General features: G+C 42.0%; 5 protein-coding genes and 1 long non-coding RNA gene across 12 annotated transcripts in view; 2 read left to right on the forward strand and 4 right to left on the reverse strand.

Moving 5' to 3' along the window:
- Nucleotides 1-5,273: 5,273 nt before the first annotated feature.
- Nucleotides 5,274-53,322, reverse strand: LOC113958782. Of its 3 annotated transcripts, XR_003531621.1 has the most exons (9): nt 53,204-53,322; nt 48,774-49,039; nt 47,778-47,913; nt 13,511-13,586; nt 12,138-12,854; nt 11,813-11,919; nt 7,980-8,044; nt 7,675-7,816; nt 5,274-6,507 (listed from the first exon to the last, which is right to left on the reverse strand). It is a non-coding gene; the product is annotated as an uncharacterized LOC113958782 (long non-coding RNA). The 3 variants fall into 3 exon arrangements; XR_003531618.1 differs by having other exon boundaries at nt 11,813-12,854; XR_003531619.1 differs by lacking the exon at nt 53,204-53,322 and adding an exon at nt 49,998-50,032 and having other exon boundaries at nt 11,813-12,854.
- Nucleotides 51,604-59,785, forward strand: LOC113958777 (sulfotransferase 6B1-like). Its single transcript, XM_027667318.1, has 7 exons — nt 51,604-51,850; nt 52,669-52,853; nt 53,919-54,045; nt 56,582-56,676; nt 57,730-57,916; nt 59,330-59,484; nt 59,724-59,785. Exons 1-6 carry the CDS (start codon nt 51,706-51,708, stop codon nt 59,446-59,448), a joined length of 858 nt encoding a protein of 285 aa, XP_027523119.1. The 5' UTR covers nt 51,604-51,705; the 3' UTR covers nt 59,449-59,484; nt 59,724-59,785.
- A 9,401-nt stretch (nt 59,786-69,186) lies between these two features.
- Nucleotides 69,187-82,016, reverse strand: CMAS (cytidine monophosphate N-acetylneuraminic acid synthetase). Its single transcript, XM_027662236.1, has 8 exons — nt 81,724-82,016; nt 78,746-78,888; nt 78,407-78,562; nt 75,595-75,728; nt 74,580-74,674; nt 73,617-73,788; nt 71,269-71,419; nt 69,187-70,536 (listed from the first exon to the last, which is right to left on the reverse strand). The coding sequence occupies exons 1-8, from the start codon at nt 81,999-82,001 to the stop codon at nt 70,262-70,264; spliced, it is 1,404 nt and encodes a 467-aa protein (XP_027518037.1). The 5' UTR covers nt 82,002-82,016; the 3' UTR covers nt 69,187-70,261.
- A 4,201-nt stretch (nt 82,017-86,217) lies between these two features.
- TUBA8 (tubulin alpha 8) lies at nt 86,218-92,993 on the reverse strand. The gene is made up of 5 exons (XM_027662246.1): nt 92,906-92,993; nt 89,363-89,585; nt 88,569-88,717; nt 87,337-88,017; nt 86,218-86,545 (listed from the first exon to the last, which is right to left on the reverse strand). The coding sequence occupies exons 1-5, from the start codon at nt 92,906-92,908 to the stop codon at nt 86,258-86,260; spliced, it is 1,344 nt and encodes a 447-aa protein (XP_027518047.1). The 5' UTR covers nt 92,909-92,993; the 3' UTR covers nt 86,218-86,257.
- Nucleotides 92,994-96,602: 3,609 nt separating this feature from the next.
- On the reverse strand, nt 96,603-101,912 carry PEX26 (peroxisomal biogenesis factor 26). Its single transcript, XM_027667186.1, has 5 exons — nt 101,670-101,912; nt 100,851-100,991; nt 100,149-100,462; nt 99,293-99,439; nt 96,603-98,857 (listed from the first exon to the last, which is right to left on the reverse strand). The coding sequence occupies exons 1-5, from the start codon at nt 101,840-101,842 to the stop codon at nt 98,754-98,756; spliced, it is 879 nt and encodes a 292-aa protein (XP_027522987.1). The 5' UTR covers nt 101,843-101,912; the 3' UTR covers nt 96,603-98,753.
- A 16,270-nt stretch (nt 101,913-118,182) lies between these two features.
- MICAL3 (microtubule associated monooxygenase, calponin and LIM domain containing 3) overlaps nt 118,183-143,820 on the forward strand; it is a 168,180-nt gene continuing 142,542 nt past the window's right edge. For 2 of the 5 annotated variants that reach the window (XM_027665694.1, XM_027665702.1), the window contains exon 1: nt 118,185-118,481. The gene's annotated coding sequence lies outside the window, so the exon portion shown is untranslated. Of the gene's footprint in view, nt 118,482-143,820 lie in introns of all 5 variants that reach the window. The other 3 variants (XM_027665712.1, XM_027665685.1, XM_027665721.1) reach the window with 3 other exon arrangements.

The following is a 143,820-nucleotide window of genomic DNA, read 5'->3' on the forward strand; positions in this document are numbered from 1 at the left end:
ACTAATTATTAGTCTCTCAGACTGCTGCACAGCTCAGCTATCTCTCTCTGTACCTTCTGGTTTCAGGTGGTCATTAAGAGTGAATTGTGCTGACAGAGGCATCCTTATTATGATGAGGCAAAATTTCTTCACAAGGAAATGCCATTCATTCTGCAGAGATGGAAGGCAAACCTTTTCCAATGACTAAATGAATGATCTGGAAAAGTTAAAAGGAGTGAAATGATTGTATAGGCAATAGGGTTTCTAAAGAAATAAGGCAAGGAAGAAGAAATACTGTTGGTGACTCAAGTGTAAATACTGCAGTGAAACACTTTTGAGTGTTTTCCTGTCTGTCTTTTCCGCAGCTGTCAGGCCTCTGCAAGATGAGATCTAAGCTCTTAGAGTTTGAGCTAGTTTGGGTAGGAGGTCTGGAGCACTCATTTCTCTCTCTTTGTTGCACAATAAAATAGGTCTGTAAAGGAAAGGTGTGTCAATTTAAAGGGAAAAAAGTATCTTGTTAGTCCAATTCTGCTCAAAATAAGCTGTTTCAGGCATTCTGCAGTGTTTCCTGTTTTCCCCATCATCTCTCCAGCGCAGTCTCTAAGGCTGCAGGGCAGGCATCGGGATTGAAACATTAGCGGGAGTTTAGGAAGACAGTGAGGATTTCAGCACTAACAGAATGGATTGACTTTCCCCCCCAGCCACCTCACGCCTCTGCTGTTTTGTCATACAGAGGGCAAACATTTCCCTGAGATTTATTATCCTGCTAATTAAGCAGCAGCTGCAACCCTCTGTGTAATTTCATCTGCTAGTGGCATGCGCGGGTTTGGAGAGCTGCAAATTCCCTAATCATCAAGTTTACCAGGGTGTGAATTTGCTCCCTCTGATGCTAAGAGCCATAAATATACACATAAAACACACCCATCGAAGCCAAACACTTTTACCTTGGCATTCTGGTGAACCTTAATTGTGAACATGATTCATTTTGCCTAAGGCAAATAAATAATTATTTTACAGGGCTGAAATACCAGCTGCTGCATAAACACAGATCATGTAATTGGAGTTTTATTGATCATAGAGTTGTAGAATCATGGAACGGTTCGAGTTGGAAAGGACCTCAAAGATCATCTCGTTTCAACCCCCCTGCCATGGGTAGAAACACCTTCCACTGTACCAGGTTGCTCAATTGATATTGATATGGTTCCAGATTTAGCTGTTTAAAAGTTTTCCTACATAAAATGTATTCCAAGTAACATGACTACAGGTAATATTTGAACTACAGCTAGTAAAGTGTTCTCCTTCACTTGATATCTAAGGAACACTTCAGATTGAAAAATACCCATTATACAGTTTATTAAGGGTCCAGTATTTTGTTTCCCTATTGTAATTTCTCTTTTATTCATCATTTGCTGTATTAAGCTAAATTTATTTCTGTCCTGCTTCTTGGTGATATCCAAATCAGAACGACACTTTTCTAAATCCACTTATGTCTGAGCTGTGCAAGGCAAGGCAATGTAGAGATAATGGTGTCACTTGTGAATGATTATGGTCACACCAGCATGACAATTTTCCTGAACTAAGTGGCTGAGTCACCTGACTGTTTAGCTCAGGCACAGCACCACAGCAAGGTGCCTACTGCCAGTGTCTCTGTACCCAAATACACTGGGATCAGGCTTGCACAGTGCCATCACATATCAGTCATCATCCCCCAAAATGCTGAAAAACTGGGGAGGGCTTCATAAAACACTTCCAGAGTGACTTCAAGGCTTGAAAATCTGAACTATACTGGAGGTTTAGGAATTCCTTTGATTTAGCTCATTGGAGAGAGAGGATGAGGACATTAGCTGGTTGTGGTCTGAAACACAATTATTTTCTTTGGTTAAAATCATGTCAGAATTAGAGTCCAAGCAGAGGTAAGAGAAGGACTCACCTTTCTAGGTGTAGACTCATACAGTGCAAAAATAGACTTGAGGCTGTATATCTTGGCATTCAGGTATAACAATAACATATGTTTGGTAAATATACCTCTGGTAGATACACCTGAACTAGACCTTCTTTTAGCCAATGGGAGAAAAAGAAGTGACTTGTCTAGGTCAATATTTAGCTATCTAAAATAGGTCAGATGAACTGTGCTTTGGCAATACCTCTTTTTTTCCACTGTCTGTTAAATAAAGAGTCTAGACCAGGTGCAGGTGTCTAGAACTGAGAGAGAAAAGTTCTGTTCACAAGGTACATTTTAAAATTGTATGGATCACTGTGAACTGGAACAACTTGCAAAGGGAAAAGGATGGGGTTTTTTACCATTTGCTATCTTTAGATCAAGATCAGGTGCTTTTTTTGAAAGACATGAGTATTTTTCAACCTGAGTTTGGAATAGGAATTATTAGGTAGGATGTCTTGGGTGGTGACACATAGCTGTGACCGTTACAGTCCTGTCTGGCCAGAAATAATCAGTGTCCATAAAGGATGATACAAATGCAGAGTAATGAAGAATCCTGGTAAGTTTTTGTACTGTAGCACTGTGTTTCTGCTAGGTCAAAACTTCACCTTGAGAGGGTTTGATGCGGTTAACTTTGCTATTAAGAGGTGGTGTGAATAACCAGGAGCTTTTAGCACGCTGCAGATCCTATGTGGGTATGACACAATCCAAATTTAGCCATGTGGGAAATAATTAAAAGACGGGGAGCCAAACCCACATCTTTAGTGTCTGGTAGGGATAAACTGAAGTCAGTAATGAGGCAATGCACCAAGAGGAAGAGGCCAACCAAATATCAGCCACTTGAAGGTAAATTGCTATTTAGAGTATCACAGCTGATTTCCTTACTGACTGGTGAGCCCAGTCACTTAAACATGGGGCTTCTTTTGCTGCTCACTCCTAGCTGGACAAAATGCTCCCATTGCCTCCAGGAGGAAAATTCAAGCCTGGTCTTGGGGAAAGATTTTTTTTTTTTAATTCACCTAAAGACTGTGACAAATTCATGTTTCTACAAATAGGAGAGCTGTAGGGGAAAAGGCTATAAAAGTAATTTCAAATAACTTAATTGCCAATAGTTTTAAGTAATTTCTCTGATGATTATAAAACTACAGAAGGTGTTATGGATGCTTGGTTTTCCATGTGCAATACGTTAATTAGAAATTGTGCCGATTTGGCAGTATACCAAGTTGAAACTAGTGAGCTTTGCTTGGGTGTCCTCATACACATCTAGAAGTCCATGCAATCAAAAGTAAATTGTATTTCAGGATTTTTCTGCTTTAAAAGCATAAATTATGCTAGAAAGGTGAGAAAAAAGGCCGTGAGTTTTAAATATTATTTTGTCTTCACTAAGCACTAAGTATTCCTTGCATGGAGTTTAATCAAATAACATGAAAATAAATTCTAAGTCTCTGGAGACATGCCAATAAAAATGTCTTAGCTGCTAAATCCTAACCAAGTTATGATCTTAATGTCTTTCTGGAAAAGAAATTTAAAGTAAAAATACAGCTTATATTTTCTGTTAAGCTTCTTTTTAGAGTTTGCAGTCAATTTATATGTCTGTATGTAACACCCTTGGAATACAGAGGTAAAAACTTACTGCCAGAGTGTTCTTTCCACTTTGGAAAAGCTGGTAATGCTTCCTGATCAATAGCAATTTACTGTTTCAACTAAGTGTAAATGTCACAACTGAAATAGGCTGGTGAACACTGGAAGGAGTTCAAGTCCACAAGCTGCCACTTTCCACGAGTGCACTTTTCTTGAAAGGTTCAGGAAATAAGTCATGAATGTGCCTGTACAACCACAAGCAAAATGGAGTAGGAAATGAGTTAACTGGTAAGAGATTTAATCTTATACTGTGCTGTAAAATTATTTCTCAAGCGAAGACCACTCGTCAAATAAAAGGTTCTTATCAGCTCTGCTCTTACACATCCCAGCCCTGCCCAGGCAGCACATTTGGCTTGTGGTAGCAATTGCTGCGGGGGGTGACAGGGGGAAATGGTCAGGTCTGACAACTGGAATATTTTGGTAAGGGTGGGACAAACCTCAGGTTCTTGTAGCTTGACAGGGCATATTGTTGTAGTTTTAGGTGTAATTACCTCCATCACTAAAGGGGCGAAGGTAGGTGCTGCTTTGTAATGTACATGAGGTTCAGTAATTGCTGCAGCATCTTAGATGGCTCTTCAGTCTCTCAGACAGAGGTCACTGCGACTAACAATCCGAAATATTAATGAGTGTACTTATGTGCCTGAATACACTCTCTGTCAGCACGGTTATGTGTGCATTTAACACTGGTGTTACTCTCCTACATGGGCTGAGAGCTTGTGCTTCAGTAAGAAAAATGATTGTGTTTTCCGACTTGGACACTGGTCCTTGTCTGACACAACTGCCCAGGATGTGTGGGTGAGGATCTGGGATTCCCTCAGCCACACTCAGAAGAACTCCTTTGGAATAGTGCATGTGCAGTCAAAGCCAGGCACTGGTGTCAGGGATGTGAAGGTGGGAGCAGAAGGAAAGGGGGGTCTAGTAACTAAACAGAAAATCTGAGTTTCTTCAATCTTCCACAGGATGTTAATCAACACCATAATTAACAAGCCTTCAGAATTAACGAGGATATAATCATCTTTTTTTTTTTTTTTCCCCAAGATCTCATTTCTTGCAAACCTTAGAGCTTGTATGTTTGATAGAAGGAAGTTTGGCAAAACTAAAAGAATATGTCACTGTGGTAAAGCACAAGGAGCTAGAATTTGAATATTACCTCCTCTTCCAGACCTGCCAGTGAGGAGTCTTACCCGCCACAAAACACGGGAAGATGTAGCCTTTGGTACACTTTCAGAAATGTTGCCTTATGCTGTTGCCACCAAGAGGCTGCAGTGAAGAAAAGCATTCATCAGTACCTTGGAAACAATGTGTAAATTAAAACTTGGGCTTCAGAGAGTTATCCATGCCCTAGGATTTTCCACGTGATACTTGTCATGGGAGAGAAACACAAGATTGGTGCAAAGGGAATTCTAAGCATCACTCGGTATACTGAGTGCAGCTATTATTTACTAAATGAGAAAACAAAACTGAAATGTCACCGTGTTTGGGTGCAGGTGTTACCTGGTGCCAGTTTCCACTCTGGTCCTTTCAGACATGCCAAGAGGAAGGCAGAGTTAGTAAAAGTGTTCAGCAGACTGTCGTGGTTTAACCTCAGTCAGCAATTAAGTACCACACAGCCACTCTCTTACTTCCCCCTCACTGACTCCACAGGATGAGGAAGAGAATCAGGGAAAAAAAAAATCTCATGGGTTGAGACAAGAACAGTTTAATAACTATTATAATAGTAAGGAAAAGGAAAGAAAGAGAAGAATAAAATCCAAGAAAGACAAATGATGACGCAGTACAACTTCCCACTCCCCACTGACTGATGCCCAGCCCATGCACAAGTGGCCACCAGAAGCTCATGGCCAAATTCTCAAGTTTATACGCTGGTATAGAATGTCCCTTTGGCTAGTTTGGCTCATTCATCCCAGCATTTTGTACACCTGCTCATTAGCAGACTATGGGAGACTGAAAAGCCCTTAATGTAGGGTAAGAGCTATTTAGCAACAACCAAAAGATCAGTGTGTTATCAATTTATTCTCATCCTAAATTCAAACCCCAGCACTGTATCAGCTACTAGGAAGAAAACTATCTCCACCTCAGCTGAAACTAGGACACAGATCTCTCTTGGTGTTGCTCTATAATTGTAAGACACATGTTGCACTCCCACAAGATATTTATTGGAGGTTAGTGAGCCACTGTACCTCAGACTATGAACTCTTGAGTTTGAGTTATTTTAAGGGTTATACTGGGCAACATTACTTTACCTTCTAGTCATCCATCCTCCAGCATTGCTCAGAATCTTGTTTAAATGCCATACAAAATAAATGCCCTCTGCTTAACCCCTTGGTTAAAATGACAAGCGAAAGCATTAAACATATTGATAAAAACCAGGTTTCTGTACAAAAACGTTGGTGATAGTTGTCAGAGCAATAAACATTTATCTAAACATTTTTCTCAATTACTTGTCTTCCACCGTTGTGTAAACATATTTGATAGTCTCAATTTCACTCAATATGTCCAAGCACACGGGTTTTCTTTTGTGGACATCATAAGTATGGACAATCTCTGGGAGAGATTTAAAAGCTAATGGGTCCCATATGTTCAAAGTGCAGCCTGGCTTCTGCCTGCCTGTTAATAGGCACATACACCCCTTCAGCTTCATGTCCAAACGGAGTGGTGACAGCACAGAGAGGGGGACAGATTGGGACTGAAGATCACAACACAGCCTCACAGATCATCCTTTCACCCTTTCCTTTAGAGTCAGAGAAAATGCACAGATGTAACCCAGGATGCCAAATAGGGCCATGTGTTGCAAATACCATGTCTTCATTTAAGATGTTTCAGATCTGACATCCTGACTCCACGTCGGGGTGCATGAGAGCATTTGCTAACAAGGAATGCTGGAGCAGCTGAGAGAAGAGAAGGCTTCAGGGTGACCTAATCAGAGCCTTCCAGTACCTGAGGGGATCCTACAAGAAAGATGGAGAGAGACTATTTAAAAGAGCAGGTAAGGACAAGGGGGAATGGCTCCAAACTTGCAGAGAGTAGGTTTAAGATTACATATCAGAAAAAAATATTTACTGTGAGGATGATGAGGCACTGCAACAGGTTGCCCAGACAAGTCGTGGGTGTCCCACCCCTGGCAGTGTTCAAGGCCAGGTTGGATGGAGCTCTGAGCAAGTTAGTCTAGTGGAAGGTGTCCCTGCCCATGACAGGGGGCTTGGAACAAGATGATCTTTAAGGTCCCTTCCAACCCAAACCATTCTATGATTCTATGAAGTCTGTGGATTTCTTTCCCATCTATCTCATTTATCACAGGGTGCTTTTCAACGGGCATTTGCCACAGCTGCCCACTGGTTTGTATCAGACACAGTATTTAGATTATGTGGATTCTCCCTATGGGTCAATCTGAAAGTTAAAATCAATCTGAAATTTATTGGAGAGAAATGACTTTTGTAATGGTTTTCCAAATTATAAATCTTACAGAGTGAAAACTTTGTTTCAGTCACTTTTGGAGGAGTCTCAGATTTTATGGCCTCTGTGTCTTAGCATTGGGAATTGTTTTGAACCTGTGGCTGCTCTCTTGGATTTGTGAGGAGGACAAGACTTTTGGGGTTTTGCCAGATCTCAGCTACACAGATCGATAGTATGTATTTGGTGTTGTTCTCTGGGGTTATTTTTTCCAGCTTGTGAACTGCTTTATTAGCGTGATGGATGCAGTGTGAGACTCGTGGATGAGGGAACGTTGAGACAGATGTCAGCTCTCTCTTCTGAAGCATTTCTGTAATCTGGAAGCTGCTGTGATGACTGATGTACACACCATGCAATGGAACAAAGTCTTCCTTGTTACTGATGAGCAGGACCACTGGCATCTGTTGGTTTCTAGAGTGGTTGGCATTTAATATCTGTATTTTCTGAAATTACCAAAACTTTCACTGTATGGCACCTGACTTGTAGCAAGCTTTAGTCAAGGGACATTCTCTGCCAGTTTATGAGGGTAGATGTATTTTTAACACTCAGAATCACAGACATTACTGTAATAGAGAGAGGTAAGTACTTTATAAGAGTACTGTGTAATAGGCTGCTCTATTAAAAACCCATGAAGTGAATCGTCAGATGATGTTGTTGCCGCCTACCTCCCCTGAAGTCAGACTGATGATGAGGGTCCTTTATCCTCATGTTTTCATCCATTTTCAATTACCATTTAAGCAACAAGTTGTCGTGTCTCACTGGATCCTGCACATTGCAGTACTGTCATAGAGATGTCCCACTCGTGTTCTGTACAAGAAGAAAAAAGGCCAAACCACATATTTTCTATACAGTTCTTTGGCTGGATTCACATATTCTGAAGTGTCACTGCCTATGACTGGGAGGCAGGATAATTGGATGGGATGAGTAAGAATTCAAATCATCAAGATACAGGATAGAAAAGTCAACATACCACATTTATACGCCTCAGCACCAGCCAGATAATTTGGAGGGAGCCAGAATTTGGCCCACCTCCTCCTATTTTAAACAAAATGTGTGAGTTATACACTTGTCTCTACTATATTCAGATAGAACAATATCAAAACAGATCAGCATAGATTTAGGCCAAAAATCTGGTTCCTTATTGTTCTGGCACAGAAGTGAGTATTCAAACAGATACAAGATCTTGAATTCACACATTTACATACCTAATAGTCTTACTCATAAGAAAAGCAAGAAGTAACATAAGCCTAATTTGCCTTTCCTTCAGAGCAGATGCTCCTTCAGATTCATGTACTGAATTATTCATATCACAGTGAGTTGAGTCCTGTCATTCTTTGTGTTAGAAAATTTCCATGGTGGACAACATACTGCACATATAAAAATACATCACTTCATAACTGCTGAATGTCTGGTCTGAAGTCTCTTGGGATGTCTGCAATTGCTCTATCTTTATACCAAGACTACAAATGAATTTTTTTCTCTCTCAAGTTGAAGTTCAGTACAACATTCATATTGGTTATAAGCCATCTTTAGATGCTAAGGGATCTGTACATGTTTTTTAGGAGTTATTTTCTCTGAGATCCAATATTAAATTAACGGTGGTTCTAAAACTTTAGATGTGAGGTATCCTATAACCTAGGATTCCTCACTTATGCTTTAAATAAAAATTTCTCAGAGACACCCAGAACACCATATAGGCAGGTAATGTGTAAAATAAAGAGGTGCTTCCATAAACCCAAACATTGAAAAGCATATCCTCACACCAACCTGTGTTTAGATTTTTTTTTTTAATTACGTATGCTATGAAGTATGAATATTGTACGTTTTGCTTCTGTAGCTTACGAAATAATTACCAACCATTTATATAGCACCATAAATTTGCCACCACAGAGCAAGGCACATTCACTGCACAGATTTCTCCTGCATTTTGTAATGTAGCATTCTGGGTCCATTGGATAATTCTGAATATGTTAAAATTTAAATGTAGAATCAGCAAGATCTGAAAGACATTCAAACTGATGAGATGCTGCAGTGTCCCCTGTGCCATCAGGTATCAAAATTCACCTCTGAATTCAGTGTCATAACAATTTTGCCATTCTTAACGTGCCCTTTCTTAAATGGGTGCTGAAGAAATGGGTTTAGATGAGGTAGTATTTACCAGTTTTACAAACTATTGCTTGTATTTTTATAATAATTAGTGTTAAAGCTAAGATACAATTAAAAAGTCACACGTTTAAAGTCAGTTCTATCAGGGATGTCCTAGGATAGGATGAAAGTGCTTAAATGACAATGGCAAGTTAATAAAAATCAGCAATTACAGTTTTGTGGAAGAGAATTCAGTGCTCCAACAGCACTGGAAAGCTTTCATTTCGATTTTGCTTCCTTATTTGAGATCCCAGTGTTGGAAGATTGAGTTTGCTAGTCCAGAAAATGTTCCTCTGTCCTTTCTTCTGTTTGTCTACCTGTCTGTCTTTCTGGCTCCCTATTCTCTCTCTCAGCAACATGGATTAATAATTTCAGAGTGTAAGCCCTATTCTGGACAGGTGAGAAGCTGATTTTTCAAATCCTTGTGGTTAACAAGCTTGGGGGGCTCAAACACACCCAGCAAAGCTAAAAATGGTCAGAACTGGGGATAGGGAGGCAGGGCCAGCCCTGTGCCTGTGCTATGGGGCAACATGGCTTTTCTCTTTCTCAACACAGCGCCCTTCAGCTTAATTCACTCTGCTCTTAAATAATTTTGGTGGTTTTTGCTTAATGTGGGTTTTTTTATTCCAGAACAATATTATTTCATGCTCTGCAGTCCCTGGTGAAGGCACCAGTGCATTAATGTGCCTGCATTAGGCACGCAGCTTCTACAACTTTCCGGTGGGAAACGACACTTTTATAATTCACGGATGTGCTTTCTGAAATAATAACTCAAAATTGCATTCTGTTTTATTTAATCTTTTTTAATTGGCGTCTCAGAGGCTTTGCAGGAATCTGGCTGCAGATTTTCCACTTGCTGTTGGATTATACTTTTTTTTTTCTTTTTTTACTGTTAACAACTGTGTGCAGAGAAAAGCACAACAGTCTCTGCATGAAGATTCTTAACTAAATTGTACTCAGCATGTTGTAAAAGTTGCAAGGTTGGAGGCATGAGGTGTAAAGATAATGTAGCATTTTACGTGACAACTTTGCATTTTAGCAAGATTCCACAACACTTTCTTTGCCTTCAACATAAAATACTGCTGAAGGAAATGACTTAAAAATTGCATATACTTTGTCTTCTGTTAAGTTTTAATTTTGCTTATCTTTCTTAAAAGGCCTCTTGCTATTAATGTTGGGGTATATACAACATTTATTCATGCACACAAAATAGATTTAGGATAAATTCCAAGCTTGTACACACAAATATCCATTGATGAATAACTCCTGCTGATTAATTAAAATATTTAAAAAAAAAGGAAAGGGAAGAAAAGAAAAGAAAAGGACTGAAATAAGTCCCATGTATGAGGCACACTTTGGATTTTTGACCAGTTCTATTCATGATGCTCTTTTTACCCATAAGGACCTCTGTTCCTCCTATGTCCATGTGTATATACACGTCACAGAAAAACAAACTTCTGGAATGAGAGAAAGGAGATCTTAGACTATCCCTCATGCCAGAATATAATGCCTCCAGGCTCCTCCCATTTCAACTGGCTTCACCACTTGCATTTTTGTGTGAAAATACTGAATCCCCAGAACTCACCAAGCACCTCTTCCTCTTGGCTTGTTCCTGTCCTTTTGGATTTATGGCAGATGCACCAGGTGGGACCCTGTGCATTTGTGGGGTTACCAGGGGCCTGCTGATGCTGAACATGTGCAGGTGCCATTCAGCACATGCAGGAGTCTTGGTGCACCCAGGTACAGCTAGATATGCTCTGATTTTGGGATCAGTCTCAAGGTGCTGCAGTCATTCGGCCACGGTACCATTTTCTCCATTAATCAAGTGTTCCCAGACACCTTCCTGTAGGGCATTCTCTGACCCTGGACTGCTCTGGAATGCAGAGCATGAGGAAAAACAAGTTGTTTTTGCCAATAAAATTTAGTTTGGGCTGTTATGAGGCTTTTGCAACACTTTTCCCTCTTTTGGCCAGGCTTTTTCTGTTCTCCATTTCAGAGGACTTCAGTAGATAAGAGTGCCTCTCTACCACACTCCTTTTAAAACCACAGCTTGCTAAGTTCAATGCAACTGCTTTAAGGACTAATGCTAAAAATTCCAAATAAATTCAGGAAATAAGGGAAAAGACAAAGAAATGGTGGAGAGAGAAAAATGTCCCTACCCATGGTAGATGATCTTTAAGGTCCCTTCCAACCCAAACCATTCTATGATTCCATAATAATGTCAGAGGGCAGACAACACATTGGTTAATCAGCTTTATTCAAATGACTGTTATCTGGATGAAAGTGCAGGCTGTTGCCTGCAGGGAATCTCCTCTTCTGTCCCCTTCTGTGAGAAAATGCCTCTGTCTTTCCTCCATTAACAGCAAGCAGCTCTTTGGAGCATGCAGCAATGAAATAGGCCGCTTGCACCAGGATAACTGGTTCCCTTCTTGGCCAGAAGACATCCCTACCTGCCCACTGGGCTTACTGCAGGCGCAGCCTGGACATGAAATGCGCATGAGTGGGAGGGACCGTCCCAAAAGAGATGCTGCTTCTTTCTTTCTCTATCAGTAAGGGCTGCGTGCTGAAACGCTGCACACTTTTTTCCTTGTAGAGTCCGGGTTCTCAGTAGTGGACAAGCTGCCAGAAGAGGTCCCTCTTCCACCACTGCCCACTCACCCCCTCCCCGTGCCCAGATACTGTCCCGATCCCAGCCTCTCACTCCCTATGTGGTCTCTTCACCGCTCCCGTGGCAACTCTTCCTGGGGTGCATGGCAAGGCCAAGTCTGAAATCACTGGGGAAAGCATCACTCACCTCTCCCTGGGAAGTTTATTTTCTGAATTTAAATGCCTCACCTCTGCATTCCCAGCACAGCCCTACAACCAGAGGCAGCAATGTGCCATGTGAGGCAGGAGCAAGGTGCTGGCAAGTCTTCAGGTGACTTTACATTAAATAAAATGTCATATCCTCCCTGTTCTGGGGGAGTGTGAGAGGGATACTTACTTAACTGCATGGGAGAGCAATTTGCAAGGAGCAGGCAAGGGTCTCTTCTCGTGCACTTCCCAACATTGTCCCTAACCTTCCTATGTGAGCCCCCGTGGGGAAATCGCAAGTCACAGCTTTGAAAGCTTTTTCCACACTCTTGTGCCCACACTATCCAGGGAGACTGTGGGAGGGAAAATTAACAGCAACTCCTTTAGAGGTTTCTGGGACACGCTGTGCTGATGTGGGGGAGTGTTAGCTGTCCTTTCCCTTTCTCTCATCTAAAAGATGCTGCTGTGAGCCTTGCAGGCAGGCATGTGGGTCTGGCACCTCCTTCAGGGACTCAGGACTCTGGTGGAAGGGAAATGATCCCTTCTAAGACACTGCAGACCAGCAGCTGGGCATTCAAGTGAGCCTCCCCCCTGCTCTTACTGAGAGGGAGGGTGACTCCCAGGACCTCATGGGCTGCAAAGAGAGTAGCAACATGAATCAACATAATGATATGTAATTCTTGGCAAAGCACAGTCAATAATCAAGTCTTGCTTTTCAGGAACTGCTGGTCAATTCAGCCCTTGCAAGGAACTTCTGACTGTGACCTTTGCAAAGTAAGGGCTCTGCTTACCCCTGGCACATTTACTGTACATGCAAGGTGGCATCCTTGCATGCAGATGTCTTCCCTGTGGTGTGACTTGTGGGGCTATCTGCCAGGAGATGTCCAGGTGAGGTTGGGGCCTGCAGCTGCAGTGAAAAAAACCCTCAATATTAGTAACAAACACCAAGGAAAATCATGTTTGGAGGCAGGCCACAGTGTCTCACCACGTGTGGTATCGTGGTCAGCCTGGGTGCTGTTTACTAAGCAGAATTGAAAAGCGGGGCACACAAAGCTCACCTCATCTTTGAGCTGTTTGCTCACATGTGTCCTGCCAATCCACCTATCTCAGTACTTCTTGTGGTCACTCATCAGGAAAAAATCAGACAGTGACAGACACGTCTTTACAGATAGGAGCCATTATGATATGACATACATGTGCCTGCAGGAGTAAACAAACATTATGTGAAGATCAAAGCCTCTGAGAAATACAGAGGCATTCATTCCTCCCTGTGACCTGCACACAAGATGTGACAGAAATACCCATTATTTGTCTCTATGAAGATTTCGTGACAGTATAGCACATCTGGATGCAACTTGAAGTGCTTACATAATCTCAAGGGAGCCTGAAACAAACCCCAGACAACTACTCTTTGAAATAAGCTCAGTATAAACCAGATTAAAAATATCCATGTTTTGTTTTCATCAGAATGAGGTGCATTCTCCAGCCTTAAATATTTGTCTATTAAGAAAGCCTTATCCCTATATGTAAAAAACACACACTCACCCTGTTGTAATTACTTACTTTAGAACATGAAAGCTCTTCACTAACAAACACAGAGATCCAGATATGCCCTGTTACTGTTTCCCTGTGGTAAGCTCTAAAAAAAAAAAAAGGGGGGGGGGGGAAAACAAAATGAGGGGAAAAGTGTCATTAGAGCCTTTTAAATTCAAGTAATCTGTAAGAACAGCTCTGCCACCAGGTGTGTGGGAGGTAGTTCCTGCAGGGAGGTGAAGAAAACCTCTGTAATCTCAAGAACTTGCTGGAAAAATTCAACCAATGGTTTCAGTACAAGATTTAATTGGCCATTTTCAATTATCACAAAGAATAGGACAGAAATACAACCTTTGTACCCCAAAGATGAGAGAACAGCAGATTTACTAGCTCCCAAGCTCTTGACATGAATGTCTTGCTCCTTACACTCTCTGTCTTCATTTGCAATAGCTATGTTTGGTATAACCTGAGCAGTTTCCAAGCACAGCCTTTCTCAAAATCCAAGGAGCTGGCCTGAATCCTTTACTTGCATAAATCTGTGTTACTCCATGCAACTGTCAACTGGGTAAGGGCTGAATCTGGTCCTGATCTAAACAATTTTTGATTGTTTTTTTGTCTAAGGCAATCAGTTCGTGAGAGAAGCATGGGAGTGCTTTAGTTTTCAAGCCAGAATTACCTTTATAGAGTGGGTGTCCTTTTGCCCAGTGTGCATCCAGTCCTATTTGGATTGCCTTCTGGCTCACTGTTTCCCTTGTGTATTAACAAGTTAATGTCACTGATTTGAGTGGGGTCACTCTGGGTGCTCTGCACAAAAAGGCTGATTCACCTCACATAAGGAGGTAACCCAGAGAACTGGATTTATACAAAGGGAAGGAGACTTATTTCCCCATCAGTCAAAGAAAAGGAAGTTTCCCCAGATCATGATAACTAAAGAACCACCAATCTCACTTGAGACTTAAACCTGACAATTGATGTTCGTTCAAGCACCCATCCACATACACTTCAATTTAGATCTCAGACTAATGTTAGAGCCACTTGTTCAATTAATATGCTAGTTAATTAATTCTGCTGTTATCTATTTTTGTTTCTCAGCAGAATAATCAGATATCCCTTCCCTACTAAATCAAACCTGCCTGCAGTATGTCAGAATGAATAAGACCATCTCTTTAATTTCCCAGGCATTAAGTAATTAAAGCTTCCTTGCATGGGAGAACAGTGTGTTACTGCCACTGGTGAACAGATATGACTGATATGTACTTTCTTTAGGGAAACATATAGAAGATGAAATATCTCCTATCCATGTATGCCACAGTTTATCTCTGTGCTTTGCATTTATTAGTAATGAGCACTACTAATTAGTTGTGTTAAAATACTTCTCAGGGGAGTGCTACATATCTGAAGTGCGATTTTGTCAAGTGGATCATTTCAGGGTGCTTGGAGCTGATGTGCCCCACAGAAGGTCCCCAGGACAGCACTGTGCTGGAAAACACTGTGGAGACCACTGTAGGAGAAGATCCTCTGGCCAGGGACTGTGCTGTGGCAACACTGCTGTTGTGATATGCTCACACAGAGCAAAGCCACCCCCAAAATTATAGCCATGTGAGTTTTGTAATGCAAGGAGTGAAGAAGGACCCCAATTCTCCTTTTCCCAGGACCCAACTCCTCTTTGAACATCTCTGAATCCCCTTTACTGGGAGAGGTTTGCAGGAATTTGAAGTTCAGTTAAGCTGTGGGGGAAAAAAATAGAGAAAGGGACACTTATAGAAAACACCGCAAATAACATCAGGACTCTGTTGCGTAGTGCAGCAGTGTCTGTGCACCTATCTGGAAGGAACTTGAGTGTCCTGATATTTGCCCTCAGGATGCAAGAGACATGCAGCAAGATTTGCTCAGGAAAGACAAGTTACTATAGGGGAAGTCAGGCACACCACCCACTGAGATGGAGATAAAAGTTTGAAGCCAGGACATATTTTGATGACTGCAGTTATCATGATAAAGCACATGTGAAGCTGACCTGCAGACTTTTCCCTGATTAGACTGTTTTCAATCTTGGAGAGTGGTTATTAAGCTCTCCTTCAGTAGCTTTTGACTTCTCACTGTTGGAGTTAAAAAAAAAGGGTTTCCCTAAGGCCTTTTATAGAAAATACTTCATCCGGTTATGGGTTTAGCTGGGCAGGAGGGCACTCTGCACCAGGGGAATTTCTTCACTGAAAGGATGGTCAGGCACTGGAATGAACTGCCCAGAGAGGTGTTGGAGTCACGATCCCTGGAAGTGTTCAATAAATGACTGGATGTGGCAGTTAGTGCTGTGGTTTAGTTGACAAGGTGGTGATTGGTCAAAAGATGGACTCAATAGTCTTGGAGGTCTTTTCCAATCTAAATGATTCTGTGACACCTGAGAAAGGGTCTTGCCCCACTGGAGCATTAGGAAACTACTGGCCAGAGCTGGAGAAAGGAGCATAACCTCTCCCAACCAGCACTCTGCCAGGTAGGTAAATCCTATATGATCAGGGAGAGGGAAAAGAGAAAAAGGCCACTGCTTCTTTTACTGATGCTGTGATGGCTCCTTGCCTGGCCTCCCCTTCAGTGGAAGAGAGCTGAGCAATATTTGATACACTACTCACAATGTTTGTTCAGGATGACGAGTTAGGTTTTTCCTTTGGAAACAGACTGTCCTCTGATGTAAAGAGCCAAAGGCAGGAGAGGAAGCTGATTAGGTGATGGGGTAACAAGCTGAGTGGCTTCACACACAAACCTGCTTTATAAATTAGTCCTGTCATTTAGCCCAAAATAGTTAAGGAAGTCCCCTGCAAATAGACATTCATACCAAAAACACATCTCCAGCCAGCCTATGTGGTTAAACCTCAAACAGACACGAGAACTTCCCCTCTTTGTGGAACAGAGGTAGGTTTACCGGGGTCCAGGGGGACATGAGGGGCAAGATCTAAAGTGCCCAGCACAGCACAGTTACCCACCACTTCTGTCCATCTGGAGGTCTCAAAAACTGGTGAAGGGGCAGGGGAATGTTGACTCCCTGGTATACTCACAGCAAGCATGGGATGGTCCAGTGGTGCTGGTGTTGTGCTGGAGCAGAGACATCCCCATCCCTATCCAGTGTGATGAGGGAGTCTGGAGGTCTGCCACAATCCCTCTTGCCCTTTTCCCTGTCTCCATGAGTGTTTAGGCTTGCCCCTGGCTGTAACTCCAGCTGTTTGGGTTAGCCCTGGTTTGGCACTCACAGAATCACAGAATCAATGCTTTCTGCTCTCTTCCCCTTTCTCCACTGCTTTAGCTTGAACTTTTTAATAACACTGCCCCCCAGTCAACCTTGCAGACAATGGTGAATGAAATTATACCATGGAGTGAGACCAAAAAGGCTTTGGCAAACCCTGGTTTCAAATGCTCCTTCTAAAAGCTGCAGAGAACATCAGCTGTTGAAGAAACTAAGTTCTTCCCTTTCATGTTTGATACTGAAGTAATGCCATGTTATGCTAATTCCTTTGATTCAGCCACATAACATAAAGGAAAGCAAGCAGTATAGTCACCTGGCATAGTACCAAAAAAGAAAGACAGTAGCTAGTGCAAACTAATGAAAACAAGTGCAGTTTTATATAGACTGGAGACTAATGAGCTGAGTTTTATCCATACCAGCCGACGTGAAATGATTGCATGTGCCACTGTCCAAGAATCCTGAAAAGTCAGAGTGCAGGGTCATATATATTCATTGCTAGCTCATGGGTGGGATTCCATGTAGACAGATGAGTGGGTGTGTGCATCCTGATGTTTGTGGCACAAGTGAAAAGTCTTTTAAATATTTCTGTATTTAAGAGAATACTTTGCAAGGATAATATGGGCTGCTGTCATATCTGAAGCTTATTCTCACTCATCTTGCCTTCAAGATCATCAGACTTGACCATTAAAATGAGTCAAATATTCAGAGCTGAATTCTTAGTTACCTCTCAGTATTGGATAATCTGCAATGAAACTAAGTGTAAATTACAGATTGGAACATTCAGGATTATATATGACAGTTCAGCATAAAAGCTAATTTTTGCTAAATCTTTTTTTCCTGGTTTTAGATATTTCAACCAGTCAGGAAAGGGATAAAACACCAAGTGAGAGGATGCAATTGGCAACTCAAGTAAATAGCTGAAGCAAAATTTCCCACTTGTTAAGAAGATTGTTAGGTTGATTAAATGACATAGAATTGTATGTGATGGATGCATTTCCAAACATCAAGTTGGTATTGAAAATATTCCACCATTGAAAACTAAGCCAGCCTAAGCATGGGCTGTAAGAAAATCTCAGTGATTTTGTCCTAACCTTGATCTCAATTTACCTTCTTTAGTTTACCTGTTTTTGGAAGTGTTTCCATCAAGTAGTGCCACCTTTTGCCTCTGCTGAGTTCCCTGGTTGTTTAAATGCCAGTGCTCTGGGACAAGTCTTTGCTGGTGGCTGACTGCATTCAGGAGGGACCACTGTGTCCAGAGGGATGGAGGGAGAGTAAACAAGAGATTTGTAGCTCAGGAACAGGAGATACTGATGAAAAAAGACAAATGATAAAAACTTAATTCCAAACAAGATAACAGGAATCACTGTGTTAAAGCCAAGAGCCTATTCTTTGTGCTGCTACATTCTGGTCTGAATCTGGCCCTCAAGTGCCATCAATGTCTGTTTTTTTCTCTGAAGATAATTCCTTTCAGAAATGTTGAGCCTCAACCTAATACAATTAAGATTCAGGGTAGCTGAGTGGGCAGGATGTAAGGAGGGGGAGTCACAGTCTGCCTGTGTGTGTGTCTGTCAGATTCAGTGAGCAGTGTAAGAATTAAAATCTGTTTCGCCTTATGAAATCCTGTGAACAGACCATCCTATCTCCTGTTACAGCTGTAACTGCAATTGCATGGCTCTTAGGAATCCTCTTTATTAAGGTTTTGTGGTAACCTACTAAGTGCACGGCAGGGTATGTTTTCCACTTGAACTAAGTAGTGTACTTGTGATTTATGAAAAAGTACTAAACGATAACACCGCATGTCTTAGGCAAAAATACCAAACAGAAGGGACAAGATGATCTTGTCGATATCTGCTACCCAGCAAGCCTCACACATCAGGAGCTGGACAGAACAGGATGTTCTTAGAATTGGTTGTGTTGAATATTATGTTCCAAAGAAAATAAAAAGCTGGGGAAAATTGACTTCCCTGGCTGTGATGGTGTTCAGGAATTTTATTGGTCTCTTTTGCTATAAAGAGAGAGATCGAGACACAGCAGTATTGCGAAGATACATCAAAGCTTTTCCACTTGAATTGTTGCAGCTTCAGAAATTCCCCCAGTTTGGTAATTCACATCTGATTAATTGGGTTCTAAATCTCTTTAATCAACACCTAGAGAATTTGGCCAGCCCAGACAACAGCCTTTTGTTCCTGTTAGCAGCAAGCAGCAGATGCTGTTCCCAATCATTGCACACCCACGTGTGCAGCCACGGCCTCAGGGCAGCTGTGCAATGCCTGTGTGGTGAGTCCCAGTCCCAGTATGTTACTGGGGATCTCATTCTCCACCACTCTGAAAGGGCAGCCTCCAGAAGTGCCTCCTGGGCTGCCTCTCTCCACACATGGAGCGACACATTTTACTGTGTCTAGTGGAAATTTTGGGCACGAGGGGCCTTTAGTGCTCAAAAAGACACCTTCTAGTGGTGCCCTGTGCCTGTAGGCCACGGCTTGCTGTCTGGGAAGAAGCCAAATCTGGTTTTAAAGATGGGTTTGGAGCACACCTCAAAATAAAATTTGGGCATATCTGTTACGAATTCAGGTTGCCATGCTATTATAGTCTTGGCCATGCATGAGTGAAGGCTGATCTCTGTGTTTGTACTAGCACATTATCCTCTTTGTCATCATGGTTATTAATCTTACATGTAATTCCTTAATACCCTTAGAGACATTTTATTTTAATTTAGGTGCACAGTCTGTAACATCACCATTTTAATCTGCTGCATATATTTTAATCCATTAGCTGATGACTGTTTGATAGCAGGACAGAAGAAAATAGGATTGGATCACCACAGTTAGTGGTGAAAATGTCTCAGTGACATTCATATGAATTACTCAGTTTACTTCATAATCCAGAGAGTTACAATCCTTTTATTATGTGACAAAGCCAATGCATTAGAGACCATGGGAAAGATAAGTTATATCTGAAATGTGAAGCTTTATTAATATCATTGCGTTCCATCAACATCATTTAAAATCCATCCTAACTTTTTAACAGATCATAATACTTAATCTTTCTCCATCCTTCCCTCAAGACAGTTATTTCAGTAGATCTTTATACACTATAAAATAGGCTTGGCAAATACAGGGTAATTATTAGCTTTCCAGGTCAAGCTACAGGTTCCCTTGTGTGTATATTTTTCATTCTTGTCTGAGGACAGACAGGCTAATGGATCATTGAACTGCAGGGGAAGAATTATTTAGTCAGTAGTTCATAGACTTGCCAGTATCAGAATGACCCAAAACTGCATTTACATTGCTATTGTGGTGATAACATTTTGCAATATAGTGGATGTGGAATACAATTTGTCAGTGGTTTTGTGTGCTTATAGGGCATACTAATGGCAAAATCTCTTGCTAAGTGCTTTCTTTTGGATGTATAAAAGATTAATTTGGGTGGACTGGTATATAGTGAGCTAAACTACACCACTGTTGTATTCAACAGTCAACTGTAGGATCTACATAAGGCTTTTACTCATATTTATTACTGGTAGAAAAATAAAATTAAAATTTGGTACATAGCCAAACATTTATTTTTAAATATCATATGGCTTAGCAAGTCTCTATCAAGCATCTGAGCTCCCATAAGCAGTGATGTGCATACTTTTAGTCTAATTTAAAAATCTAATGCATTAGTTCAAGCTATGTCTATTCTTCTGTCCACATACTGACTCTCATTAACCATTCTGTTACCCCGTTTTTTATGAGGGTGTATTTGTTTTGCCACCCATGAAACTTTAAAAATGCTACATCTGTTTTCAGGTTAAAAGACTAATTTTCAGTTTTTAATTCTTCAATGTCTAATAAAAGTCTTTACTTATTGCATTTAACATAGGAAAAACCAAAGAAACTTCATACTCTACCAATATGGGAGAAGCTCTTTTGTTGGTGGGAGGTTTGTCAGGTCCCTTCACTACCAGGCTGAGGTGGGAATAGTCAGTGAAGAGCACAACTCCTTCAGAAGCTCAAGTACCCTCAGTTCCACTCAGAGCCTTAAATCCACTCACTTTAGCAAATAAACATATAAACTCTCTTGTAAATATAAACAACTAAACCCAGCAGCCTGGGTGAGCAGATGAAAGTCAGGCAAGTAGCTACAGCGGGCAGAGAGACTTTAGGTGGTGTAAGTCAAACACTTGAAGAATTTGCTGTTGTAATTAAAAATTACTGAGAAAAGAAAACTGCTCACATTTCCTAGACCTGTCCAGTGGAGATGCAGTGGTACATTTTTGCTCAGTTTATAGAGTTTGAACATGCTTTCCTAAAGCTCTGTATCCTGTGGTTTTCTTGCAGAAAATTACTCTCTCTGCAGTCCACCAAGCAGCTAAAATGGTTTGTAACAGCCCACATCGATGGCAGCTATTAAGACATTACTCATTTCTTTCCTCCCTTCAGTACTTCATACAGTAAATGGCACAGCTATTGACTTCATGCAGACAGCACTTTTAGGGAAATGGAGATGCTTAGAGATGATTTCCTTGAGGGGCTTTTTTCCCTGGCCGTGGGAGGTTAATCTCAGATCACTGAAGTACAGTATCCTAATGGAAAAGCTCTGTGCTTCAGATGTCAAAATAAGCACCCTCCACACAAGTAAATGACTAGATGACAAATCACAAGGATGTATCTCAGTAAGTTTCAGTTTCAATTTGTGTAAATGTTTGACTCCTGAGTTTAAAATGAATCCCTGCAGCTCTTCCCTGGTAAACGGTTCTGTCAGCATCATTTTAGACTTCCTATCTGAGCTGGACAGAAATTGAATAAGCCTGGTAAAAAGCAGGTGATAGGAGAACTGAGGCACTTGGCAACTAACGCAGATAGAAGAAAAAGTGAGGCTCAGTGGATGGTATGAGGAAAAAATTCTTTACTGTGAGGGTGGGGATGCACTGGAATGGATTGTCCAGAGAAGCTGTGGATGCCCCATCCTGGAAGTGTTCAAGGCCAGGTTGGATGGAGTACTGAACAACTTGGTCCAGTGATAGGCGCCCCTGCCCATGACAGGGGATTGGAACTGGATGATCTTTGGGGTCCCTTCCAACCCAGACCATTCTATGATTCTATGTTCGGAACATTCTTAAAATTACAGGAGGTCAAGGAGACCAAATGGGTCACAAAAGAAGAGATGGTCAGAGGTTCAGGTTCCCTGTATGCTATTTCAGCTTTAGGGCCAAAACTTTCTGGATCCAACCCGCAGTCTTGAAGAAGGCAAGGAAAATGCTATCTTGATGCTTCTGTAATGCAAGAGTGTCTGAGTTTTCTTGGAAATATCCAGTTTATATTTCCGGTTTCCACAGTCCTTGCAGCTGCTGAGGATTATTGCAGATGCTGTAACAAATTGATAAATAGTGTGGGTAGAACATAGTGGGACAGTTCAGGTTGCTTGGCTTATTTATTGAAGATATATCTGTTGTCTGTAGCAGCTGCGTCCTTACTAATTGCATTCAGATTTTAATTGTACCAAATCTCCCTAATTGCTAGTCCAGTGGGGTAATCATAAATGCAAAAATCTGGAGGATCATATAGCTATGCAGATTATATCTACAGTTTCATACAGTCATAGATTTTATGCTGAAAAACCCAGGGCACAGTGATTCAAAGGCCATTTCAAAACATGAGCATTTTGCTTCTGAGCCTTTACTGACTCTGAAGCAATAAAAAGCCATGACAAATTTTGATTACTCAGTAGGCATTGTTTTTGAGTAAGAAGTCCTTTAATTCTGATTTTGTCCTCTTGAACAAGAGCAGCCATGCACAGAAATTCAGATTTGAAGCTGAAGATGGTACAATTCTTTTTTTCTGATGTTTCTCCCTTGCAGAAAATTATAGCTGTCAAACTGTTAGGCCAAACTGCACTTCAGAATATAAACAGGATTTTATCTCAGAACAAGTCAGTCCCACTCTTGCCAGCTTCCTAATTTCCTGTCATAGCAAATGCCTTCTCATGCAGAGTTCTTCCTGGCTGGTTTTCAATTAGCCTTCTCTGGCTACCCAACTGTTTGTGCAATGGAGAAAGAGCCCTTCAGTCATTAGTGAGGGAAACCACTCCATAAACAAAACAGGCAAGGTTTAGTTCTTCTGAAAAAAAAAAAAAGTGGAGAGGGCAGCTGTTAATTGAAGTCAGACATGGAAAGTACTTTGTGCACTGAAAAAATTTGAAGCACTGTGATTGTCTCACCCAACAAGAGGATGCAGCAAAATATGTGATCAGCAGTGATCTGCAGTGTTGCATGAAAATTTACTACAGAAAGGCAAGAAGAAGAAGTGGAATAGACTGGACTGAAACCACAGAATGCTGATTTGTTGTGTGTTATTAGTGAAGTGGGAATTAAGCCTTCCTTGTTATTTTAAAACTTGTTTCTTTCCAGAAGAAAATGGTAGAGATTTTAGACTTCTAATCTATGTCTGTTATTTGTTGTTGAGTTTCTTTACTATTCTGAAATAGGAAATTTCTTCACCGGGGTAGCTTTTCATTCCTCATAAGAATTAAAAACAACTACCTAATTTCCTTTTCTCTGTCAGGCTACAACTATTTCTCGTTCTCCTTCCAGATACCCTCATATTCGGCTCCCTTTTCTGCAGAACACGGGGGAAAACAGCCATGGCTTGGCCATCACAAGAGGGAAAATATACTCCACATACCCAAGCTCATGTGACAGGCTTCAGTGCTGCCACTTGTGTGCTTTCCATTGTAATTCAACCTGAAGGAGGGCCAGACACCTAGTAAAATGAAGAAATAAAGATACAGAGAAACAACTATGTAAGGCTCACAGGGACACATTGGATTAACTTCTCCATGAGTTTGGAAAACTATGCTGACGTTGCTTTTCCTGGAAGCACAGAAAGAAACTCTGACCTGAAAACAGCAGTTCAATGGGTGAGTCAGCTAATTATTTATGATTGAGCTGTATGTGTCAGATGGCAACAGGTAACAGCACAGTTTATTTCTCTGATTTGTTTCAAGGACAATGTTTTCGTAACAGTGGAGCAGCCTCAGGTCAGCACAGCCCTCCTTGATTTGTGATCATTTGTTCTGTCTCTCATTAAACTCACTGCCTCTGCAGTCCATCCCTATGTAGGACACAGTCTTTCACTTCGTTCTATTTATACAACGTGTACAACACAAAAAGTAAAGGGCCTTCTGAACAAGAGGAATTGACTGAAAATGTGTTATCTTTCCTATCTGAGCTGTGATGTGGTTGTTTCACACAGAGTGGTCAAGGTCCCCTTTGCTGATAGCAGTAACCTGACTTTGCTTCTTCAGGGAAACTGCTCACAGAGATTTCTAAACACAGAGGAAAATTAGCAACTGGTGACTACCAGTCTGGAACTTTTGCGACATCTAAAACCAGACACCAGAGTTTCCTGTGATTTCATGTGGATGCAGATTTCTCTTCTGCCCTTTTCCCACAGCTCTGAGAACTTACCCTTCCCACATCTGCAGGAGAAGAGTAGGAGACAGAGAGCTGGCACCCTACATGACCTGATGCAGGGAGCATGTGGGGTTTTTTAAGCAAATAATAACTGAGTCTTTTGCATGGCATAAACTGCAGACTTTGCCTCTGTAATTCCACCCATAGATGAAAATCATTCTATCTCCTAAGCAAGAGAACCACGTTGGAATCTGACAAATTTCAGTTATATTGAAATGTGTCTTTCTGAAGCCATCATATCACAATTTAAGGATTGAGTGAGGATGAATATTTCCTTTCAGTTGGTGTCTGTGCTTGCCTTACTACAGAGTTGCTACTTCTCATTTGTATTTTATCTTCTGTCTACTGTATGTTTTTACAACCTGTGTTTATCTAAAGAACTTTTAAAGTTATCTGGTTTGTCTACAGGTTCCTACAAGCATTGATTGAGGGCTCTTGTTCTGATGGACTACATCTACCAGATAGTGAGGTGGAAGGTGAGTGTGTAAAAGGACAGAGAAGCAGAGTTAGAAATGACTTAGTACCAGTGCACTGAAAGGCCTCCTTCTCCTCCAGCCAGGCTCATCTGTCTCCCACTCAGTACCCTCAAGAGAGCCAAAAGTCATGGACATGGATTTCCGGAGGTCAGACCCAGTTGCTCCAATCCCCTATCCATGTACTACTGAAGATAGGCCTGAACCTTAGAAAACTTGGATCCAGAAGTAAAGTACAACGTTCATTTAAATCAGATTTGATTTGTCTGGGGCTTTACTGGTTTGGTGCTGATCCATTTTACCTGTCTTCTGAATGTGATAAATTGCAGCAAGATTTCCTTGCCACCCGCTTTGAACCTAATAATTAAGATTGGTTGGATGACTGAATAATTTACTTGATGAATTTCATGCCATGTTTGAAAAACTAATCTCTGAAAGTTGTTTTCACTTCCCATATAACTCTGCAAGATAAGTGTTAGAGGAGTTCCTGACAAATTTCTTGGAAGCAAAAGCAATTACTGTTAGCAAACAGCCTTCAAGGAAACATATGCTCATCCATTTTAGTCCTGCCTGTGTTATATATCTAAAATTATAATGTATTTTCACAGGAGAAGAACCTACACTGTTAAATCAACCAGTAGACTGTAACAGGATGGTGCCAGCCAAGAAAATGTGTTTTTTAAAAAGTGGACACCTCTGGCTCTTCTGAAGATAATTGGTTTGATGGTTTGATAGTTTGAGACAAGTCATGTGGCTCTTCTGGGGAGAAACGTGAATTAAATGAAATGTCAGTTTGAATAGTTTAAGAATGAATTCTCCTCCCATGGACTCATCAACATTCATCTTACATCAATGGTTTTAAACCTGCCTTAACTGAATGGGGATCTCAGACAATTATTACATGTTTCCTTAAGACTGCATGGAATGTAGTGCATCCATGGAGAGAAACTTAGTGTTTCTATCTCCACAGAATCAGGCCAGTGTTTCCATCCTCCTAACAGGACAGATGGTTTCCTCAGCAGAGGATTATTTTTGAGTGGTGGTGAAGAATACAAGTGCAAACATCTAAAGTTTTCAACAACAAAGAGAAGAACATCTGGGAACAGCAGTGTGGGAAAGAAGGAAAAGAGTCTATTTTATTCCCAGCAATATGGTATCTCCCACAGGTCCTAATACTTCATTTATTCCAGTTCCAGAATAAAAACAAGTAGTGGGATTTCCAAGGCAATTGTTAGTGGTTTTTATCCTGCATATCCACCTCGTAGTGTGTGGAAATTATAGTTTCTCTGCTTCTTTCATGACTCTTCTCATTACTCCTCTCATAAATTAGTGTGGTTCTCCTTCTCCTCTGCCATCAATTACTTATGTATGTAGAGACAGCATGACTGACTCAGCAGATAGTGCCATCCCTTCTGGGAACAAGTACAGGACATGTGCAACAAGTCTGATGTCCAAAAAATCTGTATATGTAAATATACTGCCAAATGTGGAATCAGAGACTATAAAGTACAGGACTCACCTGCCTTTAGGATGATATGTGTGCCCTGCTTCACTGAACGTGTAGAGCTGATGGAGTGGGGAATGCAAAAGCCTACTGAGGAGATGGTCAGGCAGATCTCACATTTACATTTACATGCTTGGGAAACACTGACAACAGAAATTCCTGTGGCAAGAACTGGAGTCACATCAAGGCCTAAAATGGGACTTCTTCCCCTAAATCTACATAGACGTTCTACTCTGGAGTCTTACCACAAATCCTGTAGCAATGTCGTGGTAAATAGTGGGATAAAATTCTGATTTCCTGGGATCCAGGTCAGGTAATTTGTCTGTATTATTTACCTGTATCATTTCCTATCAGTCCACTTTAAGTTTGGTTTTGTTCATGCAGTGACAGGGATTCTTTGTTTCTTGCTTTCATTTCAGGGTTAAAGCCATTCATTTATGACCATAAATTAATTTAATGCAGAACTGATGTTCAAACTGCAGATTTAGTGCAGGATTTTCTCATATCCACATGATGTCTTCACTTCCAGAAAGGAATATTGTTTCTTTTCAGAATATGCTGCAACTAGTACAAGCAGACAGTGTTCCTAATTGCTTCAAAAGCCAATAAAAACAAGATGATATCATGTTGTGTTAAGAAGCAGTAGAGCAATTCATGGGAAAACAGCTTTTTCCAATTCATTTAGGTGCTTATCTCCTTTTCATCTGTGCCTCCTCTCATGTCTTTTAACAAACGAGCTTATACCAAGCACATTACAGGAATTGTCATCTTCTCAGGAGTACCAAGAGAACTGTGGGGTAGGACACTAGAAAAAGCTGCTCAGAGAGGCTATGAATGCTCCATCCCTGGAAGTGTTCAAGGCCAGGTTGGATGGAGCTCTGAGAGACCTGGTGTAGTAAAAGATATCCATGTGCATAGCAGGGGGTTGTAACTAGATGATCTTTAAGGTCCCTTCCAACCCAAGTCATGCTATGATTCTATGATTCTAAGATATGGACACAGGTAGGATTTGTTTTCACCTAGAAAAAGAGGTATTTTCAAGTATTTTTTTTCCTCTAATAATAGGATTGCTTTCCTAGCTGGGATCTGTCACTCTCCCTGCTAACGACTCGGTTACAAATGTATCTCCTTTCATAAGACTACCCTGGATAGACAAACACTGTGAAATGTAGGAGACTGGGACACAATTCTGGATAGCAAGTTTTCCCCAGACTTTTCAAGTCAATGTATTTGCAGGAAGCTAATTAACATTTTCTATGAAACATCATGTGAGATATTTCCTAAAGGTGGAGTTATGCTCCTTCAGCCCTGGAGCACAAACAATGTCACATGACTGTGTGAGTGATCAGAATCCAGCAGTGTATCCTGAATGTCTCAGCTATAAATAGATTCATAATAGAAACACAACTTAATTTCATACACATCCAGACATATAACTCCTATATGAAATTAAACATGTAGATATTGCTATGAAAGAAAAACACAAGATTACCTGGTGCAAGCATCCCTTACTGTTCATTCTTTTCTCACATGTAGGACCTGAAACATAGGCTGTTTTTATCATGCCTTAAGCAGAAGACTATCCTTTTTTTCATGTATGGTAAAAATCATGTCATTAACTACTTATTCTCACTCACAAAAGAGAAAGGAAAATTCTCTGGGGATTTCAGGGTAGTCAAGAAGAAGATGTAAGTAATATTTCTTGAGCTAAAGGGTTATTTTATAATAATGTGGCTGAGACAAAGCCTCTTATAGGAAGTGGTTTTTGTCTATAAAGAATTTATTTTCAGCAAAAGGAAATGAGTGCAGAGGCAGCAGCACTGCCAGGGCTACTACTTAATGAGTTTAATTCTCTTTGACCCTAGTGATACCGCTTCTTCCCTTGACAGTCTGCAGATTAAAACAAACGTGCAAAAGAGCAACAGAACCAATTAAGTCAGATTTCCTACAGATTTGTGTGCTACACTGCCTCTTTCTCCACTGCCACAACTGCCTCAACTAGGCATTCCTATTTCAAACAGCTTTATCAAAGACCATGGAATCGTAGAATGGTTTGGGTTGGAAGGGACCTCAAAGATCACCTAAGACTAGGATGATGGGGTGAGCACTGTTTGTGCACTTTCTCTGTTAAATTGGCCACTTCAAATAAAATAGAAACCATTTGTTAGCTACAAATGCTCATTAGCAGTGAGCTGGAACTACATATGCTTAATGAGTTGGCGACCTGCTGTTGTGAAATACCTCTTTGGGCCTTGCTCCAGTGTCTCTTTACAGAGCAGCCTGTTTGCAGGATTTATAACTAGGAGCACTCTTGTGACATGAGGCATCATCCAGATTGCATGACATGAAGTTTGTGCCACAACATTTGTCAAAGATATGGCTGAGGACTTTTTTTGCCCTTAGGGAGTGGTCAGTTCTCTGTCATCCTACAATAATGTCCCGTTTATAAGTAACTACCTGTATGTTCTTCTTGGGAGTGAATGAACTACAAAGGGTAAAATATAAAGAGGCTTCACTGTATTGTTCAAATGTTTCCTAGCCCAACGGGAAGGCCTTGCTGGAATTATCTGACACAACATATTTTTTTCTGGCAGAGACCGTAGAATCATTGAATGGTCTGGGTTAGAGGGGACCTTAAAGATCAGCTACTTCGAACTCCCCTGCCATGGGCAGGGAAACTTTCCACTAGACCAGGTTGCTCAGAGCCCCATGCAACCTGGCCTTGAACACTTCCAGGGATGGGGCAGCCACATCTTCTCTGGGCAACCTGTTCCAGTGCCTTTACACCAAAGAATTTCTTCCTAATGTCTAATCTAAACCTAGAGATGTCCCTATTTGGACTGTTCCCCAAGTTCCCATCCTGGTCAGCAAAGACAAATTAGCATTTCTAGAGCACAGTATATCTCAGTCTGTTGTCAACTTCTAGATTAAGTGAGCAGCATCCTTAAATGCCTGTGTCTTTCCGTGGACAAAGTCAGCTGAGAGCTACTATGCTGGATTTCCTCTGTACAACCCTTGTTGGCTGGCTTTCAGTTATCACAGAGGGAGCTTTAGTGTCCCCTCAGGTGGACACTAAAGTTGGGTAAGATGAACCTCAGTGCACTGCGCTGTTTGTTCCCGTGTTTTCAGAAGAATTTGCAAACCGTGTTGTCTGCTTTTCACATATGCTTTGTTTTCTTCTCACCCTGGCCTCGCTTTAGCTTAAAATGATATTTAGGTAACTGATTTTTACCAAATAAATGCATCCTTACTGGGATATTGAAAAAATTTGCAAGACAATGAAGGACAGAATTATCCTTTGGGTTAGTGAAGACTGAACTCTGTAAAACATTAGAAATATGACAGGCACTTATAAGCAGTTTCAGGCTACTTTCCTTTCTCTTCTCTCGACTTGATTATTTTGTCAGGGTTTTATTCTATGTCTTATTAGATCAGTGCTACATCTAGTTAAAATACACAGAGCTTTCTATAAGGAGTAGGGAAAAGGGAAAGGAGCAAGGACTGCAAAGCTCTCACCTTGTTGTTATCAAAACAAACTTCCATCTCCCAAATTAACCTCCCAAATTCAACTTTGTCTAACTGCAAAAGGACATAACATGTTGCCATTAACCACTGCTTTGAAGTGAATAACACATGACCTTCTGCAATGGCTTTGACTCCAGATTGGAGAGGAGATCTGTGCCGATATCCGCACATCACCTCTGCTGTGCAAACAGAGGGAAGGCCACGGTCACCCAGCAATTGCTGAGTCAAGAACAGAACTCGGGATCCCTGAGCATTAGTCCAATGTAAAATCCACAGCATGACGAAACACTGTCTACAGGAAATGTGCTATTGTTTTGCTCAGGGTTCGCATAGGAGAGAATCTGAATTAATTCTTTCAATGCTGAGTGGTTTTCCTGCTGAAATCTTTGTCTCTGCAGGAGACAGATAGATGTGAAATTGAAATGTCCTCAACTTCTCTGGCACTCGCTGGGTGCCCCAAAGCACAAACAATGAGGTTCAATGTCGACAAATAAATCTGCTGTGTGGGCAGCCAGGGAATATTTCTGAGGGGTAAAACTCTGGTGCATGGCTGATCATCTCTTGGTGCCTGAACTGCTGTCAATGAAGATGTTTATCCTCTTTCTGGAGGGAGAGAAAGGCCCTGGATGGAGGGAGGCCACAATTCAGTAATAAAAGCTTTGGGGAATTGTATACACTCTCCTGAGGTCAGAGTAGACCTGCTAAGCATGGTAGCAGTATCAAGGATGGTAAGAAACTTTTGACAAAAATAATGAAATGTCTGTTAGAATTAGAATTATGTTTAACCAAACAGTAGTAAAATGGTTCTTAGAGGAAAAATTTTAATACCAGTGTCCCCAAAGATGAGGCAGTCTGTAGTTTACTTGAGTTTGCCAGAGCCCCCTTTCCTCTTTCAAATAGCAGATGGAGGAGAAACCAGGGTGTGTTAGCATTACTGCTCAAATGTGAATCAAAAGATTCTGTAAATTCTGTAAATCAAAAAATGCTGTAAACAAAGAATTTCAATACCTATGTTCAAAACACATGGAGGAAGTTGTCCTATGGGGCTGAAATGTGTTTTTTTCCTGCACAATTTGCTTTGAAAATTTTAATGCTGCCTCAAATTAAAATATTGAATTCTGCTCTACTTTGGGAAGAATGCAGTGTTTATGCCTCTGGGGGTCCTGAAGAAAAATTGCTTGAGTAGGTTTTACATTATTTTGCAGCAACTGGTGCTGATGTGATTATATTGACATGACAGAAGTCTAAGAAATATGACCCACCACAAGTATATTGACTTTGGAATAACTTCTCCCAACTTTTTTACACGGTGGGGTTTTTTTTTCAGTTTTCTACCTACAAAGTCCATATGTTTCAATCCAAACACCTCTAAGCTTTTGAGCACAACTTCACAGTCCATCCTGAAAGCTAGCTTAGGATAAGATGGATTTACAAGCAAATTCACAGCCCAGCTAAGTCAATGCTAGCTTATCCAAATAAGCAAGACTCTTACAGACCCAGAAAGTGGCAGGTTTCATTTCAAGGCTCCATTAGGCCTCCAAGCCCAGTTTTCTGACTGCCCCAGCCCAGCCCAGGTGGTTGGGTGGCAGAAGTTTATGTGGTGTTGCATCCCCAGATCGTTCCCTTACAAAAAAAAAATTAATCTCTTCAGTGAATTGGCTCATCATCCTTATGTGTATGTAATACCTCCTCTTGCTTCACTTTGTTACTCACTCATACTGCTGTATCCAAACTGCAGCCAAACCTTTGGTTACTAAACTAGAGATATAATTCCCTTCAGCAGTAGTAAGATAATACTTAAACATAGAGTGCTGCAGGATGCCTGAGCGTTCATTTCTGCACACCTGATCCTGAAGAATTGATGCTTGCTTGACTAGTTGTTACAGCTGCAGTCTTTATACACTTTAAGATATGTCTTTGTTCAAAATAAATGGTTATGGGCATACGTAATATGGTTTTATACATTCTAGTTACAGGATATGTATACAATTATTCACCACGAGGTCTCTGTTCTCCTTCCACAGCCTTTGAGATGTAACATCCTCATAGCATGACTAATGGCTTCATTAACATAGTCTAGCCATGCACACCTCTTTGCTACAGGGTTATTTGTTTTGTTAGGCCCTCAGTCTGGTCCCTCTCATAGTTGTATTCCTTTAGTGATGAGCACTCAGCTACCCAAAATGTCCATTTATAGCCCTGGGGCCACTGATTTCATCCTGTACCTGGATTCTCAAAACCTCTCCAATCCTCTTGTGAGAGTTCACTCTACATATTCTTATTTTAGGATCATCGATAGTTCAGCCTACATGATAATGGTCACTCAGGAGATTTATATAATCTTTTGGCAAGTGTTTGTTATCAGCACCTATGACAGTACCACCAGCACATTATCAAAATCGCTTTACAAAAATATATAATTTACAGCCGCTCTTCCAAAGTGGCTGATACAGTTGGAATCATAGAATGGCTTGGGATGGAAGGGACCTTAGAGATCAACTAATTCCAACTGCCCTGCTGTGGGCAGAGACACCTTCCACTAGACCAGGTTGCTCGGAGCCCTGTCCAAACTGGACTTGAACACTTCCAGGGATGGGGCATCCACAGTGTCTCTGGGCAACCTGTGCCAGTGCCTCACCACCCTCACAGTAAAAAATTTCTTCCTAATAATTAATCTAAACCTACTCTCTTTCAGTTTGAAGCCATTCCCCCCTGTCCTGTCATCTTGTAAATAGTCCCTCTCCATCTGTCTTGTAGGCTCCCTTCAGATACCTCAGACTGCAATCAGGTCACCCCGAACCCTTCTCTTTTCCAGGGTTAACATATCAAGTTCCCTCAGGCTTTCCTCATAGGAGAGATACTTCATCCCTGTAATCATCTTGTTGGCTTCCTCTGGACTCACTCCAACTCTTACCAACCCATCACCTTCTTTTCTGCAGCTGCCTGTCTAATTTCATGTTGCAATGCTGCTTCCCCTATGTCTGTCTACCTGCTAATTTCTGAGAAGGGAGCTTGCAGAACTGCTGCAAAAGGCTTCGAGCTTCTGCACTTCCCTCTCTTCACGTCAGTCCATTTGTATGGCCTCCTTTTGCTTACATATTTTTTGCACACCCCATTTTCCACATCACATCTTTACTTTTTTTCCCCCTCATTTTCTTTCCCTTTTGAGCAACCCTGATTATTCAAATACCAATTTGTTTTAGAGAATGTGCAGTCCTTGCTGCTGGCTGTGTAACCAGGATATTTGTTTCTCCAGACTGGCATCCTCACTGCTCTCTCAAATAGAGAGAGACAGGTTATACATTTGTTTCTGCACAAGGTAAAATGAAGGTTACAGTGAGCGTGTTGAGGGTGTAGCTGTGAGGTGTGGGCAAGCTGCCAATATTTCCTGCTCAGGAATCAATATTTTTTGATTCCTTTTAGTTCACTTTGTAGTCAGTCTGAGTAAGCAAAAAGTGTTTCTCCTGTAGGCCTACGGTCAACAAGATAAGAATCATTAAAATATTATCTCCATATAGGGCTTCTGCAGAAAAATGTGGATGGAAGGTGACCTTTGCCATACTTCCAAGGGTTGTATGAAAATTATATGCTGAAGATATTGTCCCGATGGATATGAATATAAATTTTAATTTTCTTCTGACAAACCTCAACGGAAATTTCATCTGCTTTTGCCAATGACCTGATAACTACCAAACACTTCTTCACGTGAGCAAATCCTCCATCCAGAGCTTTGCTCTGTGTGGCCATGGCCTTGGTCAGCAATTCATAGCTGGTATCACAGACTGATGGCATCCTGAAAGGGGTCCTCAAATTCACTGTCTGCCCAGCGTGGCTGGTTTAGTGTCTGCAGCTCAGGGATGAGCTGTGCAAGTTGTACCACAGATTTGACAGAGTTGTGATGCCCATTTACCTACTGTCAGGGCACCAGACAGCACTGCCCTTCCAAAAACCTTTCCAAGGTGAGAGCCGGGAAGAGAAGTGTCTCTTTAGCCATCAGGGTATCTCCAGGATGCTCTGACTTAAGGAACTGGATTACTGTAGGAGGAGTGCTTCTCTGATTGCTTTCAATTCCCCTGGCAAGGCTGAGCAATGCACACGGTCACTGCAGGTACTTCTCTCGAAATGTGCCTCAAAGGAAAAGCCATTCAAGTTCAGAGGGAAGGTATGTACAGTAGCTCAAAAAGAGAAAAGAGTTATTAATGTCTTAATGACAATCTATCTTTGAGATGACTGCTAAACCTACCAGCTTACAGCTGCACATGGGGATGACTGAGAGGTTGTTTGACTTGAACGCAAAAAACTCAAATGTTCCTCAAAATGTTTTGCTTGGGCAGTGACTAGATAAAGGTGAGGAGAAGGACTTTCCTTGCTCTTCATTTGAAAATGGCCCTTTTCACAATAACAGATTACAGAATCAATCCTTTCCCTCAAGAAAACTACTGTGATATTTCCCCAAAATAAAAAAAACCCTGACTCAGTTAAGTTTTTGCCAGAAAAATAAATGTTTGTATGTTCATAAATTATGTATTGGTATTGTTTTAGTTGGTTTGACAATTACAACAGGAAATAGTCCCCTCTATAATTTTGACTTTACTGTTTGTTTTTTTTTAAATGGAGGGAAATCTCACTGCACTTTAGTTAATGAGACTCATATGCCTGTGGTCATAAATACAGCTAAATTGCCTGTATTGTTCCTTTCATCTCTCTCTATAATGTCACCATCACTGTCACTTACAAAATTTTACATAATGCACAGCTACCTGAAACAGCTGTATAAATAGATATTTTAACTACTGCAGGGCTAATTCCTCCCTGCTGTAATTCCTTTGCTTGCAATGACTTACCTCCAGCAGTGATTTTGCATGAATAATAACACACCTGACATTTGTGCCCACAAGTGTTCCATCTACTTACAGAGATGATGTCTCAATTAGGAATTTCTAGCAGGTCAACCAAACAGGACTACATGAAAACAGACAGAGGAAATTATCCATGTTGTTAGCCCCAGCTGTTGGAGCTCTAGGTGGGGGACTTAGCTGCATGTATTTTGGTAATGTTAATGGGAATCACACATTTGTCTTCCATCATATCACTGACACTGTATTCCCCTATGGCTAAGGCTGAGCACACCTCAGAATTTTTATTTTCATGGCATTTTGCAAGCTATCTGAGCATGTTGCCTGCTGAAAGCATTCCTCTTGCCCACTCCTGACTGCTCTCTCTTTTCCTTATACATCTCCCAAACCCTCTGCCAGCTTTATACCCTCTGCCATTTATATGCCACAGCTGCACACAGCAGCTCCAGCTGCAACTGGAATATTACAGTGTTGCCCACTGCACACATAATAAAGATAACCTCAAAAAGTACCATGTAAGTAGATAGAACTTCCATGAAAGGATTGGTGGCAAATCCAGATTTGCTGTGCTTTAATGTAATCTATCTGATTAGGCTAGTTCTTCCTCAGAGGCATGTTTTCCCCCAGGTCATTCTCCTCTCCCAGGTACTTCTGTTTCATGTCTGTTTTCATGTTTTTCTCTCTGCACACATCGTCTGCCAGTAACACTTTTATTCAGTTGTTATTCTAACATATTTTTTCTTTACTTTCTATACCTTTCCCTAACACCTCCATTATTATCATGATGCTTTCTTCAGTTCTATCAGTCAAAATATCCGCCCCTCATTCCTAGTCTCCATTATGTCTCAGTCCTAAGAAAAAAATAGATAGGCAGATACACATAATATATTTTAAAACTTCCTTGCTGGAACTCAGTACTGGCACATTTTGGGGAACTGGCGAGGAGAAACATTTGCACTTTTGGTAGGAATTGTCTTCTCATTTGCCTGAACACAAAAGCTACACTGGTGGCAGTGGGGGGACAGAAAACTAAGAACAAGAAACAGGCTGTGAGTTGGGATTTAGTAATTATGCCTTGTTTTAAGGAGTAATGGGGCAATTCCAAAACCCTTGGTTAGTCAAATCAATAATGAAGTCAAAAAAATCAACAGACTAAGTCGTGGGATGCTTATAGTAAGAGCCACAAAAACTGACCAACATACATTAGCTTTATCCTCTTATGTGAAAGTCGGTCTTGGCAAAGTGTGTGTTCAATAATTGCTTTAAAACACCACTGTAAATGCATTCTGATTGATGCAGTGGTTGTTCTGTATTTGCCAAGTTGGCTTTGCCTTGGATGTACTAGAGAAGTGAGTGGGAACATTATGATGGGCAGAGGGAGAAGACTGAAATAGAATCACAGAATCATTAAGGTTGGAAAATACCTCCAGGATCATCAAGTCCAGCCTTTGGCTGATCACCACCTTTTCAGCTAGACAATAACACTAAGTGTCATATCCAGTCATTCCTTGAACCCTTCCAGGGATGGTGATTCCAACACCTCCCTGAGCAACCCCTTCAAATGCTTAACCCTTTCAGTGAAGAAATTCTTCCTGATGTCCAACCCAAACCTCCCCTGGTGCAGCTTGAGGCCATTTCCTCCTGTCCTATTGCCAGTTGCCTGGGAGAGGAGGCCAACCTCCACTTGACTACAACCTCCTTTCAGGTAGTTGTAGAGAGCAATAAGGTCCCCCCAAGCCTCCTTTTCTGCAGGCTGAACACCCCTAGTTCCCTCAGCCTCTCCTCACATGGCTTCATCTCTAAACCCTTCCCCAGCTTCATCGCCCTTCTCTGGACAAGCTCCAGCACCTCAGTGTCATTCCTGATTTTAGGGGTCCAAAACTGGACACAATATTAAAGGTGTGGTCTCACCAGTGTTGAGATGGGATTAAGCTGCTGAAAGGGCTCTGTGTCCTTTCCCCATCCTCAGGCTAAATTTTATTCATGATCTGGGATAAAACCTTAATTAATGCACCTCCTGGCATCTTTAAGAGGTAACTAACCAGGGAATGGGGAATGTTGCACCTGAAATTTTTTATAGTTTTGGGTTGGTTTTATTAATTTTCTTGGAATACAATCCATACTAAAATACCCACCTGTTAAAAGATCACATCTTTCTCTCTTTTCTTGGTGGAAATTCTTCTGCCAAACTTAGTAAAACAGGTTTCTGATGGTTGGTAGATATTTGATCTAGAAATACCGAAAAAGCCAAACAACAGGTGCTGAATTCTTAAGCAACAAATCTCACTAGAAAACAAATCAAAAATACATCCAGAAGGACTGAATAGTCTAAGGGATTAATGGATTTGCACATCTCAACCAATGGCTCACACCCAGCACAGGTTAATAACAAGTCCCACCCTTCAGTCAATGTCTAAATAAATTCAGTCTCTTGTCTAGGGTTGTTGTTAGGAGACTTCACTTAGTGAAGACACCTGGGCAATAATCTCTTTAAGATTCCATGCATTTTTAACATTTCTTAATGAAATCCACTGTGTAAATCCCACCTGTGACTTTTTCTGCTGTTACCTCACTACACCTCAGTTCACCCAGTTTAAGCAAGCTCAACTACCCTGTGGCAGCATCCCATGGCCTCTGAGCTGTGTGAAATAGCACCAGTGGGATCACACAACCACAGAGAGGATTACAGACACCCACAGACTTCTCTGGGACCAGATTCAAGCTCTAATAGAACAGAATGAACATCACCAACAGAGAAAAAGACACACAGACCTTCCCACAAGGTTGTGCAGAGATTGACTAGATAATGGCCCAGACTCCAAACACCCTCATTCCTCATGAGCTCAGTGTTTATAAAGCACTGTGAGTACCATTTGTGCTAAGTACATACTGGTCACAGCTGGGGATGCTGCTAAGTGATCAGGTAGAAGTGCTGGAGATGTTAATGGAACTGGCTAGATAATTGAAGACACTTCTTCTGCTAGAAAATTCCACCTCACATGTCAAAACCCAAACAGTCCAGAGAAATATGCACTTTCCAGTATAAATGTCTTCAGAATGTAAGAGAGTGGCCGATCTACTTAAAGATCTGAACCAATTTTTAAGAAGCTGAAGAAGTTTTACTCCATATTCATGTGAATATAAGCCTGACCCAGCTGTTGGCAAGTAAGTGATCAGAGTTCACATTTTTTTTCAGAGAAAAATTTGTAATGGTTCTTTTTTTTTTTGTAAAGGATATTAAAAAAACCCACCAGGGTAAGAATTATCTCTCGTTTTCTTTTTTTTTTCATTAAACAGTTTATTTTCTCCTCAGCCCTTATTATTACCCAAAACTCAGTGGCTGGATTCTTTCCTGAAAGAGCTATTAGAAGCTTTGAACAATTTCTACTGTAAATAAGAATTGTGAGGGTGGCGAGGCACTGGAACAGGTTGCCCAGAGAAGCTGTGGATGCCCCATCCCTGGAAGTGTTCAAGTCCAGGTTGGATGGGGCTCTGAGCAACCTTGTCTAGTGGAAGGTGTCCCTGCCCATGGCAGGGCATTAGAACTGGATGATCCCTAAGGTCCCTTCCAACCCAAGCCATTCTATGGTTCTACAGTTATGTGGGAAGAGAATTAAGCTCATTGGGACTGAGTACTTAAAGGACTGGACAGCCTGAGTCAGCTAATTATAGGGGATGGTCTCCAAATAAAATGTATTTACATTGGACCAAATGAATATGAGGGCCTTTCTTTTGATTTCAATAGGCTTTAGGAGATGCCTCTGCTTTGGAAATCTGCCTAGTACAGTTGATCAGTTGGCTTTTCAAAAAGCTTTTATTGCATTTCAGAGAAGTAAGAAAACAAACAAAGCCCCCTGAAAACAAACAAACAAACAAACAAACAAACAAATAAAAATTAATAGCAAAATAACCTCCCAGAGCAAGAAATCTGGATTTCTGAGTCTGATCATGCTGTGGTCTATCATGGCAGAAGTAGTAACTCAGATATTTGTATTTTTGCTTTTCAATATTTAACTTTGGTTTTTTCCTTCTTTTTCAAATATACCCACTTACCCAATATGAACATTTTTCTCTTAGTCCCCTGTAATTGCCGACTAGGACAATTATCCTAATCTTCCACTGATGTCTGATGTTTCACTTGTAAGGAGACTAATCTAAGTCCGTCAGACTCTGCATCTAAAAGAATTTATAGCTGTCAAATCTAATGCAAGTCAAGTGATTGATCTTCTATGTAGCAGCTGCAGCATCCTCCAAGAACTAATTTAACATGTGATCTGTGGCAAATCCATCGAAATAATGTTGCTTAGATGCTCATTTTACTTCCCTTATTTCCTTTGGTTTGTTTAAACACAATTGGCCAAGAGAGGATAATAAGGTTGTAGAAGCAGACATGAGAGGAGAATTTGTCTTGTCATGCGGCTGCTCTCAGTTTTGGTTTAATAAAATACCAACTACAGCAAATCATCTGTCAGGTTGCAGGTGAATTTAAGACTTTCCTGTGGGCTGCCTCCTGTGCATGCCAGAGTGTAGGTGATAAACTATAAATAAGCAGCCCAGATCACAGGATTTATGTTCTGTATGAGACACAGGTCCTAAAAGTGTCTTGTTCTTTTTGAGCACAAAATCATCCTGCCTATGACCCTGTATCACAGGGGAGCATCATTAATATTAACAGCATATGACAAAAAGACAATTTAAATATCAATTCTAAATATTTTAAATCCTTCATTCTCTTGAAGTTTGCTTGCATATTAATGGCTTGTAGAGTAAAACTAACAAGCCAAAAATGGGGTCATTTAAATTAGAGGTTTCTCCGATACAATCCCTCTGCTTTAAAAATAAAAGGGGAAAAAAAGCATTTTTTCAATGTTTCTTATTCTCCAGAGTTTTTATGATGGTCCCCAAATCTAAGACACTCACAATTTTCTTATTTTCTGCGCATTTGAGGCATTACCAGTATAGTGACATCCAAAAGGACTGAAGCTGCCTGAGTACGTGCGTGCAAAATGCTCACGTTGCATATGCGCAGGAAGACTTTTTAAGGGGGTTTTGGTAAGGCTGTTTTTCACATGATTTGAATAGTTCAAAGGGCTAAGTCGTGTTATCAGATCCAAATTGCACTTGGGTAACATTGAGCATGATAGGTAGAAACCAGATAGAGCTGCTTCTGTATTATTTTCAATACTGTATAATCTTCAGTATTGTTTGACAGGGCCATAAATGCTGTCAGGTCCGGATGCCTTCAACTACACAAAACATTTAAAAGGATAAAGATGGCACTGGTGTACTTTTGTTGGCAAAGGGTTCGGGGAAAAAAATAGCTGGGAGAGAGAACTGTAGCTTACCAGAAAGAGAAGGTAGGAGAGAATAGGTATGGCTGAGCTTGATGTGAACATGAGAATGAGGGGAAAGCTACTGGTGGATCTAAAAGGGAGATCTTGCATGAGCTGGTGGGGAGAGTCTCAGGTGTGAGAAAGGGACTGGAAGCATCTGCCCAAGGTAGGGGCATGGCTTAACCCTTCTTTTCTCTTTCTCTGCCAATCAGAAATCTGGAGGTCTCCTGGCTAGAAAGGAGGTGGACTGATCCCATTTCATTGCCCACAGCACATGTGCTGCTACCTAGAGAAGCCCACAGCCTGTGTGTGCTGTTGCCTGACGTCTGGGGGAGACCTCCAGTGACTCGGGACCTGCTCATGGATAAATAGGATGGGAGACTTAGCCTTGGGGTCTTGGACACCTCTCCGAGAGCTCCAGACAAATTATAATTGTCTTGTATGTCTTTGGGTCTTGCACCTCTCATTACCTCCCTCACATGAGAAAAAATACAAGGTCTTTAATCTTTCAGAAGTGTTGAGCGAAGGGAGAGAGCAATAGTCAGCAGAAGGAGAGATGTAGCAGGTATTAAGTGCCTGATTTTGTACCCTCTACTAACCCACTGGTTGTGACCTGCCTATACAGCAGCAAGGAGTGTTAGTCAGCAAAGATCAGCTTTTTTTTTTTAATGTCTTTACTGCTAGTACTAATAGCTCAATAGCCCAGACCAGCAAGGGAGCAGTGGAAGAAGTGCTGGAAGGAGGAAGAGAAGGAGAAGTGTGTGTTGAGGGGAAATTACTGTAGAACAAGGAAGAAGTGACAGTTTTCCCCAGCTGGCTTCCAGGCTGCCTGCAGACCAGAATCAGAAGCACATTCCCAGAAGAACTTGCGTCTCTCTGTGCAGACCCATCCTCCTTTTTCCCTCAGAGCAGACAAGACCAGAGGCCCTGTGAGGCCCCAGACATGTGTCAGATGGCTTGGGGCAAGAGGGTTTGCTGTTCTTTGCACTGCTCCATACCAAAACCTGAGACTGAGATGCAAAGCTGAAGTCTACTGATGTTCTCTAAGAGAACTACCTGCATCAGGTAGTCACAATAAATCTTGTTAGCCAGCTTCAGGCCAGAGGGAGAACTTCATTTGCTCAACCTCAGATGATGAACACATGTTTATGTATTTTAAACAGGCTAGGTTTGTTATTCATATTATTTGGTATTTATTTGTTCATATTGTTTGTTATCTAAAACCAGGATTATCACATTACAGAGCTCAAAACTGGGAGACTAGGAACTGCACTGAAGCCTGAGTGTTTGCCACACCTTAATTTATATGTTTACAAGAGAAGGAATGTCTATTACCCTATTTGTTGCTGATCAGCAGAAATACGCCTAAATGGTAGAACTGGCCTCTGTTCACTAAACAAGTAAATACCATAAATCAAATTCAGTGTCCATTTAGAAATAATTCAAACCAATCAAAATCTTATCTACTCATTTAAAGCCAAACAGGGCCACAATGCCCAGCACAAAAGGTACAGCTCTAGACTTATATTCCAAAATTTCATAAACATTAATTCTGCATTAAGGTGCATGACACTGGCTGGCTGCACCATTTTTCTGCTGCACTTCTCTTTCACATTCCATCAAAAGAGCAACCAAAGTAACTGAAAAGTAGCTTGAAGATTTGAGAGTATCTTCATCAGATGAGAGTGATGTAGTCACTGTTTGTTGTGCTGCCTGATAATGAGGGCAGACCTATGTTAAGACTTTCACTGTCAGCAGGATTAATCACTTTACAAGCATAAAGGAAAGAAATAAACCTAATAACTTCGTAAGATGTTTTGCACACATCATAAATATTCATTTGAAGAGCTCTCTGAATTTAAGAACAAAAGAAAATTCAGATTACATTTACATATATTCATTTCACATATTTATATATTCATTTCCACCTTCTAAAGTCATGTCTTTCATATATGTGCGTGACTTCTACATACACATTTAGATAAGTCATGCACATAATTATTTCATTTTACAGTCAGCCATCAAGAATTTTTGCAAAATCACATTCATGCAGCTGATAACATTTAGTATTTTTATTTCTATCCTAAAAAACCTCTTTTTCTCTCCGTTAGATCTAGTTTTGAAAAATCCAGATCCTGCCGTCCATGGATAAACACACTATTCCCAGTAAACTCAACATTATTTCCTATTTTCTAAAGACAAAACACAGGACTGATCCTGGAGTTACATTCATGCAAAAAAGGAAGAGATGTTTTTTAATTAGGTATAAGGATTTGAGGGAAAATGTTGGATATACCTGAAACATGAAGAAATATGAGTCTATATTTTGATATTTATATTTGCTGTCTGTATTTTATTTTAAAGATCATTTTAGGAATTTGTCTGCAATCCCATATAGAGAAATAAACTGCATGTTCTTTCTCTTCCATTAACTTTTCTTTTTATCCTTCAACCAGCTACATTTTCTTCTCTTTGTATAAAAATAATAACAGAACACTAGAAGCATAAGAAATAATGATCTGCAAATGCAGGAAATTGAGGGCAATTTTGTGAAAAGCAGCTGGAATTCTAAACATGTATTGCCCAATTTGCTCAATTTTGCATTTAACCTGTCAGTCTTCAAAAGCATTTGCTTTTTGTCAGAAAACAGTAAAATAGCTCATGAAGTTATTACTAGGCTGACAGCACGAGAGAATTTTTAAAAAGTTTGCTGATTAAAGTGCATCTGAAGAAATTATGCACTCAGGAAGGTAATTAAGGTGTTGTGAATAGAAGTTATGGAAGCTGGCTAGCTGTGTGGAAGCCAGTGAGTCAACAAGGAGAATAATATAAGGAAGAACTAACAGGTAACCCCATACTACATCTTAATCACACAATTTTTTATGGCAAGATAACTCTGGAGGAAGAGAAACAGCCAATGTGAAATATTAATCCTGGGGACTCGAATGACATATAGGAGGTCTTAATGTGGATCCATGAATTTAAAGATTGATGTGGGTTTTGGCCCAGTAGTGTTTTAAAGGTTTTCAACCTATTTAATCTGGATTGGATCCTGATCTCTTAATCATGTTAAGACAAGAATAACTATTTCGGCTAAGTTACATCATGGGTTTTATGGTGTTATTGCAAATAATCCAGTATTCCTCAATTATATTCAATTATATAAGGTCTTGGAGGCCTTACCCAACATTTTTAGAGCTGAAAATGATCATTCATTAGTGGTAATGGGGAAGACACCTCCACTCTACATCAGTTAACTTTTTGGATTTTCTGGTACTCTGCAGGAAAAAAAGTAGTTGATAGTGAAAACAAAAACTAACCTAAGTAGAACAATAGTTGGATTTGGGGTAACTATTCTTTTATTGCTTATTTAGGTGAAATTTTGCATTTAAGACTGACTCAGAAAGATATGATCTTGCAGTGTCAGTCATCCCATCAATATCTTAACTCCATTTATTTTACTGAAGTTTTGCACTTACATTACCCTGCTGTCCACAGAACATTGTATATATCAAGACAACGTTCATCAGGTGAAAACACCTGCTTTGGATTTACACAAATGAGGAGTGTGTTTCAACAGTGGTCCTACCACTCAGTTCTGAAATACAGAACCACAGAACAATTCAGGTAGGAAGGAAACTCATGAGAGCATCTATCTCTGCTCTGAGCACCTAAAATACTAATTTAATCTAAACCTCCCATGGCACAACTTGAGGCCACTTCCCCTTGTCCTGTCACTTCTTACCTGGGAGAAGAAACCAACACCCACCTTGCTCCAACATCCTTTCAGATAGTTGTAGAAAGCAATAAGATCCCCCTGGGCCTCCTTTTCTCCAGGCTAAATAGCCCCAGGACCCTCAGCTGCTCCTCAAAGGACTTGTGCTCTTCAACAGCTCCATTGCCCTTCTTTGGACATGCTCCAGCCTGTTTGGACACACTCCAGCAAGTAGTTCCCAGGGTGGTTCCATCCTAGACAGTGCATGCTCTGGAGCATGGATAGACTGGTGCAAGTCCTGATTCGTCCACTCCCAGAAGGATCCTGATCACACCTGGGGTATCTGAGTGCAACAGGCTTTTAGCCCCTGGACCTGGACTATGGGCAGCCCACTCCCCATGGCGACCTGCTGCCCAAACACACAGACATCCTCCCCCTTTGTCCCTGCTTTGTGCAAGTGTTATGATGGAAATGAGTCCCAGGGAGGTTGGAACCCATTCAGTCTTCTGCACTGTATGTTACAAGTCTTGGTTGTAATACTTAGGACGATGGTGTGTATGGAAAATTCAGGTAAGATGAAAGATTTTAAGCCATTTATATTTCAGCACCTCCCAGAAAGGTGTAGAAAAAACCAAGGTAGATTGATTCATGATTGTTCACATTTGGAAAAATCCCTTTTTTAAGTTAGCAGTGAGACATAGGTATAACAGTGATGGCAATTATCTCCCAGGAAAGAAATGGTTGAAGTGAACTTCTCTGTTCTTTTGAATGAAGACTTCAAACATGACTAGATGGAAAATATAACTGTGTGCAACAGGCTGTTGACATGTGACCAGGCACAACTGGATGAGATTGTATAGTATGTTAGACTTGTGGTTAGATTACAGGAACTATGGAGCTACTTGTACGTTTTAGACTAAACCAAAATAATATCTCACATGATGGGAAGAAAGAGTCATGAGCTGTGCTCCACCCTAGGAAAAGATCTGGGCAACTGTAAAACGTCTGTTTTGAAAGCTTTCTTTAGAACCACAAAAAGGTGTTGGGATTTTTTCACTCTGTCCACTATTGAGTAAAACACTGATTTATTCTTCCCTTGTTCTGAACTACATCTGACTCTGCCAGAGAGGACAAGTGTGCAGAAGGAATTCTCTTTCCTGTATAAAACATCTATGCTTAAAGAGTTCATATAACACAAGAACGTACCAAAAAAAAAAAAACAACAAACCAACAAACTTATAAGAAGAGAGGTGAAATATAAACTTTGCAGAATATTGCACAGCCACTGAATGATAAAAAAATCAGACAATTGGCATGAAACACGCGTTTCACTTATCCAGTCTGGATCTGGCCTGTGTTTCAATTGCTGTTCCCATTCCAAATGACAGAAAGCTGTTATAAATACCAGATAGGTAAGTTCTATTTGGACTTGGGAGTTAATTTGTTTGTCCAGGACTGACTAACAGTTATGGGGAAGGTTGGGCTGTACTGATGCTGACTGGGAAGGAGTTACCTTTCTTCCCGGTGCTTCCCAGTTCCTCTCTATCATCTTCTGATTTTTCTGTAGCATTTTACAGCTCAAGCCTAATAACTTGTGACAGAGAGACCTTAAAGAACCTTGAAATAAGGAACATTAAGATAAGACCTTAAGATAAGATGGGACCTTAAAATAATCTAGGGCCTTAAAATAAACTCGGACGAAGGCAACACTCTGCTGGGTGAGAAGGTAGAGATGGAGGGGGGCATCCCAACCTGTGAGGTTCAACTCTGCTGTGGAGGGGAGATTGAAGGTGGGGTTGGAACTGCAGAATGCATTTGTAACTCATGGTGGTGGGTGCTGCCAACCATATCTTGGGCAGGAGGAAACAACCCTACCTCTCCACAATGACATAGGTAAGATGACAAGTCCTTGATAGTCTTATATGCCATGTCTGTGTTTATCTCAGACTCCTCTGAGCTGCTGTGGAGGGGCTTCTTAAGAACAGGACATTTAGACACTTCCTTTGACCTTTCCACTACAGATAAGAGCCACGGGGCCACTGCATGCTGGGCACTGTCTCACTGCATATGGACACCTATACTCCTCTTCCCCTTGGTACACTTCCACTGGTTGTGGCCCACAAGCCTTCCCAGAGGTAGCTGTGGCTAGCTGGGTGCTGGATTTAAAGGCAGTGTGTAGACTGACAGGATAGCATCATCCAGTGATGTCCCACACAGTGTAGATCTCTGAAGGACATACATATCAAAAGGCTTTTTTTTCTGGAATTTACCTGGCTCCCTACAGAATACCTTTGCCTTTTGTTGTCTGTATGCTTCAAAATATCAGACAATTTCTATCCAGTTATCCTAACAAATGAAAACAAGGTGGAACCATTTCAAGCCACCAATGAAATTCCCAGAATCACTCGAAGTGTTCGTGCACCAGCACAAGCTAGTGACTCACCGGTTTTTGCCATGCCAGTAAGCCTCCACAGTAACTGTGCCAATAAAGATAAGCAGAGAATAATTCAGGCCTCCATGGCCTCCCCTCTCACCTTGGAGACCTAGGAATGTCCCCAGGCAACCCCACCCTGACACACTTCCCAGGGTGAGGGCCTACCGAGCTGACCCCTCCTGCATGCATGCAGCATCATCTTTTTTAGACCAATGAAGGTTAAAATCCTCATTTGATTTTATGTTTTGCCACTTCTCCCCCTGCCACCCCTTCATGTCTTCATTAAATATGTGTGAACACTCTGAAAGTGTCATAATGTGCAGGTCAGACGTTGGGGAGATATCAGTGACCTCAGAGCCTGCCAGCTCTCCAAGGGGCACAGCTCTGGGACGGTTATGATTGGCTGTATCAGCCGTGGATGTGGCACAGAATATCTGCAGGCGATGATTTGTTGTGAGAGGGATAAAGGAAGGTCACGGAACTTTACAGTCTGACGTGCCATAAATGCAACATGACTCTGCACATACTGTTGACTTCCCTCAGAGTATTAAACACAGGCACAGGTGCCACAGATTGCAGTGCCCGCGAAGTCAGAGATTTCTGAAATCAGAGTTGTTAGCTCGTACGGCTTGATTAGTGTTGAGCTACGGGTTAATGAAGAGAGGCCTCTCTGAAAGCACTGAGACACTGCAACAAAACCTACCTGGAAGAGAGCTGCTGTTGGAAGTGTAAAGCAATCCAGTGCCAATTCCAGTGAAGCAGTTTTGGCTGAGTCACACCACCTGATAGCTGGGACCAGCTCACAGTACACCGAGATGGAGTTACTACGAATCTTGATGTGTTGTGAGCTCTACATCCAGCTTGCAAACAGGTTTTTTCCAGAATCACATAGAAGCTCAGGGTTAGGTTCCTAAACTGTCAGCATCCAGACAGTGAGGTGCCCTAACTTCCCAAACAGTCTGAGCACTCATGCTGCATCCAACCATTTTGCAGGTTGTCTCTATTAAATAGCTCTTGATCATAAACTTAGATGAGACGCTGCAGTTGCAACATTAAAATAAGTAGGGACTTCATTGAAATCCTTGAAGTGAAATTCTTCGGTTCTCCCAGGTAAAGCTAAATGTTTTCTCTTTATCATTTAAGGACATGTCAGTTCACCAGACAACCTGGAACTGGCATGTCAGTTCATTTGGAACAACCACAAGTTGGAGCCATTTCAGTTCTTAGCCAACACCCTCTTCCCCGCAGTATATTATGATGTCTGCAGTGGGGCGGCAAGATTCCCAGAAAATCTCAGAAGTGGCTTAAAATGGCAGCACATCCCAAACAGAAAATGACTCGGGATGATTCTGGAGGTGGCCCAAGATGTGCACCAAGGTAAGAGTCGGGTCTCAGTGTATGTGTCAGGACCAGCAATCGCATCATTCCTCTCCATGGAATGAGGAGTTGTGGGGTGCAGGAAGAGTCACTGCACCAAAGTAGAGAACAAAAAGGTATCTAGGGATGTGAACAGTTCCATAAGCTGTAGCTACCCCATCCCTGGAAATGTTCAAGGCCAGGTTGGATGTGGCTCTGAGCAACCTGGTCTAGAGAAAGTTGTCCCTGCCCACAGCAGGGGCATGGAATGAGTTATCTTTAAGGTCCCTTCCAACCCAAACCATTCTGTGATCCTGTGAATGCAAAGGTTGGACAGAAAAGATTGTTGTGTTCAGATCACCGTGGAGGCACTGAAAAGAGACTGGGGCTGTGGAAGGGACTACACAGCTTACTTGTAACCATGGATTTCTCAGCTGAACTTCTGTCTTTGAGATCAGTCTTGCACGCTCTGTAACAGCAGCTATGTTTGATATTCTGCACTGAAACGGTCTTGAAAGATGTTGCTCTGTCATCACAGCTGCAGAGCCTCTGTACAAATTTTACACAGATGCATGAGGACAATCTTTATGCACATAACTTCTATTAATTTCAGCTATCTGGTCTATCTGGTGGAGCATTGGAGCAATAAAACCTTATGACTGGCCATGTCAATTTTACCTCTCCATTCATTATGACAAGACTGAAATATTTCACAGCTTTAGGACATTTCAAAAAATTATAAACCTGATGCTTGACAGTGTTAGCTAAAAACATTCAGAACCCTGTGGATGTACATCCAAATTTTGACTTGTGTAGCCGACACATATGACTTTGTCTGCATATTTTCCACAATGACACAATATCTTTTAGTATGTGCTGCCTGAGACTGCTGGAAATTATATAATTTTTCTATTTTTTTAATGTTTTTAAGTAGTTGTTTTAATTAATCATAAGTAGTGCGTTAAGTCTTAAGTCACTTTTAGTTAGCATTTAGCAAAGTTGTCATAAGCTGCTATTGTGGGAACACAGCTTGGGAAAATTACTGAAACTTTAAGTTTTGATAAACGAACTCTCTTTAACCATTGAACATTAATTTGTTTGCTAAAAATGTATAAATAGGTTAAAAAGTTTTTTATCAGTGTCTGTGTGGAGGCCAGAATTTTGTCGTCTGTACACGCACCTCCTGCCTAAGAATAAAGTAATGCCTCACTGATTAACACTAAAAAGGGAGTGTTAGAGGGTTTTAGTTATCCTGATAATTTCAGACGATTTGGGCAACAAGATGTGTTTGGAGGGGAACAGAGATTGGCCTCAGGATGGTGATCCTGAATTGGAGGTTGCAGGCTAGAAGCAGGAACAGAACAGTCACATTTTTCAGTCATTTAAAGCAACAGAAAGAAGTTACTCACCCAGACAAAGATATGGATGGGAGAAGGTAAGTCAGACGTGGAGACAGGAGGAGCTGGACTGAAGCAGCCCAGGACTGCAGAGTCCAACTGCCCAGTTGTATTTTGTTCAAATCATGGAGAACCCCCAAACTCTGGGTTTAGCACTGACTGTCTTGCCAGAAAATATCTGTGAGACCTGCTGCTAACATGTGTACTCCATTGATGAGGATAGCAGGGCCAGAAACTAGGACCAGGACAGCTCGAGGTTGAGAGAACCTCTTCAGAACCTGTTGCAGAAATAAGGAGATATATACATATATATCAGGCACCATATACTGGAATCCTAGTGTGTGTATATATATTTACACACCTGGTATGTATAAGGAGATATATAGAGATACACAGATATAGATACCAATAAAGAAGAAAATCAAAGTTGCATGAAGAATTTGGCATGGTCTTCTTTAAAACTGTGTTCCTTTTGGATAATGTAGCTATGTGGTTTTTATGGCAATGTAGTTAGCATATTTTTAATAATAGCTTTTTCCTGCAAGATACTGAATACTCTCTTTTTCCATAAGTTGTTGCAATTCAGGATACCGTCCCCTTGCAGGGATGGGCCTTATTTTTCAGGTATAGGTAGCATTTGAGAAGGAGAAATTTCAACTTCATTCCCCTGGATTACCATCATACATGCCAAAAAGATAAGCTAGTACAGAAAGTAATTGAGATGAGTTAAAAGAATTGCAATTTTCTTGGCTACTGTATCGCTTCTGTTTTACACCTTAGTAATTTCTTTTGTGAATGATTAATTCAGGTCCAAGTCATTAGATTAGGCAAATGTGCTGACTAAAAATATAACAGGAACGCAGGAGGAAATGAAAGGGAATAAGCATAGTAAATATGCAAAACATTTTACAATAAGATTATTTCTGCCAGGTCAAGGCAATAAAGTTTTACTAGCTTGGGGCGACACGTATATGGCAGGAATAATGACGTCAAAATAAACCTTGGAAGTCTCTGTATGCAGATTAATAGAGACACTCAGGATAACACAGAAACAGGTGTCTTTATGTCTTTGAACATGCTTGGTACACCTGAAGTGACCCAAGTGAAATCTGTTGACAGAGCATAGATTTTTAAGGACTTCCACCTTCAGGTATGAAGCAATGGTTTAGGTGTTCAGTCTGGGAGCGAGAGGAAAATGTTGAGCTCCTCAGCACTGAGAGATTCCAGAACTCCTACCTGATCACCAGTATCCAAGTGTTTCTTGTACCCTCACTGACTCACTTGATTACCTCCTGGAAAGACTCCTCCATCTCCTCTCACCCCTAGTGATAGGGAACAGCATATTTTCCATGATTTCAACCCCATCTGGCCGTGCGCAACTGGAACTCAGTTTACTGATGGCACAGGGCACATTTTGCAGGTGATAACTGTTTAAGGGCAACTTCACAGGCAATACAGGCGAGAACATCACTTCTCTTTGATGGCAAGCTGTCAATACTGCAGATAAAAGAAAGAAGGGGAAAAATCAATCTTATATGTTTGGCTTTTCAGGACATTGGATTAGAAAGAAGCAAGTACAGAAGCTGGTAACTATCCTTACTCCTTGTGAGTAATCCTCACTGCTCAGGTGTTTCTTGGAAGTGTATGTCTATTTATTAACTTCTTACCAGGTATTGTGGGAATACATATGGTAGTCAGCTCCAATGACCAAACCCAAGTTGTCATTTATGATTAAAAAAAAAGAACTGGAACATTAGTAAACTCGGGAAATTCCTGAAAGTTTGCTTCATTGTAAAGCAAGATTTACATGTTCTCAAGTTGAAGATATTGAAGGGTCTCAGCTGAATACGTTGTAGGAGGCTTTCAGTAGGAATAGTGAAGCCACTTGGTGTTTGGGGAAAAGAATGTGAAAAAGAATAAACTAAATTGTGGCCATTGAAAAGAAAATTAAAAATACTAAGCACTGTAAAATGTTTTGATTCAAAACTGAGCTATTTATTTTACTGTGATGCATTCACAATGCTTAAGGTCAGGTTAAATAAAAATGGACCTTTCAGTTTAAAACATTAATGACGATTTCCACAGAGTCAAACTTTTTCAAAAATACCCCCAGCCACTTGAAACCAGGTAATTAATGGAGAACTGCCTCTTTCCTGAAAGTGGCTTTTATTTTTATGAATTTGCATATTCTGGGGAAAGATTTAAAAGTCTCCAACTACTTCTAGGCATGAAATAAGCAGGATTCAAGCCAATGTTAAATATCTATTTTAAGTTTGTGACTTTCGCTGTCTATATTTTCTTATGGAGACATACGACATCTTAAAAAATTGTATTACCTCTAAGGGCCTCTGTTTTTAAGATTTCTCAGACTGAAATTAGAAAAATCTTCAAAACACTGGTTGCTTAACTTCACAAAATCCAAGCATTTGGAATTGATTTGCATGTTTGAAATTTCAGGCTGTTGTATATTTGATAAAATGAAACAAAAAATACTTCATTCACATAAAATAAGACATTGTTTTTGTATTAATAAAAAGTATTTTAAGATACAGCTTCCAACAAAGTATAACTTACAGCATAATCATATTAAGCATATTTTAAGGCAACATACAATATCCATTCTTGTCATTTTCCACAATTACTTTTTAACTATTACCTCATAACTTTATCTGGAGAGCCAATAAATTGCAAACGATGTGCATTTTTCATGACTCTGCATTTCAGTTATTTATTAAGTTGTCTCTAATATGTCAGTTGCCTTTATCAACTACTGGAAAAATCAATATCTGATAGGACTTCACGGCGTGCAGCAAAGTATATAAGAATGAGGTTTATATTGCTCAGTCTCAGTTTGTCACTTCAGACCATCTGACTAAGAAGTGCCTCTTAAATCCTCATCATTTCCTTGTTATCTGATTTGCAGGAATCCAAGACTTAAGCAACCATGTCCAACTCCACTGAGGCAGAACTCATACACATATTTAAGGGAATTCCCTTTACCACCAGGTCTTCTCCAGAACTTTTAAAATCCTTGGATAGTTTTGACGCTAGAGAAGATGATGTCCTTTTGGTTTCCTATCCCAAATCAGGTAAGTTCTAGTTTTAAATGTTAGTTGCAGTAAGTCTCAATTGTGTGTTTCATGTTCTCTGCTTAAACTATTTGGGAAATATCTGTGTAGAAGAAACAGGAAAGGATGTTTGAGTGTGTGAATATATTATGCTGTCAGTAAATGTTAAAATAACAAGATATATGGGTCATTTACCTACATTTTGAATCTGTAATTGAAAATAATCTCAGGTGTTTTCATATTGGAATGCAAATAAATATTCCTTACTTGCAAGCAACACCTGTACTTGAAAGATTTTCCTGAGGACTTTCTATATTCAATTATGAGCAAGTCAAGAGCTGTATTAAGTTATTTGTATGGCTCTTGGCTGTAGATTTATTAATTTCTTATCCCCTCTCCACCTGCCTCTCTTGCACAGAGAAGCACATACCAAAGGGGAAGCTTAATCAATACTTTCCAAATATATAGACTCAAGTTACTATAAGAAAAAACCCAATCAAACAAAACAAGTTATTATAAAATAAATGATAAAAATAATATAACCACCTCTCAGCTGACAAGCAGTTTATCTAATGAGGTTGTTTTTGGTACTGTTATTAATACTTCTCACAGAGTTACTTTGTACTTCAGCTATAACCCTAATTTTTCAAGTGTTTATTTATTTGGAGCCAATGGAATTATTCAGTCATGTAAAGTTTCTTGAATCTGGGGAAGTAGAGGTATCATTTGTTCACTAGCAATCTGTTTCCATATGAAAAATGCATGTCTCATATATCCTCTCTATAATAAATATTTTTTTCTTCTTGTTTGTTATTTTTCTTAAAATTACTTTTCTGCAGGCACCCACTGGCTTGCAGGAGTTATAACAAAGCTTTACGATACCGAAGTTACAATAACATCTCCCCTTGAATTTGGAGACATTTCCAAACTGGAGGAGCTGAATAATCTCTCAACAAAGAGAATCATTCCAACACACTTAGACTACAATATGTTACCTCCAAATTTTAAGAAAAAGAAATGCAAGGTAAGGCAAAAGTTACATAAAAACTGTAAGACATGTTAAGTGTCTATTAGGAGTATATTTTGTCTTGTTGATCCTTAATAATTTTTGAATAATTTACAGTTTCCAGAAGTGGTTTGCTGTGAATTTTGGAGCCACAGCTGATCAGCAGTCAAAGGCAGCATGAACAGAGACTTGGACTAGGGACTGGGTTCTGCTCCTGCCCCACTGCTCTCATGGGGTGATTCGTATAACAGGCACCATACAAAATAGAACATCAACACCTTTCAATCATAAATCTCTCATTAGGGATGGAGGGTTTCTCATGGCCTCATTTCCTAGTGTCTTAGAAAATAGTTATCTTGGGTACTTACAGTCTGTACTGGAGTTGAAAATGCACCTCCTGCTGAAGCTTTATGAAGAACCCATAAAGATTTTGGGAGAACAAAAGAGAATTGAAACATGGGAGGCAGATTCAGATCACAATTTTGAGTTCACAGAATCATAGAATCACCTGGGTTGGGAGGGACCTTAAAGATCATCTAGTTCCAACCCCCATGCTGTGGGCAGGGACACCTTCCACTAGACCAGTTCCTCCCATGCTAATGTGGGAGGTCTTTAAAAATAAGCTCTGGGTCTCAGATTTTTTTATTGAAAATCTAAAATTTCAGGATAACTCAGATACAGACTTTTGGGACAAAGCAAATTTGAATGAAAAGCCAAAATTTATGTTTTGCAGCTGTCCTGTGAATGTTAATTAGTAAATGTTTTCATACATGAGATGTACGAGATAGTAAACTGACTCATGAGTTAAAGTTAACCCAGGCTCTTTCATAAAATGTAAACATTACCCAGCTGTGGCAAACACACCTCTTTCCACATGGAATTGTTTACGAACCACTACAGACTCCTGCCTAAGAAGAGACAAATACACTTCTAATTTAATGGCATGGTCACTGAAGGAGGAATCCTAAAGGAAAGGGGTTTGACACTGCCAACTGCCTGTGAAAATGCTATATTTACACACAGAGCTTCTCTAAAACAAAGGAAGGATATTATCATTAATAATTATATCATCTTCATTTACAGATGCTCTACATCAGCAGAAATCCAAAAGACACTGCTGTTTCCATGTACCATTACTACAGAGATAACCCAAACCTTCCCACTGTAGATACCTGGACTGCTTTCTTTGACATGTTCTTAAAAGGGAATGGTAAGAATAAATGTTTTCTCCTTGCATTTTACATTAGCTTATTATGCACAGAAAGAGTTAAGAAATGTGAACTGTGTGAAAACTCCTTATTGAACTCATTCATATGGCATTAGCTGGGGGGACCGGGAGTGTCAGGATAAATTCTAATGCCAAACCAAACAACAGCAAATAATAGGATGCCCTCTTCAGCCCTGCAATGAGACGTTTTGATAAGCAGCTGCATCATTTCAGCACGAGTGCTCTTTGCAGGTTCTTGCTGTTCTTTACACACCTGCTAAAAAACCCCTATTCTCCCAGAAAAGACACTAATTTCTTTTCTTTCCATGAACACCCTGCAACCCCTGACTATTTGTTGATTCCGACGTGGATTTGCCCTGTGTCAAAAGTTTTCCAGCCTTGACTTGTGAACCTCAGTAGCAGACTGCTTCCCCCCAATAATTTATGTGTAAGCTATGATAGGGGAGGTATTTGTACCCAGCTCCTCCGAGCAGATGCAGGGTAGCTGAGCTGGCTACAGCCCGCCCCTGTCCTGGGCGGGGCGGGTGCTCTCTTACAAGGAGCTCAGCCGGCCCTACATGTGCCCAAGTGCAGGAAAAGGGCATGGGAGGGTACAGCCTACCAGGCTGCACCAATAGTCTAGTGTCTTCCCCAGTCTTGAAGCTGGCCCTGGGCAGCCCTTCAAAGGAGTCTGGACGTGTTCATAAAGCACACAACTCTGCCTGATGTGTTGCCTGATAGTAGCAGGGTCCGAAGATCAAGGACAGGACAGAGATTTTTATGAGTGGTGGGATGGAAGTTAACAACAGGACCTTGTTCACTTTATCCACTCCCATTTTTAGTGGTTTATTAGTCCTTTGAGGAGTAAAGTGTCACCCTAGTGATGATAACAGCAGTAATGATTGATCAGCTTGAAAACTTTGAAAGAAAAGTGCCACTGCAGTCATCATGGGCTCACATCAGAGCTCCAGAAGTCAATTTACTCACTGCCTTCTCTGGGCTTGGGCTTGGATCTTGTGTTCCTAGATCAGAGCAGGCCTAAGGCGTGTTCTTCAGTGATTTGCAGGATCTTGGCTTGTTTAGTATGAACTCCGAACATACAATAGTGGAAAAAAAAAAAAGAGGATTGTATTGAGGGCCAAGTTGGATGGGGCTTTGAGCAGCCTGGTCTAGTGGAAGATGTCTGTGCCTATGGTGGGGGGGTTGGAACTAAATGATCTTTAAAGTCCCTTCCAACCCAAATCATTCTGTGATTTTATGATTAAATTATAAAAGCATCTCCCATTTACCTCCAAATTATTAGCCACCTTCTATTTTCTGAGTCCTTGCCCATGGCATAAATAGATAATTATGTTTGTTACATCAGAAATTTAGGTAAGAGGTGATGTGGAGGAAAAGGTAATTTTCACTTCTAATTTCACTCTGAATGTCATTTTCACTTCTAATAAAAACGTAAGACTGTTGTGCTGCTTGATTCAAACCCTGCAGTACTCTTGCATAATATCAGCTCAAAACAAGGGTTAGGGCACAGAGGGACAACTGTGGGCCATCCCTGGAGTCTCCAAGGCTGTATGCTGTACTCCTGAATCCAACAGGGCTATGCTATTGTTGGCCACATGCCCAGGGTAGTTGACCAGGAGAGCAGGGTCTAATTGCACAGAGTGGAGTGCCTTGCACTCAGAAACTGCTTTATGTGCTGGAGAGGGCTGCAGACTGGAGCATTCAGCTTAATTATAAGTATTAGTTATAATTAATGCTTAATTATAACTCACAGTTTGCAACCAAAATGTTGGTCATTACAAGATTATACTGTTGTGGTGGTGCTTATAAAAGCAAAGTCACAGTCTGGGAGAATCACAGGCTGTGATTGCTCTGTCCAGGCCTCTTCTCATTGCCCTACAAAGAGGCTTTCATCTTCCCTTTCAGCTGGAAAGGTCAGAATGTTGTTTTGTAGAAGAAAGATGAAATTTAGGTGTCCTCCCATGGTCCAGGAAAAGGAGCATTCAGGCAAAACAAGCGCTGTGACTCAGTTATAAAACCATTTTATCTGTTTTATTGGCCGAATGATGTATTTGCAAAAGTTCTTTACATAATCCTCCTTTGGTGTTTAAAAATTATACAGATTCCCTTCTGCTGAGACAAAAGAGAGCTGACAACAATGTGCTCCATTTAAGAGAGTCCTTATTTCACTTCCTGGTGAAGTGATTATATTTCTAGCTATGACCACAGACACACAGTCATTTGTTGAGGTGCTCAGATCTTGTTAGGCAGGTACATTTTCCTTCAGTATTGGCCTTTCCTTAGATTTGGAGTCTGTTTCTACCATAGAATTGTATCTCAGAATTCCAACAAGAATGGTAACCTCTTTGGATGTCACTTTTGTAAGTTTGAGTCACTTGGCACAAAGAATTGCGTTTGTTTTAGAGGGATGTGGGGTACATATTATGAAGGGATCATTCCCCTAAATGTGTGAGGTACCACCACAGTTATTTATGAATAAAGTTTATCTGAATGAATTTTACATGGGTTTTCTTTTCAGTTGTCTGTGGATCCTGGTTTGATCATTTCCTAAGCTGGGAAGAACATGAAGATGACAAAAACATCCTATTTTTGTTCTATGAAGACATGAAGAAGGTAAATATGTTCTCTGCACTTGGTTCAAAATGCATTACTTGTAAATTAGCATCATTAAAATATCAAAGAGGAAATTATAATGAAAAAGGAGAAAGAAGGAAAATGTGAATATATGTCTTTGGGCATATTTTGTATTTGCATAGAATTTTATATTAGTGAACTAATTCTGACTGCACAAGTTATATAAATATCAAATCCTGTGAGAGTTACATTTCTTACATGCAGGAATGGGACTCATATTACATAATTTTCTCCAGGCTATAAGGGAGAATTTTAAGTTCCTCTTTCTTGGTCCTATGGGAAGACCAAGGACATCTGTTGAGGGCCACACATTAACTTGCTATGTCTGACATTTCCAGTGAAATTTTCAAAAAGTAATGTAAGACAACAGAACTACTCACAGTCTTGTGGTACTTGTATTCCCAATAAACAAGAAAATTAAAGACTGAAAGGGTAGGAAAACAGTTTGGTGAAAGGAAATTATGCAGACACTGCTTTGCTGTTCTTAAAATAAAAAAAAAAGAAAGTAAAAGACCTTAGCATACAAAGAATGAATTTTTGAGTGAATAGAAAACGCTCTCTGGTGTTTCTATTAAAATCGGTTTGTTCACTTTTTGGGAACACAAAAATTCCAAGATGAGGAATATAAACAAACTATTTTGTATTCTGAGTCACTTGTTAGATCTCTAGATACATCACCTCCACTGAAATAAGCTACTTACACAGAAGCTGAGCTTTGAGTATTTCTCTATTCCCAGTGAAATAATTCTGAGAGACAGAAGAACATTTTATCTGAACTGGAAGTAAATTTGGGAATATAACTGTGTTTGGTATGACATACCCAGTATTTATTCATTTCTGTGAGTATGGGTATGAGGGGAATCAGGTTTACTGTACCTGTCATCTGCACAGTCCAATTACATACTTGGCTTGCTTGAAAGCAAATAAATGTGTGACAAACTTGTTATGTAATAAAAAGGATCCTTTTCAAATTAGCTAGAAGTCTGATAATCGGCTTAGAAATATAAAAGCTTTATTTTTCTTGTACCTCAGGATCTCCCTGAGGTTGTAAAGAAAATTGCTTTGTTCTTGAGTTTAAACGCCAGTGACAAAGATATCCAAGACATCTGCAGTAAGTCCTCATTCTCAGAGATGAAAAATGACACAGAAAAGGAGAACAGTGATCCCAGTCACACTGTGTGTGCTCTGACATCCAACAGGAAGCTGATTTTCAGAAAAGGTAAGTTCCTTTGTTCTTAACACAGCAGAAGAAGTGGAAATCCAGGCAGAGGCCAAGGACCAGGTCTCTCCCAGAGTGTAGTGGTGCTTGGGTCAGCCCCAGGAAGCAACAACAGGATTCTTCAATTTGAAGGCCCCTTAAAAATCACTTTCTTTCTAAGTTCTCTGTCTGCAAATGCAGACTTATATTAGAGAAGCACAGAGGAGCTAGAACAAGAGCCTGACTAATATTGCTCCAAGGAATGGGAGCTGTTGAGCTAAAAGGAAAGGTTCACTCAGCATTACTCTTTATCTATGGGGGTTTTTATCTAGAAGTTGACCACCTCAGTCTTTTACAATGTGTCTCCTCTGACACCACCTGCAAAGGTCACTTAGTTTCCTAGAAAAATAAAGAGCAAGACACATTCCTTCTGAATAAGACTGCTCTTATCACCTCCTATCTTATGGAAATATTCCTGAGAAAGGAATATGCTGACAATGACAACAACAAAAGAATGGTCACAGGCAGCCTTCAGACCCTGAGCAAGCTGGAATCCAAGGAAAATCTTCCACAGTGTTTAGTTCAGATGTGACTTTAAGATATCTGCAGGAACTGTTTTCTTGCTTCTGACATTTCAGAAGCTTCCTCAGGTTTGGATAATAAGTAAAACCAAATCCATCATGTTTACATGGGTTTTGATTGTACTTATTTACTTAATTTTTGAACAATAATTGACAATTTAAAACCAAGAGTTGTTGCAATTAATAAATAGGGAAATGGTACCTTCTGTTAATTCAGAACATTTTTACCAATGAGCTGGAAAAAATGCCAAAATACAACCTGTCATTAAAAGATACATTTTTTAAGTCAGTGAACTTTGATGAAGATATGTTGAAAATTTTGAAAAATCCCAACAGTTTCATTTCCAAGGGCATTTCATTTCCTCCAAGGGAAGAGGGTAGGGAAGAAATTCTTTACAGTAGGGGTAGGGAGGCACTGGAACAGGTCCCTTCCAACCCAAACAGTGACCTATGATTCTATGATTTCCCCTACTGACTGTGAAAAAACCCAGGCAGAGGCCTTTAACTACATACAACTAAGGCAGGCCAAGATGCCTCCCTGCCGACATGACCAGGAGCTCTAATTTCACCTTGGAAACCTTCTGCTCTTCATCCACCACTTTTGTTGGCACTAATCCACTCCAAGGCTGAGGGTTTAACAGCCTTTATTATGGATGACAACCCAGCTGCTTCCACCAGAGTCTTGCCAGATCAGTAAAGCAACTCACAGTCATGACCTACCACAGAGACTGTGGTTTAGAATATATTAATAATCTGTGCCAACTGCAACGTTAACAAAACTGGGCTGCCCTTAAACAATTTTTTGCTTCAAATGTTGCTAGCTTCACTCTTCTTTCTGTTCCTGCTCTCCTAGGTGCTGTTGGTGATTGGAAGAACCATTTCACTCCAAAGCAGAATAGGAGGTTTGAGGAGATATTTAATGAGAAAATGAAACTCAGCAAAATGGCAAAATGTTTCATCTATGAAGTTTGACTCCATGTGAAGAACAATACACAGTTATCAACAAATGTACGTAGAGCAACTGGTGGGAAATTCTGAATAGGCACTCCCATTTAGTTTGTAATGCTTCCAATAGAAAGGATTGTAAACATGAGATTTTGAGGAGAGGAAAATTCTGACACAATGACAGAGCTGAACTCAGTTCTCAGCGGGCAGATGTATATGGTTTTACAGAGTCAGGTGTCAGACCTATTTTTTGACAACAAAATTTACTTAATCTGTTTTGGTTTTTTTTTTTTTGCTCCAAGGGGATATGAACAGACTTCTTAGATCTGAATTAGGAATTTTACCCATGATATTAGGGGGAAAAATAAAAAAAAAAGGAACTGTAAAAAACAAGATAGAAAAAGTCTAAAAAACTTCATAAGAAAATGACCAAAATTTTGACCCCAGACACACTCCTTCTGTAATACACCATGATTTATGAACTGCCTATTTTACTGGACATTGTTATTGACACTAAAGTTGAAAACTGCAGCTGTGTATTTGACAACCCATAGTGAAGTCTGTTTACAAAAATGTTTCTTTTTTTTTTTTTTACAATATGTAGTTCTTTGATGTAACTTATTTCTGGGTTAGATACTGTATAGTGTTTGTGTTTTAAATGCAGCTGATATAAATCCAAGTAAATTTCTGCAGCATATGTCAGACAATTATAAAAGTGGTTTTTTCCATTTGACTTTCTTTCTGCAAAATGTCTGTTTTCAGTGTTTTTATGAGAACCATTTTGCTTCACAGTCCTTGTGCAATAGAACTCAACAGCTCCACCATGGTAAACAAACCACAACTCAATCCCAACATGACTTATTTGTTTACCCTGCCCTGATAAGGCAGATTTTCCAATAATCAGCTGTCTGCGTTCACATCCGAGGGACTATTGTAGGAAATCAGTGAAGATTTCTCTTCTGATTTATTCCATGGTGTGTTTTTTGTGTCCTCACCTTTGCTTTGAAGGCTGGTTTTAAGGACTCTCCTCCCCAGACTAGTTTTCCCCAACCATACAGTTATGAGGCTGAAAAGCTGAGGTATTGCCTTATTTAGTGAAATACTAATCTCTCTCCAGGCACACACTTCACACTTGCCACACAGCCCTTTCATTTCATACCTGGCCTGTGCAAGATGACATCAATACCTACTGATTTTGCATCTGCATACCTGGTACTGAAGTTACGTGTTGAAGAGACCAAGAGAAAAGCCTGTTTGACCACAGTCCCTTGCCATTTACAATTCAACACAGGGGAGATGCTGCCCTTAGCACTGCCTTTTGCAGATGGTCCACTTGGAAATCAGAATTTAGATGTGTTACTTTCCTCTTCTGACATTAAAATCATTCTCTCTCCCTCCAAAATGCCACGGACCACTGTTGCCATCCTTTCAGTGTTATTATTCCACTATTAATAAATGGTAAGAAACCAGCTAATGAAGATGCTTGAACATTTTACTGAAAGGCTTATTTTTTTCTGGCCCTCTGAGTGTGTAAATGAGCCAACGGGTCCTTGGGCAAATGAAGTTTGCAAGTGAGTTTAACTGCATTAAGACTGGTGTAAGCAGCATTTACACATATATGCACAATATGAACCTGTGTGTGAAGGGACAGGATGAGGACATGCCTCGTGGATCAATGGAGGGGTTAAAGCATACACTCCTGAAAACTGGCTGAGGGGATTATATTAGACTATAACATAGCAAGTGTTTTGCCAGTTGATCTCTAGCACTGCATTGCAGACTTAAATGACTTCCAAAATAAAGCTCTGCTCAGTAACACTTTATACAAATACAGTACTTTTAGTCTGAAAATGCAGTTTTACTCAAGCTTTGCTCAATACATGCACACCTCAATACTCTACCTGAGGCAGAGTGCAGCAACTGATTGGTAGTGATTAAAAGCTTCTGCCAGCAAAACTACAGGGTAGCAGGTCCATCCTGCACAGGCACAGCCTGGTGCAGCTGCAGAGAGCTATGTCAGAGGTCCAGAAAGCCAGGCTGGGCACTGTTCCTAAAGGGTGGGGGTACGTGATGCTATTGGCAACCAGGGTTTTCCAGCAATTGCTACACCTACCACTTCTTTCATCCTCTTTTCTCTGGCTCTCCCCACTGTCTGCTACTCCCCCTCTCCTTCCCATGACTGTAATAGAGGGATTCAAGTGGAATGTTTCAAAGAATTGTCGATCTGGTTCCACAAATCATTCTGGCAGGTTGTGGAGATGTTAAAGAACTTTCGAAACTTCCATAGTAAGATGTTGTAAAAATGTCTCCTCCCTTCCCTGTTTTTCTTTCTTTTTTTGCTATGGCAGTTAAAATGTTTGCAGAGGGTGATATTTCAGCCCTACAAAATATAAAAGCAGTGATCCAAAATGTACCTAGACCACAGCAATACTAGGTTTGGAAGAAATAAAGCCCTGTGCAATCTCTATTACGTGGAAATGCTTACTCTACTGCTTTCTTACTCTGGTAACATATTTTCCCTTCCTTAGTCAGGGCTCTTCTCAAGATGGATTTAAGTAGAAAGGACAGGATTAAACATTTGCTCCATCAGAGCTGAGACAAGGGGCTTCTACCTGCTCTTGTTGAAGTTACCCTGCTCTGCTTGCTACCTAGGCTTATCTGACCTTTGGGTCAGATGAAAAGAAAGCAGAGCATTTGGAGGGTCAGAACTCTTGTGAGAGGAACACATGAATTCCAGGTCTTGCTTTATGAACCTCTTCCCTGAAAACATCACACAATTATCTTCTAAAGTAGCCCTCAGAGAAGAAAAGGTGTTTAGGTAAACATCCCAGCAACCTGAATTTAAGTCATACTAGTTCTGATACAATGAGTGATGCCTAAAGCAGTTTCTTGGACGAAAGAAATGACTGGGGAAAAAGTCTCACCAAATAGCTTCAGGAACACCTTGTAGAAGATGAAAATTAGGCTGGGAAAGTGGGGAGAGCAGGCAGGGGAAGGAATCTGAGCTAGTTCTGTTAATCTTTGAAGCCAGAAGTCATGGGAAAACAGAAGATTCAGGTCACGACATCAATTGGTGGGTTTCTGCACTGGGTCTGAGCAGAAATGCTCAAGAGATCAAAACAAGAGTTTGCTTGTAACCAGCTGTCAGATGGAAATGTAAAGGTGGAGGATAAGAAGGAATTTCTGTGGAGTTTGGTTCATGACCAGCCGATGAGAGAGAAAGGACAGTCACAGACCACAGACAAAAAGCCAAGGGCACTCCTGCTGTAGAGAGTGGGGATGGGACAGGAGGAATCACACCTAACAGAAAGGGCTGAGTGTGTCAGTGAAGGCAATCACTGAAAGAACGCGTTCAGAAAGGGGGGAAGAGGACTGAGTGGCTGTATCACTCTTTCACCAGTTCCAGCCTCACAGATGACAACAATCCTCCTTTTTTCAAGGGACCAGAAAGCAGATAATTGTGCAGCAACTTCTCTATTAACTTCGACAGGAGACAGTCCTCCCCTGTTACTGAATTCATTTACCTGTCCTGCCTACCAGAGAAGATAAACTGTTAGGACAGACTGAGGGGCTGTGTGGTGACATTGCTCTTCCTGGGATCCCACAGAAGAAGCTGCTCCTGGGCCAAGTAGGGAGGAACAACAGCATCTCATGGCCCCAAAAGGAAGCGAGTGGGAGCACCCACCCAACAGCTGCTTGAGCGATAAAACAGAAACAAAAAAGCATGAAGTCACCAATTACACTGCTGTACCTCCCTTTGGCCTCTTTCCAATCCGGTCCTGCAGGCCAATGATAGGTGGAAAAAACAGCTGCCTTGGAAACGCCTGCAATCCCGCGGGACCAGGGGCATGTCCACTCTTGGGTGAGTCTGCAGCCATCCAGGCTTTGTGCCAATAGAAATAGAAGCAGCACTGCCTCGGAAAGGAACAGGAATGTTTGTTCTTCACTGACACCTACTGACTGCAGTGCTTTAACTGCAAAGCCCTGCACAATTTCACAGGGCTCAAAAGCAGAAGCAGACTCTGAAGGGAATGAGCCACAGGTTTAGGGGGAGCACGTCTGTCCCTGAGTACCTGATGCACAGCCTGCTTATGAAGTCCTTCAGTTCTGAACACCAGTGTCTGCAAGGATCATAGGATCATTAAATCATAGATTGGCCTGAGTTGGAAGGGACCTTAAAGATTATGTGGTTCCAACCCCCCTGCCATGGGCAGGGACACCTTTCACTGGACCAGGTTGCTCAGAGCCCCATCCAACCTGAACTTAAACACATCCAGGGATGGGGCATCCACAGCTTCTCTGGGCAACCTGTTCCAGTGCCTCACAACACACAGAGTAAAGAATTTCTTCCTAATGTCTAATCTAAATCTAAACCTACTCTCTGTCAGTTTGAAGCCATTCCCCCTTGCCCTGTCACTCCAGGCCCTTGTAAATAGTCCCTCTCCATCTATCCTGTAGGCTCCCTTCAGGTACTGGAAGGCCATAATTGGGTTACCCCAAAGCCTTCCCTTCTCCAGGCTGAACAATCCCAATTCTCTCAGCCTTTCCTCACAGGAGAGGTGCTATGTCCCTCTAATCAACTTGGTGGTCTCCTCTGGACTCATTCCAAGAGGTCACTGTGCTTCCTGTGCTGGGGACCCCAGAGATGGATGCAGCACTGCAGGTGGGGTCTCACCAAATGTACCCAGGATGTACCCAGGAATGACTGTCCTGAGAATCTACCAGCAGCCACAGTCTAGACAGGATGATGGCACAGATGATGGCATTCATACATAAGCAAATATTGTCAGGAGTAATAAAAGCAGAATTTCCTTTTCTGCCTGCAAAGCCTTTCACTAAAACAAAGGATAACTGTGGTTTACTGTTCTCTGTAATTTCTGACCTTGGTAAACCACTTAGACCTATCCATCAGGCAGGAAGGCATCACCGTCCTGCTCAAAGTGCAGTTAGTTGCCTAGCTACTTCAGAAAGATGAGGAATTAATCAGTTTACAGCATTGCCTACTGGCTGAATTGAGGATTTACCTAAATTACAATTTAAAAAAAAAAAAAAAAGGTCTTCATTGTCAGGTAAATTAAATGCAATATAGAGCTAGGCCATATATCTCTGTGCTATCCAAGCTCTGACACCAATGACAGAAGCTTAATTGGAGCAGCCCAGACTCAAATTCCCCTGCTTCTCAGCAGGGGCAGCAGTACAGAGGCACTGCAAGACACAAATCCAGTTAGTTCTCCACATGGCCTTGCACCGCCTAAAACTTTATCCTGAAATCCCCTGAAATTTCCTGGCTCCCATGACAAGTCCAATGTGTACTTTCTCCAAACAAAGTTCACACAGACACAAGGGTGTTGATATACTGATGTGCCAAATCAGGACTAGGGGCTTGTTCGTGAGTTATCAGAACTACTGCCCATAAAACCCACCCGTAGTCCACGTCTGGGGCACATGTAGCTCCACGTCCTTTAAGAGGCAGCCCTCAGAGAATGGAATGAATCCAAAGGTAGATCACGATAAGTATTTTGAAGGTATCTTTAAGTTCATTAAGTGAAATGAATGGGAGTGTTTTATATCTGTCTAAATCAGATTACTTCATCCCACTCTCCAGCTTTTTAGACCCAGCTTCACTTAATCAATTGAAACACTTCAGTTGGGCCTCACTGCTCAAAAGTGAGTGGTGATGCACCCCCATCCAACTTGAGACTGAGCTGCTGTGGACAAAATGTAACCAGGGAAAAAAGGCGGGAGAGTAAAAATAGCCAAAATCTTACACAGACTGTACAAGCAATAAAAGGTCGTGCAATTATAGCCTTAGTTAAAAGTGATATCCCTGGAGAGTATATCTCCATGTTTAATACAAGAGTAGCCATACTAGCTCAGATGTATGTCAGTTTAGCCCAGAAACTTGCCTGCAAAGTATGTGAACAACCAGAAAAAACATGGAATTTTCCCGAATGTTCTCCCAACGCGAGTACATTTTGTCAAAGAGCTTCCTAAGCAATTTACTGTATTAATGACCATTGATTCATCTGATGTCATCGTACTCTTACAAAGTTCTCTGTGCACTTGTGCCCTGTTTTCAATGAGTTTTTAAGATTAGATGACTAATTCCTATTGATAACAGTAATGTCGCGTCCTGATTTTCTCACTGTGCCAGAGCTACACATTAACATAGAATGAACCACTAACACACGTTGCGAAATATAAATTAATTGCAGTTGGGTGTTGCTTATACAAGAAATAAGGGGTAGAAACCAAGGTTCAGAAGCAGAGGAACTGTATCAGGTGTCAGACTCATGAAACACGTGGCCAAAGCCTGTTTTAAGCGTGCTGAGGTTCATTAAATGTCTGTAAGCCACGCCCGACTCTGGAAATTCATGAGCTGCGAACGTTTTGATGCCACAAGAAAACTGGAAAGCACTACCAAATACAACATGGCAAATTTATATTCCTCAGGCATCTGTTTTTTGGTCACCACTACTTCCTTCAGTGGTCTATCCATAGCTTCCCGCCCTTAATTTTACAGATACCTCAACACAATTCCCTTCTGTCATCCTTATTTCAAAGTGAAGAATTCTGACTTGGCTACTGCTCCCACTGAGCCTGATTCATTTCTTCAATCATCCATTTTATCCTCCCACAACCCTTTTGAGTGCTACAACCTTTTCAACACACAAGAAACAAAACACACGGTATTCGAGATACCTGCAAATCACTGATTTATATAAGTGGAATAATTATTTTTATCCTATTTGTTACATATTCTTTTTCTAATAATTCCTAAAATTTGGTCTGCTTTTTTAACTGCTAGCACACATTTCAAACCACTGGATATTTTTCTGAATTATAACTGCTCATAGAGAATGGATATCTTTATATATATGACATTAGAATTGTGTTTCTATTAGGCTTACCTTATTAAGCTTACCTTATATGTATATATTCAGTTTCCTCAGCCCCACTCTTTAATAATCTGAATGATTTAGTATCATTGCCTCCACATTGCACACTGCTCATTCCCTTTAACACCTATTTTTATAAGTAATTAAGAAATTCTTCCATCTGCAAGATGAAAATAATGGTATCTCTTTTAGGGGAAGTGGTCTGCCATGCTGCAGAGGTGTGGGAGCTACAGAACTGGGACTGCTGCCCCGTGTTTCTCCCTCCTCCAGTATCTCTAGACCAGTGGGAATGCTCTATTGAACCAGAGCCACATACAAAAACATATCTAGGATCAGAAATGGGAATAAACAAATCTGTCCCAGAGCAAGAGAGAGAAACACACCTACTGTCTAAAAGCTTTTCAGACAAGTGCCTTAGTGACAAGTTTTTCTAACTCATTTTTGCTTCAAGTTCATACATAATAGTGTTTTTCTCCCATACAGTATTATTGCTCTTAATAGTGGTGACATTTAGGATGATTGGTCCTGCTGGGTGTAACTAGACTCATTTGGAGTTATTTCTGGAAAAAGGAAGCAGTGATTTAAAAATACACAAACAGACAAAAAAATAATTAAAAACAAAAACCTTCCCACACCAGCTCTGGTAAAACTAGTTAACTAATGTGTGCTCAAGGTTTGCAAGTATTAAGAACTGGAAATCACCAAGTACTAAAAAATATCTCTGACTTCAAAAGACTGAAATATATGTGATTTGTACTGATGTGAAATGAACTAAGGTCAGAACTTCTTGCATCACCCTACAGGAACTGGAGAGAAACATACACTGAATAGGAGATGGATGAGATAAAAATAAATTAATGGAGTCAGAAGTAGGTGAAGGGCTAACCTCCTGTGTCAAAGTTAGGAAATGTAAGGACACAGTTACTGTCTAACTGGATATTCTTCCCTCTCCTCAACTCTCCTGGCAAGAGCCACCAAGCAGCCAAAAAGCCCGAAAGATCTCAAGGCCCAACCACAACAAGAATCTCTCCAAGACACTCCTGCCAAATAATTCTCAATGTGTTCTGCTCAAATTTACAAAATCATCTTTCTATAAAAATACTGGGCTGGCTTTGACAGCTCATTAAACAGAGAGATGAATCCCACCTTTTCACAAACCTGGACACAAAACACACAGCACTGTGAAACCAGGTATTTGAAAACACGGAACACAGGAAAGTGAAGAAGTATATTCAAAAGGGTATAACCACACTCAAAACACTCAAGATTTGCCTCCAAGACCAGAATGAGATACAGATTTTGAGTAACTGCGTGTGCACATGACTAATCTCGGCATTAAATTTGTCCATTTTCATCAGTATAATCCATTCACGTGGCACATGAATGTGGAATCATATGATTTACAGTACAGAAACTCATCACAAACAACCCCACAACCATTCTCTACCCAAAAGACAACAGAAAACTTTTTATTTAAAATTTCAGGTAATCAGGGTTTTTTTTCATAACAGCTTATTACAGATTATTAAAAATTTCCTTTTTTCAGCTTCATGTAATCATGATAAAACAGCCCACATTATCTGAGATTTTCTTTGGAATATACTAGGCATTTTGAAGTTAAAAAAAAAAAACAAAACCAAACAAGTGCTCACATGACTAAAAGAGGTTATTTCAAAATTAGCCCAGTATAACAAAAGTGACCACTGAAATCTACTGATTGAACTACACCCCTCTAATCAAAGGCAATCACAGTGCCACGACATGAACTGGAACAGCAGGCACTGGTAAAACACACTACATATCTGAAGCCTACCTGGGATTTTAGATTTGACCTTTAAAGTGACAGAGTTATCTTCATCATCTCTGCCTCTGTGACCCCTAAATTCTTCATATGATTGAGGATCTTCCATAAAATCAAGAGGAATAATCTGAACCTTTCAGGCAGCAGATCATGCATGTCCCATATCCTCAAACAGGCTTTATGTTGTAAATAGTCTCTAGAGCTCTTTTATTCTTCATATACTTCCCAATGTAAGATTACACCACGTTCTTCTAAACAAGAATTTATCACAGTGAAAACATTTATATTATCAGCTACCATTTCTTTCTGCTCGTTACCAACACTCATACGAAGGTGCTTCTGTATTTATTTTTGATACATTTAGAATTTTTTTGGGGTGCAGCCCCAAAGAATATGCAGCAGGTTCAGCAAGCAGCTGAAACACTGAAGAGTTCTTCACTCAAACAGTAAGCTACAAACAGCACTGCCAACTCATATTGCTAATATAATTTTACTTACTTGTGCTTTATGCTTTCTCTAACATAAATGACATGGGGATCAGTACATCACAGTCACCCTGTTTAAAGCTATCTATTCACAGGGAATTGCTCCTGCAATCAGTCATCAAGTTAATGATGACAAGATGAGGTAACCAAAAACTTGGCCAATTTCTGTATGATGTTATCAAACCTGAATTGTTTATCCAATCTGGACTTCTGAAGCTTTACAATATAGTCTGTACAACTAAAATAATTCATGTACCCATACCAAAGTCTGCAGTTGTGTCCAAATTGTGGCTCTCCTGTTATCAAAATCCATGGGATTTATCCAGAGCCCTAAAACCTGACAGAAAGGATATACTACAGTGATAACTTAGAGCTGGTTAGTGCAGTAAACAATTCATCTGTTAACCCTGATAACCCTGTTAACTGTAGACTGGACCAAAATTCTTTTACTGCCTAATTTGGCTTCCTGAAAGGAAGTAAACATCAAGGTAATCAGAGGCCAATATACTGAGTGATATTATATTGGGAGTTTCTATTTAGCAGGGAAGCAAAATAAAATGACAAGCCGTTATCACTCACCTCAGTAGTAATTGCCTGTGCAGCATGGGTATTTTTTATTTTTTAGCAGAGCCCAAGACAGAACTTGACTCACTGATAAATACTATTGTATTTGCATGGTACAATGCAAATCCTATTTTTCATAAATACAAACACATAAACCAGTTTTAACATGCTAAAAGCAGTCTGTACATATATTTTATATAAACCCATAATCAACTGTGTTTTGGTGGGTTTTTTTAAACAGCAGATACTTTTCCGTACAATAAACTTAAAGAGTTTTGCTTGGCTCATTAGTGGTAGCCATAATGTCCTCACAGAAAAAAACTGAGTTTCTGCAAAGACCTCAATGTCAATGGAAAATTTAACCCCAAATTTGGCAAAACATTTGGGTATGTTAATATAAGCACTTCAATAAAACCCAATATAAACAGACTCAAAGATGAGAGGTACAATTCCAAATGTGATTTAATTATTTATGAGCTTAAAATTGAACACATGCTTAAGTGCTTTGCTTACCTAATACTAATATTAACTGGTTTTCTAGGAACTGAGTTGTGTTTTAAAAATACAGGAAGAAGTCTTATAGTACTTTACACCTGACATCTCCAGCATATGTTAAAACTCTTCCTTAAAAGGGACAAATTCTGTAAAATGCAATCACACAACCACAACACCACGATGACATTTGGTAGAAGAAACATAAACCACATGAGCAAAACTGACAGATTTTTTTTTTTTAAATTTGAATTACAAACCCTCAAGTCATGCAAAATCATTGATCCCTGAAAACATTCTGATTATGATATAAAGACATATCACTCCTGGAGGACAGGTGTGATGATTAGGAGGAGATTTACAGTAGATTTGCTACCTTTTGCAACATTCCTTCCATTGCTTATAAATGGCTTTTAAAATAATCATGAATATGATCATATTTGCAGCATACAATCATGAATATCAGCACTTAAAGTGGGACCTTAAATTAGAGGGAGACCTTTTTTTTACTCTACTTTGATGTAAAACTTGAGAGCTCTCCTTTGGGATTTACTGAAGGAGGAAGAGGAGACGAAGAAAAGCAGGAATGACCAACGGTGTTACTCCTTTTTCATTAGTTCCTTATTTCCTCTCCTGCTGTTCTCATTTCCCCCCATTTCCTTTTCTGCTGAACTCATTTCTTCCATTTGCTTCCTTGCAGAGTTCACTTTTTCCAACAACAGGAATATGTGTTCGGTGAACTCCCGCACGGCTCCACAGCCACCACTGCTCTTGCAAATGTAACCAGCAGCCTTCTGAGCAGCTGCACAAGCATCAGCAGGCACACCACTCATGCCTGCTTGCTTCAGGCATTCCACATCAGACTCTTCATTTCCTATCAGGGAAGATGACAGACAAGGCAAAATATCACAGAGGGGAAAGGCTGAGCAAACTCAGTGTTTTTCTGTGCACGCACTAATCTGGTTTTTTTAAAACTTGTGGTTTTGCCAAAACGTTCATCTCAGCAGCTCAACAGCACCACTTTGCATATGTGAGTCAGTTGTCAGAAAATCTTTGTGATCCATGTAGGTGCTGATCACACTTCACAATCTTCAGGCAAGAGAACAGTACTTTTAAGAGTAGCAAAATTATGTAAGCAACTGAATAAGCATTTGCAGGACTCTAAGCTTAATCTGTCACTGAAATACAACTTAGTACAAAATCATACTGGCTTTCGTTTTAATCTGTCCATCTCTGGTTTCCATTTCGGAACATAATCTATACAATATTCATCTGAAATGAACTAGAATCAGTTCAAAATTGTCAGCTGTACCTGTATGCTTGTGGGACATCAAAAGCTTTCATAAATCCCATTAGAAAAACAGCTAAGACTTCCCTTACCAAATTACACACTGATTCATCAATGCTTTTAACATTTAGATGGCACCCTAACAAGCCTTTAAAATACATGCCTGCTTTTGGTGATTGTGTGCTGCAATTTGCACATCAATCCCATTAAGTTCAGTGTATTGACAAAGAGAAAAGTGTTTTGAAGCTCAGCAGCACTATGAAGTTTGTATTTGTCTATACTATATGAAGTTTTACTACCAACAAAAGAGAAACTCACCCAAGTAAGCAACCTCTTTCCAGCTCAAACCCATGTCTTCTTGCCAGTCCTTCAGAACCTGTAATTTATTTGTTGCACTAACTTTTGCTACACATCCCAGCTGCATGGCTGACAGTGTTTTTGAACAATCTCTTTCAGAGATGAGTCGAACCTATGAAAATAAAATCAACTTAGAATAAATTCTACAAACAAAGAAATAAGACATGTAAGTTGATTTACTATAAGAAAAAAATAGTTTTGCTCACAGAAACTCTCTCAGATATCAGAAAAGCATTGAATAACCAGTTTCTTCAATCAGAACTCAGAGCACAAGTGATTAGCATCCAAAATCACATCACAGTCTTGAAGTTGCTCTGGGATAGTAAAACACCATTCTGTAGCCCTCCCTGATATTAAAAAAAGAAATTTACATTTTTCTTTTTAAATGCAACATGTACCAAATAAAGTACTGGATATCACAGTACGGTGGCATGTTGGCTATCTAGTGCAGTATCATCTAATTAAGTATGGAATAAGAGAATTCCCAAGGAGGATTTTTGTAATATTTGTAGAAGTAGAACATTATGAAATATTTTCCTTGACTCCTCTTCTTCATAACATAATTTTATTCACCGTAGCACTTCAGAGCACCAAAAGAACACTAAATGACTGAAGTAGCACAGCACATTTATCTCTGGAAGTTCATTCCAAAACTGAAATTTCAGAAATTATGTGCAAGGGAAGCTGAAACCAGAACATTAGTGCAGTAGGATTTTTAGAAATCTCAGATGCAACTCCTCCAAGTTTTCTCGTCCAAAATGTGGACAAACTTATCTTCCCTAAATGCTTTTAAATCCTAACAAATGCTTGGCCTTGATTTTAAGTACAGAATGAACAAAGCAAGACTAAATCAGCAACATATACTAGAAATAAAAGAAGTGCAGCACAAATACCAGGAGGTTTTTAATGAAACATTCCAAGTCAAGCAAGTATGGAAACAGGCTCCCACAGGCAACAAAACAATGATTACAAGCTTCCTTCCCCTTTTACCTCACAGAAAATGAAGCTGAGAGAGTGCTGAAAAACCATCTACTCCATTTCACAGCCCCGAGGCAACAGCTGCAAAGTAAGTCATGAAAGTCTCATCTAGCCTGTTATAAAAAATCCTACAATAAAGACTCCAAAAATGTATCTGAAGAAGTTTACTTGGGATATAGCTACCTTTGTTTCTATCTGCATCAGAACTGAGTTAAGGCTCTCTGAAGGCAGCCTAAATCTGACTTAGTTCTTACCCCAAAAAAATCTTCTAGCTGTATCAAAGGCAGCAGCACAGACAGAAAATAACCAGGAGGCTAATTTTACATAAATGCAAGCAAAGATTCAGATGAGTAGAATTTAGTAGTAGTACTAATAATGATAATAATAAAAGTAGCCATGCTACAGTCTGTGTTGGTTTAGCCTTTCATTTACACAGGATTCTTACATCTTCAAAGCACATAAGCTACAGTTAAAATAATTATTCAGACAAAAGTGTTCAGGGTTTGATTTCCCCTCTTTGCAACAATCACGGGTGATCTACAACAAACCAACCAAATTGCCTGGAAATTTCTTCCTCTTCTGTTGTCAAGAGGTAACAACATATCCCTGCTTCATGAAGTTGACTTGTAATTAATGAGTGGCTAGACTACACAGAATATGATTGGTGCTAGCAAAACACCACAAAAATTTCTTCCTGCATTTTTCCATGACAAAAAGGCTGAGAGATTTAGGATTATTCAGCCTGGAGAAGAGAAGGCTCAGGGGTAACCTAATTGCAGGCTTTCAGTACCTGAAGGGACCCTACAAAAAAGATAGAGAGAAACTATTCACAACAGCATGTAGTGACAGGACAAGGGAGAATGGCTTCACACTGACAGAGAGTACATTTAATTAGATATTAGGAAGAAATTCTTTACTGTGAGGGGGCTGAAGCACTGGAATAGGTTGCTCAGAGAAGTTGTGGATGCCTCATCCCTGGAACTGCTCAAGGCCAGGTTGGATGGGGCTCTGAGCAAACTGGTCTAGTGGAAGGTGCCCCTGCACATTGCACAAGGGTTGGAACAAGATGATCTTTAAGGTCCCTTCCAACCCAGACATTCTGTGATTCAGAGGAAGATGCTACAGCTGCTGTGATTGAGATTTCTCAAAACACTTATTTTCCTGTAAGGGATCTGAGAACAACATTTGTCCCAACCAATACATTATGCTGCTTGATCACAAGCACTGTGAAGAAACGTCAACTTATATGTTGCAAGAACATAAGTTTTTAGAATCTTTTAACGTCCAGGTTACACGAGACATAAAACTTCACACTTCAGAACAATACCTACCTGTATTCCTCTTTTCTTTAACAGATCAATGCCAACAATATCTCTATAATCATAGGAGACCATTTCCTTGTGATCTTCTGTCACATAAATGCGACCATTTGTCAGGCATCCTTCAATAGTGCAAACCAACAGCTTTACCTCCTTCAGTGGCTCTTTGCCAAAATACCCAAAGCTAGACAAAGAAGTTATCTTTTTAGGATGGAAGTTTTTGCACACTCCAAAAACAAATATTTGAAATACAACTGTGATCTTCAGACAGAAGAATCAGCTTTGAAATTTTTCTTTTCTAATGTCTTTTCCCACCATTGTCACTCTCCAACTATATTCTCCCTCTTCAAAGAAACAAATAGAACAATCCAAAAGACAGCTCAGTTGCACTGTCTATTTAAAAATTAGGATAAAATTTATTTCCTTAGTGTCAAAGTTTACATACTGTAGCATTTTGGGGGGCAAAACTAAAATGGAGTAAAGGATGAGAAATGCACAGAAAATATACTCCAATCCCACACATTATTTCCTTAGAGAAGTGCAGAGTAGCTGCAAAGAAAAGGCAGCTGACAAGATGGAATCAGCTCATGCCTTCTGCACAAACACTCTCATTCGTGTGCATCAGTGTGGTCCAGACTATGGAAGTCAGGGACACCTCATCTGGAAAAGCCAGAGATGATGGTAACAGTGCTATAGTGGGGCTTATGCATTTCACCAAGCTGAACTTTAAAACCAAATAAAAACCCCAACAAAACAAACAAACAAACAAACCAAAACAAACAAAAAAAATCCACAATATAACAAAGGTAATTCAGTTAATTTCAATAGAGATAGGAAAAAACTACGGGTAGAAATAAAGTTGCCTAATTATCTTTGATCTTGATTACTTACATTACAGACATTATGAACTCACGTGACCACACTCTGAAACAATGAGCACTATCAAAGAAATAAAGGAATAAAAAGTGCTTTTACCTCAATACTCTCTGCTCTGCAATAGGCCAGTCAATGTCTATATCAATATCCACACTGTGCTCTGCACGCATTTCATAGTAGGCCATTTTACCACCCTAAATGAAATAGAACCCATTCAAATTTTCTGCTTGGCTGAGCACAAATACAAAACTGCACAATTCAGTACCCTGTAATGAAAGCCAAGTGTCTGGTTACACAGTGGTCACGGTAGATTACATAAAAGTGAACCATCAATAATCATGGTTTTGGCAGTGACACAGAACTAAAAATTTGAAGGAACCTTCTGCAAGCAAGGGTTAATAAGTATTTTCATTTTACAACTAGAGAAAGTGTGCAAGGTGTTATGCATTATAGTAATTACATCACATTAATTTCCCCAGATCTCTTAATCAGCAAAATAGTAATACCTTTAGCATTTACTTAGTAAGATTATAAGTCTTTGTTTAGATGTTAAACAAAAAATAATTTCAATTAGAAAAATACCCACCACACCCTAATTTTGTTCTGCATTACTACATTGGGATGTGAACATGAGGAAAGGGAAAAAGATTATTAAAATTATTGGCAAAGAATAAATTGGCATAAGAATAAATTGGCATAAGAATAAATTGGCATAAGAATAAACTGGTTGAAAATACAAATTTATAGATTATGACAAGGCTATGCCTCTGCATGAAGCTCAGTTTCACACCCTTAGTAGCACTAAAATGAATTATAAGATATGCTGGTGAACTGACGTGAAACTCAATATTGTATTGTTTTAGGGTTATAGGGATATACTGCACAGTATTATTTGTATGAATCTGTTTGTTGTGGAGGATGTGTAACTGGAACTGCCCCAGCTACAGTTTGCCCTGCTAAGTTACAAATAATAGGCAAACTGTTCTGAGGACAAAGTGCTGTTATTTCACATTGACTGCACCAGAAATCAAAATACAGTATTGAATTCAGAACCCTCTACAACAAGAGTAAAATATGTATAATTCTAAAGAGCAGGAAAAACAGAAGCACAAACCTGCAAGTAGCCTCTCTCAATCAAATGTCTCTTGGCAAAATAAAATGAGCCATTTTCATATAGCTCCCCAGGCCAGTCTTGCCTCCGGTACCGTTTTGCTGGATTCAGGTTTTGGGGCTCTGTCATCTTGTTTTCTGTTAACAGAGGGAAAATAATGACAAAATAAGTTTAATAGAATCTCTGATCAGAGTCATGTAACTTTCTGAATAGCTTTCTGTTGAAAAATTAGGGCACAATTCAGTCACCAGCATCTTTTATTATTGCCTCTTGTTGCTTAGCTTTATAAAGAACCACAAAGTAGCTAGGGTTGGAAGGGACCTTAAAGATCACCTAGTTCCAACCCCCCTGCCATGGGCAGGGACACCTCCCACTAGACCAGGTTGCTCAGAACTCCACCCAACCTGGCCTTGAACGCTGACAGGGTTGGGGAATCCACAACTTCTCTGGGGAATCACTGAATTGCTTCTCTTTCTTGGAACTGTGGATAACAAACTGGAGGACTACTCTGGATGTCTAGCAGAGGAAAAGGAAATTTTTCATTCCAACTTTAGCAAAAACAAAAACAAACACAAAAACCCCACAAACAAAGAAAAAAACACAACAAAAAAAACCCTTAAGAGTTTGTCGGCTCCAAAATTGTTTACTAAAAGGAGTAGGGGGGGACATTCTTATAGACTATCCTTAAAAATATGAAAGAAATACTATTCCTGTACTCTGTCTCCTAGTGCACATAGGAATGCCCTGAATGAACTCTGAGACCTGACAGGACCAACCTGAAATCTTCAATGTAATAAAAAAGAGCATATGTGAAAAATTTCTGGCTGTGAAAGCCATCTTAACACTTCCCCAAAATGCTTCTTATTTATGGATATGCATTATCTTAATTTTTCAGAAGTCATTTAATCAGTGTCCACAAATAAACAAACAAGTAAGTATCTTTGAACAAACACTATCCCCAAAGATCCCATTTTTGTCCATGCAGAAGAAACTGAAGCAGGGACCAGAGACTTCTGCTCTTAAGCCATTGAAATTCATATGCACAAAATCAGCTAAAATTCACCAGGTCTCACAACCCAGTAACCATGAAAAGGTTACAGGGCATTCTGAAACACATAAAACATCCTGAGGCTTTAGTCCATACAAACACACCTTGTGTTTCATAAATAAACTAGAGCTTTGTGCTCAATGAAGTAAACATTTCCAGTCAGAGAGAGACACCTTTCTCTTTCAAGGTGTATCAAAATTAAACCTTCATGCAGAAGGAACAACAGAACTACACAGAAAAAAAACCAATAAAATTATTTTAACATAATCTGTATTCTAAAGCTGTATGGGAAAATAAAAAAAAATTTAAAACCACTCTATAATGCTCCTGTGAGTTACCTGAAACACCACATTCCTGAAAGGCCTTTTGCAGTTACCCTTAAGCTGCTAATATTTGCATAAGGTGTTCCTTGTTCTCCTCAAATATACTCCTTACAGCTGGATGATTCTTTATCTCTCCCCACATTAAAAGACTTTGGATGTCACTTAGAACTAAAGAATTACTTGATCTTTTAGGTAGGCCTTGAGGCTTTTTTATTTTAACAATCTACCTATAGGGACAAGGTGGCACACAACCACTTCAGAAAGCCACTTGACACATCCAAATGAGATTTATTCTTTCACAAATGTCCATTCTAGCATCTCAAGATGTGGAGTTGCATGTGGCTTCCTAAAGTGCAATCCACAGAATTCTGAAATTGCCATCTGTGCTTTTGATATTCCTCTTGTACTTTACCAACAAACTGTGTCACTTATTTCTCCTCTTATGAGGAACAATGAGAATGTTTGAGTGTGTATATTCTAAACAAAGGCTTAACTTTTATTCCAATTTCTCTCTAATACCAAGCTCCATTTATTTTGCATGGTCTTTTACAGTGTGATGCTTTCTAAACTCGTTAAAAAAAATCTTCATCTGAAGTGATTTATATCTCAGAATAATCAAAACATCTGAGTAACGTTCACTTTTAAAAAAATAAAACAACGTGACAGTATCTGAAATAACGATTTTTTAAAAAAACAAAGAAAACATTTCTGCTTTAATCACAGAAACAAACCCAACACAGATAATGCATGGAATAGTTCTTTGTACAAGGACAATAGGTACTTTATAGCTAAAACAAGGTACAATCTTTATTTGTAGGATTTCAGTCTTTAGTCATCTTGGCAACTGTAGCCAAGAGGCATATTTTCTCTGGGAAAAAACCAGTCATATTCTTCTGGATGAGCTAATTAACATGAGTTCATTCCCCGTGACTCAAAGGCAGTCTGAAACGTGACATAAGTCAGCAGCCCCATTAGCAGGATGAAACAAAGCCTAAGCCTCCAGGCCAAGAGGTTGCCATCCCCTCTTCACCAAGACCTTACCTCACATTATTTGTCACTTGTTAGCTATTGCACAGCAAGAACAAACAGTTTTCTGGTTAAGACAGGACCTCAATGTCTTATCTCCATAAACACAAATGCCCACCAAGCAGAAGGTAACATATAAATTTTTTGTGAGCTCTGCTTTCAGTCTAGACAAGCTAACATAATTTTAATTTTCAATACCTAATCACTTCTACAAAACAATTACAGAAAGGCTGAGCAGTGCTCAGTAATATCAAGACAGCAGTGCTTAGAAGGAATTTCTAAGCCATCTCACACCTCTCAGAGAACTCAGTCCATGCCTTTGATATCACTTCCTAAAACACCATGGATATGAAAACAAAGCATTTGGGAAAAAAATAAAAATTAAGTATAACTGTAACCAGAAACACTTAAGTATTACCTCCTTTTTTTACCTCACTCCATCTAAATTGATGCCGCCTCACAACAGAGAAGACAGAATCAAACCCCTCCTTCTGGATCAGATCTGCCACTTTTATAAGATCACTAGGATGCAAACAGGGAGATGTTGCTTGAATGTTTCCTACAATGTCAACCTCTAAAGAAAAACAAAGAAACATTTATGAAACAATTCATACTTTCAATAACACAACAGAAAAAAAAAAGGAGACTATTTTTAGCTTTTATTTAATAAAGGCTTCACTTATTTTTCTAAATGAGAAATGCATCATCCCTCTGGGGCTACAACACAAAAGCTCAGCATATTTCATTATGGATTTACCATGATGATGATTAAGAAACTCTCTGATGGCTTCTAGGGAAGTGGAGGAGTCTTGAGAAACTTCGGGGCTTCTGCGATGAACCTGAGCGCCAAATTGCTTTGCAACCTTCTCGATTTCATCGTGGTCTGTAGAAACCCATATACTGTTGGCAGACAGTGACAGAAATTAATATAAAGAATAAATCCCTGCATTTTTTACTTACCTGCCATAATCTAAACTGAACAATACCCTGACTTATGTCTGTACTACACTGTGCAACGAAAGGAACTAGTTCTTTTATTTGCGTTAGTAAAGCTATCCTGGTCAGTCCAACGAGCAACTTCTAAAAAATGGGGTTAAAACACACACATTCACTAGATTGTAAAATCTGAAGCTTGAGTTGCATTCCATGCAGGAAGCTTAAGCAACATAAAATTCAGAAGTGTTATCAAAAAAATCCAGTGTCAGCACACAAAAGTTGTTAGGCATGTTAACTGATCAATTAATTGCAAATGGGTTGAACGAGGCAGTCAAAGTCATGTAAGAGTTCAGAAACAAGACTGACAGCAAGTAAAACTGCCCCAAAGTTAGAATATTAGCTTATTCTGCAAGTGTTTTAAAATTTGTTAATTGGGCTCCATATAATCCCAGAGAAAGAGCTGTTCAAGCTACATATGTTTTGGCACAGAAAACTTTCAGTACTGGTAAAGCAAGACTGTGATCGTTTGGGGAAAATAAACATTTACAAAAGGAAGGGATAAGTCTGAATATCATATGATGATAAACACTGAGCAACTGTGAGGCCACCGCTGTCATCATGAAGAAAGGAAAAAGTGAGATAAAGACAAAAGCTATGAAAAAGAACCTTCCCTCTCTCAGCATTCACTGTCCATAGCAAATGGTGCTTTAGTTACAGTTTTTCACCCAAAGACATCATGGGATCATCAGAATAAAAATATGTATGGCAGCGACAGTAATGTCAAGTCACACCCACACAAACAAATACAGAAGAGGTATTTTCCATAAACTGCCTTGAGATGGTTAACTTAAATATACACTCCCCATTCAGCTAACAAGAGTTTTGTTGTGTAACAGGTACCCTGTCAGCAGAGCTGTTTCAAAGTCAACTGGATTAACTTAGAGCACACCCACCCACTGCACCTGTTATGCCTCAAAGTTAGACTGCACAACCCTAACTGGCTTCCTGTCGGGCAAATTCAGGTGCCAAATAGAAGCCACCAGAGGTCATTAAGCAACATGGATTCAAACTCTTTAAGTAACTACCAGTAACCTAGGTTGGAAATGTTCTTGACTGTTTCTTTATTAAAAACAAAACTAAGCCATGCTTCCTCTACTTTTCAGACACAGTAAAAAAGATTTTCCAGAATAAATAATGGTACAGCAGCGATGAGATACGGAGGGCTCATGTTCACTTCCAGCTCTGGATCCAGCTATAGCTGGGCTACATTTGTACTTGACCACACTGCATTCTTGCTCTGAACATAATGCAGCAGGTTTGTATTGGGAACCTGCTCCTAAATGTGCTACATACCAAGTATATTCTAAACATGCACTGGGTTTAATTGTTTATCAGTATACGTGTAGAAAATTACCAGTTTTCTTCTGGCAGAAAAATCTGTAATGTCCAATGCTCTTAACGCTAATAACAGATTTGTTTCTATCTAGCTTTAATTATTGCTACCAAAGTTTTGGGCACTTTGTCACAAACTGAGCTTCTGTTCTGTAACGTGGGCATACATGATTATCTCTTTCCACTCAACGTTTCCAGGACTGCCACCGCTGTGCTGTGTCCTGCTGTGGGCTCCCCAATAACACAAATTAAAAAAGAGAGCAAGCCCAGCAGAGAGCAGCCCGATGGCTGGGGCCTGGGAGCACATGCAAGTCATGAGATGCTGAAAGAGATATCTGGGTTGGTCTTATGAAGAGAAGACAAGGAGGAGACTTCACTGCTGTCTTCAAGTACCAGCTGTGCAGGCGGAGAGAAAACAAAGCAGCTTTTCCTGGATGAGCAAAGTAACAGGGCTATCGACTGCTGGAACCGGTGCCCAGAAGGGCTGTGGGGTCTCCATCCATGGAGATCCCAAGCTCAGCCTCTTTGTTCCCAAGCAACCCTCACCAGCACAGCTCTGCACAGCGGGGAGCACCAGATGACCATCAACAAATGTAACCCCATGATTCAACCATTCACAGGAGATTACCTACAGCCTGCCAGTTCCATTTAATGCAGATGTCTTAAAAAAACATCAATGTTTACTGGCAAAGGTCATCAGCTAGGCTCCCTGACCAAGTCAGTTATAAATGTGGTTACAACTCCCTCCTGGGCCAGAACAACCGTAATTTCAAATTACTGTAAGACTTCAACTCCTTCATTCCTCCTCTGCTCACTGTCACCAGGAAGGGACAGTGGAGTTCGTGGCAGGGTGCTGCCTGCTTGCCTTGCCTGATCCTTGACCTGCACCCCGTTGTCTTCAAGGGGGATCTCCTACAACACACCTGCCTCACTCACAGCGTCACAGGATGGGTAAGGTTGGAACCGACCGTGGAGGTCATCTGGTCCCACCTCCCTGCTCAAGCAGGGTCACCTGGAGCAGGTCGGACAAGATTCCATCCCGGTGATTCTGGAGTATCTCCAGTGAGGCAGACACGACAACCTCTCTGGGCAGACTGTCCCAGCGCACAATAAAGATATTCTCCCTTACATTCAGGTGGCACTTCCCATACATCAGTTTCTGCCCGCTGCCTCTTGTCCTATTCTTGGCACCACCGACCAGAGCCTGGTCCAGTCTCTGACACTTCCCGTTCAGACAGCGACAGACTTCGCTAAGACCTCCTGGACGAAGCGGCAACTTCACCCAGCCCCTCCCCACACCCCTCCCGGGCCGGGACCCCTCGATATCCCGACCCCGACCCCACTCCCGCCCCCGCTGCCCCGCCAGAAGGAAGGGAGGCGGGTCAGGGGGGAGCTGCGCATGCGCACCTGTGGAAGACGCCGGCGTCGATGGCGGCGCGCAGCACCCACCCGATGAGCGGCACCCCCGCCAGCAGCTTGATGTTCTTCAGCGGGATCCCCTTACTGCCGCCCCGCGCCAGCACCAGCGCGGCCAAGTGGGGCTGCGGCTTCCCCTCGCCCGCATCCATGGCCGTGCCCGGTCCTGTCCCGCTCCGATCCTCTCCCCGCCCGCCGCGCCCTGCCACGCGCGCGGCCCCGCCCCGCCGGGGCATGCCGGGAAGTGTAGTCCTGCTGCTGCCGCGCATGCGTGTGGGGGGGCAAGGCGCTCCTCCGTCTGCGTGTGGAGGGAACGCGATTTTTTAGGAGAAGAAGCCTCGCAAACCTTTGGCCGAGGAGCAGTGGCCATAAACTAAAACACAAATTCCACCTCAACATGAAGGAGAACTTCTTGAGGGGGGCAGAGCCCTGGCACAGGCTGCCCAGGGAGGGCGTGGAGTCTGTCTGGAGACGTTCCAAACCCACCTGGACGCGTTCCTGCGTCACCTGCTCCGGGTCACCCTGCCTTGGCGGGGGCGGGGGGGTTGGACTGGGTGATCTCCAGAGGTCCCTTCCACCCCGGGGATTCTGTGATGCAGTAATTCCTTACGGACGACGGCAAAAGCCAGCGCAAGGCGCGGCTGGCACTCCGGTGGGCACACCGGGCGTGTCCCTAAGGAGGTCGGCTCTGGTGCCGCCGGCAGCTGAGCGGGCACCGCATCCCACGGCCGGGGCGATGCCCGAGTCCGGGAGGAATTTTCGATCCTCAGGCTCCAGGGTTTTCTCCCGCGCCGTGCCCTTACCGGCCGAGGAGCCCCGGCAGAGGGCAGAGCAGCCACACGGAGCCTCCGTGCGTGGGAAGGGAAGCCTGAGCGCGCTCCTCGCCTCCGTTTTCCACCTCCTAAAAAGTGTATTAAAGCATAAAAACACACGCTGTTAAGTTATTCGGACTGTCCTGTAGAAACCGAGTGGGTAAATTAAAGTAATCCACTACTGACATAGGGCTGCACAGGAATTTGGGTTTTAATGTAGTTTAGAAAATTGGAGAGGCCGTTGAGCAGCATCACAAAGTCACTCCTGGAGACTTGGGGGTTTGTTTCATAGTGGAAATGTACCACACGGGGTTCACAGGTGTCCTCTGGTTATTTAATATGTGCTGGGGAGCAAAAGGACCTTATCCCTGCCAAAGGAAATGCTCCCACTTATCTGTAAGCAGGCATTTAAGAAGAATAATCATATTAGGGGGTTGTTTTTTTCATTCCGAAGTGTTCAGAGAGACCCAGCAGAGATAGACAGCTTTCTCTTCTACTCAGCAGATCAAGGCAGCACCTTTCAGGCTGCTTTTTTTTTAGATAAGATTGAAACTAGTAGTCATAATGTGCTGAGGCCTGTTTTTCCTGCAGGATACTTTCCATGCACTTTTTTTTTTTTAAATATCACGGAGAATGTCATAGCTGGCGTAGTAGCTGATTAGGGACGCATGGAATCCTGGCTTTGGCAGGTGTTGTGATGTCCCTGTTGTCTCTGTTGCTATTATTCAGGAGCAGGAAGCAGGGTTCTGCAGCTTTTCGGGATGACCTACTTTGAATGTAGTGAGTTTATTATGTACATTAGAGCTTAAAGAGGCTCACATTAAATGTGCAAGGAAGAGCAAGCCTTTTTACCTTCCTAGGAGTGGTGGAGCATTACTACAACTGATTATACCTTATCATAAAATCATAGAATCAGCTGGGTTGAAAAAGACCTCTGAGATCATCAAGTCCAAGCCTTTATTTTTCTTTTCATTTTTAAAATCCATTCCATACTCCAGAAAAATCCAGTCTGGGTTTTCCCCATTCCATACTCTGGAAAAATCCAGTCCGGGTTTTATCCCATTCCGTATGCTGGGAAAGTCCAGTCAGGGTTTTGCCCCATTCCATACTCCAGCCAGAATCCAGTCCGGGTTTTCAGCCATTCCGTACTCTGGGAAAATCCAGTCAAGGTTTTCCACCGTTCTGTACTCCAGCAGAAATCCAGTCCGGGTTTTCCACCATGCCATACTCTGGGAAAATCCGGTCTGGGTTTTGCCCCGTTCCGTACTCCAGCCAGAATCCAGTCCGGGTTTTCAACCATTCCATACTCTGGGAAAATCCAGTCAAGGTTTTCCACCGTTCTGTACTCCAGTGGAAATCCAGTCCGGGTTTTCCACCATGCCATACTCTGGGAAAATCCAGTCCGCGTTTTCCACCATTCTGTACTGGATGTTTCCACGATCCAGTCCGGGTTTTCCACCATTCTGTACTGGATGTTTCCACGACCCAGTCCGGGTTTTCCCCCACCTCTCAAAGCGGCCCCGGGACCCCCGACAGAGGTACCGCAAAGTGTGAACCCCCCAAGGTGACACCAGAACAGTGTTTTATTTATTGTAACGAACACGGAGGATCATGATGCAATGAATTACTTGTAGGAGCGGCTGGATGGACAACACCAGCCATGATAAAAGAAGAAGAAAATACTAAAGCAAAAATATTGTGGTCCTGAGCGAGCCAGAGCTAAGATTTGTGTGTGTGTGTGAAAAGAATCACAAGGTCAGGCTGGAAAGGCGCTTGAAGCATGTTCTCTGTGGCTGGAAGCAGTCACGTGGGGGTGTGTGGAATGGGGGGAGATAGGGAAACATCGTGCTGGCTGGAGAGCTTGGACCTGGGGTCGGTAGAGAGTCTGTATATAGAAATGGAGTAATAAAATTACAAAAGAGTTCCTCCTGGACAGAGACTGTGTCCCATGGATTTATTCGCCGAAAAGGGTGCTGAGTGAGGGACCTTTGCTGCAATTGGTGCCCCGTGTGAAGCATTTTTTCTACACCGTGGTGAACGCAAAACTCGACAGGTGAGTAGAAAAAAAAAAAAGAAAAAGAAAAAGGAGAAGAAGAGGAAGTTTTTCTTGTGGCCACAGCTCTATCAGAATAGAGCACAGCAGCACTTGTTGAGCAAGGAGTCGCAGGGTTGTGTTAGAAATGGGACAGACTGCTACTCTATGTGCATTACGGAAGTTTTTGAAGACCACGACCCGATGGGAGGTAAATGCTAGCAAATCATCCTATTAAAATGGGACAGCGGAGCCTGCGGGACAGGAATCCGCGGGATCGTGTAGTAATAATGGGGTGAGGCATCTCTCATGGGCATAGGATGTGGTTTGAAGATTTTCCAACAGATATTGCCTGCAGTGGGACATAGGATTATGGAACCGCTGAGAGTAACAGAGCCTGATATGGGACATAGGAACTACCCGCTCTTTTGGACTTGTTGGGCGACCTCTCCGAGCTCCACAGGAACCTGGAACATGTCGGCACCGGTGGCCACAATCACTAAGAAGGGGCTGAACTCCAACCAACCATGAAACTCAAATAAAAAAATAATAAAAAAACCCCCAACAAAACAAAAAAATAAAACAACATCAACAAAAGCCAAAATAAGAAGAAGGGAAAAAAAAAAAAAGCTTAAAGCTCAAATGCATGAAGAATGAACACACAGCATTGGAACCATTGCATCTATTTCATAATTTAAGTGCCTATAACTTTGCTCTTGGTAACTTTAAAAAAAAAAAGGGGGAAGTTATTCATAGTGTGTTTTGTGCTTTAAAAAGTCCTGGGTACATGCGTACAATTAGATACACACACACACATATCATACCTGAGGTTTGAAGAAAAAAACTTAAGAATAATCCTAAAATTGATGGGAAAAAAAAAGTTAAAACTTCAGACTGATTGATTGATTTATGCTAGATTATTTGTTGTCTTAAAATATCTACATGGAGCTTGCTTTGATATGTGTTTGAATTTCCCTTGGAAGTACAACTGATAGAAAATGATGTAACAGAAAAAAAAAAAAAAAAGAAAAAAAAAAGAAAAAAACCAACAACAAAAAAAGAAAAATAGAAACAAACAAACAAAAAGAAAATTTAAAGGAAAAAGAAAAAGAGAAAGAAAAGAGAAAAAAAATAAAATTAAAAAAACCAATCCAACCAATCAAAAAACCATAAATGTCCTTTTATCACCTGTGCCTATCCCAGGTGCAGGAAATGTGTACTCTGTATTAAAAACCTTGCTTTTAAAACAAAAAAGGGAGAATATGACACCCCAGGGAGTTCTTCGTGGACAAAATCTGTCTCCCATGGATTTATTCATCACAAACAGTGCAGAGTGAGGACCTTTTTTCTACAATTACTTCCAAAAAATCAGCCATAACCCTTGTAACTATACAAGCATACCAGGAGTAAATGCAGTATAACAGTGTGCATCAGACACTGGTGTCCATCTCAGATTGGTGTGAAGCAGCCATTGATATGTTACCATATCAGTTTCAGAATGTAATGGGGATGCAGAACAATTTACCTGTCACTTATGGAATAAAAAAATGTCTCTGTATGGCATCTCCTAAATTTATGCTTACAAGATACAAAAAAGGTGACCTAATTGTAGATGCATGCGATACAGTGACAGAGAGACAATTCTGTGCTTTGTTTCCTAGAAACAAAGTGTATTTTAAAATTACTCCCCATCATTTTCTTCTTCGAATGAGTCAGTTCCCACTTCTTCATAGTCCTTTTCCAGGGCAGCCAGGTCCTCTCGGGCCTCTGCAAATTCTCCCTCCTCCATGCCTTCACCCACATACCAGTGCACAAAAGCTCTCTTGGCGTACATCAGGTCAAACTTGTGGTCAAGCCTGGCCCAAGCCTCGGCAATGGCCGTGGTGTTGCTCAGCATGCAGACCGCTCGCTGAACTTGGGCTAGGTCTCCACCAGGAACTACTGTGGGAGGCTGATAGTTGATCCCAACCTGGAAACAGGAATATGAGAGAAAGTTGTATAAAAGCAGGAGCAGAATGCAGTCAAAGAGCTGAAAAAGCGTGACTAAAGTTACAGATGCTGGGGTAGAGTGGTGCTACTATCGAAACTACTAGATGGCAAATGCCATTACAAATGTCAAAGAGTATGATACGATACATGCTCATTTTAATATCTACATTATTCTTCTCTTTAATGTACACGGGCAAGTTTGTAGCTTTCTTAACAGCTACTGAATACTGAACATAGAGTTTAACCAAGATACTCTACAGAAACTAATACAGAAAGTTGGTTGCCAGTTAAAAGTTTTCATTGTTAAAGGAGGTGTTCATATGGCAAATATTTTTCCACTGTTAATGTCTGTATTATTGTTGAAAGTATGTTACCAACACTGCTACATGGCCAGCAGGGAGAGGTGGTATAATATTTCTGGATGAACTAAGAGGTTTCCTAATATCAGCATTTCCTTTACTAACTGTATCAGTTTTGGTATTTCCTTAATTTTAGATGGTACTTCAGAAGGAACACTCATTGGCTGTTCCAAAATTAATACTTCTTTAAATTTTAACTCATATACACTTCAGATTTCCACTTATTTAAATAGGTAGAAGCCTATGTCAGTGGGATGTTCAAAGGAGAACAGGCGCACTTTATATAAATGCATCTTTTTTACGGTCACTGGGAAATACACAAGATTGAAAACTTTAATACAAGTTTTCTGCTAGGCTGAAACTGCCCTTTAAGACATTAAAGAGAAGCTCCTGGCAGCCCTGCTCTACTCACCTTGAAGCCTGTTGGGCACCAGTCGACAAACTGGATGGTTCTCTTAGTCTTGATGGCAGCGATTGCTACGTTGACCTCTTTGGGTACCACGTCCCCCCTGTAGAGCATGCAGCAGGCCATGTACTTCCCGTGCCTCGGGTCGCACTTCACCATCTGGTTGTTGGGCTCGAAGCAGGCGTTGGTGATTTCGGCCACCGAGAGCTGCTCGTGGTGCGCCCTGTCGGAGGAGATGATGGGGGCGTAGGTCACTAAGGGGAAGTGGATGCGTGGGTAGGGCACCAGGTTTGTCTGGAACTCCGTGAGGTCCACGTTGAGGGCCCCGTCGAAGCGCAGCGAGGCGGTGATGGAGGAGACGATCTGGCTGATGAGGCGGTTGAGGTTGGTGTAGGTGGGGCGCTCGATGCCCAGGTTCCGGCGGCAGATGTCGTAGATGGCCTCGTTATCCACCATGAAGGCACAGTCCGAATGCTCCAGGGTGGTGTGCGTGGTCAGGATGGAGTTGTAGGGTTCCACCACTGCGGTGGAGACCTGAGGGGCTGGGTAGATGGCAAACTCCAGTTTGGACTTCTTCCCGTAATCCACAGAGAGGCGTTCCATCAGTAAGGAGGTAAAGCCAGAGCCAGTACCCCCACCAAAGCTGTGGAAGATCAGGAATCCTTGCAGCCCAGAACAGGCATCAGTCTAAAAAGCAAAAGAGAAAGTAAGAGTAGGGGTTGAAAAGGAATGAAAATACTTTGTGTGAGCTTATCCTGAGCTGAAGGAGAGAGCCACCATTGGCAATATACAGCATAGATTTCATGGCAGTTTTTCTTGAGAAAGGGCTGGTGATACTCATGCTTTCCTTCCCTCGCTGGCTCAACTTACAACATAAAATTGGAGCTTTATCTGTCCAGGCCTTCACTCTCTGAATTTCACACTTGTTTTAGTTAGTCTAGCTGAAACTAGAAATGTACAGCTGCCTAATCCACCCTTCCATATCAGTATTGGTGCTCTAGGGCTGTGCTGATAATGAAGAGTTACATATTCAGAATGACTTTATAAAAACACCTGGAGGCACACAGCTGGGAAGTGAACTACAGGGCTTCTCTCTCTTGGACTAATGATGATGCCTCTCTGTATCTTGCAATCTCTTTTCTGAAGCGTTGATGTCGTTTGCATTTAACAAGGTGTTAGTTCTGCCCTCCTTCCTCCTGCAGAATCCAAACTGCTGTTTCAAAACCACTGGGACTTACCAGCTTACGGACACGATCAAGCACCACATCAATGCTTTCTTTGCCAATGGTGTAGTGGCCACGGGCGTAGTTATTGGCTGCATCTTCCTTTCCAGTGATCAGCTGTTCTGGATGAAAAAGTTCCCGGAAGGTGCCAGCCCGCACTTCATCTGAAGAAGAAAGAGAAATTGTAAGAAGCTGCAAGTGCTCCAGTGCCAACAAGTTCTGGGTGTGGTTGGTATTGATGCAACCTTTCAGTCACAGGAGGTCATAATGCCAAAAAACAGATGCTGATGGAGAAGGGAAATGTCTCCTGAGCAATTTTTCATAGTTGCATGTGGTGGATTTATGGTGTATCCTCTATCCAAGCACAGAAGTTATCTCCTCATGAACTTCTCAGTGACAAGTACAGCCAGACGAGTCCCCAGAACTAGAGTGTGAAGAAAATCAGGTGCCCCAGTTCTTAGACATCTTTCTATTACTGGAGGGAAACTGTCAGGGTCCCACTTTGAATCCAAATTGGAAAAGAGCAGAATTTGAATGGCAAAAATGTCACAATAAACAAAACCAGAAGTTAAATGTTGGTGCAAAGAGAAGTTGTACACACCAGCTATTAAACTGCTGGGGATCCTCCTTTTCCTATGGCTGTAACACCTGTGACAGAATCTGGCATTCTGTGTCACAAGAAAGTTAGTTTCATGCTATCTAGGGGTAGACCAAGGGACACTTTGTGTCAGTGGAGACTGGAGGCACACCGTGGTCATATTAGGAAAAGTATCCTCATCTCCATTTTGCAGGTTTATTTCTGTACTGACCTACCACAGTTGGTTCCAAGTCCACCATTACAGCCCGTGGCACATGCTTTCCAGTGGCTGTTTCGTTGAAAAATGTGGTAAAAGAGTCATCACACTTGAGTTTGTCTTGCAGATCCTTGAAGGTGCCGTCTGGCTGAATGCCGTGCTCCAGGCAGAAGAGTTCCCAGCAGGCATTTCCTATCTGAACTCCAGCCTGGCCAACGTGAATTGAGATGCACTCGCGCTAAAGGGAGAGAGCAGAGGCGGGGTCGGAAAAAACAGTGCTCATTAGTTCTCCTTATTCCTAGTGGTTACTTTTTTCCCCAGTGTATTGCTGTTCCAGAGATTTGGTGAACTGTTGTTGTCAGCAGTTCACTTGGTAGTTCCTCCCCACAGCCACAATGAGAGTGTACACGTTCACGCTCGATACTGGGACAGTTCTTTAAAAAATCAAGATCTATGCTCTGTACTCTGTAAGTGCATGAAAACAGTCAGGAAAAAAAATTAATTTCAATTACACAAACCCCACCTTTCCTCCTGGATTGGCCCGGCTGAGGAGCACATCCCAGTTTAGTTTATTTTTACTCCTGGCTTGAGCCTGACATAGCCATGTGGTATCCTTCAACTTTATGTAACCCAAGACAGGGGATGCCTTTTGATCCTTCTCCCCTCTGACAGCAGGCTAGCGTGGAAACTTGGAAGAACTGCTTTAAGCCATATTCACCTAAGGAAATAGTTTCAGATTCTCTCGGTTGAAGCAAATGTTCCTTCCAGCTCCTGAGCATCTATTAATTTTACATTGCAGGTCCATTGCTTATCAGGCAGCGTCATTGCACCACAGAATATTTATTTGCCTAATTCTGGGCGTTGTTTCTGTGGCAGCCAGGAAAAGAAAACAATGTGTGTAACACCAGGCTAAAATAGACAGGTGCCAATTGCTCCAAAATCCTTTACACTTAAAAGTACAGGAGCATGAAGGCCCTGGTGCTGGATTTCATAAGTTCACAAACAGCATTATAAAGCAAATACTTCTGAGTTAGTCCCAGCAATTACAACACTGGGTGTAGTGAAGGCAGTTTTTTGAGGAGAGACTTGTTTCAGGCACATGGAGTTTTTCACCTTTGGTTCTAATTTGGAGCAATTGTAATTAAAGATGCCTGAGCTCTGCTTTTGTGATCCCAGTGGCCCTAGGGAGTCTATACTAGGGAGTAAGAAGGAGTCAGGTTGTAGCACTGAACACTGGCCTGTGATCACCTGTGCTGACTGATAATTAGCACACTCTGGCACAGTCTTGGCTTAGGCCAGTTAATACTTTTCTAGACAATGCTTGGGTACAGAATATAACTCATTGTCAAGAATGGTTTCCAGTGAGCAGCTCACTGACCACTGCCAGGTTTTGGAGAAGGAAAGAGAATTGAGGTGCCTAATTATGAAGCAGTCCATGCTACCTGGCTTCAAGGGCAGAGGAAGGTCCTCATTTAATTTATTTTGTAATATTGCATTTAGAGATAACCAATGACTTAATATCAGATTTGACCAACAACTTTTTTTTCTTTAATTCTTTAATTTCTTTAACTCTGCAACTGCTTACCCTGCAAAATCATCCTGTGAGCTGAGAACGAAATTCCCCAAAAACTAAATCCTCAGGCACGATGTGTGACCAGCAACATCTCTGGACCAGTGTTTTCTTCACAAATTGACATATATATAGCTAAAGATATTTTTTCAGAAGCAACTAGAATTTCAAAAGTCATCACTGCCCCGGTTAGCCTTCCCCGGAAGTTCAAACGAACATGGAAAGTCAATTTAAATATTTCATTCGATAAAATAAATTATTTCTATTCAGTACTCATTTCTAAGATCCTGACTCTGCAAATGCATGTGCAGCAGCACGTGTAATGTGCTCTCAAGTGTACTTGCACAACCCTCTGTTTCTCAAGTGAGTTGTGCAAAAGTCTCTGAGTTATTTCAGTAACAATGAGGCTTCATAGGTCAGTGTGTCTCAATCTGGAGGATTACTCGGGAGACACTGAAAGCACATGTGGGCTGAGAGAATTCAATTAATGCTGATTTTGCACAGGGCAGGCTCCTGCTTTTCTTTTAAATACCAGTGTGAATCTGTGAGGCTGGCAACAAGAAAAAAATGTCTTTTCCTTTTAAACACAGCAATGAGGCCAGCTGACTTCTTAAAAGTATACCTTTATATAAAGCTACAATTATAAGTCAAGCAATACTTTGAACCTAAAGAGCTGCTTTGCTCAGTTCCTCAGATCAGTAGAGGAATTGATCTGTTTTTGCACGGATGGAACAAGTGAATGCTGCCTTAGAAAGTTAATATTGTAAAGCTTAGTAGAGGACTACAGTTGACGATTTTCCTTTTAGATTGGGTTTTCAACTGCACTAGTTTGAAATGATGTCTCAACCCTAGCTTTTGAGCCATTCCATTTTCTCCTACCCCAGCAGTAATTTAGAAATATTCTGCCAAGCAGAGAAGACACTAACAAAGAGGTTTCTGATTTTGCATAGTAAACAGCATTAAAATAGACACCAGACTTTTAGCACGGAAGGGAGTGGGCCTTCTCCAGAGTCACAGGCAGAGTAAACTGATCTTTACATGATATTTAAATTTGGAGCCTACTCCAAACTCATGTTTCACATCCCACCACTAATGTACCAGGACAGGCCTAACGAACTGTGTTTTTATCTACCAAGAGACAGTAGAAAGGACGAGGTCCTGTGTGAAACTAAACCTGGGACAGCTTTGACTCTTAAAAAAACAGACTAGTACGTGGCTCTAGTATATACTGCACAAAGGCAGACTTTATTCTTCTAGCTGTTCCAGAAACTTACTCACTACCCTAGGTCTGGGGAGCCTGTGGACATGTGTATCTTGCTTGCAAAATGAGCTCTCTCCTTTTGGACCTGCAGCTGTACTGGCAGAAAGTAACATAGTTCTCTGCACCAAAATTAGACTCGTTGCTAGACACATATTGGGGTGCAAGGTGAAATGGATTTTTCACATTCTAAGAGGTTTTGAGAGATTTCTACAAATTTATAACAAACCCTCAACTCCTGAAAATGAAGGGCCTTTTTTTTACTTACTTAAATGCATACATATATAAAAAGATTCATGGACTCCAGAAAAACACATGCATACACCATATAGCTATGGACAGTGCAGCCATTGGGGCTAAAGTAATTTAAAAGAGACTAAAAAGTATGTAACTTTTTTCTTTTATTTCTAAAAAAAATAATATTATTTCCTATAATAATGAACCAGTGTTGAGAAAACGTCATCACAACAGAAAGTACTAGGCAGCTATGACTCCAGATCTAATTTATGTTATAATTACGCTAATTAGGGACTCTCTGAAGAAAACTTTGCCTCACCATGCCTTAATGCTTCACTGAGATTTTCTGACACTCCTTTTCTGTCCTCTTACGTGGTAATTGGTGCGTGAGACCAATTTTGTGGCACAAAAAAATACTGATAACAATGGCAGTTGTTACCTGCCCACAGTCCTCCCCACCCCTATATGACTGCTGTTCCCACATCCCCCTTACCATGGTGTCTCCAGCGGCTTTTCCTTCCCGTTGGGATCAGTGGTGGTGGGTCTGTGCAGGAGCCTGGCTCTGGGCTGCAGGGTGGGAGGCACAGCCTGGGCCCAGCACCCGGCACCTGCTGCGGCGCTTCAGTGTCACAGCGCGGTGGGAATAGGTCACCCTGCTGCACCACTGCCTCCTGCCCTCCCCACGCCCCACGTGAGCAAATCCACCCAGGCAGGGATCAGACACACCCTAGACTTCAAAGTCAGTGCAGCCAGGTTTGGCACGCTTATTAAATCAAGAGTGTGGCCATGCAAAACACAGAACACTGTACTTTCAAACACCTGAGTGTTTTATATCACCTACCAGGCACGTGCCTTCCCCAGTCTCCTGTTCTGCCAGTGTGTACTGTGTGTAGATGAAAATCACTCCTAAGTTCCAACAGGGAAGGCATAAGAGAGCAAATGAATGGAAAAGAGAAGGGTAGAAGAGAAACAAAAATAAAGAACAGGAAAGTAAACATAATTACCATTCTGGAGTGTGCTCTAGTGGTGTTAAATGATCTTCTGGCTTCTCTATTAATGCCTCTCTATTAACATTTCAATTGACTCTTATTGCTTCTCTTCCTGTGCAGTTATCCAGGCTGTCAGCAGTGTGGGACAGCATTCAGTACAGACTCTCACTCATCTGTCCAAACACAGCAAGAAATTTGATTCTTATTGCAGTGTTTATTGCAGGACAGAGCTGGAGGCATCACACCAATGTTCTGACACCAAATTAGGGCAGTTGCCTCCACCACTTTGCTCCTTCTGCACTAGTTCAGCATTGGAATACAGCAGAGAAATCCTCATGTTTGCAATTCCTAGGTAACAAAGAGGAAGGCATGTTTAATTGCTTGAATCTGAGTGATATGTATCCCCTGACTTTATAAATGTACTGTTTATTATGATGTTTAATCAGCAGAAATTTAAATTTAGGTTAGTCTACTTTGATGTGATGATATTAATAGATTGTTCTGCCACTGTTGGCAACCATTTTCTTTAACAACTACATTTTAACAGTGTTTATACTGTTTTTTATAAACTCACATTTAGTTTGCTATAGTCTTTATTTTGGGTCTTTACATAAACCTGCAAATCACTACTCTGGCTGGGAAAAGCTAGAGGTTCCTAGAGCCACAAATATTTCTTTACAGACAAAGAATTTCCATTATTATTTCTATCTGATGCTTTGTTTAAGTTCAGTCTCACAGTTCTCCGGGAAACCATCAGATTGTTGCTTTGAGACTAAGGAATAGGTTGTTCTAGTGTTCTTATTTTAGTGTTCTTCTTCCAGTGGAAGTGGTAACATTCCAGAAAAGCTCTGGTGCTCCAGAGAATCTGAAATGTTAATGCTCACAGCTTCACCAGATGTGAGCTCCATGCAGAGTATCACCTCAGGAAAAAGTCTCATGGCAAATACTTTGAGCAGTCCACCACCCAAACCTCTTAGGGCACACTTTAAATCAACATGTCAGATCTAGCAGCTAAAAAACTAAAAGAGGTCTGTGAATTACTAAATTATTTGCAACTCAACCCTTTGTGGCATTTTCTCTGCTCTCCTCTAGCAAGTGGGAGTACAATGGCTAAGTCTCTTCTCTCTAGAATCAATTGATCTTGAAGAGCCTGAGGATGAGCCAGGTTTCTATTTTTCCGTTTCTCACACCAACCCTTGTAAATCCACTCCAGAACTAAGACAACGCTTGATCTGCTCTGTCTTGAGTTAGCCCATAAACTCAAGTGCTGGAAATATGTGCTGTTCTGGGGTGAAGGCCACACACAGATGTAAAAACTCTGAGGAAGACTCAGGCAGACTGTTTATCATGAACTTTCCTGACGTTGCTCTGTCCACCTGTGTGTGGAGTCCTCGGGCAGAAACCCCTCAGCCCGGAGTTAGAGGGTAACCTGAAAACACAGTGGGGGACTGTGCTCCTGGGTACCAGTAAGTTTTGATGACTCCAAAGTCAACCTCTGGGCTCTGCTCCGTGGAGACATGAGGCAGATATGGCCTGGACCTGGATGCTTGGAAAGTAAGTCATCCTGCTTGATGCTGGCATTCAACCTGTGTGGGAGGTTGCATATGGCCATAGGAATCCTAAACCCTTTTTCTCTATTTAAAGATAGACATATCTCTGAATGTGTCTATCAAAAATTTGTATTTCTGAGTAATCTAGAACTTAGAGGCACTGTTGTGACAGTTTAACCCCAGCTGGCAACTAAGCACTGAATAAGAAGAGTAAAGGAGAAAACCTGTGTGTTGAGATAAAAGTTTAATAAATAAAGGAGAAGCCACACAAAAGCAAAGCAAACCAAGGAGTTGATTCACCACTTTCAATGGGCAGGCAGGTGTTCAGCCATCTCCAGGACAGCAGGGCTAACACCCTTTGGTCATTCGGGGTCAGCTGTCATCGCTGCATCCTCTCACAGCTCCTTGTGCACCCCCAACCCACTTGCTTTAGGGCTGGTGTGAGAGGCAGAAAAGGCCTTGACTCTGTGCTAGCACTGCTCAGCAGTAACCAAAATATCCCTGCAGCACCAACAGTTTTCACCACAAATCCAAAACACAGCCCCATACCAGCTACTATAAAGAAAATTACTTTGATCCCAGCTAAAGCCAGCATGCCTGCCCACCAGACCTCAGGCCGAGAGAACCACTGAGTCCTGTGATCTACCAGGTCTGTTCTGACTGGAGATTGAAATACTTCAGCAGGCAAACGAAGGACAGTTAACTCCTTTTTCTCCTCTACCAGATGTACATCACTCCCTATAGACTGGTTACCTAACTGACTCAGCAATAGTCTCAGAATCGTGGATTATTTTAGAACAGTAATGTTCCATCTTACAAAACAGTGCACCCTTAAGAAGTTCTTTGGTGATCACACAAAAACCTCTTTTAACTTGGGGGGGTGTAAGTCTTTGCAGTTCCCACACATTGTAATACCTTCTTCAGTAAGTGAATGGAGATCTAAACACTTCCCTATGTTCCCTGTGGAACTGCTTTCTGACATTCTGTTGCCACCTGCTGGGAGAACTGACAGGCATTTCTGAAATCCCCAAGTCTGGTAACTCAGTACCTGCATAACACTGCTATATTGATAAAATACTGGCTTTCAGGCACTATCCCTGAAATAGAGAAAGGTGGTCTGTATTTTCAAAATTAATTATAAATAAAAAAAAATTTAAGTACATGTTGGGATACAGTTGCAAAATAATTATCGTCTTTTCAGCAAAAATTGTCACATACAAAATTTATCTACATAATTTAAAAATTTTAGAATTAGATCTGTACTTGTAGAATTTTCTCCCATAATGTAGCAAGTTCAGAACTATATTTCTAATATAAATATATATGCATCTTATAAGGATGAATACCAGGTACTTTATTCTTGGTAGTATTGTTCTTGGCCATCCCAAAATGCAGACTTGTACCCTACCAACATCATCAGTTGATTAGATCTTGTCAGATTCACACACTGAACAATTCCTATATTTAGTTCAAATATGCCTGTACAATGAGGGCACATAGTGAAACATTTCTGGAAGTTATTTGAAAACTCTGATACACTTTGTAGTGTATTGATACACTTTGTAGTGTATTGATACACTTTATGTATCAATACATTAAACACAGAACTTTTCATATACAATCACAGCACAAACAAGAAACTCCACAAAAAGGTAAATCAGTAGTCACTTTATTATGAAAACTAGATATTGCAGTTTCAGTATTAATTGCAAAAAATCCCTGATAGCTTATTTCTGCCTTCTTGCCCTCTGATGATGAATTAAATATAACACAAATATTAAATCAGTAGTACTCAAAAGAAGTGAGGGTTACCAGCCTACATTTAAAGTTGAATGTAAAGGAGTGGCTACGACATTTAACAGCATACTAAACATTACATATGGCTTGCTGAAACCACTGGTCCCAACTTCCAAGATTGTTGCTAGAAGACTAGAGCAAAAAGTCTTCCTTACCTACACAGCCAGTTTGGTGAGAATTTGGCCTGACTTCAGAGTGAAGTTTGCTGTTTTGTCAACTGGCTTACAAAGGACTTAAGGTGAGGCCTTGCAAAGCAGGGGGCCAGTAGACACATCCTGGTCATTTCTTCAAAGAGCTCAACTCCAGACAGAGCTTCTGTGTTTTACTCTGCCTGGTTTCCCATCAGTCGTTGCTTGCAGAACTGTAACTACACTTAGAGGTGGATTACAGGAACCATTTAGCAATATCAAAGGCAGTTCTTCCCTATGTGTGCAGAGTCTATAACAAATAACTTCTTTATATGGTGAAGCACTCTATCCTGGTGTAGAGTACTGCCAGAGGCAAAAACTCTGGGGTGGGATATGGGATTGGTTTTGGTTTTACTCTTGAGACAACTTGGCAAGGTCATTCCTGCATTCCTGAATGACCTGGCCCAGTTTGTCTGACAGTAACACTGGAGCATTTCACTTATTGGGATAATATGAGATTAAACAGACAACTGTTTTTAGCAGTGAAGATGGAACCGTTCTCAAAGTGTAGTTCCTGGCAGACAGCAAAGCAACAGGTCACACACAGTTTGAAGGTGCCAACAGGCCACCCCTGTGAAATAAAAAAGGAACAGCCACCACCTCGGAGTATGGTTATTGCTAGAGACAAAGGGCACTACTGTGGTAAGACACCACACTGGAATCTACACTGGCTGAAAGCAATATTTTATTAGGTCAGTGCTCTCTCCTTGGAATTTACCTTTTGTCAATCCAGGATGGATGGATGGATGGATGGAGGAGAAAATAGTTCCACCCCAAACCTCCAATGTCTGCCCCAAGTGGTCAGAAATGGAGTTGGTCTGGCGACAGATCTGCAGGTGAACTGATTTTCTTGCCACTGATCTGGGGAAGATCTTGGGATCTCAGAGAAGTACCTCTTTCTATAAAAATAAACTTTTGTTCTGAATGACAGAGCATTGCTAAATGGCTCCCATCTAACTTTGGATATTGGGGGGGCAATTCTAGACATACAGAGATTTTCTGAAGTCTACATAAACAAAGCAAGAGGTAGGGAAAGAGTAAAACAATGCAACAACTTCAGTTGTTCAACTAGACAATAACACAGAATGTAGTTTAAAAAAATAAATCTATTTCCTTACCACCACCACGTGCTTCTAAGAATGATTATGCATCAGGCAAGCACAAAGTGCTGTAATTTGCATTTAAGAAGAGCAGATACAGCACATGCTAACAGTCTTTGTGGCCCACCACCATGGCTTTCTGGCTTAAATATGACTAAAATCCAGTGTGCCTATGTAAAGAGGCATCAGTCACAAGAGAAAACATGGCCTTCAAAATGCAGTAGGCTTCACTTTCTCCAGTGTTTTTCTTTCACACGCTTGTCCTAAATCCCATGTTGCAGGAACTGGGCTTTTCAAATGTCTTCAGGCAAAACAGAATATTCCCCTAATCACTGGTACTCCGTTGCCTTTTACAGTCATGCCTCCAGGAAGATTATTTCACTTGTTCAGAGAACTGCTCAGCATTCACAAGGATGACACCTTCTTCCATAGTTCATAACTGGCTACACAAACCTCACTCAAGAGCTACATCCAAAGCAAAGGGTTTGAAAAGGAGGATTCTTATTCAGTTGTAGATAATGGAAGGAGTGGCTTTACCCTGGGTTGAACAGGGCCAAGAAAAATGCCAGGAATACTTGTGGTTTCAAATTCCCTGTCTGAAGAAATTAAGGTATCACCACCCAGGAGTCCACAGTTGGTCATCTCAGATTTCAACAGTCCTCAAAGAGCCTGGTAACATCCTCAAGACAAGCTGACACTTCTAGTGATGGAAGACACCTAGTCTCGAACTGGAGGCCTATGGATTGGAGAAAGTACAGCTGCCCAAGCCTGTCGGAAGAGCTGGACCAGTTTATAAATGAATGGCAGTGATGTGGGAGAAGCTGCAAAGCAGAACAAAAAGCAAAAGAGCCTTTCATTACAATAGGTAAAACTAAGATACACTAAACATATTAAGAACATATTAAGAAAAAACTAATCCCAACTAGAATTAATCAAAACCTAGTTCTCTTACTTCCTTCTGTTCAGGCTGAGTCTAGAACAACTCTGCCTGCCTCTCACAGTCCATGCCTTGTCTGATCAAAAGAGCTGAGGATGGAATAACTGTTTTCAAAAAACTGGTGTTTGTAGAGCTTCATCTTTATACACGGACTGCAACTGGAAACATTAGAAACAAGCCTGACACTAAGTTACTGGTCACCCAGTTTTTGTGTCTCCCTAAGATGAGACATTTACACAGACCAAAGCTATTAAAAGCAACTCATTTCTTCTCCATAATCATAATGGAATTTTTAAAATTGGATATCTTAATCCTGTACCTGGGTCTAACCTCACCACCACCAGGTACAGCAGAAAAGTAGCCAAGAGCATCTTCTTGTAAGGAAGTAAATAGAAGTGGCTTGACATGGACCTCAGTGCTCTACGTAGCAATGTTAACATGGTCAAGAGCTTTTGGGACAGAGCTCCTGTAAAACAAGAACAGAAAAGGCTGTTAGGGCAAAGTAAAGTTTAAATAGTAATCACATAGATACAGATAATAAGAAACTAAGATACTAGAAGTCTGATTGCATGAAGGCTGGGTTGGGTTGTTTGGGTTTTTTTATAATAGAGCACAGAGAGACAGTACAATTTTGTAATACAATTCATTGTACCTTTTTTTTAAGCATCTACTTTAGTATGATATGATCTTGTACCACAGCAGTGCCAGCCTCTCTCCTGGAAGATAACACCAGGTGATTTATAGTTGTGGAGAAGCAGCAGTACTTTAAATGCTAGACATACATTGTTCCATGGACTCAACTGCAAATGGAAATGAAGCAAAGAGTACACAGAGCCAACAAAATGTACCCTTAAAGGACTGCTAGGTAAGTTTTACCTTTCCTTTTTACCTTAAAAGGAACCCAAAAAACCCTCCACATTTATTCTGAAGTGCTTTTGTACCTGGACAATACTTCTCATCTCCTGATGTTAGCAGAGACTAAATACACTTTGCAATTGCCAGCAAAGGAACAGTCTTTTATTTCCTGCTGTGATACACAACGGGACTTCCTCACAGCTGGTGTGTCATGCCAATATTCTTAATACATCGTTAATGCTCGCTACCCTTTGCTACCAAGGGACCAATCTGAAATAAAACTATAAAAAAGAAGCTCAAACAAGAGAGGCAAAGCCTACCCAAAACACTTTCTGTGGCTGCGTCGTGCTGCTCTTCGGCCACCGAGCGCATCTCTTCCTGCTGAGTCCACTGACACCGGCTCTCACCAATGGTGCCAAGGAATGCCAGCTGCTGCTCGCTGTCCAGCACGTCACAACCACGGACAAGCTCTTCTGCGCCCTCAAACCGGCCGAGTGGCAGCAGCACTTGCAGCAGATAGAGCTCCAGCAGGGAACCGTACTCGGTGAGGCTCTTGTTGGTTTGGTCTCTCAGCCAGCTGCTGCCCACCTCCAGCATCACCTGGGGCTCTCCCACTTTACTGTACAAGAGGATACTGGAATACAGGGAAAAAATATTAGAAAGTACTAACTCTTTGTGAAAGCTGAGATGGCTGACAGTTACTCCCCACAAGCAGCTATCATGAGGATGTGAATCAGGGTCTACACCTGAAGCACAGAGAGATTTCTGCAACACACAACGGTGACAACACAGCCACTGATGTTACTCTCTCAGCATCGCCCCTTTTGTACTCTACCACCATGAAGCAACCTTGCAGGCATGCTCCAGCACTCACAGGTCAAGAACAGGCCTGTCCCAGATCTCACCTTCATCCTCACTTAACACCACGCAAAGTGGGGATATCACGTAATACTCAAGCCTGGCCTGCTGTTAAACCTAAGGCAAGCCCTGGGTATATCTGACAGCAACAGACAGAAACTCACCACAGCTCCAGAACTTTCGGAGGCAGATGTTCAGGGACGTGGTAATACTGTAGGACCCAAGACAGAACTTCCCTCCACCGGTTCATCTCAGCCAGTGCCTGAATCCCCACAACACAAAGGGAGCATTTCACTTCTGCAGAACTGGTAATGAAGAGACATTTAAATAAGCACTTCTTACAACCACATTTCCCTTTGCATCCCTTCCAGTGAGCTGCAGCCCAGCCCAGGGACTCCACAGTTCTCTGACAGCTGCTCCCCAGCCTTTTCCAGTCCTTGCCCCTGATAAAAAGTAAAATTTGATCTTGAGAAGATGCACTGAGCCTGTATCTCTGGGAGGACGAAGGGGAGGCTCTGGGCACACCATGCTTCCCTCAAACATGCACAGATCCATTCCCATGAAGCACGTTAATACCGACAGCCGATTATCAAATAGCAGCCAAAGCCAGGTCGGGTTTTTCATGGCTAGTAACTTGCTTTCTTAGCGACAAGCCCATCCTCCCTTAATTTAGATAATTAAGAAAAAAAGCTGTGCAGAGCCACAGCAAGGACCATCAGCGCTACTGCCATTCATATATATAACATTTATATCCGAATCTAAGAGGCTCCTAATGCCCGGGGGGTGGGGGGGGAGGGGATGTTAAACTTTATTTTTAGAAGTTATTATTTTTTATTTAAAAAAAAAAATAACCCCAAAAAGCCATCTATGAGGAAAAAAAAAAAAAAAAGAAATGAAACCCCCAAGGAGGGCAGGCAAGGCGAGCCAGGCCGCTTCCCAGCGCCACTCCGTCCCCTCCGCACGCCCGGCACCCGCAGTCGCACCTCTCGGGGCCGTGCCCGGGCCCGGCTCCCAGGCTCTCGCAGCCCGCCTCACACCTCTCCACGGCGGCGGCGAAGTCCCGGTGCAGCACCAGCAGATCCGCCGCCTCCTCCAGCAGCGCGGCCGCCTGTGCCTGTGCCGGCGCGGGGCTCCAGGCGGGCGGCTCGCCCCTCATGGCGGGAGGGCTGCGGGCACGGCCCTCCCCGCACCCGCACGGATCCGGATCCGGCTCCAGCGCCGCCACCGCCCCCGCCGGGACCCGGCTCCGCTCCGCTCGGGCTGCCACCGGAACAACGAGAGGGAATCCCGGCCCCGCCGCCTCCCGGCAGCGGAAGGGCCGCCCCGCCGGGCATCTTCTCCCGGCCCCGCGGGCCGGCGGGACGTGTAGTCACTGCGGCCGGGACCGGCGGCTGTGGGGAGGGCAACGAGGATGGCTGGGGGACTGGAGAGTCTCTCTTTACGAGGAAAGGCTCAGGGAGCTGGGCCTGTTCAGCCTTGAGAAGAGGCGGCTGAGAGGGGACCTCAATTATATATGTATATAAACACATATATATGTATAAATCTCTAAAGGTGGGGTACCAGGAAGACGGAGCCAGGCTCAGCTCGGTGATGCCAAGCAATAGGACACGAGGCGACGGGCAGAGACTGATGCACAGGAAGTTCCACCTTGACAGCGGGAAGAACTTCTTTACTGAGCGGGTGACCGAACAGGTTGCCCAGAGGTTGTGGAGTCTCCTCACTGGAGATGCTTGAGAACCATCTGGACACAATTTTGTGCCCTGTGCTCTGGGATGACCCTGCTTGAGCAGGGAGGTTGGGACCAGATGACCCGCTGTGGTCCCTTCCATCCCGATCCATTCCGCGGTTCTGTGACTCCGCGGGGATCAGCGGTGGAAAGCGGGGTCTCGGGGGGCGCTCCGAGAGGCTCCGGCCGCAGCTGGAGCGCGGCTCTGCCGGGGCCGGTGCCTGTCCCTGTCCCTGCCGAAAAAACGCCTCTCCTTCAGTTCCTCCCTCGTGTGGCTGCCGAGGGAAAAGGCCGAGCCGGCGGGTCCCACCGCCGCTGTTCTCCCCGCGGCCGCCGGGCGTCAGCCCAGCCCCGAGTGTGTCCCAGCCGAGCTGGCTGCGGCTTTCCTCCCCCTGGCCAGGCACCGGGAGAAGGGGTTTGGCGTGGTGCTAAAGGGAAAGCGCTCCCCACAGCTCCAGCGGCACCGCCGGGGCGGGTGATGGAGGGTGATGGATGCCCTCCGCTCCTGGCCGCCTCTTCCTCCGGGGGCTTCTCGGGCATCTCGTGTCCGCAGTTTTAAGCACATTACGCTGTTAATGGAGTTCGGGCATAATAACAGTGTCTCCATCAGTGCCCGGCAGGCAGCGATTCACATTCTTCTTCACTTGTTATTTAAAAACAACAGGGTGTCTTGGTAACAAGGTAATTATGGCAGTCAGCGCAAAACGCTCTTCAAAAATTAATCTCTGCAGGAGAGGCAGGCTTGATTTATCTTGTAAGCCTGTCCCTCTACTATCATTATGTAATTAAAAAAAAATCAAACAAGATAACGCAAAACATATTAAAGAGTGAAACACATCCTTGAAAGGGGAGTTTCTATGCCATTTCAGTGCTGGCAGCAGGGAAGAAAGTGTGGAAAATATGATTAAAAACTTGATCTCAACTCTTTTTCTAAGTAGCTATTTCTGTGAGGCAGGGCCATGTACCTGCCCCTCACGGCAGCAGCAGGAGCACTCTGCAGTAGCAGCTTTTACACAGTGGTGGATCCAAAGGGTTTGCACACTGCCATTAACTGTGGAAGAGGTTCCTGAAGGATTCAGGCTGGTTCCTGAAGGATTCACAGTACAGAAACTGTGAAAGGAAGGGCCCAGCAGCTAAGCAAAAGCAGAGGTAAAGGCGTTTCAAGACTTCTGTTTCTATTGCTTGGCGTTTGCAGTTTGGAAAACAACATTCCTTTTTGGGAACTACAAGTCCCAAAGTGCACTGTGGGAAGAACGTGCCTCGTACCAGCTAGTGCCCAGTACAAATTCCCAAATATGGATAAGGAATCAATTTTGAAAAAGACTCACACTGGCTGGATGCTCCTCACTGAGACTCAGAAAAGGAGTGAGACAGCACAAAACCAAGGTAAGTTTGAGACATGCAAAGCTACCATTCAAGAGTTTCTTTCATGGGGAGCAGCCAAGACTGTTCTGTCCCTTAGAAGGGCAGCACTGCATTGCTCTGGTGATGTTGGATTTAGGTGCTGTAGTCATGGAGGCGACTTTTGGAACGGGACTGTTGTTTCAGGTGGGAGAGTGAGCAGCAAGAGCAGCTGTGCTGCCAAGTGAGTCAGATCCTGTTTCCCTGCAGATGCTCTTTTATTAATAAAGACCTATGGAAAAATAGCAAGTTGCAACACTGATGTAGTTATTTTAGAGGCCAGGGAGGGTCAGGGAGAGGTAGGAGTTGCTCTGAAGAGCAGCTCTGTATGAGTTGCGGTGTGTGATTGTTTAAGAAGCCGAGATGGACAAGCAGCCCTAGAATAACAATAATTATAGGTTAAATTAATTTCTCTGCAAGGTATGGTAGAATGTTTTTGTACTTCACCCCTTTTCCTAGAGGGGACAGTGTGGTTCCTTGAAGGCCAAAGCTCTTGCAGCTCTCTGACCTGCAAATAACAGTACCTCAGTAACAGGATTGTTTAACTTCAGGCCAGGAACAATTACCTATTTTACTGGCAATTTGTTAACAAGCAAAATGAAATCATTCTGAAATATAATCATCTCAGTGGAGATGAGAGATGCTTGAACTCCATTCTCAGGCACACGTGAAGGTTGGAGGTTGACCTGGTCACAGGCAGTGTCAGCTCCTGCCTCTTTCTCTCCCTGGCAGTCAGGCTTATTCCTTGTGCAGCTCAGATGCAGTGTGTGGACACTCTTCTGCTGGGTGACGTCAAGAGCAGCTGGTCAGCCTGATCCATCGTCCCAGCACCCTCCTCCTACTATGTAGGGTCATGGAGCAGCAGAGTTGGCACAGCAGAGGGCTGCAGATGTAGGAGGTGCAGTCCAGCCCTGGAGAGGAGCCTGAGACTGTTTGGGCTGGTGAACCAAACTGTCACATGGATACTCATCACCAAATAAGAATGATGCTGTTTTTCCATCTTTCCTTAAATGTGAGCAGCTTAAACTGTTTTTAAAGCTGAAAGAGTCCCTCTTGTACTTGAATCGGCCTACACAGCAGAGCAATCTATACTACCACAGAAAACTGGAGGAAAGCAGCCCGTGTGCCTGTGCTCCTGGATAACAATTTCTAGTAACCAGAAAAGCTAAAGTCAAGCAAACTTGCTGTCAGTGACAGCTAGTGTGAGGGAGTATCACAGTGGATTTTATGTCCTGGGTGGGATGTCAATGCCCCAGCTCATCACCTTTTATCTGAAATCAAGGAGGTTTTTTCCTGCGCCCATCCTGATTTTGTATAGAAAAAGAAAAGTGAGTTCCAGAGGGACCTTGTTTGTGTCTGCATCATCTGTGGATTTACTGGTTCCCCTCCTCCCTCTCCTGCCAGGCAGTTCGAGAGGAGTTTAGAGTTACAAGCACCTGTAACAAGGCCTCTTGAGGTAAATCGCCTCAACTATTAATCCAGATCTGACTGGCACACGGTCACAGGGCCAGAGGGCTGGCAATCAGTCTTTTTCTGTGGTCTCTTCTGTGTCAGTAGGCTGTTAATAGGAGATTAGCAGCATTAGGGAGACTTTGAGCTAGAAATGGTGAGGCCCTAAGATTTGATTTGAGGAGAAAGAAACCCTCCTACACCCATATAAAAACAAACAGAAGAGCTGGAAATTTTAAAAGGCATTATAAACACAACTGAGGAAAGGATAGTTTCTAGGAAAGATGTGGAGCTCTGTAGTACACTGTAGCTTTTTAGCAACACTTTAATAAAGCAATGAGGTCCCTGGAGACCTCAGGTCCCAGCATGCAGCACTGTGTCCTTACCACCACGTGCTTTTGTTTGGGTCTGGCGAGACCATGACGTGCTGGAATCTGCAATTTGTTTGTAATTTCCATCAGCAGTAAATCCCTATTAAATATTAAGCTAGCTGGCTGCAGATCCCTTCAATTAGCCCAGATTCAGGACTTCCCTAGCTCCTGGCAGGCGGTCCTCCGAGCCCTGGGTTGGGTGAAGGTGAAGGCTTTGAGGCTGTGCCTTGAACAGATGGTGATGCTCTGCTTTCTTATCTCACCGAGCGCGGTGGCACAGCATCAAACTTATTTTTTTTTTGTTTCAGAAATAGAACTAGTAAGAGGCAAATCACCTGATTTTGAGCCCACCTGCTGATGTTCCTAGTTGCTGTCTTTAAAAGCAGCGGTCTCTTATTTTGGCAATACACAAACCCATATAAACAACAGGTGACGACAGTACCAGGCAGAAAAGACAACTACAGGGGTAGTCACAGCCACAGTCCAACTGGGGAGGGATCACATACCATAAAAGTATGAGCAAATCTGTTTTAACCTTCATCACAGTTGCACAAACACTGTATAAGGTGTAAATACTGGAAACTGGGAAACTGGAATCACAGAGTTGTATCCATGACTTGTAGAAACTTGAGCTTTACTCAGATAATGACAAAATCTTTCCGAAACAAAGGGCAATTTTAAGTTGATTAAGTCTCTTTCTTTGCTCCATAATCAAATAAAATACCAGCCTTGGCAAGACAGCTGTCAAAGAATAGCAGCAGTTACTTTTGATTTCCTTGTTACTGTTATAATAGTCATAATTAGTGCTGGGTGGGGCATTTCATAGCTGTAAGGTGACCAATTTGGTTAAAGGCCTAAGGCATCTTCTTTTCTGCAGCTAGCTATTATCTGTGAGAAAATACTAAAGCCTGTCATCACTGGAGGTCAGTTACACCCTGTTTGCCTAGCACAGCATCTCTTTGCTCAACTGCTTTAGAGTCACAACCCCTCTAACAGTTAATACCTCCTCTCAGGGCCAACTTGCCAAAATCAACTGTCACCTATTAGTCTCCAGCTTTCCTCTTTTTAAAAAGCAAACCTTGTGCTCTCACGGTCGGGAGAAGGGCTTGATAGTGTGAATCCTGGAAGTGTTTGTACCATAGGGCAAACGAGGCAATTGGAGAAGATGTTTTTTCTTGTTTTGCACTTCCTAACATCTCAGTACTTCTTTTCCCAGTGTCTGTCAACCATCTGTCCCTCATTTTGAATGCACATTTACTGTGGTCTGTGGTAATTATCTCTACAAACAGGGGATGCTTCTTCTGTCTTCCACATCTTGAATTGGAAGCCGCAGGATGTGTTACAGAAGTTAACAAACTCATTTGCATCTCAGGCTGCTGGTCCTAGCTTTTATCTGGCCAGGTCTTGTGAGGCTCACAGAAGTTGTGATGAGAGGTAGTTTTAGGAAAGCCTGCAGTGCCGCAGAGTTCTGTGGTAGCACTTGAGCCTCCGTAGAAGATCCACTGGGGTGGGGTTGTTTGCTGATGCAACCTCTGTGTCTTATGTTTCATTTCCCCCACGTGCCCCTGAGGCAGGTGGAGTTTGGTGGAGCAGGACTCCCCCACTTGCTGTTTTGCTCGTGAACTTGATACAGTAATTAACAGGCTATTGTGCTTTTTATAATTATTATTAATTTGCATGTGAAGTTTTTTTTATGTAGTCAACAAATGTGCAGCACCTTTCTTTGGGGAGAATTTCTCCTCTCCTTTTGAAGATCTGTGTGCTATTTTAGGGTCTTACTGGTTTGAGATGTATGCTTACAATATGTGTAAGATTAATGTGTCAAGCAGTGTATTGGCCCTCATTTCCCTGACGAGCTGATATTCTTTTTCCCTCTGTACCTCCCATACTTGCTTCTCCTTCTCATCTTTCTTGGCAATACCAGATGCAGACAAAGGTAGGATTAGGTATCTAATTAGTTTATATAGCCTTAGACATACGTGTTTACTTCTTGGCACTGGGGGAAGGGCAGCCTAGGAGGAATCTAACACTTGTCTCTCAGTGAGGTTTTCAGCTTTGAGAGGAGCCTGAGCCCGGGCAGACTCAACAGGCAGGCCAAAATTTTCTAGACACATTTTTGTTCCAGGTGCCTGTTCATGGAGGAAGTTGAAAACCCAGTCTGTATTACCAAATGTGAAGTAATTTCTCGTGTAGATTTAGATCCAGAAAATTTATTTCCAAAAAATGACTCAGTGTAGACAGCCTGAAAGAACTTGCTTGCAACATCACAAAAAAGCTAATAAACTGTAATGAATATATTTTGGAACTCTACCATAGATGACCAAGTTGTATTTAAAATATTTTTCGTTTATGGGAGTGAACTTTAGGCTGTAACTCTCCTGTCTCCCACTGCCATCATCCCTCAGTAGAGGTAGCCAGGGGAATTCAGCACTGCATTCACACAGTAACTTACTCTCACCCTGGATCAACACTGGCTCCTCTGGAGAGCAGTAACACCACGGCTGGTGTTTGTTGGTGCTTGGCAGCCCCTGCACTGCAAAGGGAGCGGCTGCTTTTAAGCGACCACTGAGAAGGGTTTGCACAGAGGTTGCTTCCTGGCTTTGCCCCACAATGTTCGTGAGATCTTTCCCAGCACTTCCAGTCTGAATGACCTGACAGTGGGGATGAGGGTGTTGGGGAGCAGAGACAGCAGGGGACAAGTCGTAGGCCAAGGGTGAGTGAGCCCAGGACAAACAGTGCCCTCCCCGGCTGGGGCACAGTCGCACCCAGGGGACCCGAGCAGGGTGGGCAGTGCCAGGTGCTGTTAACAGGTTTCATCAGCCTTGCCAGGCAAGGTGAAGTGAGGAATTAGGTTCAGGGTCCTTCCCCACAGTCGAGTCAGGAGCAGCAGGTCACAGGATTCAAACATCCACCCCGGAGATGGAGACAAGGATGCAGGTTTGCACAGCTGTGATGTAGCTCAGCCCTGGGTGCTCAGGATGGGGCTTAAATGGAGCCTCCCCGCACAGGATCACTGGGCAGGAGGTGCAGGATGAGTGTTCCTAGTGAGGCTGGTCAGGGTATTTAAGGTCTAAGGCCACTGGTGAGGGGAGCCTGAAAAGGACTTCTTAAGCTGCTCCAGGTGTTTCTAAGATGATTAAGAACTATATAATGTAGTCATTATACTAATTAATAGACTTGCACAAGTGTCTTGATTTAGCTGAAAATTAAGTTTCCTGGATATGGACATTTCAAGAATTAAAATTATCCCAACTGATCTTGGATGTAAGAGATTTTTTTCTATAGATATGTTTTTTTATCTCTGAACATCAGCTTCTCTTTTCACAAAACGGAGGAGATAATTGTCATTGACTTTCCTACCTGACACAAGGCTTATTAGTTTTGTAATTTCAGTTGTATTTATGGAGTGTTCTGATATATCTGAATGAAAAGAAATGGACAAGTGTAAAACAAAGGAGCAAGAGTGCACTGCACTATGCACTAGCAAAATAAAATTACTCAAGAGCAAAAGTAATGGAAATGAGATTCGTGTATGAACTCTGACCAGACATTCAGAAATGGAAAATGGGGTGGGTTCTGCCTGAGATTGGGAACTTAATTTTTGCATTCAGGGATAGACAGCAGCTGCCCTTATGTTTCTCATGAAATGTATTAGTGAGTAAGCACTAGGAGGGTGGTAGACAGGGGAAGATGAGAGGTTGGCTGGAATACAACCAAGTCATGAGGGGGGAGGTCACTGTAAACACAGCAAGGTTAAGTGAAATAAGGGCACGAGGAGGTCATGGTGAATTTGAAAGGGAGAGTGGATGCACTGGAGTGATGATAGCTCCGGAGACTGGAAACAAAACCTTAAATAGCTCAGATTTGTATTCGAGAACACTTGTCCACTCCAGGCCTCTGCATCCCTCTTTCTGTATCAAATTAAGCAGCAGTTAACATTCCCAATCCATTGTGAGCTGCTGGAACAGTATGTCTATTCTGAGCTCCCCTTGCAAGACTGTCTCATTCCAAAAGGTGTGTTCACAAGAAGAAATTAAATACTAGAAAGATAGTAGGATAATTTTAGGAGATAGAATCACTGCATGCTAAATCCCCAAAGGAGCTGACTCTCTAAATAGTCTTAGCAGGGAAGCATACTCTGTAAATCATTACCAAAAGTTAGGCTGAAAGCATTAAAACACTTTGTATAATAAGCATGTAGTTTCTGCCTTGATCTTCCAAGCCACTGTGGTTTATTTTCCTAAGCTTGCTGTGATCAAAGCTGGTTCTCCGGTCTTGCTATTCATGTGACAGTTGAAGATTCAGACTGGTCATAAACAGGACAATCACGGAACTAAATCTCCAGAGCTGCTTGAATCATGGGGTTAAAAGAGGACTGTGAAGTACTTAATAGGCTGCCTACACATTGCTCAGCAAGTCAGAGGTTAACAAAGGACCTTATTATTTGAAAAGATAATTGAGGCTGAAAACAAGTCAACCATCCCACAACTAAGCCGTGGAGATCATCAGTTCTTGTGAACAATAGCTGATGATGTTCGGGATTCAGTGAGTTAAGTGGTTAATCCTATACAGAAAGCTGCATCCATAATAGACTTTAAATAGGGGGAATCCACCCAATTTGACCCCTAGAGAATTGCTTCCTGCTGTTATGCTGATGGATATGTCTATAAATATCATGGTAGCCATCAGCAGATAAAATCTCGTGGAGCTGAAAAGCCTCTCCCTATTAAATGATACATTGATCTCCCTGAAACAGCAGGAGTGTGGGGTAATGAGCATCTGAAACCAATCCCCCTGCTCTCGCAGAGTGACTGTAGCCAAAGAGAAGCAAGACCCATATATTGTTTTTCTTCTCGATTTGGTGGGGAAAAGTCAATATATATTGTCAAAATATAGTCAAAGTATAAACTATATACTCCTTTCTTTTGCCCAGTCTTCTCCCCCAGGCTGTTCCTCACATTCTGTATTGGTCACTCAGGCAGCAGCTCACCAGCCTTTTGCTGCAGTTTGTTCCAAGTTTGTCCTTTGCTGTTTGCATCCATCAGAGAGAGCCATCAGTCAGGGCAGTTTCTGGGCAAAGCTGCCTGTGCAGCAGCAGAGAACACACCGGCAGGTTTGTGTACATTCTCCAGCACAGGTACCAATGGGTGGTGGACAAACTTCAGCAACTACTTCTGTTCATCCTCACCTATTTCTGTCACTTTTGCGAATTTAGTAAAAAAGGGCTCACTGTCCTGGGTTTTGGGCGGTTTTTTTAGATTTTGTTTGGTTTTAAATATTATTTCTTTAAAGCTCAAAATCTTAAGGTTTTTAAGTCTATTGTGTTATAATGGAAGGCCTGACTTGTGATTTTCTACTCTCAGAGCTGTTGGTACTGCATACAATGGGACATGCACATGCACCCAGTAGCACATAGACTTCAACCCCTTCATTCTCACTCTCTGGACTGCCTGTATGACATCTCCATGTCTGTATGTGCATGCAGATTCAGGGTAAGCTTGCTGCCTTTTTGGTTCTTGACCTAGATCTCCTGGGATTTAGAGATGCCAGCCACAAAGGAGTTACACCGTGTCAAGTGGCTCTGATTTGTTTTCTGTATGTTTCTTTTCTGCGCTGTCCATTTGTTTCCCTTTGTTTTTCTTCCTCCATTTTGTTCTCTGACTCTTTTCTCCTCCAGTGCTGACTTAACTGCAAATTCCATCTTTTCTCAGAACTGGGGACTGTGACTGGCAGTTGTGCTGTGGGATGTACTGGGAGACCTTGCAACAAGTGCTTTGCATGGCCTGGCTGGCAACTGGTGCTGTTAGCAGTCCTCTTCCAGAGTTAATAAGGACCAAAACGAGGAAGCTTAGAAGAAAGCAGGGCTTCACAGTCCCCCCAGACCCATGCCTATAGCTGTGTACAATGTGGGGATACAGAAGGAAAGGGGATTATGAGGACAAAATGATCAGGGTGCTTTCCTCTTCTTTCCCTTCTCTGCACGGACCTTTCTGCTAGAAAGAAAAAAAAAAAAAGGAACAGTGCAGGGACTTTATTTCTGGACTTGTCCATTCCTGCTTCGTTGTCTTTGAGCGTGAGAGAGTATTTTGTTTCAGAGACTCCAGAAGGAGTTAAAGTAAATTGGAACATGAGTGAAGGATCATGAGATTCACCAGCTCAGCCTGTCCCATTGGCACTCACAGTTGGGGCTGATGAGTTCAGTGACTCAAAGACATGGGCTGTCATTACCTCTGAAGAGCCAATGAGCCAAGAGAAAATGATTCTGCTCCGTTTTTCAGCAGTATCAACAAAATTGTTTACCAAGTTCCAAACGGTTATATTTTTGGCATCCCTGCGGCCTGTTGTGGCCTGTTGAATGTTACTGATGAGTAAGGAGGAAAGAACTTGACTTGATACTCAATTATAAAGCAGAATTTCTACGGCTGACAGTTAAAGAAAAACAAAGCAAACCCAGTATTTTATAAATCGACCTCACAGGATCTGCAGAGACAATAACTACAGAGCCTGCTTGTTTCAATTGCAGGGGTATGTCCTGGTTTTTAAAGTCACGTCCCTGGTCTCTCAAAATACTGCAACTTGAGACACCCAAGTTCATCACTTGTACACCTACGTGTAACTGTCCCGCTCAGAGTCATACAAGACTGTGGAGAAGCTGGGAGGTGGGTGGGGTTTCTGTCACAGACAAGCCTCCACTTTTTCCTTGGAGTTTACCATGACTCTGCTGTAATCTGTGCTCACCTGCTGTGGGCTCAGGAGAGCCCTGGTTAGGTTTCCTGAAGGAAAGACAGAATTGCAGGTATTTCCAGGACTTGGCTGGAAAACTGGTCTTCTGTAGGGAGGAGCTTTACCCACCCTTAGTTTCTGCTGTCATGCCGAGTGAGGGGAGCCTCTGTCCTCACCTCTGTCCTCACCAGTGTGCAGACACAGGCAGGGTTGAGGGGCCACAGGGCTTGAGCGTGGGCCTGGTGTCGAGGTAAAAATGCTGTTATGTGGATGACAGAGTGCAAGGTCTTGACTCGGGTTCCATGAAATCACGTGTGACAGTGCCACAAGAAGTACATGTTCTCAAAACAGCCACAGAAAGATGGTGGTGCTGACTGCAGAACTTGGGCTAGAAATAATAGCCATGGTAGCACTGGCCACTGCCTATAAAAGTGAATTTGAAAAGGAATGGGAAGAGCCCAGAGGGCAACAACAGGGACATAAATAGTAGCCTAATAAACAATTAACGCCAAGGATTTATACAGTGCTTTACTTACTCAAAGTGCTGTGAAAATATTAGCTGCTAAACCTTAATTAATCATTCAGGTAATTAAATGAAAGTGGAATGAAAATGGTTAGAGGAAGTTTGGAGTATGAAGGCTTCCTGAAATCATTTTGCCGTCTTTGATGGAAGGAAGAATTTCTTCCTTTAGGGTTTAAATGTGCTCACAGTGTGGGTGTTATTACAGTTTTAATAACCACCTGCTTAATTCCATGGGATGGGAGATTACATGCAGTACAGCCAAGAGTTTCTTGTTTGTTTGAGTAACTTTGGCAGTTTTATGGGCCTAAAAAAAAGAGAAATATCCCCAGCTCTGTGTTTCAGAGTGTGAATGATAACCAGCTTCAGGGGGAAATCTTGATCCTTTGACTTCTCACCAGTAGGATGGGCTGGGAGATAGGGTACTATTACAGCATGACCTGTTGTTTTAACTTAAGCAGGAGGGAAGGATGAAGATGTGCTGTCATTTGATGTACAGGAATCACTGAATGAGTGTGACAAAAGCCATTGAGAATGTTGGAAGTGATAGCTAATTTTTTTTATGGATTATTTCATCCCCCTACAGTAACGAAATAGGATTCTTTGGCAAAGAATCAGTGCAGCTTTATCTCTGGCTGTGGCATATTTAGGTTTGTGTTATCACCCACTGCCCACACTTGTGTTGCAGAAACTCCTGAGGGAACTTGTGAAGAGATGCGTTTTCAGTCAGCTGGCCTGAATCACTGCTTTGCTGATGAGCCCCTAAAGCTGCTGGAAACAGACCTGTTTCATGCCAGGCCAGTATAACCACAGACATGTAGGTCTGATTTCCTAAATTCAAAGACTGACTTTATTGCACTGTTTAAGTTGGGTTTTCAATTTACCTGCAACCTGAGAACTCAGTATCTTAGGGCAAGTACAATATAAACAGTTGGTGCTGCAGATAAAGCCAACAACCTTCAAGAAAGACCTGATTCTATGACTGCTAATTGCTCTGATACCTTTACTACCCTCCTTCAAAAAGATTACAAAAGTCTGTGTTTCCTTCTGACCTGGGATACTGTCACTGCAAGCAGTGAAAGCTATCAGAGTTCTCCTCTTTTCTCTCCCTTTTCCTCTGTCTGGTTCCCCAGGGGACAGAAGATCCTGGCAGCTCGATCTACCCCAGGCGTTTGCCTTTTGTTTTCCTGTACTTTTCTCTTGGCACAATTCAGGAGTTTTCAGTGTTGTGCTTCCACAATCACATGCTAAAATATTTGCACAGCTGTCTGATGACAGAAAAGGGGAGAAATAGAAAATCCACTCTTCTGTTATTTGAAAACAAAACAAAAGAAACCTCCAAACAACTAAACAGAGTTTAACATGAATTAATCATGTAAAATCTTCAGTTTCCTCTGCTCTTGTATAACAGACTCCTCGTTCACTTTGCCTGGTTCTCCCCATGTCCTTTACCTTCTTGTACACACAAACCCACGTCTTCATGCTTCTCATAAAATGCCTGTGGGTTCAAATGCCCGTGGGACTCTGTTGCCCACCTGTGTGCACTCACTTCAGCCTGTTCCTGCTGTACAGAAATAGGACCAACTCCTACAGGCTATAATCAGGCATTCTTCAGGCAAATCTCTGACTGAAGTCAGTGGAAGTTTTGGCAGAAGGACCGCAAAACTAATTACATTCCTCCCCCAAGTATATATATATATATATATATATTGGATGGTGATGAGAGATGAGAAAATACCGCCTAGAAAGAAAGTCCATTAATAAATGAGAAGTAGATGTGGGGAAGAACAGTTGATTGAATTATTTATAACGCTGTTATAAAATTGCTGAGTTGCTGAGCTTTCCAGAAACCCATCAATAACATGCATGACCATAGCAGCAGTTAATAGGAGTGTAGACAAGTAGGAGCAAGGATCTCCATGCAAATCAGATGTAGAAATACTGTGAAAAAAGCCTAGCATATCCAAATCACTTAGCACAGAATATATTCTAGTGTGGCAACAAGATTACAATAGCCTTGAAAACTGGTTGTGAGTTAATTTTACCAGCAGTGCACCAGAGAATTTCAAGCAAAAACTGATCAAATGTGGGCCCATATTTTAAAAATAGAAAGACAGCACAGACACTTCCAAACAAGCCTAACTACAGATCAGAGTGAAAAAATTTAAATGTACGTTTAAAAAAACCTGGATAGTGATACTAAGAGGAAAATGAACCTCAGTGTTTGAAAGAACCAATCATCACTTTTTTTTTAGTCAGAATTATCTAATTAGTGATTGATGATACTAGACCAGATATACTGTGTTAGTTCCTTTGGTGCAATTAGTGGAAGATTCAAGTTTTCAAATCTTCAGTGGCTACAAGCAGGAAAAGTGAACAGGCCAACAAGCTCTTTTTCAGCTTTGACATCTATAATTCATGTGCATGAACTGCACTCCCACTACCAACAGTTTGCTCCCTTCCTACACACATAAACACACACTCCCTGTCTTTATCCTGCTCTCAGACCACACACATCTCTGTCCAGTTTCTGCCCTTCCAATCAGCCAGCCTCTTCCCTTGGAAGCATGAACGCCTCCTCTGAACCAAGGCCTCAGTTAGAGGTGTTTTTCACCCTGGTCCACTAAGTTTGGTTTAGTTTTTGTTGGGTTTTTTTTTAAGGCTTTCTTGCTGTCCTCAGTCGGGAGCTCCAGACAAAGCCTTCCTTTCTGTGAGGGAAGTTCAGAACCAGGAATGTGGTCTGGACATTTATGGACAAAGGAACATTCAATGTTTCCACTCCTGTTGTCTCCTAATCATTAGGAAGAATGACTGTGCTGTGTCTTTAGCATTCCAGCTCATTTTATGAAGTCTGTGTCCTCCTGTGGACATACATTTAGGGTAGCTCTCCTTTTGTTTGTGGCTGGGACTGAAGTGTCCAGGCACAGGGATGTAATCTCTCTGTGCTGGTCTGAATCCAGCAGACGGAATGTCATTTCCAGCCTGTTAGCCTCTGAAATGTTCTGTTTGTGAAATTAGCCTGATGAGGCGGCTGATGAGAAATCGGTGCTTATTAGCCGCTGTCATTTTTATACCCTCTTCTGTAAGTAATGGCACAGCAGCCCTTGTGATCCCATTAAATAGCTCTGGCTGCCGGAAGATAAAGCTGCAAATGGAAAAGTCTTCTCGGTGCCGCAGGCCAAGCCCAGCCACCTCCTCTCCCCTTCATTCCTCTGCTGCTTTCATACCCTCTGCTAGCCCAGCACTATTCCTTCTCAGGATTGTCTTCTTCAGGGGACAGCTTCATTTTGAATGGCTTCATGCAATCACACCCAGAGGCACCAAGTCATTTCCACTAAGCCAAGCGTAAAAATATCTGAGGGATGGGGCGGGGGAGGGAGTGTCAGCAAAACAAATATATTTAATTATATGTACCAACCAACATTTGCCCCGTGTAAGACTAAGTGTGCAGCTCAGTTTCTGATCTTACTGCATTCTCATTTAAGATTATTGAAGAAGCAGGCACAAAATGCCTGTGATAAATGGAACTTTTATAATATGCCTTCATTTGGTTTAGTAAGCTCACATCTGTGTGGAACAGGATGCTTATAACTCTGGGTGTACTCATAACTAATTTTGAACAAGCCACTACACTAAGCCACCATGCAAGGAGGGAGGGCGTGTGTGGGTGTGTCTGTGGGTGTGTGGGTGGTGCTGTTAAATCCAGCATCTTTAATGTGAAGGCTCCAAACTTCCTGAGGCTGGGCCTAGATGGATTTTCCTACTTTGCAGAGATATTCTGCTCTGCCAAGCCCAGTGGCATTGTCATGATCATCATTGTATTTGGTGATGTTCTCCAAGTCCCACGTTTCAGAATCCTGTAAATGAAGGAGAAATGGAAGTTTTTTTCTAAACCAAATTAATTTCTAATCCTCGTAGTGTGTTGGAGAAAAGCTAGAAAACTCAGTCTGAAGGCAAAGACAAGTAAAAAGATTAGAATTTTATTGCTTTTAAAGCTTGAGATTCTTTTTAGCTCACTCACAGTTTTTTAAATCTAGTTCAAGTCTTTTTAACCCTTCTGGCTGATACTGCTGTTCTGCACTAGTCCCATCTCTGCTGATTCAGATTATATGGGGCAAAAAGGTACTTAACCCCTTGTCATGGTGTTTGGACTTTGTCCGTACCTAACAAGTTGGGATGAGCCACTGTCACAGAGTGCTCAAACAGACTGAGTTGAAAGTGAGGGCAGGAAATTTAGTTAAGAAAGCAGATGTGTGGGTTTTACTTGTGTGTTTGTTTTTGTCCACACCACCTACATGCACACAGAGCTGTGTTTTTTACTGGCATCCTGAGAGAGGAAATCCATTACCTTAAAAGAAGCACTTGGCTTTAAGAGAGAATAATAAGGAAAGCAACAAAGAAGCATTAGCAACATTTTCTAAAGAAGATGAGATAAATAGTCTGTCTCATAAACAAGTGGTATTATTTAACTATCCAAGGAGTTGCTTTCCAAAACAAGGCTGAATTGTTCATTGTCCAGCAAAATAACGCCTGCTTCTGCAGTCCTGGTTCCTTCTCTGACTACAGCCCAGGCTCTGTAGGTCTCTGCTGCTGTGGACTGTCCTGCCTCCCATTACTGATACTGTTTATGTCAATGTTATAACAAAAATAAGTAGAAAACAGCAATATTAAGGCTCAGGAAGGATAACGCCAAGACTTTTCAGTTGAGGGGACAGGAACAAAGGAATTCTGCCGACCCTGAGCTTCCCTGTAGCTGTAATAGGGCCTCACAGACACACTTGTGCTTGGTTGTGTTGGCAGAGAAACACTTGGCAGAAAAATACCCTTTTGCTGTCTCAACTGCTCATTCACCTGCTCACAGAGACAAGATTATATCGCTCTGTCCTAGCACTTCTTCAAACACTGCTGAGCGTGTGCTCGTGTTCACATGTTTACCAGAACAAGGTCTCTTTTCTCCTCTTTTCACAAGAGACATGGTATTTCCCAGAGGAAGCCAGCAGCTCTCCCGGGGCTATGCCAGCTTTCCTATACTATGCAAACAAGGTTTAAAGGTGCTGTAGAGCTCCATGAGCGGAGTAACGAAGGCAGGGGGGGAGAGGGGCTGTGGGGTGTACGTGGGGTGTGAGGGAAATACCTTCTATATAAACCAGCCTTTTTTTTAAGAAATGTGTGGATTACCCAGGTCAGAGGAATCCTCAAAGGAGGAGGCAATACACACACTCGGTGCTCCCATTGCCGCTCCCTTAGCGAGCCACGGGGGACCACTGCTCCGTTACTGTGGCAACAGTGACGAATTGGCAGCCAGACCCATCATCACACAGCCTCCCCGAGCCCCTGCGAGATGCTCCGGGAAAGACTTACAGAAGGCGATTTGCATCTGAGATCCCGTTTCTTTTAAATTTTGGCTTTACCTGGCAAGCCTAGAGAAAGAGAAGATTGTTAGTACGAGCTCTCCGAGGAGAAACCCGTGTGGGGGCAGGGCACGAGGAGTGGTGAGGGGGCTCTAATTTAGATGGCAGCCCTTGCAGAGGCGGGAGAACTATGAGCACCTGTCGGGGAGGAGTTGACTCATGTGGGAAGAAGGTCACTTATGCAGCCTCGCTCTGTGAGTACCGACCCAGCCGGCCTCTCGTACCTCCTGCTGCAAATGTTATTTATTGTTTGTTATTAACTATCAAATTCTGGGGGTTCTTGTGTCTAAGGAGAGGGATTTTCTTTTGTGCTGGCTCTAGGCTTCACTCAAAATCCATGAATGCACTGCTGGCTTTTTGTCCTAGGCGTGAATTCCTGCAGGAGCAGGTTTCTCATAGCAAGCTCAATGAGATCTGCAGGGCAGGAACTGCAGTTTGCAGCGAGCACTGCACAATCTGTACCTTAATACCAGGTTTTGTGCTCTAGCCAGCTAATACAGTACTAGATCAGCTTTTCATTTCATTCACCATTCCAGCCTTTGTTATACAAGCTAACTTATTTGGTTTTGCTGAGATTAAGAATTTAAGCAGTGAGTAAATCAAATGCTTGAACAGGTGCAGAAAGATTGCCCTACGTAGGATAGAGTTACAAGCAATTTCATTCCAGTGAGACAAACAGATGCACCAGATAAACTGCTGATAAAAGGAATTATTATATTGGCAAATATCAACCATGCTCCACTGTACCACATGGATGTCATAGTCAAGCACACAGACAGTAGCCACGGGTGAGATCAACCTAGCATGGCTAACAATAGGCATCTATAAATGTAATCATGTTACAGAGCAGTATGGTCATCAGTTTTTAATTCTGTCCTGAAAAATGTTAGTGAAACCTAGAGATCTGTGAAAAGAATATGCTGCTTTGTGAAAAAACAATGCATTACAAAAAAAAATAATAAGGAAATATGAGGAAAGCAGAAATGAAAGGTATCTTGTACGCCATAGATCTGAAATCTTGATCAACCTACAGCCTGGTCACATGAAAGCCAAGGAGATTTTTTTTTTCCTCCAGATGAATTTGGTGCTTGTTCTGTTCCTTGGCCAGACGGCAGCACTGGGGCATCTCTGGCTGTAATCTCATTAAGACTATTAGACTGCGATTGTGCTTGTGCTTTTGCTGGCATGGATTTGTGCAGACAAATGATCCTCAGAGCTCTCACAGTCGAGAGGAGACGGGGTACGTTCTCTCTCACGAGGTTTGAAAATCTTACAACCTCGACTTTGGAAAGGCACTGTTTGCAAACCAGCTGGGAAGGCAAATAGGGACAGGTCCGCTCAGCCCAGGCACAGAAGGGCAGTTTATGAACACGGCTTCTGTTCGTGTAATGGGAGTCACGTGTGTGAGTGCCCTGCACAATAACGACCAAACACACTCCCCTCAGTGTGTAAATAGTATAAAGCTGTGCCTGTGTGAGTGTTGGCATGAGAGGCTGGGCTACTGCAGAAAAAAACCCCAGAAATCAGAAATTAATTATTTGTTAATTTTTCCATCCCCAGAACCAGTCCTGTGTTCTGCTTTGTCCTGCCTGTTGTAACTAACAGGAGCATAGTAGCTTTTGTTTTGTTGCACTGTTTGACCAAACTGAAAAATATTTTGGTGATATTTCTGGATGTTTCTGGAGTCAGATACAACTTATTTTCATTCAGTTTTAGCCCACTACTCTTCATTACAGTTCCTCGGGACACTGTAAATACCTGTTATTCCTCTTCTGCATTCCTGCATCATTCATATATTAGTAAATAGCTCTGTCCCTCAGCAGCAGTGGAGCTTAAATACTTCTGGATGTAGCTGGATTTCCAGCCCCCTCTGTGACCCCTGCACATGTGGATCTCCTGCACATAAACCCACACCGGTTGATGTCATTGGCGCATGAGCCTTGGGAAGCAGTCTGTGCTGAATGAGTGCCAGTGTACCACACAGTTCATAAATATGTAAAAGTAATGGGCCCTATCCCAACAAGCTTAGATTCAGAAACGTTTAGCAGATGTTCTGGCAGTGGGGGAGGAAAACAGGAGATGAATAAATACAATACTGCAATAGCAAATACTTTGTTGATGAAGCTGCACATAAATTAGAATGACAAACACACCCTTAGCAGGACTTTGACCTATCAGTAAAACAACATCGACATGTTTTATTTATAGTAGTTTCATGTTCTCAGGATCAGTAAAGTGACTTCATTGATTTACTTTTCCCTTTTTATTAATACTTCTCTAAACAGTGATGAATTTGAATGGAACATAGGTAGAGTCTTTTTTGTAGCTTGTCAAAGGACAATTCCAGTAGTACTAGTAAAGCAATAAGGTTCTCAGCCACGACAACAGAGCCTTTTGCTAAAGAGAACCTAACCATGGTTAAGAGTTTGTCCCATATCTGCTTGAGATTTGGGGCTGTCAGTTATTTCTAGACAATACCACAAGGGAGCTGCTCTATGCACTTGGTTAAAGGAGTAAAAAGCTGTTGCTTTAAAAACAAGTATAGGAAACGTAGCTCAGGCTGTCCATTAATCCAAACTCCCCATAGTAAACGTGCCTTTTAGACCTTAATGCATGCTACATGGAGTAAACCAGTCTCAACTTTGCAGGCAGTTCTCGTGTGGAATTTTATGGCCCAAATTAGATGAAGAACCAATAAAGTGTCTCAATGATGACCTTGCAGGACTTTTCCTTACATTTCACCATGGTATGTTTAAATCCGTTCAGTTTGGCGAGTACAAGGAAATGCTGTACTTCTGATTTTTTTGGTTAATGTATTAATTGCATAGTATGGCAACAGTCTGGTAGTACTTCATCTGGGTATTGTCTTCTTGAATATCTGTGTTTTCTTCATTGGCAAGCACTTGTTTTACTGCTTTGACTGATCTTGCACCTCTTCACACACTTGAGCTGTGCTTCCTAAAGGAAGCATGAAGTGAAACTCAGCTGGGCTACTCTTCCTGGCCCTTAGCATAATGTACAGTTTTGGGAGGGAGTTTTCTGCCCTTACGTAGCCTTTGTTCTGGGTTACTTCTACTTAAAACTTTACAGTATAGTGAAGTGAAAGTTGTGTGTTTCTCATCAGCTTCTCATATGCCCACAGTCTTGAGTCATAGCAGCAAACTCAGCTGCTATTTTGGATTTTACTGCTTGGAAAAATCTGAGAACAGTGAAATTGTCTACGGTGTCTATGCACAGACCCAGAGCCTAGAATTTAGTTTTCAAGTACTAAAGTCTATACTGAACACTCAGCAGATTTGCATGTACAAACTTTCCTTATTGGTTCCTATTTGAAAGCTTATTTTCTCAGTGTGGAGGGTTAGAAACATTTTTCTATGTGATCAAAATTTACTGTCTCTGATGGGCCATGTTTTTATTTCCCTGCTTAACTGCAGAAGTTTTTATCTAGAGAAGTTTCTACTTTTTCTTAGTGAGCCAATTGGTAGGGGTTTTTTTCAAGTGAATTAGACTTGTATTTGTTTTCTTGTAACAAAACATCAGCAGCAATTTAATTGGAACTCAGCTCCCACCCCAGCACACAACATCAGTCTGGATTAGTGTGTGCATGTGCGTTCAGGGTGGTGGAAGGGGGTTGGATAGCATCATTTCATAAATATTACAGCTATTCAAATGCCTATGCAGCGAATAATCACTTGCAACAGGAGAATGCAGGGTGGTTGGTGACTTCTGCCTTGCATTTCAAACACAGGTAGAATACCTGTGTTATTTCTTAGGAAGTCAGTGCTGTGTTTCCTCCAGATCTGGGCAATTCTTCCTGCTAACAGTTGCAGAAGACAGCAGATTTTAAGACCTCTCTAGACCAGGCTAGTCCTTCAGTTTCTTCTGGAAACAGTTCATCTTTTGGAAGTGCTCAGCTGCTGATTCGTATAGAGATTACTTCTGCATTAAAAAAAAATGGCTCTAGCTGTCCAAGTAAATGTAAGCATGAGAAAACAAGACTATAACTCATCAAGGAGATCCCTGATTAAACTGCTTCCAGCAGGTGGTAGTTTAAATACAGTGACTTTTAACAGAAAGGTTTGCATACAGGAGATGAGAGTTCCTGTCAATGGAGGTGCTTCAGTGGTGCTTTGGTTTCACTTTGTGGCCTTGACTTTTACAAATACTTTTGAAAAAGAAAAATTAAAAAAAAAAAAAAAAAAAAAAAAAAAAATATATCCTCTGGCACTGTAAATGTATAAGATGTATAAACAGGAGGGATGTTTGCAGAACACACCAAGTGCTCCTTCCATTCTGCATCATACTGGTAAGGCCTCAACTGGGAACATGCTACATGCTGTTCCTGCACAGAGAAATTCAGCAAAGACATGGACTACAGTGAGAGCCACCAAAGGGGAACACCAGGAATCAACAGTCTCACAATCTAAACGAGGCAGACAGGCAAGAAGAAATGGAGTTTTAGGTCTGGGGAATGTAGTATGGAGTGACGAGAGAAATCTTCATACATCTAAAAGGCTGTTGCAGGAGTAAGAGGAACAAACATTTTGTTTCTATTGGGCAGGATGAGAAGTAGATGTAAATTATGGTAGAAAAGATCCAGGTTAATCATTAGGGAAAACTTTTTCTAAAGGCAAAAAGAGTGAATTGTGAGAAAAGACCATCTTGCCTGGATGGACTGTGGTGTCTGCAGCACTGGGGAGGTCTTTAAGGGGTAAAACAGATGAGGCAGAGATGCTTTCACAGGGATGGAGTTAGATGACCTCTCAGTATCCCTTCCAGTGCTGTGGTTTGCTGATCATCTTGTTGGAAAATCCAGTTGCTGTGTTTTATCTTGCTAATTCCAGATGTGGGGACTCTGCTCTGGGACAGTATGCTTCCAGTGGAATTTGCTGTTCTTGGTTTTTAAAGAGATTACAAATTCCCACAGGAGCAGTCAATGCACCTGGCAAGTCCTGAGCCTTGGAAGGTTGTCAGAGTAGAATTTAAGATTCCCTGGCTATTTTTACTGTGAAAATAGCTTTGATATCGTAGAGATACCAAAAACTTTCTTAAATTTTCTTCTGTAACTTCCCTCCCTTGCTATATATACTCCTGGGAGCAACACCTAGCTCTTATGATCTTTCAGTAATTTCTCCTAGAAACAGAATACATAAAAAAAAGCAAGCCTTATTTTGCTATATAGACTTTTCAAGAGGGGACACTATTATAATCTGACTTTATTTTGAGCAATAGCAGCTCACCTCCTTTAAAGACCTCAATCTTGAACCACAATATTTTCCCTGGGCTGGTTTGGGACTGCTTCCTCAACAGCTGCTGTGCTTCCTAGCGGTCACTTCTGGAGTGCCAACACCCAGTTTTACTGAGCTTGGAGGCACGAATTCACAGGGAGTCAATCACTACTCGGCTGGGGCGAGGTGACTTACCCAGCCCAGTGCAAACCAGTAGTTCTGCAAAGCCCTCAGGCAAAACACAGTGGTGGACTTCCCTTGCACATCACCAGTCTGGAACATTAAGCTTCTACCAGGCTGTGATGCAAGATTTCAGCTGCCTTAACTTGCTTTTATTCTGCAAAATAGCCCGTTTTGTACCGATGTTGCAGTTTTTGTGAGTGTGCTTTATGAGCCCAAAGTTCTGTACAGTACTGCCTGCCACCCTCCTCCCACTCTGAGCACCACGTGCATGCAGTGAAAAGGGACAAGCAGAGGCAGTATAGTGCTTTGTTTTTCCTTCAGTTCTACTTGTTTAAACCCTTCCTCTTACAGTGCATTGTGAAAACTTCTCTGGGAATCCAACAGCATAATGATGCAAATAACCCTGTCATATGACTAAGCCTCTCTGCTGCTGGATTCCAAAATATCGAGCCAAGACGTACAAGTCTTGCCGTGGATGCCATAGGCAGCCTCCTGCTAGGGTGCAGATGACTCTCCAGTTCCCTAATGGGAATTGTTTGGGTCCTTATTAGCACTTTACAAAGATTACTGTTAAACTGCCAGCCCTCCTCCTGACTGCTCCTAGCGCTCAGCCAGTAATCACTGCACACACTGTGAGAGCGTTTTAAAACGTCTCCCAAATCACTTTGTGTAAACCTACTCCTCTGTCCGCTTTCATTTTTCAGTAATCTAACACACTCCCAACCTGCATCTTTGCAGAGAAGGACACCTTGATATATTGGTTATGAGCAGGTAGTAGAAGCTGCTGCCTCACCTGCAAAGAGCTGCTCTGTCAGTGACCTTCAGTGACTTCCAAGGGGGAATATCCCCTGGAATCCCCTGACTCTTGCTACCCTTTGGTACTTGTATGGGCATGACTTTGTGCATCTTCTCAGGTAAGGAAGGGTGTCCTTGCCAGATTTTCCAGCACATAAGGTGAATCAGCAGGCTGAGGCTCTCCCAGTGATTGCAACCAGTAGCTCTAATTTCTATGCTCATGGAAACACCATCAGTAAACAGGGTGGGTTGAGCCAAGTTTAGATCAGCTAAAGGCTTTCCTCCATCTGTTCTCAGACATGGATATAGACAGTGAATTGGGAATTGTGCACTTCTGGCTGATATTTGTCGCACCACACTGTAGTAAGAATTTGCTCAGCCATATCATGAGCTCATTTTATGCATCTCTTATGAATGATGTCTGTTTGGTGTTTTATCGTGTGTTAGTGCAGTACCTGACTGCTTTTCACACCAAAATTTCTAATAGACTATGGAGATCAAAACTTCTCCTCGGGCAGGGTTGTGAGACTGTGGCTTTGGTATCGGCAACATTGGTACTGTGTCGTTCTGGATGTGAAAGGTGTTTGAATTATCTCTGCTGTATAAGCCTATTTGAAGGAAAACTGGTGTACTTATTACTGTTGCTATTTTCCTGGGTCTGTGCTGGACTCCTAATCCCTGAATCATGGACGGCGCTGTGTTGGTTTGCGTTCCTGCTCCATTCCGGTGCTCACTGACTGGCTCCCTCACCTGAAAGGCTCAAGGGCACTGTCAGCTGAGTGTGGCCAGGGCAGCACAAACGTGTGCACTGCTTGTACACGCTGAAGTGCACAGCAAGGAAGGACACGTTTATATACGAACAGTACACAAACGTATGTGTATCTCTTTGGGCAGCCGTGACTGTGCTCCTCCTGCCTGCTGGATCAGTGGGGAACCAGGGGCTTCTGAGAGCAAATGAAAAGGGAGATGTGCGTACTTATACCTGTGATCCCACATGCACACACAAAACGTTTCTGTGCTCCTCTCAGCGCTCTCTTGGAGACCAGGGCTCTGTCGTTCCCCTGTGCAGCCCGTGCCAGCACTGTCACCTCAGGGTCACCCGAGGGATTAGGCGATATTCGGGTCTCCCGAGCTGACTCGATTAGCAGGAGACAAGGATAATGGGAGCACAGCAGCATTCACCTGCTGTAACACTGCTCCTCCCGCCGAGCGCGGCGGCAAGGAGCCTTTTCCCGAGCGCATCAGGATCCCGACAGGACGGGTTGCTAAGAGCACCGCTGCGAGCTTCTCCCCAGCCAGCCCCGATCCCAAAAATGTATTTCGCCCTTTCTCGTGACGATTTTACGGGCGCCTCCCCGGCCGTTTTTCAGGTCTGATTCGCCGCCTTTCCCCCGCCGGTTCCTCGGGTGCCGTCGCCCGGCTCCTTCGGCACCTCCCTCACGGCCCCGCGCGCTCCCGGGGCACGGGGCGTGTGTGTTTGTGTGTTAAACGGTCGGCGTCTCGCCCCGCCCCCTTTTTTCGTCTCCGCCAATCCCCGCCCGGCCTGTTGCAATTCGAGCGCTGGGAGCGAACCACTGCCGCGGGGGAGCAGCGGGACTGCAGAGGGGCTGTGCGGGGGGGAACAGCGTGTGGACGGGGAACAACCCGCGTTGGCCGGCGCCACTTGTTGCCTTCCCGTTGCCGTCGCTCTCCTCCGCTCCTCCTCGCCGCGTGCCCAGCGCTTGGAGCCGCCGCTTCCCGTCGCCCGCCCCTTTTTTTTCCCCCGTGCGCCGCTCCGAGGGACGGGCGGGCGGGGAGGGGAGAGGTGGGGGCTTTGCCCGCGCGCGCCGGGGTGGGCGGGGTCGCGGCCGCGCGAGCTGCCAAGGTGCGCGCGCGCGCCGCCGCCGCCGCAGCCGCACCTCCCGCGGCGGGCAGGGACGGGCCGGTCCCGCCGCGCTCCAGCCCCGGGCGGCAGCAGCAGCGGCAGCAGCAGCGGCAGCAGCAGCAGCAGCGGCAGCATGAGGCCAAGGTAAGTGACCCCCGGCGGGGCTGCGGGGAGGCAGAGTGGGTAGGGGGGGATCTGCTTCGCGCCTCGGCACCGCCCGGGGGAGCGGCCCCGGCGCAGCGCGGTGTGTGCGCGGCGCGGAGAGCGGCGGGCACGGGGCACAGGGCACGGGGCACAGGGCACGGGGTACAGGGCACGGGGTACAGGGCACGGGGTACAGGGCACGGGGTACAGGGCACAGGGCACCGCCGCGGGACGCGACCCCCGCGGGCCGTCCTGGCCGGCGCCGTGACCCGCTTACACGGCTTGGACGGAGACACCGCGAGGCTCGTCCCTGAGTCCCGCGGGAGGAGGAGCGGGAGCGGCGCCGCGGGGGCTGCCCCTGCTCCCGGAGGGCCGTCGGTGCCGCTCGGCCTCGTCGCCCGGAGCGCCGGTGACCCGCGGGCACGGCAGCCGCGGGGTCATAAAGTGCCGCTGGTGCTTCCGTCGTCAGAGGGCTTATGGCACCCCTACGTGAGGCACCGCATACACCGCCCGCGGCTCGCACAGGCTGCTGCTTGTCTCGCCTTTAGCCTTTTTATTGTTATCTCAGATAAGTGCAGCGCAAGGGATTGTAATGCCTGCGTGTCTGTTCCTTCAGTTTAGTTACTGTGTTATGGTACAGGCTTAATCTCTGCAGGATGTTGTCCTAAGACGTGTTTAAGAGTGTTTAATACTTAGCCGCTTCTAAACGTAGGTTTCCTTCTCGTGTAATAATAAAAACCCGCTTGCCCATTCGCTGCAATGACTTAATTCTATATTCTGAAGAAGCCCTGTCTTACTTCATGCAGTCATCCATTTGAGGTTAGTGTTCGGGAGCAGCTGGAAAGGATTCCTCCATCTCGACAAAAGTTACTGTCAAGTCTGACGTGACAAAAATCGCTGCTTTCTTTGTTCGTCCTATTGTACTGCTTTGAAAGTTTAACAAAAGGAAAAAAAAATCTGTGGAAAACCTCTTTGAGGGTTAGACTTAAAATTGGTGCTCTTGGTTATTCTGCACTTCAAATGCACTTTGTCTGTGCTAGTGTAGGGGGATTAGGGAAGCTGGGCAAATAAGTGGCCCCTCACTGGACAAGCTGGATATACAGAAACTGTATCCATTAAGGCATATTTTAGTTACGAACTTTGAAAGGAAAGCTACAAGTTAACCCAGCTTGAAAGAACCCAATAAGCAGGATTTTCTGTGTATAGCTAAAAGCTTGCTTGAAATAAACTGTGTTTTCCCAATAGTTACGCTAATACCTCCTTGTATTTCTCTTAGAGAATGTGCTTATTCTACTTATTTCTCACTGTCACATTTTCAGCACTTGTGTTTGGGTTCGTTGTACTGCAGGGATGTGTTTGGTAAAAATAACTCGCTGCATGGGAATTTACTCCTTCAATCATGGGAATATTTCTCCTGGTCTGAGAGTCTGTGAAAGCTTACTTGCACAAAACTAAAGTTAGATTGAAGTTGCTGGTGTCCCTTTAAACCACTAAAATGTTCATCTGCAGCTGCAAAAGTCACACTGCAGTTAAGGAAAGAGGTATGTTTGTATTTAGCTTGTTAAACTACTTGTATGCAAGTGGATGGATTAACTGGATATGCTAGAGTTGTATTTATTCATATCCTAAATTACAGCTGTATGGCACACCTTATAGCTAATTGGTGACACTGGAAATCCTGTAGTTATTAAATTAATGAACAGGGGATCTCCTCTTTAACATTATAAGACAACCATAAATAGTTCTCTTTTGCCAGTTATTTTTAAGTATTTGTGCAGAAGAAATAACCATTATGCTGATTATGAATGACAAGTATCTGAATTTAAATATTCAGTAAATGTGACTACAAATCCTGTTCCAGACTATCCTGTATGTTAAGAAAGGGTCTTTAAATAGTGTGTGATTGTATATTTGTGGACTAAGCCTAAACACAGCTGGTTGAGGTCAGGATGACATTTTATTCTAAGCTTTCTTGCCTCTCTGGGTTTCAAATATCCTGCAAACATGCCTCACATGAGAAATCTCAGTTATTTTGCAGGTGCAGGTCTCTTGATAAAGGCTACAGCACTGTTACTTTTCCATGAGAGAACTTGAATTCCTGTTGTACACATGGTAATGGAGAGCTGGTGACACATTGCTTTTGGAGAAAGCTGAGGTGGAATTGGTCCGTAATTGAATGTGTTCCTCTCTTCCTGCAGGATTTAAAAATGACTTCTCCGTCACTTAAGTAATCCACGAATGGATTAGGTTTTTTTTCCTCCTTTGCAAACACAAGGGCTGTCTTGCCAGTGTCATCTCACAGTAGTATTCAGGGTATTCCAGGTAAAGGGAGGACTGTCTGTGCTGCTGCTCTCTGTCCTTGGCAGAGTCAGAAAACTTCCACTGTGTCACAGGAGATTGCCTGTGAGAGCAACAGCAGAGCTTGTACGTGGACTTTCTTTGGTGTTGCAGCCTGATGTTTTAGGAGCCTTTTTCTCTGCCAGTTGATCTACATCTTAACAACCCGGAGTGGAAAAATCCTTTCACTTATGGCTGAAGCTGGAGCTACACTAAAATCTTCCATCAGTGTAGCTGATGGTCAGAGGCATCACTTGTTGTGTGCAGGGTCCTGGCACATGAGCAGAGCAAACACCTGCCATTGGGGCTGCTCTTACACTGTGTCTGTTGGTGATATATGGATATGAACTGCAGCTTTTCCCACATACTGTGGGGCTGTTCTAGTACTGCTGAGCGATTCCCAGCATAAATGTGATCCTGAGGAGGTTTCCTGGGCGAATGCTTTCACTGTAGTGGATCCTAATGATAATCTCACCTTTCCTCTAAAAAAGGGAGGAGAAGGAATTTCCTGCTGGTCAATCCAGGAAGGGGGATTTTACATGAGCTCCACTGGGGAGCTGAGCTTACTCTTAGGGCTTTCCTTGGGTCTCCCAGCAGCACTGACCTGACCCCTGCAAACTGTCAGGATGTGCCAGATGTCATCTACAGAGATGCTGTTCCTAATTTGATGGTGGAAATAAAGTAGCAATGATACAGAGCTGGTGCTCATGCTGCTATTTGGAAGTGATGTGATAAGATAGAAGAGGCAGGCACTGTTTATTTACTGGGAGGGGAGCCCAAAACCGTGGAGACAGAGCAAGAGGTAAGCTAGCATGGGAACATCAAATCACCACCCTTTCCTTCCTTTTTCTCCTCCTCCCTCTCCCAGATGAATGACATCTCATGTTGTAATTGCACAAGGGAGAGGGAGAAAGGGAAAAGTGCATCTAGGAGAACCCCAGGAACACTCCAAGGAATGAGATCTGCACATAGATGGTTTTTGTGAATGGTATGAAAACATTTGGATTTCAGCTGAGTGTTTGAGACACGCAGTGAATTCAGTTTCAATGAATTATTTGTTGTCTGTCCCTTTAGATTCCTCCTAAAGTTGGGGTAGTTGGAATACATAGTTGATAACCTGATAGGTCTCTTAACAGCATTTGATTTTGTGTAAACAATAAATTGACATGGCTCTTCTCATTCTGCCTGTGTTGTATCTTGGTTTGAAGAGGCACTGTGATATTCTTATGTATGGAGTGGTTTGTGATAGAAATGGAGTGCCCAGATATGGGAAACAATTTGAGGAAGGGAAGGTTGTTCACCTGTGTGGGCAGCCTCTCTTCTGATATCCTCCCCTCCCCTTTTTTTTTCCCCCTTTGAAAGTTTAATCAAGCAGCAATTATTTGGCTTGGTAGCAAGAGAAAACTGAAGGATGTTTTTCTTTCTTTTTTTCTTTTTTTTTCTTTTTTTTTTCTTTGAGGTACCGAAATTTACTCCATTCAAAAGTATTCAGTAAGACTAGGAAAGGAAATGCAAGTTCTTGTTCTTTCTAGACACAAGTAAATTAACAATGGAACTATTTCAGTTTTAGGAAAGAGGAATGTATTTCATCCCACACTTCCTAAGGAGAGTTCATAACTATTCTGCTAAAGTGGGCAGTAGCATCATAGCTCCTTGCTGAGGACAGAAACTTGGTTGCTCCAATAGAGATGAACTGTTCTGAACCCGTTGGTTTTGCAATAGACAAAATGAGACACTGCATTTCATTTTTTGAGCAGGGGCACTGAAGAAAGCTATGGAAACTGTGGGGAAAACTTTTATACTACATTCCTGTCTCTCTCAGCCTGTCATCTCTGCCTTCTTCCCAGATCTTTATCCTTGTTATATGTTAACCTTTTTTCATTCTTTCTCCACAGTGTCTTTGAGATATGATCTCATGTGTCTAGCCACATGGTTAAAACCAGTCTAGGCTGCCCCTGCTTTGTCTGGATTTCTTCTTGACACTCAACTGTTCAAAACAATGACCATTTTTACTGAAAATCTCTCCTATGCGAGGTCCTACAAGTACAGACATAAGCTGATTTTCCTGGCCCTTTCTGACTGTCTAGAGTAGCATGCTGTGGAGAATTGGACACGTAGTCCTGCCTGTTAATGGCAGGACTGACTTTTAGGCATTACTAAAGCCTTGTTCATCCTGAGATGAGCAAGATGGATGGATGCTTTTCAGCCATCATGAAGAAGGGTCCCATAAACATCTTTTAAGCTGCCTCGTCTTCTGCCTTCGGAGAAGTTGTTAATGCTCTCTGCTGCCATGAGCTGACTGAACCAGAACAACGTGGCAGTGGAGTGAATAGGCCTCTGCTTGCCTATCTTGAGTGTTTTTGCCTTTTTGCTGTGTTCCCTTCTTTCTTTCAATCCACTTGTCCAGGAATCATCTCATCCCTTGAGCTGGAGCCTCTCTGTGCAAGAGACGTGTTTTTTTTTCTTCTGCTCCTTATGTAGCATATTACATTTTGGAATTCTGATTTACACTGATGATCTCAGACGTTGTAGGATACAGAATAAAGGAAAAATCTTGCACTTCCGAGTTTTCTGGGCTGACTGTTTCCAACCTCGGTCCAGGAATATTTGTCTTATGTTATGGGTCTTTTGCTGTGTTTGCCTGCATTAGGATTCCAGTTGTACAGCTTAATTAAGATCTGGGAAATAGCCCACTTACTGAATCAACTTCCTCTTTGGCCAGCGGGAAAATTGTTCTGTGTTACTGCTTTCTGCCCTGCTGTTTGGAAATAACTCCTCTCAAAATGCAGTGCTTTGAAGTGAGGCAAGGCTTGCTGGGAGCTGATGTGGTTGAGGGAAGAGGACATTGCAGTGCATTGAAGGTTTCTAATAAATCTCTTTCAAGCTTTACTGAGTTTTATCCTTCTTTTTATCAGGGCTAAAAGATTCTTTGGAATGAACTTAGGGTGACACATCTCAGGAAGTCTCAGGGTATAATCCTCTACTCTTCTAAGTAACTCTTGAACTACAGTGACAATGGATAGCATAACTTTTGTAGCGACATCCCTTCAAATTAGTAAGATCTTTTTACCCCTGGTCTGTAGGGAGAGTTCTCACTGGAAGTTAAAATGTAGGCAGAACAGCAGCATTTTTGTGGGATCATATCTTGTTATCTCTGCCAAGCAAGTGAAAATGCTTGTGGCCACGTGAGTCCTATCTAACATTTGTATCTCTTTATGGCCTTGATGAAACCACCTTGGTTTAACGGGATGGTTGGGAGGCCCTTCTTGTCCTTCTCTTCATGTTTCTAAATGTGTTGTGTAAACTCACACAACTATTAAAAACGGCTTCTCTTGTTGGGTCCTGTGAAAAGGACGGTATAAACTCTGCTCTATTTTTGTGAGGTACTGCAGCTTGTAGTGATTTGCACCACTTAACACTTGCTTACATGTTTTTTTTCCAGATTTCATTAAACAACTGAATCTAAGAGCAAGCAGAAACCAAATTGAACTGTAACCCAGTTAAAGAGTGCCAAGCCAATTGATAGCAATCCAGTGATACCCATGTAATGGATTACTCTGGATCTCGTGAGGAGGACTGTCCTCCAACACTTGCAACACCACAGTTATGTGACTGAAGGAATGAAAGGGAGGACAATAGACTTTCTCATCTCCTCTGTTCTGCGGTGATGTGCACAGAAATGAGGAATGGGGGCAGGTCTTTGCCTAGGAGTCATGCTTTAAACAGTCAAATCTAACAGTGTTTCACTAGTCTTTTTTTTGTGTGTGAGAAAGTAATTTCTTTAATAGCAGTGTGTGTACATGGTATATGGTACTCCATCAGGTATAAACAGAGTTGTGCTCAGATTGGGAAGACAAAACCATATTAGACTGTGTTGGGAAGGGTAAACAGTTTTGGGGAGCGTGGCATGCTTTTGATGATTTACTTCGCTTCACTAATTCGCTAATTAGGCAAAGCTCCCATTCAGAATTCTCTAGAGCTGTGCCTCTTGTAAAGGATTGTAAAGGAAGGCTGGTTTGGAGTGAACCTTTGTGTAGAGCTTCCTTGGTGAGTCTGGGAAGGCCAGTGCCTCCCACCTGGTACTTCAGGTTTCTTCCAGATCTCACCTTGCCTTTCTTGCTGCTTATAAACAGAATCTAAATGTACTGTGGACTTTCCAGGGAGAGTAGGATTGCTTACATGTCCAGGAAATACAGGAAGAGGTTGGGTGTCAGTGATACCTGGTCTGCTTCCAGTACTTCAGAAAGACAGGAATTTGTACATGTGAAAATGGAAGAGTTATCTGGAGATGACAGCATCAGTAGCAGATCTCCACTAATAATTCTCCAGTGATGGTGTTCAGTGTTCCCTCACAGAGAAAAGGCTGATGTGCTATAGCTGAGCCCATCGTTGCACCTTACAGTTTTCTTGTTTCTTTTACATTACATGCAGTGCTTGTTGCATTACTTGTGCCAGGACTCTGCTGTGCCAAATATTACATTAAAACATAGTAAAGAAGTCCTTGCTCTAAGATTTATTTTTTTTTTTTCTGGAATAAAGCAGATGGGAGTGGAAGAAAGCAGGTATGATTTTTCTACTGATGTTTAGAATAGCAAATACTGGGAAGCTCTATACTGAATGGAATATTATTTGACAGTGAATTTATTTCAGGATGTGAATCAACCATCAAGTCATTCAGTGGGATACTTATAAAGCTGCAAAATAAAAACTCTGTGGGCTTATGAGGAGGTATATATCTGTGAGACATACATATTTGTGTCATCTGGGGACCTTTGTCTTGGAATGACCAGTTTGCCTACAGGACAAATGCCCTTGCACATCTTCCCTTATCTCCAGTTCTACTCAGTGTGGTCAGGCTTCATGACATTGAGTAGACTTGCTTTGGAACCCTCCCTCTGACACCTCTCTGCACTCATACAACACTTGTTCCAATTTCCATAGTCTCAGCTCCTACCTGGACAGTGATGGGACTTAACACAATCAGAAGAGGGATGAGGCATTCCAGGTGGCCAGCTTGTACATTGAGCCAGCTCTGCAGTCTGCTGATATAATCCTTCATACAGCATGGTCTTGAGTGTATTCACGGTGTGGTGCACGAGGGGAGGGAGGAGTTGTGCAATCCATGTTCACTCTGGAATAGGAGGGAGATCTTTGAGGGATATGCTGTATATACAACGTGTAGCCCCCCTCTCATCTCTTCCAGGTCTGCTTGTTTACGTTTGGACTGTACTTCTCCCTTCCATCTTCCTACCAAGTGCTTTCCCAAAATGCAGAACCTTCTTCTGGCTATGGTTAGACTGAACTTCAGTAGCACTGGGAAGGAGTCTGGCATCCCAGCAATGGTGGCCTCTGTTTCTGGTATTTTATTCTTGCACCTCAGGGAATGGTGCCACTGGAAAACTGGCTTTCTGGGTGCCCTCAAAGCGTGCTGTTAATGTTTGTTGTTCTGAGTTGCTTCTGGTTTCCTCCTCCTGCATATTTTCCTTCCTTTAATCAATCCACTGTCCTCCTTCTATTTAATGTTCCCCATAGGCATTTTCTTTTTTTTTTTCCCCTCCTTGCTCTTTACTGTCTTAAACTTCTCTGGTGCATGGAGGAGAAACAATGGAATTGCCATAAGCCTGTTGCTAACAGAGGGAGCCAGTAGGAATGCAGAATGTGTCCAGGGCATGTCTAGTGGGCTGGGTTAGCTGTCCAGTTTGCTGTGTTATTTTCTTGGAGGGGAATTGGTTAATGCTAATTTAGAAACGGTATAGTATCAACTGTGATCTAAACCAGCTAAATTGCTTGCAGACTGTCACTTGAGATGTTTGCTTCCTCCTTTGGAGAATTCTTCTGCTAATGTGCCCTTTTCTGGACCATTGTCTAGATGTCTCATCAGTCTGGAGAGGCTTGTTTTTAGTGCTGTGTGCTCTCTGGAGAGTTTATTTTTAAATAGTTACTGAAGCAACAGTCTCCTAAAATGCTGCAGTGTTAGGGTAGAAGGAATTAAAATGTTTAGTGATCCTCTGAAAGGATAGATTAAAAAAGTACGTTTGTATCTCCTATTTTCTAGGGCTAACTGAAACTATTTTAGAAGATGACTTGTTTACTTCATGTTTTTCTTCCTCAGAATTCCTCTACTCGAGTTTAAATTGTGTATGTTCCCAAACTGAAATATTGCCAAAACCAAATGTTTAATATCAGGGGCTGCTGTGCACTGTCCTTCATTCTCTGCTATAAAAAGATTACTTGTTTTCACCTGTGATGAATTCTTCCATCTTAAGGTGGGCTGCATCTTGAGATAATCACCTTGGAACTGTAGCTCCCATGGAGCAGTAGTGTACTATTATATGAGAAAAATAACTTTACTTTTTTAGGAGAAGCATTTTGTGCCAAAAACCTGGGGACTTTACTCTCTGCCAAAAAATTTCAAAGAAAATGTTTTTCAAGAGGTCAGATTTCCTTATCACGTTGTAGTCCTCCAGCATTGTTGTGTTCCTACTTGATATAATTTTCTTTCTTGATCTAAAGTCTTCAGATGGGTTGTGTCAGGACAACAATTACACTTAAAGTTATTGCATTCATTTGAAATCATTTCACGTCACTGATAAATGATTAATCATGTTGCAGAATGTCACCTCTAGATATAAGGGGTTGTCTTTTTCCAAGTCCTCATTCCCTTGCTGCTCCATTCCTGTAATCTTCAGCTATCACAAAAGGCCCTTTGTTGTTCATTTGACTGTTAAACTATGCTTATTTTATGCTTCATCAAACTCTCAATGAGCTCAAGGTTTATAATATCAAAAGTCTGGATCTCCAAGTGTGAGAGAAGCTAACAGTTTTCATAAACCCATAGGGATCAACCAGCATACAAGAAAACATCCCAGGCAGTCAAGACCTTTTTGATGGTAGTGAAAAATGGTGGCATTCATGCAAATAGTGATGATAACCTACAGGTGTGATGCTTTCTCACAGTCAGCATCTGCTGGTGCATTCAGCTGTCGAGCAGAGTGCTTTGGTTCTAGACTTTTAGGAAAGCAAAGAATGTCAGAAACGTGAAGTACAACTAAGCTGAAAGAGAGGGTAGTGAAAAAAGAGGAAAGGACAAGATGGCCAAGTAGGTTCAAGATGCACAGGTCAGACTTGGCCCAGCAGTCCAGTGCCTGCTGCACACTGGTCTCAGTTCTTCCTTTTCCTCTTGGTGTTGCAACAGAGGTGAGTCTTGAAGAAAAGACTATAATTGACTGGGAATAAAGTGCTCCGAGATTAACATAGTAAATTAAGATGAGCATTAACTTCTTCTGTTGGATTTGAGGATGAATTGCCTTACAATGCCTTGCTAATTACGGCAATTCAGGAAATGATTCACAAGAGTGGGTAGCTGAGCTTGGTTCTTCTAACAGCTGTCTTAGCTTAAGCTAAGTTGGCTTATTTACTAGAATTGTGCTTCATTTGCTACAATTGTAATTGCAAATACTCAGTGTTAATTCCTGACTTGACTGAATGGAGTACTCTGACAGATGACCTAAGAATGGGAGCAGCCTTCAGCCTGTCTGCAAAGTCAGGTGCTTTGTTTGGTATTTAGAGAAATTTCTTTAAATGCTAGGTTTTTAGACTGCATGTTGCACGATTTAACTGGGGTTTGCTCCTTGCTTCATTGAGTAGGCTCCAGTATGGAGATAATATCCTTAATAAGAATCAGGGAATCTGAGAGCAAGTAGATTCTGTGAGCCTGTTCTCAAATGCAGCAAAGACTTAATGTATATATTTTTTCAGTTGTAAAAAACTATATTGTACTGTTTACCCAGGTAGAAATGCAAAAGATATTAGTATTCCCCTTTGGGAGAGCTCCCGCTGTGCGAAATACAAATTGCTGTGACAGGTTGGAGTTTATGCCATGGTTAATTGTGTGCAATATCTATGGAGTTTCAGTCATGGCAGCAAAATCTTTAGGTGGCAAGAACAAGGTCATGGGTGTGAGATTAACTTGCATGCAGCAGTCCTTGTTGTGGAAAAGAATGTTTGGCAGACATCAACTTTTTATAACCTGATAATATTCAGGTACTGCAGAAAAATTCTCCTTCCTGTGAAGGTCTTTAAAGTGGTGGCGATAAGAACCTTGGCCACCCTTTTCAGCTCTGGGTTCAGAGGGGCTTTCCTTGAGAGGTATAGAGCAAAAACATGATGAACTGACCGGGCTTTTGGTATGTGTGTTCTAATTTGTGAGAACTTATTAGAGCTCTGAAACGGAGCAGCAGAGCATTGCTGGCATGTCCTCACCTGCAGGATCTGGTTGTTACATCCTGGAATGGTTATGGGAGGGTAGTGGTGGAGATGAGCTGTGACCTTCTCTCCCAGACAAAGCCCCGACTGTAAGGAGTTAAAACTTGGAGAGGAATGAACTGAGGTCAGCAGCACGAATAGTCTGTTCAGTAAATAATTTTCTTTGCATACTGACTCCATTCTTTCACTCATTATTTGCTCCACTTATTCTTTTCCCTTCCTACACACACGCGGGCAATTTTTTCTGGTTTTATTATTCTCTCTTGCCCTAGTTATCACCTTCCAATGGCCACTTGTCACTGTGACCCACCCTCTGGTCAGTGGGCTGTAGGTGATAGGTTTGCTGTGCAAGAACCACCCTCGGTCTGGGATGAACACCTACGTTCATTTTAGGAGATGCACGGCTGTTTTCCAGCTGCTCCTGCGAGCCGGCTTGCTCTGAGCACTGCAGTGGCTCTACAGAATGCAGCACGCAGGAGGGAGAACGCTGTTCAGCCGAGCACAGAAGAATTAAGAGTCGTTGCTCACCTTTTTTTTTTTTTTTGTTTTGTTTTCCCCTTGGTGGCAGGCTGGGAGCTTCTGGGTGAGTGGACATCTGGTGCATGGCATGCGTTTGTCCAAGGCTGGTGGGGAAATCCATTAAATAGCCGAGAGAGAATTTGGGTAAATGTAGGACGAAGCAGTGGTTAAGGCTGGAGCCTGCAAAAACGTAGCAGTTGGACATAATGCTGTGAAGGGAGAAAAAGCTTTTAAGGGTTCTGTATCTGAGGATCCACAGAAACCAGCTAGAGGAAAAAGTAGGATTTTGGGATTTGAGTGACCTTGAATGTGTGCTCCAGTGGAAAAAAATCCACGTGTGACTGGTATTTAGGAAAATATTTTCTGAGAGACCCTTTTGTTAAGGGAGAAGCTGTTTAAATGTCCTGCATGTGTTGAGAGACCCATTTTGATTTTTCAGTGGAAGTGTGTTAGCTGCTGCTTGTCCCCTTTGCATGTGATCGTGTAAATGCCACTATCCCCAGGCTCCTGAAAGATGTGCCTAATGTCTTTTGTGGGTGTTAAATTGACTTTAGAAGACCTCACAGACAGGTTGAAATAGAGGCTTAGCAGGTGTACTGCAGCACAGCAGTTGTGGAGAAGGAAGCCCATGTATAATCATAAATATATACTTTTGGTTTGGGGGGGCTTTGGTTCTGCACCACTTAGTGATCTACAGTGCAATAATTCTTGCCTGCTGTTGGAGCACAGCATCTGTATTCTTTCCCTTTCCCTTAGGGCACTGTTGTCTGCTTCATTCTTCTGAGATTTTTATGCTTTCCATTGTGTTTTCTTAAATAAAAATGCAACTCTAGAAACAAACAAACAAAATTCCTTTCTTGTTTGACTTCTGCTTTTCCCTTAAAAAAACCGATTTTTCCTGCTTTTTCTGATAGGGCAGCATTATTAAAACCAGGACTTTTCTCACCTAAGCTCTGTTACTGCAGAGCCAGTGGGATAAAGTGAATATAGTCCTGGCTATGAGAGTTGGTTTCTACCCTTGGTTTAAATACTGATAGTAGTGAAGTTGCAGATCTGAAGATACTAAATCAAGACAATTGTTCATTGTTTTCTAAACAGACTTTAGATACAGCTTTCCTATGACTACATTGTTCAGTGAAGTGCATTCCTTTTCAGCAAATAGACAGGCTTTAAGGCCTTCAGGTTCTTCGGATGTAAAACAACAGAAGCAATCATTAAAGCTAAATACAAAAGGAGAAACAATTACAGAGGCAGGATTTTTAGGAGTGTCTTGGGCAGTGCCCCTGCCTCCAGTTGCTTGTTTTTTAAATCCTGGGGTTCTATGTCCTCCTCTTACAGCACAGAGTCTGCATAGAGTCTTATCAGAAAACTGATCTGGGTTTAAAAATAGCCTTGTTGGAATAAAAGATGGTGAAACCGTTTGGGTTTACTGTGGGGTCCCATAACTATCACGATGGCATTGTAGTCAAGGGGGGAATGATTAGTGGTGAAGATGGGGCTGCTGCCAGTGCTACTTGGGGGAAGAAACACAGTGAATGACAAAGAAAAGCTGTTGCTTGAGAATCTTGTACTTGAGACAACACACTGGTACCTGTGGAGAAAAGGGAGGAACTTTTCCAAAAGAAGCGTTTAAAGGCTGCAGTTTCTGCAGAAGAAAGAGGCAACAGACACAAATTAGTAAACAAGAGAAAATACAGCTATTGGTTAGATGAGTTGCCATGAAATCACCATTTCTATTGAACCATTATTAATTTCTGGTGTAGAATTTTGGTTTCTAGGCTTGTATTCTGACCTGTTCTCTGTCTCCAGGGCCCCAGCCGAGAATCAGACAGAGCAGTACTTAATGTAGTTGCTCTGTTAGCTGCTGTCTGCTTTCCCTCTTAGCTCTGCCAGCTTCTTCAGGTGTGCATGGGCACTTGTGAACATGGGCACTTCTGCCTATGACAACTGTTTTTACAACAGAATTTGCCTCTTCCTGTACCTGACCTCATAATATTTGTACTAGCAAAATAAATGCTACTTGCTCATTCTTAATTACTACTGAATATGTGAAAAAAATTGAAGCTTTTAATAGCTGAAGACATGACTGCATTTTCCTGTTAATTGGCAATTAGAAGCAGCTTGGTGAAATGTTGGAACATTAAAAAACTGTGGTAGTTTTGTGGTTTATTTCCTTGTCGGTTTTTTGGTTGGGGGTTTGTTTGTTTGCTTGTTTGTTTTTTGGTACAGTCAGTTTCCAGGTGAATATTTTAAGTACCCATTTCTGTGAAGCTGAGATGTTCCTCACCGTGTAGTTCCTCTTTGTGATTCCTTCAAAGGGCTTGGCACTGATTTGGGAGGGCACCTTTTACGTAGCATGGCCATGGGATGGTGACTTCATGTAAAAAGAAGTAGGAGCAGACTGTGTGTCGGAACTTGTTTGTGGAGTGGTTGGGTGGAATTGTCTTAAATCCTTGCTGTACTTGGAGAATGACAGGAGGTGACTTGTCTCAATGCTCAAAGATGAGCAGCCACTCTCAGGAATGGAGTTTCTTATGTCTCTGCAGAGAGACTTGAAATAAGATGCCCTGCCTGCTCTCTGAAGGAGGAGCATAAACCAGGCATAGCCAGTGCAGTCTTAAAATAAATGCTGGAGAAAAATCAGAGGTTCTAACCCTGATGGATCTGAATGTTACTCAGCTCTATAAAGCCTAAAGAGAAATTGAAAGGAAGTAAAACTGGAAAGAAAGTACCCAGCTTTCTTTCCTGTTTCACAGAACTTGCAGACGAACCAGGGTGGAGTATTCAGGAGGGTGATATTGATAGTTGCTTTTCTGTCTTTCTCCTGTACTTTGCTCTCTAGGTGAGAGAGGCATTTGCAACATTACAGGGTTTCTGTCTGTAGCCTGTCCTTATCTAGGAAAGCAGTGTTACCTTTTAAACCGGTGAAAATACTATTGATCTAACCTTACAGTGGAGTTCTTTCGTCTCTAGGTATTCTGGCCATTTTACACAGCCTTTCTGGCCACATCCCCTCAGGTTTTGAAGAGAGGTGAATGAAATGCAGCATTATCGTTCTGTACTTGACCTTCACGAGCTTAGACACAGCCAGGATAAGAATCCAGGTCTCTTAATATGCTGATCCCAGGAACAGGAAGAGGGAACTTTTTGCCATCTTGCAGATGTGATATACATGTCTGTGGGCATGAATAGCAACTAATGAATATTTATGCAGGTACTAATGAAGTCCTACATCTGTTTTTACATATGCATATGGGTATGGACTTGCAAGATACCAGTGTGGGTGTGAATATGCAGGCCTGGGAAAATTGTGATAGCTTGTAACTGTGCCACTTGGAACATACAGTGTGTACAAATGTGTGCTTGTGGAAGAGTAGTAAAAGGCAAAATAAAATTTTCTATACTCTCTTCCCTTGAGAGTTGTGAACCCTAGGGGATTTTTAAACATAACTACCACTTGCTAAAAATATTAATTGTACTTCTTATCTTTGGTGACTTTTTGAATGGGAACCACTGTTGTGTGACACTGTTTATATCCCGGAGTAGTAATGCTGCAGGGAAAGTAAATGGTGTTAGAGTGAACCTCACAACCCTTTTTAATATACTCTGCAATTTTGAGTTTGGGTGGCTGACATTTGGTGACATTGGCAGCTTCACTGGACTGCATGTTGGGAGTCATTTCTAGGGATGTGTGCATTGAGCCCATTCTGTGACAAAGATGTCCCTTCTCTCTGTGCTGGCTTGTTTTTAAGAAATTGGTGATTTATATATACATTATAAAATCTAATCTGCTGAAATTTGGGGCTTAGTTACAAGAATGTTTCTGAAGTTAACAGTGTGTTTTATTTGCCTGATTGCAACGTTATTGGAGCCTTTCCTTTACACCTCTGGGGTTTCTGAAACTTCTGTCATACCTGGTGGTCCCCAGGAACCACTTATTTAACAGTATCGTAGCAAGAGCCTCAGTATTTGATTTTGAAATATTTCCATTGGTGGAATTATCATTCTGGTTTAAATATTGAAAGTGTGCTGATTCACAGAAAAGAACATGGATAAATTCTATGATTTTACTGCATAGTCTCTAACTTGAGAAATAAGAATAGTGTTCTGCTCTGTTACTGTCTCTTTCTTGGTACTCTTGTTTTTAAAAGGTGTTTGGCCTTCTCAGAGGACTGATTTAGCAGAGGCAACCTGTTTTTGCTTTTAGCAGTCACAGTATCTTTTTCTTAAACTGTTGTTTCAGTGTGTATTTTGTTGGTTTTGTCCGAATGTTTCTATTGTTCATGCTTATAACTCTCTACCTCTGAAGACTTCTATTTCTCAGGGCAGCCCCAAGTTATTAATTAGCCAACCCTTTTTGTAATTTTGAAACATTAAATGCTTTTTTCAGAAAACCAAGACATAAATGTTCCTGGATTTATTACTCTTTAGTGGCTTTGTTTATGTAATAAACACAGGTCTTGAGTATGGACTAAACTGGGATTCTTCCCTGCAAACATTCCAACTACTGATGTGTAAACTAATCAGTGCCCTAACTTCATATAACTTGTTGTACTGAAATACACAATACAACAATTTTTGGTATAATTCTGCTTCTGCTAGCAGTCATAACTGCTGGTTTCTTAAGGTGTGCTGCTACAGCAGGTGAAAAAAAATGGAGGCAGGAAAAATCAATGCACAAAGCATTTCATACAGTGGAAACTAATGAATTAATAGGCAGTCCAGGAATTTCAGACTTGAACTGAATTGGAGTTGATCCTTGAGGATCAATATGCACACACTCTCCCTTTTTGCAACTCTGTGAGTGAACCAGTTGTTCATATTGGAATATGTGACATTGCTTCTGGTATGAGGCAGTGTGTGCTCCATCCAGTTCTGATGTTTCCCAGTGGGTGGATTTCCTCCCCCGAAATCACTATGCCCTCGGGTGTGCTTTTTTAATATCAGCCAGTATGACTGCAGATGCTTTCTTTCCTGTTTGTTCCTGTGTGCCTTTTTTGTTTTTCCTGGTCACAGTGAGTTATTTGCTTGTAAATTAATTTATGGAAATGAATTTCACAAGTTGTCAGGTTGTGTCTCTCGGAGACCTTCCTCTATGTGCTTCAAGTTAACAGATAGAAAAGAGGGAGCTCAAGTTTGCCAGGGCTAATGTATGGAAACTCATGAAGCTCTTCCTGCTCCTGCTTGGCATGTTAATAGGGATGAAATAACAGAGTAACAAGAAAAATTTGAAATCAGTAATACTGCCTTCAGAAGGGGGAAATAAGCAGAGTACCTATATGTGGCTTCTGTCTTCTTATGCCAGATTATTCACTATAGCAAACCTGACTTTTATTTTTATTGGACTTTTGAAAGACTTCAGGTTTGTACAAGTGATTTTAACACTCCCAGTTGAGAGGGGGAGGTTCTCCTATATATGTAGAAGTGCTCACTTGTGGTTTTGTAGAAGGATAATCAGTGAACGATTCTTAGACTGGTATTGGCACTGGTGATGAGGCATGAAAAGAAATCAAAGCAACCCCTAGACTAATCACTGTATTTTCTTCTTTTACTTAAGAGCATAAGGGACAAATATGAGAATGTGTGGTTTGCCAGCTGAAGAAAGTGTGCATAGTTGCTTTTTTTTGGCTCAATTCTGACCTTTAAAACACTTAAATGAGCAAATGACTTGCTCCTTTCCCTCATCTGCCTAGTTCTGTCACAGCCTCATCTGAGATAGCTTCACAGATTTCTGAGGATGGTTTTTTTGAATGGCTGACTTGCTGAATATGAAGGCACAACTTGAGCCGCTTTGTTGGTAAACATCAGTAGTAAAAAGTAATAATAATAAAGTTGTGTGTCTTGGCTGCTGTAAACTGTGCTGTTGTAACTTCTGTCCTAAAGACAGAAATCCCCTCCTTCCTTGGCTGTTAGAGCAGAGTTCACACATCCAAGCTGGAACTGCATGTCCTGACTGGAGGCCTAGGAGGCATTTGTTCTGGGATTGAGCTGTGTCTTCAGCCCCCATATGTGTTCCAGATCTCTGGTTAAAGACAAGTGAAAGGCATCTTTTCCCAATCCTCTTCTGCTCTGTTGTAGTTGTAGCAAGAATCTGCTGTATCCCTGTTTGCTGGAGTCTTGATCCTTTGCTGTCCTAGTGTCTGGACCTTTCTGACACGGGAATAAGTCGTCTCTAAGACCAGACAATGCTGCAACCAG

This window comes from Corapipo altera, unplaced genomic scaffold, assembly GCF_003945725.1.
Source record: "Corapipo altera isolate COAL_440 unplaced genomic scaffold, ASM394572v1 1, whole genome shotgun sequence".
In the NCBI taxonomy this organism is placed as follows: Eukaryota; Metazoa; Chordata; class Aves; order Passeriformes; family Pipridae; genus Corapipo; species Corapipo altera.

Bases quoted from the DNA above. Each gene is read 5' to 3' on its own strand.
- LOC113958777 (XM_027667318.1), top strand. From the start codon at position 51,706: ATGTCCAACTCCACTGAGGCAGAACTCATACACATATTTAAGGGAATT. The intron at 54,046-56,581 runs GTAAGAATAAAT...TTTTCTTTTCAG, and splicing joins CATGTTCTTAAAAGGGAATG to TTGTCTGTGGATCCTGGTTT. The intron at 56,677-57,729 runs GTAAATATGTTC...CTTGTACCTCAG, and splicing joins TCTATGAAGACATGAAGAAG to GATCTCCCTGAGGTTGTAAA.
- TUBA8 (XM_027662246.1), bottom strand. The intron at 88,718-89,362 runs GTCAGTACAGAA...TTTCTTCTTCAG, and splicing joins CTTGGAACCAACTGTGGTAG to ATGAAGTGCGGGCTGGCACC. The intron at 88,018-88,568 runs GTAAGTCCCAGT...TTTGCTTTTTAG, and splicing joins TTGATCGTGTCCGTAAGCTG to ACTGATGCCTGTTCTGGGCT.
- CMAS (XM_027662236.1), bottom strand. From the start codon at position 82,001: ATGCGCGGCAGCAGCAGGACTACACTTCCCGGCATGCCCCGGCGGGGC. The intron at 78,563-78,745 runs GTAAATCCATAA...GTTTTTCTTTAG, and splicing joins GTTTCTTAATCATCATCATG to AGGTTGACATTGTAGGAAAC. The intron at 73,789-74,579 runs GTAAAAGCACTT...TTCTTTGTCTAG, and splicing joins GCAGAGCAGAGAGTATTGAG to CTTTGGGTATTTTGGCAAAG.
- PEX26 (XM_027667186.1), bottom strand. From the start codon at position 101,842: ATGAGGGGCGAGCCGCCCGCCTGGAGCCCCGCGCCGGCACAGGCACAG. The intron at 100,463-100,850 runs GTGAGTTTCTGT...CCTGTATTCCAG, and splicing joins CCGAAAGTTCTGGAGCTGTG to TATCCTCTTGTACAGTAAAG. The intron at 99,440-100,148 runs GTAGGCTTTGCC...CTTGTTTTACAG, and splicing joins AGCCACAGAAAGTGTTTTGG to GAGCTCTGTCCCAAAAGCTC.